The 121132-nt window shown below is 48.2% G+C and overlaps 3 protein-coding genes across 5 annotated transcripts; 2 read left to right on the top strand and 1 right to left on the bottom strand.

The window, feature by feature from the left end:
- Nucleotides 1-23876: 23876 nt before the first annotated feature.
- On the top strand, nt 23877-90525 carry LOC123374742 (broad substrate specificity ATP-binding cassette transporter ABCG2-like). The gene is made up of 16 exons (XM_045024986.1): nt 23877-23935; nt 62474-62761; nt 63065-63124; nt 65934-66048; nt 69796-69948; nt 70834-70991; nt 77558-77709; nt 79275-79400; nt 80473-80729; nt 82027-82109; nt 82596-82685; nt 84836-84960; nt 85454-85608; nt 86989-87078; nt 88375-88493; nt 89346-90525. The coding sequence occupies exons 1-16, from the start codon at nt 23925-23927 to the stop codon at nt 89491-89493; spliced, it is 2130 nt and encodes a 709-aa protein (XP_044880921.1). The 5' UTR covers nt 23877-23924; the 3' UTR covers nt 89494-90525.
- A 1684-nt stretch (nt 90526-92209) lies between these two features.
- BLOC1S2 (biogenesis of lysosomal organelles complex 1 subunit 2) lies at nt 92210-105957 on the top strand. Its single transcript, XM_045024987.1, has 5 exons — nt 92210-92351; nt 93879-93995; nt 100585-100704; nt 102886-102990; nt 103564-105957. The coding sequence occupies exons 1-5, from the start codon at nt 92294-92296 to the stop codon at nt 103593-103595; spliced, it is 432 nt and encodes a 143-aa protein (XP_044880922.1). The 5' UTR covers nt 92210-92293; the 3' UTR covers nt 103596-105957.
- A 759-nt stretch (nt 105958-106716) lies between these two features.
- Nucleotides 106717-118324, bottom strand: ZP4 (zona pellucida glycoprotein 4). Of its 3 annotated transcripts, none has more exons than XM_045024652.1 (12): nt 118197-118324; nt 117151-117272; nt 116969-117071; nt 116212-116367; nt 115549-115736; nt 114426-114523; nt 113209-113339; nt 112591-112780; nt 112349-112496; nt 110864-110942; nt 110179-110292; nt 106717-108532 (listed from the first exon to the last, which is right to left on the bottom strand). In XM_045024652.1, the coding sequence occupies exons 1-12, from the start codon at nt 118210-118212 to the stop codon at nt 108438-108440; spliced, it is 1440 nt and encodes a 479-aa protein (XP_044880587.1). In that variant the 5' UTR covers nt 118213-118324; the 3' UTR covers nt 106717-108437. The 3 variants fall into 3 exon arrangements, with proteins under 3 accessions (XP_044880587.1, XP_044880586.1, XP_044880585.1); XM_045024651.1 differs by lacking the exon at nt 118197-118324 and adding an exon at nt 117661-117793 and having other exon boundaries at nt 117151-117258; XM_045024650.1 differs by lacking the exon at nt 118197-118324 and adding an exon at nt 117600-117787.
- Between the last annotated feature and the right edge of the window lie 2808 nt (nt 118325-121132).

Genomic DNA, 121132 nt, shown 5'->3' with positions numbered 1-121132 from the left:
TGATAAATGCAAAGTAATGCACATTGGAAAGCAATCTCAACTATACATACAAAATGATGGCATCTGAATTAGCTGTTAACACTCAAGGAAGAGATCTTGGAGTCATTGTGGATAGATCTCTGAAAACATCCACTCCTTGTGCAGCAACAGTCACAAAAGCAATGTTGGGAATCATTAAGAACGGGATAGATAATAAGACAGAAAATATCATATAAATCCATGGTACGTGCACACCTTGAATAGTGTGTCACCCATCCTAAAAAATATATATTGGAATTGGAAAAGGTACAGAGATGGGCAACTAAAATGATGAGGGGTATGAAACAGGAGGAGAGATTAAAGTGACTGGGAATTTTCAGCTTAGAAAAGAGATGACTAATGAGGATATGATAGAGGTCTACAAAATGTTGACTGGTGCGAAGAAAGTGAATAAGGAAATTTTATTTAATCCTTCACATAACACAAGAACTAGCAGTCACCCAATGAAATTAATAGGCAGCAGACTTTAAAAAAACAAAAGGAAGTATTTCTTCACACAATATAAAGTCAACCCAGGGAACTCTTTGCCAGGGGATGCTGTGAAGACCAAAACTATAACAGGATTTTAAAAAGAACTAGATAAATTCCTGGAGAACAGGTCCATCTGTGGCTATTAGCCAGGATGAGAGGGATGCAACGCCATGCTCTGAGTGTCCCTAGCCTGTTTGCCAGAAGCTGGGAATGGGCAACAGGGGATGGATCACTTGATGATTCCCTGTTCTATTCATTCCCTCTGAAGCACCTGGCCTTGACCACTGTTGTAAGACAGGGTACTGGGCTATATGGACCATGGGTCTGACCCAGTATGACCATTCTTATGTAAAAATTAATTATAATAAAAATGTTTAGTACAGAAACTCCCCAACATAATGACCTCTCAAGATAGCAACAATGTGAGATAACAACCTTGGCAAATACTGCATTTTAAAAATCTTGGCCTACTGGGAAACATATTTATATAAGTTTCCATTCCCAGTCACAAATCTAGCATTCTGGAGCAAAGTGACTAAAATATAGTCCAACAAACAAATGTTTATTTAACATGCCCCTCACTTTTCCCTCCACCGCACTCCACTCACCGGTGTTGTCCTTGGTCAGTGGAGATTCAGAGTTCAGAGGTGCTTTCACGTGAGTACACCTTCCAGGTGGGGGACAAAAAGGCACAGTTTGCTCTGGCCACGGCTGTTGTGCCATGGTTCACTCCACCACTATGTTGCCAATGGCCCTGCACAGTCACCTTCTGCTGTCACCTACCACTGTGACCTCTGCGAGTTGGTCTCTTGAGGTTCCACCAGCTCTCAGTGATTTCAGCTGAGCTCTCAGTGCAGGAACCTCGCTGCTAGTGCAGTCTGGGCTGTCTCTTACACAAAAACACTGTCCCCACAGGAACACTGTCCCCACAACAGGACTAAGCACTTAGACCTGATTGTCAGTGATTTCAGCTGCAGTGGTCACTTAACAGAACAAAAGACTATCTATGGAGCCTAATCAGCTCTGTCTTTAAACAGTGGAGAGGGACAGGTCCCCACCCTCTCTCTTGATGCCTTCAAATCATCACAGGCTAAGCACAGTTCTACTGCCCTTTACTCATACAATAAGAACAACATTTCATTCCCCCTTCCCCCACATTCAAGTGGTTTGTAACCCAACCCCAGCCAAAATCTATCACTTGGACAACACAGCTCTGTTTGCTGGATATCTAGGTAGATTAGGTGTGAATGTAAATATAATCTGGCCCTGAAGCCTTAGCCCCCAGCTCATCACTAGCTGTCAGGGAGAACTCATTTAGACTTTGCTTACAAATCATCATTTGAAATTATTAGGTTGGCCAACATCAACTAAATGAATGCACTGACATAAAAAACAGCTGTATAAGGAAGCAAGGAAGCTAGTCTATGTTCATACTTTTCAAATATATTATACTTTTTCAGATACACATATTTTATCAGCAAAGAATCCTGTGGCACCTTATAGACTAACAGACGTTTTGCAGCATGAGCTTTCGTGGGTGAATAACCACTTCTTCGGATGCAAGTAGTGGAAATTTCCAGGGGCAGGTATATATATGCAAGCAAGAGGCAAGCTAGAGATAACGAGGTTAGTTCAATCAGGGAGGATGAGGCCCTGTTCTAGCAGTAGAGGTGTGAAAACCAAGGGAGGAGAAACTGGTTCTGTAGTTGGCAAGTCATTCACAGCCTCATCCTCCCTGATTGAACTAACCTCGTTATCTCTAGCTTGCTTCTTGCTTGCATATATATACTTGCCCCTGGAAATTTCCACTACTTGCATCCGAAGAAGTGGGTATTCACCCACGAAAGCTCATGCTGCAAAACGTCTGTTAGTCTATAAGGTGCCACAGGATTCTTTGCTGCTTTTACAGATCCAGACTAACACAGCTACCCCTCTGATACTTGACACCATGCAAGGCACTGCATTTAGCCGTATGGAGTGGAAATCCATCAACCTCATGAAGAAACTTGCAAAAATACAGACAGATATCATCTTCCTTTCCAAATGCAAACGGATGGACATCATATCAAATGGACTAAAGGTAAAAAATCCACTGCTATCTACATACTACACAGACCACAGTGAGAGATTATGCCATACTCTATCAAAGAAACTGAGGAACCACCTGATCAGCATCCCATACAGCAAACAGGAAAACATCAAAAAAGAGCTCTTCAACCTGTAGACTCTCATTAATAACCAAACTTCCATACAAACGGACTTCACTAAAAAAAGACAGGAGATCTACATTACCCACTTCACCTCTCTACAAAGGAAAAAGGACTGTAAGCTGTCTAAACTCCTACCTGCTACGTGGGGCCACAACCGTGGTACCCCTAACCCACACAGCAATATCGTCAATCTATCCAACCACACACTCAGCCCAGAAGAAAAGTCTGTCCTATCTCGGGGACTCTCTTTCTGCCCTGCCACCCCCACCAACATGATACAGTTCTGCGGCGATCTGGAAGCCTACTTTCGCCGTCTCCGACTCAAAGAATACTTTCAGGACAACACTGAACAGCGCACTGATACACAGTTACCCTCCCACCAACAGCACAAGAAGAAGAACTCCACATGGACTCCTCCTGAGGGTCGAAATGACAGTCTGGACCTATACATTGAATGCTTCCGCCAACGTGCACAGGCAGAAATTGTGGAAAAACAACATCGCTTGCCTCATAACCTAAGTCGTGCAGAACGCAATGCCATCCACAGCCTCAGAAACCATCCTGACATTATAATCAAAGAGGCTGATAAAGGAGGTGCTGTAGTCATCATGAACAGGTCTGACTACCAAAAGGAGGCCGCCAGACAACTCTCCAATACCAAATTCTACAGGCCACTTCCCTCAGATCCCACTGAGGAATACACTAAGAAACTGCATCATCTACTCAGGACACTCCCTACGCTAACACTGGAACAAATCAACATACCCTTAGAGCCCCGACCAGGGTTATTCTATCTGCTACCCAAGATCCACAAACCCAGAAATCCTGGACGCCCCATCATCTCGGGCATTGGCACTCTCACTGAAGGACTGTCTGGATATGTGGACTCTCTACTCAGACCCTATGCCACCAGCACTCCCAGCTATCTCCGTGACACCACTGATTTCCTGAGGAAACTACAATGCATTGGTGACCTTCCAGAAAACACCATCCTAGCCACCATGGATGTAGAGGCTCTCTACACAAACATCCCACACACAGATGGAATACAAGCTGTCAGGAACAGTATCCCTGATGATGCCACAGCACAACTGGTTGCTGAGCTCTGTGCCTTTATCCTCACACACAACTATTTCAAATTTGATGACAATATATATCTCCAGATCAGTGGCACCGCTATGGGCACCCGCATGGCCCCACAATATGCCAATATTTTTATGGCCGACCTGGAACAACGCTTCCTCAGCTCCCGTCCACTCACGCTCCTTCTCTACCTATGCTACATTGATGACATCTTCATCATCTGGACCCATGGGAAGGAGACTCTGGAAAAATTCCACCAAGATTTCAGCAGCTTCCACCCCACCATCAACCTCAGCCTGGACCAATCTACACGGGAGGTCCACTTTCTAGACACCACAGTGCAAATAAGTGATGGTCACATTAACACCACCGTATACCGAAAACCTACCAACCGCTATGCCTACCTTGATGCCTCCAGCTTCCATCCTGGGCACACCACAAGATCCATTGTCTACAGCCAAGCATTGAGGTACAACCGCATCTGCTCTAACCCCTCAGACAGAGACCAACACCTACAAAATCTCCACCAAGCATTCTCAAAACTACAGTACCCGCACAAGGAAATAAGGAAACAGCTCAACAGAGCCAGACATGTACCCAGAAGCCTCCTACTGCAAGACAAACCCAAGAAAGAAACCAACAAGACTCCACTGGCCATCACATACAGTCCCCAGCTAAAACCCCTCCAACGCATCATCAGGGATCTACAACCCATCCTGGACAATGATCCCACACTTTCACAGGCCTTGGGTGGCAGGCCAGTCCTCGCCCACAGACAACCTGCCAACCTGAAGCATATTCTCACCAGTAACTGCACACCGCACCATAGTAACTCCAGCTCAGGAACCAATCCATGCAACAAACCTCGATGCCAACTCTGCCCACATATCTACACCAGTGACACCATCACAGGACCTAACCAGATCAGCCACACCATCACCGGTTCATTCACCTGCACATCCACCAATGTAATATACGCCATCATATGCCAGCAATGCCCCTCTGCTATGTACATCGGCCAAACTGGACAGTCTTTAAGGAAAAGGATAAATGGACACAAATCAGATATTAGGAATGGCAATATACAAAAACCTATAGGAGAACACTTCAACCTCCCTGGTCACACAATAGCAGATCTTAAGGTGGCCATCCTACAGCAAAAAAACTTCAGGACCAGACTTCAAAGAGAAACTGCTGAGCTTCAGTTCATCTGCAAATTTGACACCATCAGCTCAGGATTAAACAAAGACTGTGAATGGCTTGCCAACTACAGAACCAGTTTCTCCTCTCTTGGTTTTCACACCTCTACTGCTAGAACAGGGCCTCATCCTCCCTGATTGAACTAACCTCGTTATCTCTAGCTTGCTTCTTGCTTGCATATATATACCTGCCCCTGGAAATTTCCACTACTTGCATCCAAAGAAGTGGTTATTCACCCACGAAAGCTCATGCTGCAAAACGTCTGTTAGTCTATAAGGTGCCACAGGATTCTTTGCTGCTATTACAGATCCAGACTAACACGGCTACCCCTCTGATACTTGACATATTTTATCATACACTGTATAAGCTTTTAAAGTGTGTATTAATGTTTCAGTTTAAATTCAGATTTCCAAACAGTCACTAAATTGGTATGTAAATGTTGAGTCTGAACTCTTTATGCACTGAAACTTAACTCAGACTACATGTCTCTGTCTGAAACTTTTAATCAAAAGTTTTGACCTGCGAACTACTCCTGACACCTCCCCCTCCCAATAAGTAGCCATATCCTCCTTTGTCTTTTCTAATTTACATTTTAACCTGTTTTATCCCGTAGAATCTTGATTGATTATGCATGACCATTATGATCTGTTAATCACTTTGTTTACTTCTGTGTATAAACATTGGTGCTCACCCCTAATAAACTTGCCACACTTACTCCGAAGCTCTGCTTTTAAGCTAAGGATGGTGTGAGCCCGTTGATCAACGAATTGTTGTCTGGTCTCTGACAGATTTCTGAGCCCTATACCAACTCCGCACAAACTCGGGTGCTGGAGAGGTGAGTAGGACTTGCTTTTTACCTAACAATTTGGGGGCTCGTCCGGGATTCCTTCTGGTGCGGTGCCTCTGTCCAGTGGTCAGACCACTCATATACGAATTGGCAGGCGCCACGGGAGATTTCTCCCAGCCAATTCAATATTGAGGGGTCGTGTACTGGACAGCAGGATAAACGCCAGTTGGAGGGCTCCTGTCAGACACCATGGGTCAAGGGACTAGCGTGCCTCTTGAGAGTCCGCTGGGGATTGTAAATAAGTTATGGAATGAAGGGAAACTCCCAGTACAGACAGGAATGTCTAGGAGGAAGTTGTACACACTGTGTGTAAGGAATTGGACTGGGTATACCGCGGTATTGGCCGACCCGGAGATGAGGTGGCCTTCGTATGGCTCTTTCGAACAGGCTGCCTTAAGAGGAGTAAGGAGCCAGATCGAAAAAGACCATCCGGGACAGTTATGTTACTGGTTTTGTTGGGACACAGCAGCAGAGCTGTGGAAATCTTTAAAATTATGGCAGTCAGGTATTCTTCCGGGAGTGAACCCCCTCCATGTTATTTCGATGAAGGGTGTAAACCATGGCGTGTTTTAACTCGTCAGTTGGTCCCCACTGCACCTGCCCCTATTCCTCCGCAAGGGGACTCTCTCCAGAGTGCAGAGGGGAATCTGCAGGACTCCAGATTGGAATCTCTGCAGAGGGATAAGGAGGAATTGGAGCGGCACACCTCGGAATGAGTTTTGCATGGGAGAAAGAAAGGGAAAGTAGTAAAAAGAAAGAGAAAAAGGAAGAATATAAGTTGATGGCTTTAGCTTTTCGCGGTGGTATTCGAGGCAGAAGCCGTGGCCGTGGCAGGGAATTTCAGGGTGCTCGGGGAAGAGGGTCCTGGCAACCCCAGCCATCAGGAAATTGTTTTCAGTGCGGACAGCCCGGTCACTTTAAACGTGAATGCCCCTGGGGACGCCCAGAGGGTCCGGTTGCATCCGCAGATACTTACACCAGGGACGAATACACCGCTGCACCACCAGCCCAGCCCGTTCCTCAGGCCTGGATCAACTACGGGCAGCAGCAGCAGCAGCAGCAAACTCAGCCTTCTCAATGACGGTACCCCGGGGGCAAAGGCAAACAATGTGATGGTCTTATTTCCTTAATGTCTTTAGCCGGCTCTTTCCTCACTTTCTCCCCTCCCAGCAAAGAGCCTCGTCTAACCCTTTCAGTCCAGGGACTGCCTGTCTGTTTCCTCATTGATACTGGAGCTACTTTCTCTCTTTTAAATCATGCCCCCTCTCCCTGGCTATCCTCTGAGGTTAAAACTGCAACTGGGGTGGAAGGCAACCCACAGTCTCTGGGACTCACTTTGCCTCTAAATGTTATTTATGCTGATAAATGTTTTTTCTCACCGTTTTCTTTTTTCCCCAGCTTGTCCGATCCCTTTGATGGGCCGGGATTTACTCTGTAAGCTTGAGGCTACTTTAACCTGTACTCCTGAAGGGGTAGGATTATTGATGACAGTGTTAGGAGATTCAGCCCTAACTCAGGGTAATTGGGAAACCCCCCCCTCTCTCTCCCCTGACCTCACTGACTTGCCTTCAACCCTCTGGGGAATTTCTGACACTGATGTTGGCCTGCTCCTTTCGGCAGAGCCAGTAAGGATTCAAGTGAAGCCCTCCTTAGCCCCCCCGTCAGTCCCCCAATACCCCCTGTCGCTGGAAGCCCGGGAGGGCATCCGCCCCATTGTCGAGGGATTCATTGCACAAAAGCTAGTCCGCCCTCAGCGCACTCCCTGTAATACCCCTATACTGCCTGTCAAAAAGCCTCCTAAAAAGGACGGAGACCCTATTCGTTGGCGCTTTGTACAGGATCTACGGGTTATTAATAACTATGTGGTCCCTCTTCATGCAGTAGTTCCTGATCCAGCTACTATCATCAGCCAAATCCCCTGGGATGCTGAGTGGTTCACTGTTATTGACTTAAAATCAGCCTTTTTCAGCATTCCTGTGCACCCAGACTCTCAATATCTCTTTGGTTTCACCTGGGAGGGACAAAGTTATGTCTGGCAACGACTTCCTCAAGGCTACAGAGACAGCCCCACGATTTTCAGCCAATGCCTACGCCACGACTTGGAAGGCTTCACCAGTCCGCAGGGATCCACGTTAGTCCTATACGTAGATGACATCCTACTAGGTAACCGCGAAGAAGCCGCCCTCCGCATCGATGGTAAGGCACTTTTATTATACCTACACACCAGAGGCCACAAGGTAGACCCTAACAAGATTCAGTGGGTCTCACAAAAGGTTCGATATCTGGGTTTCCTGTTAACCCCAGAGGGGAGACAAATGGACCCAGCCCGCATAAAGACTATCCAAAACTGCCCTCTGCCAAACACCAAGAAACAACTTCGAGGTTTCTTAGGATTAATTGGCTTCTGTCGCCCTTGGTTGCCGTCCTGCGGGGAGTTGAGCAAACCGCTCCACCGACTCACTGCTAACCTTGCTCCTGACCCTTTGCAGTGGTCCCCAGACACGATCCAAGCCTTTCAGTTACTCAAGGACAGTGTGGCCTCCTCCATGTCTCTCCGCCCCCCCCAATTACAGCAAACCCTTTCACCTTTTTGTCCACGAGAGGGGCGGAATTGCTAGTGGCGTCCTTACCCAGCTGAGCGGGCCCCACCATTTCCCGCTTGCTTTTTACTCCCAGCAGATCGACCCTGTCGCTCAGGGAACCCCATCCTGCACCCGGACTCTGGCAGCAGCTGCCCTGCTGACCACAAAGGCAAAGAGCCTGACCCTGGGTCATTTTACCACGGTCTGGACCTCTCATGCCTTGTCAGCCCTTCTGCGTAGGGGCACGACCCAAGTCTTTTCGGCCCATCGTCAGCAGCAGCTAGAGGCCAAACTCCTAGAAGACACTAACCTAATTTTTAAAAGGTGTGGGCCCCTTAATCCAGCTACCTTGCTTCCTGACCTGCCAGTCCTCCAGGATCAGCACAACTGTGTGAAAGTAGTTCATAGCATCTTACAAATAAAAAACAACCTGTTTGACGTGCCACTGGACAACCCTGATTGCATCCTCTTCTCGGACGGAAGCTCCTTCTATGTTGATGGCAAGCGTTTCACCGGTTATGCAGTCACCTCTGAATGGGACATTCAAGAGGCCGCCTCACTGCCAGGCAACTGGGGAGCCCAAGCCGCCGAACTCTATGCCCTGGCCTGAGCTTGCCAGTTGGCCGCTGGTAAGACCGTTACCATTTTTACTGATAGCAAGTATGCTTTTACCCTGTACTGGTACCCGCTGCTGAACTACAGTCGTGGGAAAGCCTCGGAGCCACTCTGGTCAAAGGGACCTGGCTTATGCCGGATGGCCGAGCCTGCCTCCCTCGCTCCACATACCCCGTGGCAGTTCGCTGGAACCATGATAAGGGGGGTCACTACGGCACGCACGCCCTTGTGGACACCATCGCTCGCTTTTGGTATGCTCCAGGCATTCAACCCTACTGCCTGTCAATAGTGAAAGCATGCAGCACATGTCAGCGAAATGGACCTGCTCCGCCTCTTAACAAAATTAAGGGTAAAAAACCTCCGCCTGCTGCTCCATTTCAACATCTTCAAATTGACTTTGCACATATGCCAAAGGCTTTTGGGAAAAAACACCTCCTTGTTTTGGTTTGCCCTCTGACAATAGGGAGCTTAAGCTTACATTGGCTAAATACTGTCAGGAAACAGGGTTAAACTGGCCTCAGGTACTTCCCTTGGTCCTGTTTCACCTTCGTACTCGCCCAACCCGTGTATTGGGATTATCCCCCTTTGAACCGCTCTATGGACACCCCCCCTTTCAAAGGCGGGGCGCTACCACGTGCTGATGTTTCACTATTGGGAGGGGATCATATGACCGCGTGCCAGTTTCTCTCCCTACAGGCTCGCCTCCGTACCCTTTGGAAAGCGATCCACCCGTTCCAACCAGGGGACTTCGTCTGGGCCAAAAAGTTCGTTCGTGGCGACGCCCTCCAGCCGAGGTTTACTGGACCCCACCAGGTTCTTTTAACAACCCAGACTGCAGTGTTCCTGGAAGGACGCAAATCCTGGATCCACCACTCCCACGTCAAGCCAGCCGTAGTGGACCACAGTGACGAACCAGCAGCTCTTGCCACCACTGAGGATACTGCCTCTAACCAGTGGACCAGCTTACCTCTTTCAGACATCAGATTTAAATTGACTCAAAAAAATGAGAGGACCTTTTATTCTGACAACTGTATGTTTTTTATTATGCCTTTTTATTTTATTTTCTGCTTATGAAAAATGCTGTGTTTTTGTAAACGACACCTACCCTGACACTTTTCAACGTACCAAACATCTAAGGGAAATGGCTAAGAACTACTCCTCTGGCCAGCCACCTTATGATTGGTGGGGAGCCTTATGGAATTGGCTGCCTGGATTTGGGTGGGTTAAAAAACTCTTGGTGGGTGTTGTTGGGGCCATAGTAATCCTTATAATACTGTGTTGCTGTATCCAGTGTGTCCCCTCCCTCATAAACTCATGTGGGTCAGTTTATTCTTTTCCTACTTCAGCCAAAGGCCTTACTCTCTTCAAGTTGGCCCAGGCTGAAATTGCCAAGCGGCCCTTGGCTCCTTAAAATGGGGTGTAGCGTTTGGTAAATAATTATCCCAAAGCTACAAATGGGGGAATGTTGAGTCTGAACTCTTTATGCACTGAAACTTAACTCAGACTACATGTCTCTGTCTGAAACTTTTAATCAAAAGTTTTGACCTGCGAACTACTCCTGACACCTCCCCCTCCCAATAAGTAGCCATATCCTCCTTTGTCTTTTCTAATTTACATTTTAACCTGTTTTATCCCGTAGAATCTTGATTGATTATGCATGACCATTATGATCTGTTAATCACTTTGTTTACTTCTGTGTATAAACATTGGTGCTCACCCCTAATAAACTTGCCACACTTACTCCGAAGCTCTGCTTTTAAGCTAAGGATGGTGTGAGCCCGTTGATCAACGAATTGTTGTCTGGTCTCTGACAGATTTCTGAGCCCTATACCAACTCCGCACAAACTCGGGTGCTGGAGAGGTGAGTAGGACTTGCTTTTTACCTAACATAACTAGCTCACAAAACTTGGGGGGGTGTTGGGAAAATTCAGGGGGGGTGTAGGGAAATCACTGGCCCTGTAGGCCTCTGCTTAATCATAGAGCAGGAGCCCTGGAGGGCCAACATCTGAGGGGAGAAGGGAGTTCGGGTCCCCTCTGCGGAGATAGCCAATAATGCCAATTACAGTGTTGGGTTCATAGAATCATAGAATATTAGGGTTGGAAGAGACCTCAGGAGCTCATCTAGTCCAACCCCCTGCTCAAAGCAGGACCAACACCAACTAAATCATCCCAGCCAGGGCTTTGTCAAGCCGGGCCTTAAAAACCTCTATGGATAGTGTGATAAATGAAGTGGGTGGGGGGGGGTAAGCTCCCTTTTATGGACACCCAGCCAGCCAAGCCAGTTTAGCTGTAAAATCCATCTTGGTAGCTGTTCTCTGCTTGCTTTACCTGAGGTTAAGAAAAGGAAGTGGGCACCTGACCAATAGCCAATGCTGCTTTTAATGGGAAGGTAGAACTTTTTAAAATTGGGAAAGAAACTTTCCCTTTTCTGTTGTTCTCTCTGGGCTTAAGGGACAAGGAGCAGGAATGCTATAAGCAGGAATGCTGTGTAAGGTTTGAACCAGGTATGAAAAATTATCTTCCATACCTAGAAGGAATCATTGGGACAGGGAATGTTTAGCTAGATGTTATCAGGTTTATTTCTTTACTTTGGCTTGTGGGTCTCGTCTGTGCTAACCCCAGATGCTTTTGTTTGCTTGTAACCTTTCAGCTGAACTCCCAAGAAACCTATTTGGGGTGCTTCAGTTTTGGAATTGCTCTTTTAAAATCTAGCAAAAGCTTAAGTTCCAGATGTATTTCCTTCCTTTTTGTTTTTAATAAAATTTACCTTTTTAAATAACAGGATTGGATTTTGTGTGTCCTAAGAGGTTTGTGCATATTGTTTAATTAACTGGTGGCAACAGCTAATTTCCTTTGTTTTCTTTCTTAGCTCTTCCCCAGAGGGGGGTAAAAGGGCTTAAGGGTACCCCACAGGGAGGAATTCCCAAGTGCTCCTTCCTGGATTCAAGGAGGTTTTTTTGCATTTGGGTTGTGGCAGCCTTTACCAAGCCAAGGTCAGAGAAAAGCTGTAACCTTGAGAGATTAATACAAGCCTGGAGTGAGCAGTATTAATTTTTAGAATCCTTGCGGGCCCCAACCTTCTGCACTCAAAGTGCCAGAGTGGGGATTCAGCCTTGACAGATGGAGATTCCACCACCTCCTTAGGTAACCCGTTCCAGTGCTTCACCACCCTCCTAGTGAAATAGTTTTTCCAAATAGCCATCCTAGACCTCCCCCACTGCAACTTGAAACCATTGCTCCTTGTTCAGTCATCTGAGAACATCCAAGCTCCATCCTCTTTGGAACCCCCCTTCAGGTAGTTGAAGGCTGCTATCAAATCCAACCTCACTCTTCTCTTCTACAGACTAAATAAGCCCAGTTCCCTCAGCCGTTCCTCATAAATCATGTGCTCCAGCTCCCTAATAATTTTCATTGCCCTCCGCTGGACTATCTCCAATTTGTCCACATCCTTTCTGTAGTTGGGGGGGCCCAAAACTGGACACAATACTCCAGGTGTGGCCTCACCGTGCCAAATAGAGGGGAATAATCACTTCTCTCGATCTGCTGGCAATGCTCCTACTAATGCAGCCTGAGGGTATGGCTACACTTACGGTTTGCAGTGCTGGTAGTTTGCAGCGCTGGTCATCCAGCTGTGCAGGGCCAGCACTGGTGTGTGGCCACACTCACAGCTACCAGCGCTGGTGTGTGGCCACATTTGCAGTATTTGCAGCGCTGTTGGGAGTGATGCATTATGGGCAGCTATCCCAGCGTTCAAGTGGCCGCAACGTGCTTTTCAAAAGAGGGGGGTGGAGTGGGGTCTAGTGTGACAGGGAGCGGGGGGAAAGAGAGAGGGGATTTTTGGAGCCAACACTGTGTGTTTAGCTTCCTGCATTGAAAAATCAGAACATGTTTCCGACCCCTTAGTCTTAACTCTTAATTGCAAACAGCCTGCAGCCAACAGGACTCCCCGCTGTTTCACTCCCTCCCTGCCTGCCTCTCATTTGATTGTTTATAGCCAGGTACAGATGATCACAGCAAACAGGAGCTCTGTTTGTTTTTTAGATAAGCAACGGAGCTCCGATCGGAGCTCGTTCATAACAAAACAAAGAGAGGCTGCATAACAAAACAAAGAGAGTAATTTATAAAAGCATTCTGGGATACATCCTTATACCCTGGAGGCCAATCACAGCGCTGGTGTGTGGCCACACTTGATGACCAGCGCTGCAGCACCAGCGCTGGAATCCTTATTCCCCATGCTGAGTGAGGTGTACGGCCAGCGCTGCAGCCAGGGAGTTGCAGCGCTGGAAGTGCCCTGCAGGTGTGGCCACTTACTAATTGCAGCGCTGGTGGAGGCTTTCCAGCGCTGCAACTCGCCAGTGTAGCCATACCCTAATATGCAATTAGCCTTCTTGGCAACAAGGGCACACTGTTGACTCATATCCAGCTTCTTGTCCACTATAATCTCCAGGCCCTTTTCTGCAGAACTGCTGCTTAGCCAGTTGATCCGCAGCCTGTAGCAGTGCATGGGATTCCTCCATCCTAAGTGCAGTGCTCTGTACTTGTCCTTGTTGAACCTCATCAGATTTCTTTTGGCCCAATCCTCGAATTTGTCTAAGTCACTCAGGACCCTATCCCTACCCTCCACTTTCCCTCCAGTTTAGTGTCATCTGCAAACTTGCTGAGAGTGTATTCCATCCCATCATTCAGATCATTAATGAAGATGTTGAACAAAACTGGTCCCAAGACCGACCCCTGGGGCACTCCGTTTGATACCAGCTGCCAACTAGACATTGACCCGTTGATCACTACCCGTTGAACCCGACGATCTAGCCAGCTTTTTATCTACATTATAGTCCATTCATCCAATCCATACTTGTTAAACTTGCTGGTAAGAATACTATCGGAGACTATGCGCTTCAAAATGGTTTCCTTGAGGACTTACTGCATGATTTTTCCGGGGACTGAGGTGAGGCTGATTGGTCTGTAGTTCCCCAGATTCTTCTTCTTCCCTTTTTTAAAGATGAGCACTATATTTGCCTTTTTCCAAGCATCCGGGACCTCCCCAAATTGCCACGAGTTTTCAGAGATAATGGCCAATGTCTCAGCAATCACATCAGCCAACTCCCTCAGCACACTCGGATGCATTGCATCTGGCCCCATGGACTTGTGCATGTCCAGCTTCTCTAAATAGTTGGTAGGGTTGCCAACTTTCTAATCACACAAAACCAAACACCCTAGCCTCGCCCCTTCCCCGAGGCACTGCTCCCCATTCACTACATTCTCCCTACCTCAGTGACTCGCTCTCCCCCACCCTCACTCACTTTCACTGGGCAGGGGGTTGGGGTACAAGAGGGGGTAAGGGCTCTAACTGGGGTGGGACCAGAAATTAGGGGTTCAAGGTGCAGGAGGGGGCTCTGGGCTGGGGCTGGGGTGCAGGAGGGAGTGAGGGCTCTGGCTGAGGGTGCAGGCTCTGGGGTGGGGCCTGGGATGAGGGGTTTGCGATGCAGGAGGGGGCTCCAGGCTAGAGCAGGGGCTTGGGGTGCAGGGGGGTGAGGGCTCCAACTGGGAGTGCAGGCTCTGGGGTGGAGCTGGGGAAGAGGGGTTTGGAGTGCAGGAGAGGGCTCTGAGTTTGGGGGAACTCAGGGCTGGGGCTCGGGATTGGGGGGGTGCTTACCTTGGGCAGCTCCCAGTCAGCAGTGCAGCATGGCTAAGGCAGGCTCCCTGCCTGTCCTGGCTCTGCGCTGCGCCCTGGAAGTGGCCAGCAGGTCTAGCTCCTAGGCGAGGGGCGGGGGCAGGAGGCTCCGCACGCTGCTCTCACCCGCAGGCACCACCCCCCAGCTCCCATTGGCCATAGTTACCGGGCAATGGGAGTGTGGAGCCCGTGCTTGGGGCAGGGGCAGCACGTTAGTCTCTAAGGTGCCACAAGTACTCCTCGTTCTTTTGACTTTCCACAGCAGATCATATCACTGGCCCATGGAGCGCAGTCTCCTGCCTCTTGATAGGAGCCAGAACCCCTGTGTGTCAGAGGATGGACCTGACTTGACATAGCCAGCCCATTATACAACGCCTGCCATGGTAAGCTCGCTCCCTGAAGCATGTTGCCTTGGTTACTCTGAGTGGATCTACTGCCCTGGTCACATTCTTGCACTGTGCCTATCACCGAGACAGTTAGGTTCCTCCTATAAGCATTGTTACTGGTCAGCCATTTATCCAGCCCTCTTAAAAACCCTAGCTACTCTAGGCCTCTCCCCATTCTGCAGCAGTGAGACCACAGGCTGGATGGCCTCTGCGTGAGGGAGTGTTTGTTCCAAGTTTCCAGCCATTCGTTTTATTGAGTGAGCCACTCTGGCTCTCATTGTATGGGCAGGGTACAAAGGAGAGGCCGGTCAGCCTTCACCAGGCCCACACGTCACTGAACACCCCATCCTAACTGCTCTCTTGTGCCCTCTTCCCATCAGTGTCAATGCCATCGGTGGGCCCAATTCCACTAGGAAAGGAAAAAGCTTGGCCCCCACTGTCTCACATGCTTAGAGACAGCCTCATTATAAGCAATCAGCTCCTCCCGGCCTGGATAAGACATGGGCGTAAAGACATGCTTTGCCAGCAAGGGCAAGAAGGCTGGTCCTGGGGCTTGGGCTCACCCAGTGCTCGAGAGACCTGGGTTTAAGTCCTTGCTCCAGCACAACCTCCCTGGGCGACACTGGACCAGTCACTTCGTCCCTCAGTGTCTCAGTTTCCATCTGTACAATGGGGCTGCCAGCACTGCCCTGCTTGCCAGGAGTGGTGCGCAGATACCATGATAACAGGGACTTTGGTAGATGACAGACCACACTGAGGTGAAGGGAGATGTTCACTGTCAAAGGCCTTGTCCGCACTACCAATGCTGTGCCAGGATAGCTCCACTGCCAAGGCCGGTAGTGTAGGTGCAGGAGGTTTCTTGCTCAGCATAGTGACACCAGATGACACTGGCTCTCCACAGAAGCACTCTACTGGGGATATAGCTCCATCTACACTGAGAGTTTTGCGGGCACAGGGAGGGTGTGGGAGTTTTTCCCTTCCCTCCCTTCACTAACAAGTGCTGATGAAACACTGTAGTGAAGGCCTGGAGACAACATGGGTTCAATCTTAGATCCTGATTCACTGGTGCTCTGCACCATGTGGTGTCACTTGCATCAATTCAAAGACAGCGTGAAATGCCACTATTCTGATGTGGGCGCATTTTCATACCCACTTTGTACTGTCAGTGACAGCACGAGGGGAGGGCAACAAGCATTCAGACCCTCAGGTATGTCTACACTTAAACTGCTGCAGTTGTGCAGCTGTAATGCTTCAGTGTAGTCACTCACTACAGTGGTAGCTAGGTTGGTGGAATAATTTTTCCATCAACCTAGTGCTGTCTCCACAGGGGCTTAGGTGGGCTTAACTACATCGCTCGGGATGGGTGGATTTTTTACATCCCTGAGCAACAGCTGGGTTAACTTCATTTCGTAGTGTAGACCTGGCCTTAATAATTCAAAGCTTTAGCAAACTTTGGCCTTGTCTTCACTGCGGGAAAGGGGGTCGTGTGCTCTTCACTCATGTTAACTCAGTCAGAATAGAAATCCAAGTGAGGACAAGGCAGTTAGTTGTTTTCACACGTTAGCAGGCCAAGTTAACGAGCAAACTCCCCCCCATCAGCTTTTACTTGAGCAGCTAACTCATGTGAAAACGACACCCTGCCTAGCTGTCACTAAGATTTCACCTTGAGTCAGGCCATGTCTACACTACAAAGTTTTGTTGGCATAGCTGTCAGTCAGGAATAGGCAAGGCCAGGGGACCACCCCTAGCATCATAACTGTGCCTGCAGAACCCGGCCTGTAGCTGCAGCTATGCCAACAGAAGAGGGCCTTTGTCAGGGCCGTGGTGTTACCATGGTGCCAGAAAAACTCATGTCAGCACAACCTGCATCTATGCTGGGGGGGGAGGGAGGGCTGCCAGTACAGCTGTACCAGTACAGCCTTTGTAGCATAGACACAGGTAGGGTTGCCAATTTTGTTTGGACGTATTCCTGGAGATTTAATCATGACAATCTTTAATTAAAGATTAATCTTTAATTCCTGGAGACTCCAGGCCAGTCCTGTGGGGTTGGCAACCTCAGACATGGCCTGAACTAACTTGAGTGAGGAGCACACCTGTTTCCACAGCAAAGTCAAGGCCTTCAACACCTTGCAAGGAATTTTCTGACTAAGCTAGCAGGTATCCACTAGTGTCAAAGAAGCTGGCTTAAACTTCGTCTCAGAGTGACTCACCACCTTTGCAGACCTTCTTTGGCCCTCTTCAGCCAGTCGTTTTGTAAACAAGGGAAAACACCCGATTCTCTGTCATTGTTGAATAAGAGCTCAGCTGGTGGTTGCATAAGTTGTTGATGTTCCAATGAGATTAATGTTCTTTCCAATAAAAATTCCATTCAGGCCTTCTGTTAAAAAAATGCATGAAGCATAACTTGCTTTGCAAGACAGCTGCTGCCAGTCTGGAAGGCAGGGCTTGTTGGAGAAGACATTTGGATTTGAATTCTGGTGAGAGCTGGGGAATGAAAGAGCTTCTGGTGTTTACTCCTAGCACTGAACTGCTTGGATCTTCAGCCAGCAGAGGAACTGCATTTTCTGCTTGCCGAGATCTGGCTGGATACAGTATAGCGCTGCTCAAACCTCAAATGAGGGAGGCCAGGACTCACGTTTTCAAAAGTGGCCTAGAATGTTAGACCTAATGGTGCCTCCACCTGGGCACCCATAAAACAGCTGCACTCTGAGTTAGGCACTTTGGGAAATCTGTGCCCAGGGTCACTCCGCGAGTCCTGCGGAACAGAACCCCGGAGTGCTATCTAAAGGAGAACATAAGAAAGGCCGTACAGGGTCAGACCAAAGGTCCATCTAGCCCAGTATCTGTCTACCGACAGTGGCCAATGCCAGGTGCCCCTGAGGGAGTGAACCTAACAGGCAATGATCAAGTGATCTCTCTCCTGCCACCCATCTCCATCCTCTGACGAACAGAGGCTAGGGACACCATTCTTACCCATCCTGGCTAATAGCCATTTATGGACTTAGCCACCATGAATTTATCCAGTCCCCTTTTAAACATTGTTATAGTCCTAGCCTTCACAACCTCCTCAGGTAAGGAGTTCCACAAGTTGACTGTGCGCTGCGTGAAGAAGAACTTCCTTTTATTTGTTTTAAACCTGCTGCCTATTAATTTCATTTGGTGACCCCTAGTTCTTGTATTATGGGAATAAGTAAATAACTTTTCCTTATCCACTTTCTCAACATCACTCATGATTTTATATACCTCTATCATGTCCCCCCTTAGTCTTCTCTTTTCCAAACTGAAGAGTCCTAGCCTCTTTAGGAGGAGGCAGTGTGGCCTAGTGGATAGGGCACTAGCCAGGGAGTCAGCAAATCCACCCATTCTGGGCTTTGCCACTGACCAGCCATATGGCCTTGGGTGACTCACTCCACTTCTTGGTGCTTCTGTTTCTCCTCCCACCTACTCTCTCACCTGTTCAGGTCGTGAGTTCTGTGGGGCAGGGATGGGCTCACTCTGTGTTTCTGCAGCACCATCCTAACACAATAGGGCCCCAGTTACAGCTGACTGAAGATTTGTGATTAAAAATGACCTTTATTCCCCTAAATGCAAATGCTTTTGTTTGCTTTTGAAATGCTCTTGGTCCACAGACAAACTGAAACTGAGTCAGCTTTTGAAAAATAACATGGATTTTACTGAAAGCCATGCACATTTCAGACACCCCCCCCCCCCACACACACACATTGCCATTGAAAAAATGTTTGGGGGGCAGGTGGCTGGTTGTTCTTTCAGAACATATGGGGGTGGATATTTGTCCTTCCCTCCCCTGCCTTTCTTATATGGAGCCTCAAGAATTGCCAGAGGGAAAGAGCTGCAGGAGAGTGGTAATTGTGAGTTGCTGGTGATGAGTTCTGAGCTGTGGGGAGGACTGGCTGGAGCTGGGGGACCCTGCTGAGCTGCATGAAGGCTGGTGCAGAGGGGCCCAGGAATGAGGGGAAGAACCAGCTGGGTCAGTGTAATCAGGGCCCACAAACAAGGGGTTGGGCCTGGAAGAAGGTTCCCTTGAGCAGGGGCAGGGCTCACATGTAAGGAGTCCTGGAGGAGTGAAATACTGTGGGGAGGTCAATCATGGGACAGCTGACTTGGGGCTATAGAACCAGCCTTGTGAGAGCCAGTGGGACTTGGTCCTATCAGGCAGACAGCCTGGAGAATACAGTCCTGGAGCAGGGCTAAGGGACTGGGACTAGGTGACATTTGAATGGGACTGAAAAGCTGCTCCACTGACACCTGGTCTTGGAAAGGAGGGGTGGGGAATGACTGCTTTCATCATGGGGGATCTGTAGACTGTAGCACCTTTATATAAAATCAGAAGGCTTACATTTGCTGCTGGGACACAATATTCCTTTGCACGGGTGGATAAAGGGAAAACCAAGGTGGGTCATGCCAGTGCTTCTGAGGTCTGCCATGGGAGGATGCTGGTGTTGGGGGTTTCCCTGTAACAAGCCCCCTAGAGCAGTAACTCTCACAGGGGGTCTATGGCCCCCTGTGGGGCCCACAGCCCCAATCCCCAGCACCCCAAGAGCAGCAGGGCTGAATTCTGGAGCCCTGAGTCCATGGGCAGAGTTGGGAGGTGTAAAGGAGCAGGACTCACCCCTGCAGTACCTCCTGGTGGTCATCTCAGGGAATTAGCTCTTTTACAGCCTCAGAGCACCCTCTGCAGGACCAGTGTCCTGCTTTCACCTTACCCCATGTCCCTCCCAGACCCAGGTGCCCCTTTGCCCTGGGGCTGCCCCCTGGCCATACCTCCACCAGTCTCTATGGGTCTCTCCACTCTCTATCCCCACCTTGCCCCAGTCATGGGCTACAGCCAGTCACCATCTAGCCCCCACTCCCTGGGGCAGACTGCAGTATAAAAGCCACTCATCATAGGCAAGGGGGGTTGGACAAGCTGCCTTCCTCTACCAGCCAGTACCTCTGTGGGCCTAGGACCAGGCCCTGCAGCCTGGGGCATTACCAGCCTGGAGCTCCCCTGGCTCTTCCCAACCCTGCTTCACTTTCAGTACCCTTGCTACAGGCAGCCAGGCCCTGCTCTCTCCCAGCCTGGAGAGAGACTCCTCTTGGGCCTATGACTCAGAGCCTTTTTATACAGGCCAGCTGTGGCCTGATTGGGGCATGGCCCAGCTGCAGCCACTTCCCCAATCAGCCCATCTTAGCAGCTGTCAGCCACAACCTTCTCCCAGGCTGACTTTAACCTTTTTTCCGCTGGAATGGGGGAGCCACCCCACTACAGGGGGACACAGGGGTGTTGCTCACCCTGAAACTACAGTGCAAGAGCATCACCTCCATACTGGTGCACATAACAAAATTCATGTGGCGGGGGTGGGGCTGAGGGATTTGGAGTGTGGGAGGGGGCTCAAGGCTGGGACAGAGGGTTGGGGTGCAGGGGTGTGAGGACTCCAGCTGGGGGGGCAGGATCTGGGGTGGGACCAGGCATGAGGGGTTTGGGATGCAGGAGGGTGCACTGGGGCTAGAGCAGGGAGAGAGGACTCTCCCCAGCTCTCTCTCCCCACAGCAGCACCTGGGCTGGGCAGGAGGGGCATCTCTCCCTGCCGCAGCAGCTCTGGGGCTGAGGCCACAGGATAGGCGCCCCTCCCCCAGCCCCTGCAGGTCTGGCCAGGGCTAGGTTCAGGGAGGGGCACCCCAGCCGTGACAGGTCCAGGCCGGGCCACCCCAGCTGTGGCTGGGTCTGGGCCGCAGCATAGCTGGGGATGGGGAGCCTCCCCTGCCGTGGCACGTTGGGGGCTGGGCTAGATTGGGGCTGGGGGAGGGGCACCCCTGCCCTGGCCGCAGCAGGTTCCCAGGCAGGTTCCCTGAGCGCATGTGCCATGCTAAATAGGCTGCTGCACAGTCGCGTGGCCGCGCAGCTTACAGGGAATTTAGCAGGCGACCAGTTTGGTTTAACAGTGAAATCTTTGGTGAGCTTAAACACAAAAAGGAAGCTTACAAGAAGTGGAAACTTGGACAGATGACTAGGGAGGAGTATAAAAATATTACTTGAGCATGCAGGGGTGTAATCAGGAAGGCCAAAACACAGTTGGAGTTGCAGCTAGCAAGAGATGTGAAGAATAACAAGAACGGTTTCTACAGGTATGTTAGCAACAAGAAGTTCAGGGAGAGGCAACCTAGTGACAGATGATGTGGAAAAAGCTGAAGTACTCAATGTTTTTTTGCCTCGGTCTTCACAGATAAAGTCATCTCCCAGACTGCTGCACTAGGCAGCACAGTTTGGGGAGGAGCTGAGCAGCCCTCAGTGGTAAAAGAACAGGTTTAGGACTCTTTAAAAAAGCTGGACATACACAAGTCCGTGGGGCCGGATGCAATGCATCTGAGGGGGCTGAGGGAGTTGGCTGATGTGATTGCAGAGCCATTGGCCATTATCTCTGAAAACTCGTGGCGATCGGGGGAGGTCCCACATGATTGTAAAAAGGCAAATATAGTGCCCATCTTTTAAAAAGAGAAGAAGGAGAATCCAGGGAACTACAGACTGGTCAGCCTCACCTCTGTCCCTAGAAAAATCATGGAGCAGGTCCTCAAAGAATCCATTTTGAAGCACTTGGAGGAGGGGAAGGTGATCAGGAACAGTCAATATGGATTCACCAAGGGCAAGTCATGCCTGACCAACCTGATTGCCGTCTATGATGAGATAACTGGCTCTATGAATATGGGGAAAGTGGTGGACATGATATATCTTGACTTCAGCAAAGCTTTTGATATGGTCTTCAAAAGTATTCTTGCCAGCCAGTTAAAGAAGTATGGATTGGATGAATGGACTATAAGGAGGGTAGAAAGCTGGCTAGATTGTCAGGCTCAATGGATAGTGATCAGTGTCTAGTTGGCAGCCAGTATGAAACAGAGTGCCTAGGGATCGGTCCTGAGACCAGTTTTGTTCAACATCTTCATTAATGATCTGGATGATGGGATGAATTGCAAAGTTCATGGATGACACTAAGCTGGGGGGAGAGGTAGATACACTGGAGGGTAGAGTTAGGGTCCGCTGTGATCTAGACATAGATGATTAGGGTTGGAAGAGACCTCAAGAGGTCATCTAATCCAACCCCCTGCTCAAAGGAAGGCCAACACCAACTAAATCATCCCAGCCAGGGCTTTGTCAAGCCGGGCCTTAAAAACCTCTAAGGATGGAGATTCCACCACCTCCCTAGGTAACCTATTCCAGTGCTTCACCACCGTCCTAGTGAAATAGTGTTTCCTAATATCCAACCTAGATCTAGAGTTGTGTCTGGGACAGGAGATATTGGCTAGTGTCATTTGGTTGCACAATCCAAGGAGCAGCTTACATGCCAGAGGCTGTGTGTGAACAACCCAGGAGTGGGGGTTCTCCCAGCAGAGCAGGGTAAGGCTGGCTCCCAGAGCCAAGGATTGGAGTGACCTAGTAGATCACTGGTCCAGATAACACCAGAGGGGAACATCACAGTGGTGCAGCGAGCAGGGTGTATGTATGGCTTGTTACTCCAAATGAAGTTCACACTTTAAGCACTGATATTTGTGAATCTTAAGTGCAGTTGCTAAGAACAGTCAGGAGGAGGTCACAGTTTTGTTATTTTCTGTTTGTTTATTTCAGGAAAGGAAAGCAGGAATAGAAAAGCAGGAAAATGCAATTGCTTCACTGCTTTTACTCAAAGTTGGAGCTTTTTAGGCTGCAGAGTGCAGAAAAGGAGAGGGAGCACCAGAGATTATTGCAACTGAAAGAACTGAAAGAACTGGAGATAAAGGAAAAAGAGAGAGAGAAAAAAAAGGAAAAAGGAAAAAGAGGTAGCCAGGGAGGAGACTGCACACAGAAGGGCTATGGAAGAAAAAGAGAGAGAGAGAGAGAGAGCAAAAACACCATCTGGACCCGCTAGAAAAGCAGAACCAGAACCCCCCGACCTCAATGACTCTCATCACTCTGAAAATCCACAAGTGCGAACACTTATGTCCTGCATACAGTGAGGACGATGATATTGCTGAATATCTGACTACCTTTGAAAGGCTGTGTGTAATACATGAAATCCCTGATATTAAGAGGGTTCCTACCCTGATTGCAAAATTAACTGGCAAAGCTCAAAATGTATTCAATGGAAAGCCTATTGAAGATGCTTTAGACTATTGTAAATTAAAAATCGTGTTTTGCGAAGTTTTCAGATTACCCCTGAAACATATAGAGTTAAATTTAGGAATCTTAAGAGGGATATTGGTATGAGTAATGGGGAGTCATAGGTATGAGTAAGGGGGAGGGATAGCTCAGTGTTTTGAGCACTGGCCTGCTAAACCCAGGGTTGTGAGTTCAATCCTTGAGGGGGCCACTTAGGGATCTGGGGCAAAATCAGTACTTGGTCCTGCTAGTGAAGGCAGCAGGCTGGACTCAATGACCCTTCAGGGTCCCTTCCAGTTCTAGGAGATAGGTATATCTCCATTATTTCTTTCTTTCTTTCAATAGGTAAACAAAATTAAAGGTTTGTTGGGAAAATGGTTGAGGGGTAAAGAGGTAGCAAGTTTTGAGGGAACGTTGGATCTTGTTGCTCAAGAGCATTTCCTGAGCATATGTAAGGCTGATGTAAAGCAGTGTCTATGGGACAAAGATGTAATGTTGATGGGACGGCTGTTTTAGCTGATGCCTTTGAACAGAATCAGGTGTCTATTGAGGGCAGCCCACAGAAAAAGAGGTTTAAAATGGGGGAAGGGAGGATCCCATTTTGCCCCTGGGAAGACAGAAGGGGGTTGGGAGTCTAAACATTCTCTTACTCAAAAACATTCCCTAACCCTCATCCCAAATCTCCTGTAACCATGGATGGCAGGTTTGTAGAAATTTTGGTGGTGTCCAGAACCTGCCCCCCCCCAAACTCCGCCCCCCACCTACCTAAGGCTCTGGGAGGCAGTTTGGTGGGGGGAGGAGGTCTGGGGTGCAGGCCCTGGGATGGAGCAAGGGGTTGGGGTGCAGGAGGGGGTATGGGGTGCAGGTTCTGGGAGGGAATTTGGGTGCAGGCTCCAGGCTGGGGCAGGGGCTGGGTGTGCAAAAGGGGGTGACGGGTGTAGGCTCTGGGGCAGGGTGGGGGCAAGGGGTGCAGGCTCTGGGAGGGAGTTTGGGGGCAGGAGGTGGTGTATGGGAAGGGGGAGGGGTGAACACTCTGGGATGGAGTTTGGGGATAGGAGGGGGTGCAGGGGTGAGGGCTGTGGGGCTGAGCATGAGGGGTTTGGGGTGTGGGAGGGGGCTCAAGGCTAGGGCAGAAGGTTGAGGTGTGGAGTGGGGGCTGTGGGGCTGAGGATGAGGGGTTCATGATGCAGAAGGGGACTCAGGGCTGGGGCCAGGGCCGGCTTCAGACCCCAGCGCACCAAGCGCGCGCTTGGGGCGGCATTTTGCCGGCAGGGCAGCAGGCAGCTCTGGCGGTCCTCCCGCAGGCATGACTGCGGACGGTTCGCTGGTCCCGCGGCTCGGGTGGACCTCCCGCAGGCATGACTGCGGATGCTCCACCGGAGCCGCGTGACCAGCGGACCCTCCGCAGTCATGCCTGCGGGAGGTCCGCTGGTCCCGCGGTTCCAGTACACCTTCCGCAGGCATGACTGCTTGGGGCGGCCAAATTCCTAGAGCCGCCCCTGGCTGGGGCAGAGGATTAGAGTGCAGGGGTATATGGGCTCTGGCTGGGGTTGAGGTGTTTGGGGCATTGGAGAGGCTCAAGGCTAGGGCAGACGGGCAGGGTAAGGGCAGCCTGCCCTGCCATTAGTGGATGGGGGGCACTAGGACCCTGCAGCAGCAGTTGATGCCGGGAGCCGGCAGAGTAGAGTCAGCGTGGAGCTGCAGGCTCCTGGGCCTGGGGGAGGTGAGCAGGGGCAGCAAGTGGGGCTAGGGCACACTCAGGGGAGGCATGTGGGGGCAGCAGGCAGGGGCAAGGGAGAGACCCGGCCCCAAATATTGGTGGAGCCCAGGCACCACAAGGGCTGTATAACTTGCCGCCCCTACCTGTAACAGCAGAAGAGCCCAAAAGGTGCTATCAGTGTAATTCCACTGATCACCTGAGGAATAAATGTCCTGTGCTAGGAGGAAGCAGGCAACCGATAGCTCATGTTAATTCTGCTGTCCTCAACACAGAAACCCCCCAAGCAATTGAAACCTATTATATTGGTTTTCTGCTATTAGCCTCTGCAGAACCAGATATGGAGCATGTTGAGGTTGTCCAAATTGATGGCAGGGAATACTTGGGGCAGAGGGATACAGGGGCCCAGATCCCTCTGGTTAAGCAGAGTGTGGTCCCAAAGGCCAGTATGCTACCTGGCCAAATTGTGTGGGTGGGCGAAAGCAGATTCCTCATACCACTAGCTAAAATCTATGTGGTGTGGGAAGATTTGGAAAGTGTTTTGACTGCGGAGGTAAGAGAACACCTCCTAGTCGACCTGCTTCTTGGTAATGATTTTTTCTGTGTAGCTCAGGTTAAAGTATTTGCCTGCAGCAGGAGGGAGCTTTGTGCTGGGACCCCTGAGGGAAAGGGTAAGGTCTCAGGAACTGCTGAGAGAATGGGAGAGAGTCTCCTTGATTCTTCTGCAGCAGGGAGAAACCACATGATTCCAGGTGGGAGAGTGGTTGAGACCAGCTCCTGCACTGCAGGAAGGGATGGGGGTGTAATGCCTGCCAGGGAGAGAACTGTCCAGGTTGTTAACTGCCAGCAGGTTGCAGCTGAACCAGAGGCAAAGCCGGCTCTAGGGAGCAGAGAGAAATGTGTTCCGTAGGAGAACCCAGAGAAGGGACAGGGGATCTCAGAAACCACTGAGGTGGGTGAGGATTCCTGTGACTATGTAAGAAAGGGAAACAGGTTGCTTGCAATTATGGCAGAGGCTGAGACTAGCTCCTTTCCAGCAGAAGGCAACATGCCTTCAGGTGCAGGGGCAGGAGAAGTGTTGTCAGTGATTAAAGGAACTGACCCAGTTGTTAGCTGGCAGAGTTCTGCAGCTGAACAAGAGACAGAACCCTTCCCAGGGAGTACAGAGAAATGTGACTTAGGAGGGGGCACAGAGGAGGAAACTGGGGAAGGAATAGTGGGGGTACAGGAATGTTTCCTCACTAGTCACTTGGGGCAGGATGTCCAGGACACTAAGAGGATGGCTGGGTCAGCATCTGTGCACCCAGGCACTCAGCCTGTGGCCCAGATTTTGAGAAGGAACTGTGTAACTGACCTCCTGGAGGAGAGCAGTCACACAGCTGACTTCTCAGGGACAGACAAAGGGGTGGCAGAGGGTACCCCAATCCAGGTCCCAATTTTTCAGGATGCTATTTCTGATAAGTTTTTGGAAAGTCACTATGTCTCTTTAAATCAAGGTGCAACTCCAATGCCTGTAATAACAGAGGAGTTGGGAGCAGGAAGTTGCCAGGTGGCAGTTTGCCAGAATACAAATGACCCAACTAACAGAGAAGGGGATATTTTCCCACAGGCTGGTGAGACACAGAGAGCAGTTATGGGAAAGCTGCTGGGAAAAGGTGAATCTGATCAAAGGGTAAACACATCTAGCCCAGAGAACACAGATCATACCCCTCTAGGGGTCAGGGAAAGAGTCAGTGCTGGGAGCGGGAAACACAGGGTAACCCCAAAAGGGGAGCTGGATTTTCTGCATATGTACAGTCCTGGGATTGAGAGACAGTTCCCCAAAGGGCCAGCCAATGTGCAGAATCCCTCTGAACACCTATCTTGCCAGACCCTGAGGCACCAAAATTCCAAAAACATGATTAAATTAAGAGCCCACACAAGGAGAACACTGGAGGAAAAGAAAAGCCAGTGACCGATTACATGGGAGGGAGTCAAAGAACACCATAGATAATGAACAAACTAACCTCAAACTACACTATCAGAACAGAGGGCGTGGTATCATAAAGATACTTGTAAACACCCATCTGTGATAAAAATTTTGGTATTAATGTTAAGTTTTGAGGATAAGAATTTTGACATGGACGTTAAACCTTATGATAATGCTACTTTTCAATCAATATCTGTAAACAGGTTTAAAGCTTATCCAAGAGAAACCATTAAAAACCTGGTTTGTTGTGTGTGAATGGGGAAACTGAGGCACGCTGCCTCATGGCCTTAATGGCTGGATGCCAAGAGAACTATGACACAAACTGCTTTCGAGCGTGTCAGTGACTAACCCTCTTGCAGTAAACTAAGATGGGAGGTGTGACACTCTGTACCTCGGGGGAACACCCTACACTCCCATGTTCATCTTTATAAAATGATTGTGTGGTATCCAATGCAAAGTTTGTCATGTTGGGTGTCTTCAGAAGGCTCATGATGCACTGAGCATGGTTGTTATAGTAATGTTATGTTATAGGTTATAATTTCATGTATGTAGTTATGAGGCTGAAAATGTGTCCTCATGGCTTAAAGCAAGCTCAGGCAAAAAAAGAGCTGAGAGGCAGTTCACATCTCATCAGGGCAGGTATGGGACAAACCCAGCCCAGCCTCACAGGAACAAAGGACGCTGGCCTAGGCAGCAACAAAAGAATCTGTAAAGAATCCTGTGGCACCTTATAGACTAACAGACGTTTTGCAGCATGAGCTTTCGTGGGTGAGAGTTAAGGACCAGCCCTTTGCTTGCTTCCCCCCGTCTTTTCTGTACTGCAGAGACTTCTATCACCTTCCTCCATCTGTCCCCAAGGCAGCTGGGCCTGCCTTCCTGATGTATGAGATATCACCCCTTCTCCTTTCCCCCCTCTCCTGGTCAGATCACACCATTCTCTACAGCCATCTAGAGTGGCCAAGTGCCCAAAGTCAGAACTGCTGACCGGACACCAAAAGTCTGGTAACAGCAATCAGTCTCTGCCACCAGGAGGGCAGAAGAGCTGCAGAGCAGCTGCTGTTGGCAGAAGTGGCTCCTGGCTCTGGCAGAGAGGTAGGTACCGGTGTCGCCCGGGGGAGGGATCCTGACAGTGAGCGGCATTTGAGGAGCGGGGCTGGCAGCCGGATTCGGTCCCTGTGACATCCCATCCTGCCTTCTCAGCGTCCCGGGGCCCCAGTTCTCTCCAGCCCCTCTTCAGGGACTGACCCCTGTTTTCACCCCGTCGTGCTTCAATTGTTCCCGGTCCCTTGCTCAGGGCACCAACCCCCTTCCCCCATCCTGCCATGCCCCAGTTGTCCCCAGCCCCTCGCGCAAGGGACTGACACCCCTCTCTGCTCTGCCATGCTCTGGTTGGGCAAGCAGGCAGGCTCCACGCCAGCTTCTCCCAGCCCAGTTCTGCAGATGGCAGGTGAGTCCTGGGGGAGGTGGGGGAGAGAGCGACGGGAGGTCTGTAGTGTCCAGTTTTGGAAAGTTGGTAACCCTACAGCCAGTCCAGGCATGTGTACTATCCATCCCAGTTAGAGCTCTGCTCAGACACTGAGACTTCTAGTTCTTGCTGCTTGTGGCTGGAGCGCTCACCCAGACACAGACTCTCACCTTCTGTTTTGCTTTGTCTCTCATCAGCCAGCCCCAGTTCAGCTCAATTATTTTATACCCTTATACAAAACATTCTTATGTGATGACCTCCAAGCCCTTGATAAAGTAGCATTAGCCCCACTTTGCTGATGGGGAAAACAAGGCAGAAGCAGGTAAAGTGATGTGCAGTAGAGCAGGGAATAGCTGAGATCTCCTGATTCACATCCTTAATTACAGCACTGTCTTCCCAGTCCCACTCTGGGATTCTTTACCGTTGTCATATAACAGCTGTGGGCTGCTATAAAAGTACAACTGGGTTCAGAAAAAAATGACGTAAGTTAACGGAGGAAGGTCCAGCAATAGCTATTAGCCAGAATGGTCAGGAATGCAGCCCCAGGCTCTGGGTGTCCCTAAACCTCTGGCTGCCAGATGCTGGGACTGGACAACAGGGGATGGAACACTTGATCACTGCCTGTTCTGTTCATTCCCTCTGAAGCACCTGGAACCGGCCGCTGTGAGTGACAAGCCGTTGGGCTAGATGGACCATTGGTCTGACCAAGTATGGCCGTTCTTGTGTTCTTCTGGCTGGTGTCAAAGTTAGACTCAGGACTCACAGTTTGTCAGACCACTCTGTTTTATTAGCACAGCGCTCTGCTAATAACACCCAGATAATGTGAGTGTTGTGTATTTGGTTGTCATGGTTTTTGTTGCTATGGCAACTGAGTTAGATTATTATGGGTTAGCTCAGCCAGCTTCAGCTGGCTGAGTGAGCTCTCTCTCTCTGTAAATAAAATGGTGGTTTTGTTAGCTGTCAGCTCTCTGGCCTCAACTGATTTCTTCCTAAACCGGCTCCCCCCAAGGATATAACAGTGAGCACCATGCAAGATACAAATTATCTTATTTATACAGATAAAAGGGTGAGAACTTAACAAGATAACAAAAGAAGCAGAAGCAGATAAGTTTACCTGGGCTAGGCATGCATATCTTATTTCCTTACTAACTATTACCGATCTTCTGTTAATGTTTCGCCATTAGCACCATTGTTTACGCCTAATGTTTCTTTTCCTGGCACCTGTATTTCAACATTTCTTATTTCTGCTTAAAAGTACATACAACATTTCTTTAATCCATTCTTATTTTTACAAAATAATTCATTCTACTTTCACAATCCCTCCTTTTGGTCAAGCTCACGCCATGACCAAAATTTTACTGGGTTCCACATATTAACCATTCTTTATTTCTTTGTTCATTAGCAATATTCAAAATTATCATATTAGCACTTTGTTCTGGGGCAGTCACCTGGGTGGCATACCTTACACAATTTTGGGTACAACAGGAGACTAACTGAAAACATACAAAAATTATTAGGATTCCAAACAGGATAGTCAGGGCTCCCTGAAACAACCAGTTTCCTATGCCAGAGAAATTGAACAGGTTACTTAGCCACTTCCATAAAGAACTTGGCTCTTCATGGGGAAGATACGCGATTTGTTCTAAGTGGCTAGCGCGATTTATTACCTCATTGGTATTGTCAGGTATAAACACTCAACATTGTTTTCCAATGAGAGCACAGGTCCCTGCTTTGGCCGCCAGCACTATGTCCAATGCCTGACGGTTTTGGAGGGCCACCTGTCGGATCGCCCCTGTTTCTTTGGCCAGGGCTCTTAAACTTTCTCCAGTTTTATTTGCCATTATTTTAACTATTGCTCGTAACCTCAGGAGCCTTTTTGCCTGGTGTATTACTCCCCCAAGTGGGATAAAGATACTGCCAATAGCCTCTTCCCAGGTGTCATTACTGTTCCATATTGTGTTAAATGGACAAGGTCCTCCAGTGAGGTCTGACGAATTGAGTGGGATAGCCAGGACAGGAACACCAGTTTGAGAGTGGGCTGGGATGTGGCTGCCGACCCAACATTTAGAAATATTAAGGGTCTGAGCTATCCACACTTGCTGCGGGATAAAAGAATTGTCATTGTGGACTCCCCAGACCTTAAAACACCAGCAGCCGAGGAACAGGCACCACCAGAGGCGCATGTTGGAGGCAGGGCCCTTCTGGTTCTGACAACCTCAACTGAGGAAACCGCAGTCATGGTTTTACGTCCGCCAGGCAGCAGGTGCTAGGCTCACTACTGCTTCTTCTTGGGCCTTGCTTTAGGTCGTCATCTGCTTCTGGTAACCCTTAGGAGAACGTAGATTGTAAGGTATTGCAGGCTGTTCCTCTACATCTTCTTCTGGAGTCAAAATTGACTCTGCGTGGTCCTAAGGTGATGATTGGTTCGCTGGGGGTGGTGCATTCTTACACTGCGAAGCATGTATCCACTCTGCAATGCCAGACAGTTTAACAGCTGTCTGGCTAGTAAGCAGTGCCTGATGATTCTTTGATGTTCTTTAAGTCTCTTTACTACTTCTTCCTTGACTCTGGCTATAACAATTGCCTTCACACCTTATCTTTTCCTGATGCATACATTCCTCATTCGCACAAGAAGAACTCCACATGGACTCCTCCTGAGGGTCGAAATGACAGTCTGGACCTATACATTGAATGCTTCCGCCGGCGTGCACAGGCAGAAATTGTGGAAAAACAACATCGCTTGCCTCACAACCTAAGTCGTGCAGAACGCAATGCCATCCACAGCCTCAGAAACCATCCTGACATTATAATCAAAGAGGCTGATAAAGGAGGTGCTGTTGTCATCATGAACAGGTCTGACTACCAAAAGGAGGCCGCCAGACAACTCTCCAATACTAAATTTTACAGGCTACTTCCCTCAGATCCCACTGAGGAATACACTAAGAAACTGCACCATCTACTCAGGACACTCCCTACACTAACACCAGAACTAATCAACATACCCTTAGAGCCCCGACCAGGGTTATTCTATCTACTACCCAAGATCCACAAACCCGGAAATCCTGGACGCCCCGTCATCTCGGGCATTGGAACTCTCACCGAAGGACTGTCTGGATATGTAGACTCTCTACTCAGACCCTATGCTACCAGCACTCCCAGCTATCTCCGTGACACCACTGATTTCCTGAGGAAACTACAATGCATTGGTGACCTTCCAGAAAACACCATCCTGGCCACCATGGATGTAGAGGCTCTCTACACAAACATCCCACACACTGATGGAATACAAGCTGTCAGGAACAGTATCCCTGATGATGCCACAGCACAACTGGTTGCTGAGCTCTGTGGCTTTATCCTCACACACAACTATTTCAAATTTGCTGACAATATATATCTCCAGATCAGTGGCACCGCTATGGGCACCCGTATGGCCCCACAATATGCCAATATTTGTATGGCCGACCTGGAACAACGCTTCCTCAGCTCCCGTCCACTCACGCCCCTTCTCTACCTACGCTACATCGATGACATCTTCATCATCTGGACCCATGGGAAGGAGACTCTGGAAAAATTCCACCACGATTTCAAAAGCTTCCACCCCTCCATCAACCTCAGCCTGGACCAATCTACACGGGAGGTCCACTTCCTAGACACCACGGTGCAAATAAGTGATGGTCACATCAACACCACCCTATACCGAAAACCTACCGACCGCTATGCCTACCTTCATGCCTCCAGCTTCCATCCCGGACACACCACAAGATCCATTGTCTACAGCCAAGCACTGAGGTACAACCGTATCTGCTCTAACCCCGCAGACAGAGACCAACACCTAGAAAATCTCCACCAAGCAGTCTCAAGACTACAGTACCCACACGAAGAAATAAGGAAACAGATCAACAGAGCCAGACGTGTACCCAGAAGCCTCCTACTGGAAGACAAACCCAAGAAAGAAACCAACAGGACTCCACTGGCCATCACATACAGTCCCCAGCTAAAACCCCTACAACGCATCATCAGGGATCTACAACCCATCCTGGACAATGATCCCACACTTTCACAGGCCTTGGGTGGCAGACCAGTCCTCGCCCACAGACAACCTGCCAACCTGAAGCATATTCTCACCAGTAACTGCACACCGCACCATAGTAACTCTAGCTCAGGAACCAACCCATGCAACAAACCTCGATGCCAACTCTGCCCACATATCTACACCAGCAACACCATCACAGGACCAAACCAGATCAGCCACAACATCACCGGTTCATTCACCTGCACTTCCACCAATGTAATATATGCCATCATATGCCAGCAATGCCCCTCTGCTATGTACATCGGCCAAACTGGACAGTCTCTAAGGAAAAGGATAAATGGACACAAATCAGACATTAGGAATGGCAATATACAAAAACCTGTAGGAGAACACTTCAACCTCCCTGGCCACACAATAGCAGATCTTAAGGTGGCCATCCTACAGCAAAAAAACTTTAGGACCAGACTTCAAAGAGAAACTGCTGAGCTCCAGTTCATCTGCAAATTTGATACCATCAGCTCAGGACTAAACAAAGACTATGAATGGCTTGCCAATTACAGAACCAGTTTCTCCTCCCTTGGTTTTCACACTTCAGCTGCTAGAACAGGGCCTCATCCTCCCTGATTGATCTAACTTCGTTATCTCTAGCTTGCTTCTTGCTTGCTTATATATACCTGCCCCAGGAAATTTCTACCACTTGCATCCGAAGAAGTGGGTATTCACCCACGAAAGCTCATGCTGCAAAACGTCTGTTAGTCTATAAGGTGCCACAGGATTCTTTGCTGCTTTTACAGATTGAGAATACAAACAGTAGTATTTTATATCCAGCAAAAAGGTATTGCAAATTAAACCTTGCTAAGTTTTACAGTTAATAACTAAGACAATTTACATTGAGACCCAGGCTTTCAGTGTTTCTCTAATTTACTTAAACATAGACACAATAGAGAATCCTGTCTCTTACTACCCAAATCTTAAAACAAAGAGTTAGAGAGGGCCCAATTTGTAATGCATATGGGAAAACAGAATCTTATAGTCCCAGAGGATCATTTCTTTCTGCTATTTAAAAAGGGTGGCTAGCAGGATGAAATCAAATTATACTTTAATTCTTATGGGACATTATAAAATCCTGCTCCTACATATCCCCCTTTTGACACTAAGGCCTTGTCTACACTATTTCGAATCTACTTAAGTCGAATTTGTGGATTCGACCTTATGAAGTCGAATTTGTGTATCCACAGTAAATACACTAATTCGAATTTCTGAGTCCACAGTAACGGGGCTGGCGTCGACTTTGGAAGCGGTGCACTGTGGGAAGCTATCCCACAGTTCCCGCAGTCCCCGCTGCCCATTGGAATGCTGGGTAGAGCTCCCAATGCCTCCTGGGGGAAAAATGTGTCGAGGGTGCTTTTGGGTAACTGTTGTCATTGAACCGTCAATCACGCCCTCCCTCCCTGAAAGCTCAGGCGGGAAATCTGTTCGCGCCCTTCTCTTGTCAGTTACAGCGTGTACGCCACAGCACTCCGAGCATGGAGCCCGCTGCGATCATCGCTGCACTTATGGCCATTGTCAACTCCTCGCACCTTATCGTCCACCTCTTCCACAGTCAGCTGCTGAGAAATCGGGCGAGGAGGCTCCGGCAGCGCGGTGAGGACAGGAATTCACAGAGTGGCGCAGACCTCTCACAAAGCAGGGTACGCCGTGCCGTGGAGATTATGGTGGCAATGGGTCAAGTTCATGGTGTGGAACGGCGATTCTGGGCCCGGGAAACAAGCACGGACTGGTGGGACCGCATAGTGCTGCAGGTCTGGGATGAATCACAGTGGCTGCGAAACTTCAGGATGCGTAAGGGCACTTTCCTTGAACTCTGTGACTTGCTGGCCCCTGCCCTGAAGCGCCAGGACACCCGGATGTGAGCAGCCCTGAGTGTGCAGAAGCGAGTGGCCATAGCCCTCTGGAAACTTGCAACGCCAGACAGCTACCGGTCAGTAGCGAACCACTTTGGCGTGGGCAAATCTACCGTGGGGGTTGCTGTGATTGAAGTAGCCCACGCAATCGTTGAGCAACTTCTCTCAAAGGTAGTGACTCTCGGAAACGTCCAGGACATCATAGATGGCTTCGCCGCGATGGGATTCCCAAACTGCGGTGGGGCTATAGATGGGACTCACATCCCTATCCTGGCACCAGCCCACCAGGCCAGCGAGTACATTAACCGAAAGGGCTACTTTTCAATGGTGCTGCAAGCACTGGTAGACCATAGGGGACGTTTTACCAACATCTTCGTTGGGTGGGCGGGCAAGGTTCATGACGCGCGTGTGTTCAGGAACTCTGGTCTGTTTAAACGCCTCCAGGCAGGTACTTTCTTCCCGGACCACAAAATAACGGTTGGGGATGTGCAGATGCCTACAGTGATCCTCGGGGACCCAGCCTACCCGCTAATGCCCTGGCTCATGAAGCCCTATACAGGCGCCTTGGACAGAGAGAAGGAACTCTTCAACTACCGGCTGAGCAAGTGCAGAATGGTGGTGGAGTGTGCTTTCGGACGTCTCAAGGGGAGATGGCGGAGCTTACTGACTCGCTCGGACATCAGCGAAAAGAATATCCCCGTAGTTATTGCTGCTTGCTGTGTGCTACACAATCTCTGTGAGAGCAAGGGCGAGACCTTTTTGTCCGGATGGGAGGTTGAGGCAAATCGCCTGGCTGCATTTTACGCTCAGCCAGACACCCGTGCCGAGAGAATATCCCAGCGGGAAGCGCTGTGTATCCGGGAAGCTTTGAAAGCAAGTTTCCTCGGAGAGCAGGGTAACCTATGACTCTCCACTTGCTTTCAAGAGAAACTGACCCTGGGCCTGTGTCTGTATGTGTCGATTTCGATCTGCGGTTACATACCCCGTTCTCCAAGTTTCCCCCACTTCCAAAGCACGTTTTAAAGCAAATTAATTGTTACACTCATTATTAATAAATCTTTGTTTTACTTTGCATTTCTGTTCAGGTGTTGAAACATGGACACATACTGTGCTGGGCACGGTGTGCACTGATGTACAGACCGCTTGTTCCATAGAGGAATGACATCCTCCTGCTCCTACATAGGTCTCTGGGGTGGGGGACGGTTGCAAGTGGTTGTCCATGAAGGGGAGGGATTGCAGGAAGGGGTGGGTTTGCAGGAAGGGGCGAGTGGTGCCTTCTTTGGATAGGGGTTTGGATGACGGCAGTGGGCTGCGGGTTTGGGCGTAGGAAGGGGTGAGGGGTGTGGGGGAAGGGTGAGTATCTGTCCGTGGATGAGGGCTCTTGTTGGGGCTCAGGGCAGCGGAGAGGCTCGTTGCTACGGTGGAAGTGCATGGTAAGGGCAGCGTGCCTTAACATTAAGGGGGTGGCAGGCGCTAGGACCCTGGACAAGCATACACATCACAGAATGACCCGGGGCAGCATACACCACACAGAGTGACCCTGGTGCCTACTGACTGCAGTGTGTGTGTGCCCTGCAGTTGATCATGCCCCCAAGTCTGTACCCTGGTAATGTAGGCTATACCGTGCAATTATAAATCCCCTCCCCCCCGCCCCATACACAAAAAAATCCTCTGACACGAAAGACGTGACCGAAACAGTGAATAACAGCAAACAGCTTTTAATAATCTAATACACAGTGGGGGGATGAAACTTGGATTTGGGACTGGGTGAGCCTGTAAGGGAAGCACTTCTACAAATTTATAGCGTGAGAGGTGTGTGGTACATTAGCGCTATGCAGTGGTGCAGTGACAGTTCTCACGGCCCCTACCGCCCCTCCGTCTTGTACTTTTGGGCGAGGGGGGGCAGGACTTCTTGGCGGGGGAGGGCGGTTGCAGATACACTGCAGGGGGGCTCTGTCCTCCTGCCTGCGGTCCTGCAGAACATCAACAAGGCGCCGAAGCGTGTCCGTTTGCTCCCTCATTAGCCCAAGCAGCGTTTGAGTCACCTGCTGGTCTTCCTGCCGCCACCTATCCTCCCGTTCGATGTGTGTGCGATGCTGTTGACATAGGGTCTCCCTCCACTGTCTCTGCTCTGCCGCCTCGGCTCTGGAGCAGGCCATCAGTTCCGCGAACATCTCGTCCCTAGTCTTTTTCTTTCGCCGCCTAATCTGCGCCAGCCTCTGCGAGGGGGATGCCAGGGCAGTCCGGGAAAGAGCCGAAGCTGTGTGATGGGAAAAGTAAGTGATTTCCTTGAACAGATACATGTTTGCGAACAGTGAACACAGTCTAGTCAGTTTCTCTGAACAAGACCATACAGGGCAACAAGTCTCACGAGATCTCAGGACAAGTTCGAGATTTCGGAATACGCTCTCATTGGCTGCGGCATTGCACAGGAGAGTGGACAAGTGGGGAGAGACAGCTGAATCCGTCTAGCAGACAGTCCTGGTAAGCCTTACAGTACATTCTGCTTATCAGTTAATGGATAGCTGTGCCCTCCCGCTAAAGGCAATCTGGAAATCATATACTCTGACCCTTTTCCAGCCACTCCCGCCAGTGCACGGGAAAGATCAATGTATGCTTTTCCTATGTGGCCTACAACACGTGGCTGTTAAGCGAGGGTCATTGTTATGCAAAGTAAAAGTCAACCATTCACAACAGTAACAATACACTAATTGCCCTAATTAGATGCAGCGTTTCATGAACGAGATCACCCTGATGCGGGTCCCTCGGAGTCACAAAGAGCGGATGCTAAGGGAAGCCCTGCAGAGACCAGGACCATATGCGGCCATGCTTGTGGAGGCGATGATTCCCATCTACATAAGGATGTCCTGGCGCGGAAGAGTGTGCTTCCACGGAGCACCCAACAAGGCACCTCTCCCCAGGAACCTCCTGCGGAGGCTTTTCGAGGACCTAAATGAGACCTTTGTTGAATTGTCCCTGGAGGATTATTGTTCAATCCCTATATGTGTGGACCTACTTTTCATATAGTTTTTCATTGAAAATTTTATATATAGTATTTCTATTTTTTTATACCTGTTTTATAAAAAATAAATGTTTACATGTTTATAGCACTTACCGCCTGATCCTTCCCCTGATTCAGAGTCCGGGTTAACGGCCGGGGAGGGTTGGTAGGGGATCTCTGTGAGAGTGATGAAGAGATCCTGGCTGTCAGGGAAAGCGGTATTGTGTTCGCTGTCGCCTGCGCCGTCCTCCACAGACCCTTCCTCATCTTCCACATCGGCGAACATCGAGGAGGAACTGTCCAGGTTCACTATGCCATCCACTGAGTCCACGGTCACTGGTGGGGCAGTGGTGGCAGACCCACCTAGAATGGCATGCAGTGCCTCGTAGAAGCGGCATGTCTGGGGCTGGGCTCCGGAGCGTCCGTTTGCCGCTCTGACTTTTTGGTAGCCTTGTCTCAGGTCCTTGATTTTCCCGCGGCACTGCATTGCATCCCGGCTGTATCCTTTCTCTATCATTGCTTTGGAGACCTTCTCGAAGGTCTTTGCATTCCGCTTGTTGGAGCGCAGCTCTGACAGCACAGACTCCTCGCCCCACACACCGATCAGATCCAGGACTTCCCGGTCTGTCCATGCTGGGGATCTCTTTCTATTCTTGGATTGGCCGGACTCCTCTGCTGGAGAGCTCTGCATCGTTGCAGGTGCTGCGGAGCTCGCCCCGATGTCCAGCCAGGACGTCAGATTCAAAGTGCCCAGACAGGAAAAGGAATTCAAATTTTCCGGGTCATTTCCTGTGTGGCTGGTCAGAGAATCCAAGCTCCGACTGCTGTCCAGAGCGTCAACAGAGTGGTGCACTGTGGGATAGCTCCCGGAGCTACTAAGTTCGATTTGCATCCACACCTAGCCTAATTCGAGCTAGCCATGTCGAATTTAGCGTTACTCCACCTGTCGGGGTGGAGTACCGAATTCGAACTAAAGAGCCCTCTAGTTCGAATTAAATGGCTTCCTGGTGTGGACGGTTGAGCGGTTAGTTCGAATTAACGCTGCTAAATTCGATTTAAAGTCCTAGTGTAGACCAGGCCTTAGATTATTTATCGCCAGTGTCACTTCTTATTTAGTCCACGTAATAGAAAATACTGGGAGGTGATTTTGGCCTGTGGCTTTAGCTTTGCATACATTTGTTTTATCCACCAGCACATTTTAAACATTTTAATTAAACACATACAATTTAAAACCAAAAACAATTAGGGGTAGTAACATTAGTATGCCAGTAGTTGTGGGTTATGTTATACCAATGGTAAGCTGTTATGTCTTTCTGCAGTGGCAATTCTTAACATGTCCCCATTTGCGTGTATAATATGAATGGTTCTGTTTCCCACATTGTTTTGTTTGTTTGTTTTTGTTTTTGTGAACTATGTTACCTTTTTACCTTTTTAAACAGATGATTGGTAACTGTTTGCCATTCAATGCCAAGATTGATAGAGAACTCAGCTAAATCAGTGCGCACAGTAACCTGAGACTTTTTGGTTGTGGCAAATAGTAAATGTGATTATTGGTAAACACAGTACTTACCCGTATTGTTCCGAGTATAGGCCGCTCCTGATTATAAGCCGCACACTTAAAGTTTGGTGCTATTTTAAAAAAAATAAATTTTTAACTTTTTTAACAAAGAAAATATACACATTAGTAGAACAACTGCTTTTTTTTTTGGTTTTGTTTGCTGCTCTGGCTGCCCTATAGGGTGCGGAGGAGAGGAGCGCCCTGCAGCAAATTCCACAGGGCAGCCCGCGTCCTTCCCTCCCTGACAACCGGAGCAGCGCGGAGCCCTCCCGGAAGACAGCACGGCAATTGGGGCCGTGGGGTGAGCTCCTCGCTGAAGTGCTGGCCGCCCCCCTTCTCTCTCTCTCCCCACTCCCCCTGGCCGCCTCCCTCTCCCTCCCCCCAACTAGACCAGGCGTCCACTCTGTAGCACAGGGAGTCCCCCTGCACCCTGGGTCTGGCCGCCCTGTAGGGTTTTTTGTTTTGTTTTTTCCCCTGCTTTGCCAGCCGTGCTGTTTTCCCCCTCTTCCCCTCCTTTGCCGCTCCAGCCGTGGTTTTTTTTCTTTTCTCCCCCCCGCTTTACCGCTCTGGCCGTGCTGCCGGTTTGGTTTTTTTTTTACACCTGCTTTCCCGCTTCAGCTGCACCGTTTTTGTTCCCCGCCGCCGCCTTACTGCTCCCGCTGCACCAAGTTTTTTTGTTGTTGTTTCTCCCCCCCGTTTGCAGTTTCAGCCGCGCAGTTTTTCGTGGCCCCCCCCACCCCCCTGCTCTAGCCGCACTGTTTTTTTGCCCCTGCTTTGCCGCTCTGGGATTTAAAGGGCTCTAGGCTCCCCACCGTGGCGGGCAGCCCAGAGCCCTCTGAGTCCCGGCCGCGGCTGGGATTTGAAAGGCTCTGGGCTCCCTGCCGCGGCGGGCAGCCCTGAGCCCTCTGATTCCCCGCCGCGGCTGGGATTGAAAGCGCTCTGGGCTCCCCGCCGCGGCTGGGATTTAAAGGGCTCTGGGCTCCCCGCCGCAGCGGGCAGCCCAGAGCGCTCTGATTCCCCGCCGCGGCTGGGATTTAAAGGGCTCTGGGCTCCCCGCCGCGGCGGGCAGCCCAGAGCGCTCTGAGTCCCGGCCGCGGCTGGGATTTAAAGGGCTCTGGGCTCCCCGCCGCGGCGGGCAGCCCACAGCCCTCTGATTCCCCGCCGCGGCTGGGATTTGAAGGGCTCTGGGCTCCCCGCCGCAGCGGGCAGCCCAGAGCGCTCTGATTCCCAGCCGGGGCTGGGATTTGAAATATTTTTATTGTTTTTTTTTCAAGTTCCTGATTATAGGCCGCACCCCTAATTTAAAGACTTAAATTAGGGGGGAAAAGTGCGGCCTATACTCAGGACAATACGGTACATTACATGTACATTTGTCTACTGGTGGCTTGCTAACACTTTTATCCTTTTAAAACACTTCTTTCCAAGAATTAACACATACATTGCCCATTATACAATACTTTGGTCCAATTATTAATTTTATCCCACATACAGGATCCTAGTGAGATGTCTTTACTACAGGGCTTTGGAGCAATAGGCATGGATAAGCATACCCACTTTTGAGGAGTCCACTTGGTACAACCTCTAGTGTCCAATAGTTTCCCTTCCTCCCCAGCCCACTGGCTTGAGGTCTGGGGTAGCCAGAAGGATCCCAGGTGCAATCTGTGGAGTGGGCTAGCTTTCCATATCTTTGCTTCCAGAGCCTGTTGGTGTGCAAGTTTAACAACAATTTCTTCACTTAACAAATTTTGTCTTACTGTACTGGAGACATACTGCATCCAGTTATATTGATAGGTATTAAACAATTATCTTTTTCTTTGCTTTAACAGATGTATCAAAACCTTAATATTCTCTGATATTACCCAAAACATCTTATGTTCTAAATATCTGCATTTCAGTACATTCCGTAGCTATTGCAGTATGGTTTTTTTTAAACTTTTATTTGTTTTTGTAATAGGTTGTTCTGTAGCTGGTATTAGCTTTTTCTGATTTTCTGAAAGAGAAAAAAAACATTTTTCTACCGCTTTCAGGGTGGCATTGATTATCGCTTAAAAGATTCCTTTCTTTTACAAATACCCTTGTTGATTGCAGGCAAAACAGAGGAGTTACCCCCATATTTTCCTGTGTTTTTTTGTTCTATAGACAGGCCAGGTTTTAATGGCTTCTACTTTTTAAGGGTTATGGGGAAATTATTCCACTGTTTAGTTATTAAATTCATGAGGTGGTGTACCTCAAGTTTTTCTTCTTATATAGCAGACCAAGTTTGTAATGTTTTTCCTGCTGTGTTAAGCTTAAGTTTATTCACAGGTAATAGCTGAGAAGCATCATTACCATATTACCTTAAAGGATTTTTCCAAAAATCATACAGACTATACGTTGTTACAGGGGTACTTACTAACATTACATTTATTTCAAATGTTTAATATTAACAATAACATTAGTGTCAAATCTATTAAAGATATTTTGTTATACCATGTCTTTTATTTAGGCAATTTCTTTTGTGCTGGCAGTTCTCACCTCCCTTTATCAGTTAGATAATTTGCATCAACACAGGCTTGGCTTTTGGATTCAAAGCTATCAGCAGAGCTCTTAAAAGGGACACAATCAACTTCCACCAGAGTTTTGATTTCTTTCCACTTTCAACTCCTGCTTGCAAAACACACAGAGATCTGAAAAAGAAAACACAATATATTGCTGCTCTTTTTGGAGCCCTAATAGGTTTTTAATTCAGTAGCACGTTTCATTTGCATTTCTTTTACCCCTTTCTACAATATACACTGCATATGTTCATAGAATCATAGAATCTCAGGGTTGGAAGGGACCTCAGGAGGTCATCTAGTCCAACCCCCTGCTCAAAGCAGGACCAAACCCAACTAAATCATCCCAGCCAGGGCTTTGTCAAGCCTGACCTTAAAAACCTCTCAGGAAGGAGATTCCACCACCTCCCTAGGTAACCCATTCCAGTTCTTCACCACCCTACTAGTGAAAAAGTTTTCCTAATGTCCAACCTAAACCTCCCCCTCTGCAACTTGAGACCATTACTCCTTGTTCTGTCATCTTCTACCACTGAGAACAGTCTAGATCCATCCTCTTTGGAACCCCCTTTCAGGTAGTTGAAAGCAGCTATCAAATCCCCCTCATTCTTCTCTTCTGCAGACTAAACAATCCCAGTTCCCTCAGCCTCTCCTCATAAGTCATGTGCTCCAGCCCCCTAATCATTTTTGTTGCCCTCCGCTGGACTCTCTCCAATTTATCCACATCCTTCTTGTAGTGTGGGGCCCAAAACTGGACACAGTACTCCAAATGAGGCCTCACCAGTGCTGAATAGAGGGGAATGATCACATCCCTCGATCTGCTGGAAATGCCCCTACTTATACAACCCAAAATGCCATTAGCCTTCTTGGCAACAAGGGCACACTGTTGACTCATATTCAGCTTTTCGTCCACCGTAACCCCTAGGTCCTTTTCTGCAGAACTGCTGCCCAGCCATTCGGTCCCTAGTCTGTAGCAGTGCATGGGATTCTTCCGTCCTAAGTGCAGGACTCTGCACTTGTCCTTGTTGAACCTCATCATATTTCTTTTGGCCCAATCCTCTAATTTGTCTAGGTCCGTCTGTATCCTATCCCTACTCTCCAGCGTATCAACCACTCCTCCCAGTTTAGTGTCATCTGCAAACTTGCTAAGGGTGCAGTCCACACCATCTTCCAGATCGTTAATGAACATATTGAACAAAACCGGCCCCAGCACTGATCCTTGGGGCACTCCACTTGATACCGGCTGCCAACCAGACATGGAACCATTGATCACTACCCATTGAGCCCGACCATCTAGCCAGTTTTCTATCCACCTTACCGTCCATTCATCCAGCCCATACTTCTTTAACTTGCTGGCAAGAATACTGTGGGAGACTGTATCAAAAGCTTTGCTAAAGTCCAGAAATAGCACATCCACTGCTTTCCTCTCATCCACAGAGCCGGTTATCTCATCACAGAAGATGATGTTCTAGGGAAAAAGCACATTCCTTCTATACTACAACTTTTTTTTTTAAACATTAGCCATATCAATTTTTACATAAGGTGTAACTGTTTCTTTTGTTCTTACAGAGTTTTCATGTACCCTTATCAAAGTGACAGTCTGATTACACAGAGCCATTTTAAGGCTCAGGCTATGGCTACACTTACACTTCAAAGCGCTGCCGCGGCAGCGCTTTGAAGCGCTAAGTGTAGTCAAAGCGCCAGCGCTGGGAGAGAGCTCTCCCAGCGCTGTCCGTACTCCACCTCCCTGTGGGGAATAACATACAGCCCTGGGAGCCGCGCTCCCAGCGCTGGGGCTTTGACCACACTGGCGCTTTGCAGCGCCGCAATTTGCAGCGCTGGAGAGGGTGTGTTTTCATACCCTGCTGCAGCGCTGCAAATTTGCAAGTGTAGCCATGGCCTCAGTGTTTTTAACGTTGCTTCTTTTTGTTTTGTGCACCTCACCTCTGCTGTTGCTTCAGAGGGTCACTGTTAATTTCTTATTCTTTCACTACAGCTCTTATCTGCTATTGTTACAAAAAAAAACCAACCAAACAAACAAAAAGACTCTAGAATCTCTCCCTATTCTCCTGATTTTGACTGCCCTATTGCAGCCATGACTTGGTCTTTATTTAAAAACATTTTAAATTTTATAAAGAATCAAGTTACCCCTTAAGGGTTAAATGCTAAATCCCAAAGCCAAACAACACTAATTACCTGTGTCTTGCAAAAAGGTTTATCAGTTTTGAAACTTTAAATTAAAGAGTCAAATTAATTTTTAAACAAAAACAAAACCAATTTATCTTACACCTACAAAACAGGAGTTTTACAAACCAGATGTGCTGGTTTAGATTCTTAGAACTTTACATATTTTCACAGACAAATAGATATATACACATTTTCTTTTCCTTAACATTCCTTTACACTGCTTTGTTTTTACATAGCTGTATATATATTTGGATTATTTACAGGCATTCTTCTGGAAAAGGGCCCATTTTCCCTTCAGAATGGCTGCAAAGAAACCAAGAATTCTCTCTCTTTAACATGGTCCTTTTTAACATTTTCACAAAGTTTAACTGCTTAATTCTCTCCAGCCTCTGTAGAGTTAACTTTTCACTCTCTTTCCTTAAATCACTTGTTTATCTCCCAAAATGACACCTTTTATCACCTCAGATTTCACCATTTTAAGTATTGTTCCAGGGGTTCATGCCTGCACTTACTGCTTTTCTTACTCCTGATGCTTTGCCCTTGGGGCTTCCAACCTGTTTTTCAGTTTCTTTATCTGTTGCTTGCCTGCTTTTCTGGGCCCGATCCTGTTTTTTTTTTAAATGACCCGTTTGTGAGTGATATTGTGGTCACTTCACAATTTTGAAAGAAATGTTTAAGGAAAGGGACCAGGAGGGATGGGGGCTAGTTGAGGAGCCCACCCTTTTTGCTGAATTGGTAATGGAACTCTAAAGAATCAGTTTTTGAGGCAGACAACAAAGGGGAACAGAACAAGGGGCTTTTTGTCCTTTTTACAATGAGATGGGAGTATTAAGGGGGTTGGATCGATCCGGGGTGGAGGTTTTTTTGAGAACGGGGTAAAGGGGAGCGCTCAGTCTGGTGGTGGGAGAGGAGGCTTTTAATAAAGCTTTTAACTTATTATTTGAATATTTGAGAGAGGCGAGTTTTGATTTTGCCCAGCTACGATTTGCCTCTTCCCACCACTGCATGAAACAATTAACCTCTCCTTTAGCCAATTTAGTTTTAGGTTGGCCGAGTTTGTCCTTTAAGACGTCCACTCGGTCTTTGTTCCAAGATTTAACAGTGGCCACTGAGCTTTGGGATCCCCCTGAGTTAGCCTAGACCATTTTTCCAGAAATTTACAGGAGTCCAGACCCTTCTTACAGGAGTCTGGACCCATCCTAAATACATAAAATGAGCCGGCGTTCGTTTAGGGAACTGTCCCGACTTAGACGTCTGGTTACCCATACAGGAGGACTTCACACATTAATCACACAAGAAGGAATTTCGGGTTCGTCAGAGCAATGCCCTGTGCAACATACAAAAGAAGCCCACAGGCTACTGCCTCAATTGCCCTTGCTTTCACACCAAGGGTTTTACCCAAAGTGCGGTGCAGCTGCAATTGTGCAGATTCCACTCACTCGGACCGCGGGGACAGGAACCCCTTGGTCAGCCGATCCCCGGACGGAGATGGCACCCAGACTCAAACACTCCACAGGAGGACGGATAGACACAGAGACAGGACAGTCCTCAGTCCAGACAAAACACAGAAATAATTACCTGACCAGATTCCTGATGTCAGATCCTGGGATCCCTACCAGAACAGAGTGGGAACCAACAGGTTCAATGGCGTAGACTTCACTGTGGTTGTGCACCTTTCCGTTCTGGTGGAGGACCGCTCGGGCCAAATGCCCAGGTGCCGGCTGCCACAGTCGTCCTACAAAAACGGTCAGGAATCACACAGCCCCAGTGAAGACGGTTGCCATCTCGGTGGAACCTCCAAATTGTCAAAGTCAGGGCTTGGCTACACTTACAAGTTGCAGCGCTGGGAGTTACAGCGCTGGTCATGGAGCTGTGTAGGGCCAGCGCTGGAGTGTGGCCACACTGACAGCTACCAGCGCTGCAGTGTGGCCACACTTGCAGCATTTCCAGCGCTGTATTGAGAGGTGCATTGTGGGCAGCTATCCCACAGAGCACCTCATCCCATTTTGGCGCTGAGTATTGTGGGAAGGGGAAGGAAGTGTGTGGGTCATTCCGCTTCCTGTGCCAATGCCCCGTGGTGCATCGCTTCACATCCCAGCATTCACAGTCTTTCCGGCCACGTTTGGCGCCATTGTGAGTCTCTTTCTGTTTTTTACTCTCTGTCTGTGAATCGTGATTTCTGTGGGAAATGGAGCCTGAGCTGCTGAGGACTGTGCTGATGAGTGTCGCCAGCACAACACGTTTGGCAGTTGAGCTATTCCTTCAGCTCCAAAGTGACAGTGAGGAGTCCGACGATGATATCGAGACGCCTGCCGCGTGTGACACTACAGTGCTTGTGGCATTCACGGAAATGCTCAGCACCGTTGAACGCCGCTTTTGGGCTCGGGAAACAAGCACTGAGTGGTGGGATCACATCGTCATGGAAGTCTGGGATGATGAGCAGTGGCTGCAGAACTTTCGTATGAGAAAAGCCACTTTCATGGGACTGTGTGCTGAGCTAGCCCCCACCCTGCGGCGCAAGGACACAAGATTGAGAGCTGCCCTGACAGTGGAAAAGCGGGTGGCTATTGCAATCTGGAAGCTGGCAACTCCAGACAGCCACCGGTCGGTCGGGAACCAGTTTGGAGTGGGAAAGTCGACTGTTGGAATCGTGTTGATGCAAGTTTGCAGGGCAATTAATCGCATCCTGCTAAGAAGGACCGTGACTCTGGGGAACGTGCAGGACATTGTGGATGGCTTTGCACAAATGGGTTTCCCTAACTGTGGAGGGGCGATAGATGGGACGCATATTCCTATTCTGGCACCCCCCCACCTAGCATCAGAGTACGTTAATCGGAAGGGGTATTTCTCTATGGTTCTCCAGGCGCTTGTGGATCACCGTGGGCGTTTCATTGACATTTACACAGGCTGGCCTGGAAAGGTGCATGATGCACGCATCTTTCGGAACAGTGGCCTGTTCAGGAAGATGCAGGCAGGGACTTATTTCCCAGACAGGAAGATCACAGTAGGGGACGTCGAAATGCCCATTGTGATCCTTGGAGACCCCGCTTACCCGTTACTGCCTTGGCTCATGAAATCCTATACAGGGAAGCTTGAGAGGAGCAAGGACCGGTTCAGCTACAGGCTGAGCCGGTGCCGAATGACTGTGGAGTGTGCTTTTGGGCGTTTAAAAGCCCGCTGGAGGTCCTTGTATGGGAAGCTAGACTTGGGGGAAAGCAGCATCCCAGCGGTTATATCCGCATGCTGTACCCTCCATAATATTTGTGAAGGGAAGGGTGAAACATTCAGTCAGGAATGGACCACCGAGGTTCAAGTCCTGGAGGCTGAATTTGCACAGCCAGAGAGCAGGGCTACTAGAGAGGCCCAGCACAGGGCTACAAGGATTAGGGATGCCTTGAGGGAAGAATTTGAGGCTGAAAGCCAACAGTAATGTTTGCTGCCTTGCATGGGAGTGAAGTGCAGTGGTTACACTGTTAGGATTCTATTATTCCGTAACATGATTTGCAGTGACTGTTTCTTTACTGGGATAAGGTATCTTTCACTATCTGCAATAATAAAGACTGTTTTCAAAGCCAAGATTTATTTTATTGAAAAGAAAAAAAACTTCATTGACAGACACACAACATTTCAGGAACCTAAAAGGGGAGGGGGGTGGGTTGGTGAATTGTACAGTCACAATTGTGCATATGTCCTGTCTGCAGTGCTGTGCAATGGCTGCTGCACTTCAGGGTGCATATACTGCATGGTGATGGGGGTTGAGTGCAGAGGGCAAGGGTCGTAGTTCTCAGGGCTGGTTGGTGAACGTACAGGTGTTGGAGGCAGCTGGTGGTGGTAAGAACCTGGATGCTGGGGAAGGGGGTTTGGAGCTGACATTGGGGCAGAAGAGAAAAAAATTTGGGACGGGGGGGGGCTGTGGGGCAGCACGGGACTGCTCTGCCTGCATGTCTACGATAGCCTGGAGAGAGTCCGCTTGGCGCGACAGGATGTCTAGCAGCTGGTTTGTGCTTTTCCTCTTTGCCACAGCGTTTCTCCGCCAATGTCTCTGGCGGATCATGCTTTCCCTTTCTCTCCACTGCTGCAGCTGTTTACTCTCTCTAGCAGAGTGATCAATAACTGTTTTCAGCATGTCTTCCCTGGTCTTTCGGGGCTTTTTCCTCAGATTCTGCAGTCTCTGTGCAGTGGTAGATCTGGTCAGTCCAGCAGTCAAGGTCACTTTTGGAAGGCAAAAATGGCAACAGTTAACAGGGTAGCATTGTTTTCATTATCTCATCCAGACAGTAATTCCCACACACTGAAGGAGTTTTCAGTCCTCACCTTAGCATACTTTTCCCACACACATAACACAACAGAAGCCACGAAATGGTGAGTGAGGGGTACTGGGTGCTTCATGGCTGTGCAGGGCTTTCTGTGCGTTGGGGACAGCAAGCAGCTGCAGGGGGGATCTGCACTAAACAGTCTCCCAACATTTTCCACAGGAGTTACTCCTGGAAGATATCTCCCTGCTGCGGGTCACTAGGGAAGAGCAGGAAGGTCTTCTACAGCAATGCGGATTCCACCCTGGCCCCTATGCAGCTTGCCTGTGTGTAGCAATGGTCCCCCCACCCCTCGCGGCACAGTGGCGCGGACGCGTTAGCCTGACTGGGACAAGGACCACAGCGGCTCTCCCTATAAACCTGCACAGGCACATTGCCCACGCTCTGGCTGAAACTTTTGCAGAGATTACTGCAGCCGATTACCGCGACGTGATAGACCACATCAGTGGGCTATTCCACATCTAGGCAGGCATGAATGCAGCCCTAACCCCCCCTCCTCTCCCAAAACTTTTCCACCCAGAAAATAAAAGCCGCTTACCGGTAACCCGCTGCTCTGCTTGTCCTTCAGCAACTGCTGGCTGCTGCGATTGGCTTCCTTCCTCCTGGCTTGAGAAGAGCTCCTGGCTGCATGCCTCCTGGGACTCTGGGGTGTCTTCCCCCATCCCAGTAGCTTCACTCGCGGTTTCCACCCCCCCCGCCTCCTCCTCCTCCTCCTGCTGCTCCTGTCCCCCACCCTGCTCAGAAGTGTCCATCGTGGTCCTCGGATTGGCAGTGGGGTCACCCCCAAGTTTCGCGTCCATCTCCCTGTAAAAACGGCAGGTGGTGGGGGCAGCGCCGGATCGGCGGTTCCCCTCGCGGGCTTTGTAATAGGCACTCCGCAGCTCCTTTACTTTAACCCTGCATTGCAGCGCGTCCCGATCATGGCCCCTATCCAGCATGGACCTTGATACCTGCTCAAAGATATCATAATTCCTACGGCTGGAGCGCAGCTGGGACTGCACAGCTTCCTCCCCCCAAACACTAATGAGGTCCAGCAACTCGCCATTGCTCCATGCTGGGGCTCGTTTGCCGCGTGGAGGCATGGTCACCTGGAAAGATTACCTGATTGCACTCCACACCTGGCTGCAGCAAACAGGAAGGGGATTTTTTTTTAAATTCCCGGGGCATTTAAAGGGCGGGTCACCTGAGGCCAGAGCAGTAGAGTGCATACTGATGAGCAGAGTGGCTGAACAGGAATTCTGGGATAATGCCTTATTCCCTGGAGGCCAATTAAAGCGCTGGTGAGTGTCCACACCTGATGAGCAGCGCTGGATCACCAGCGCTGCATTCCTTATACCCCAACCCGAACGGGTGCACAGCCAGCGCTGCAGCCAGGGAGTTGCAGCGCTGGTTGTGCCCTGTAAGTGTGGACAGGGTGTAATTGCAGCGCTGGAAAGCCTCCACCAGCGCTGCAACTTGTAAGTGTAGCCAAGCCCTCAGACTCAGGACTCACAGTTTGTCAGACCACTCTGTTTTATTAGCACAGCACTCTGCTAATAACACCCAGATAATGTGAGCACCATGCAAGACACAAACTATCTTATTTATACAGATAAAAGAGTGAGAACTTAACAAGATAACAAAGGAAGCAGAATCAGATAAGTTTACCTGGGCTAGGCATGCATATCTTATTTCCTTACTAACTATTACCGATCTTCTGTTAATGTTTCGCCATTAGCACCATTGTTTATGCTTAATGTTTCTTTTCCTGGCACCTGTATTTCAACATTTATTTCTGCTTAAAGGTAGATACAACATTTCTTTAATCCATTCTTATTTTTACAATATAATTCATTCTACTTTCACACTGGCTAGGCACTACAGCACACAAGAAGGTGGGAGATTCCTTTCCTCCGTCCCTGCTGTCCTGCAGAGCAGAGCCTCTCCTTAAAAACTTTAATGTTTGTTTTTAAGGAGGTAAATACTAATAGGAACTGTATGATCATGGGAGATTTTAACTTCCCGGATATAGATTGGGAAACAAATGCTAGTAATAATAATAGGGCTCAGCTTTTCCTAGACGTGATATCTGATGAATTCCTTCATCAAGTAGTTGCTGAACCGACGAGGGGGGATGCCATTTTAGATCTGATTTTGGTAAGTAACGAGGACCTTGTTGAGGAAATAGTTGTAGGGGACAACCTTGGCTCGAGTGATCATGAGCTAATTCGTTTCAAAATAAATGGAAGGATAAACAAAATTGCATCTGAGACTAAGGTTTACAATTTCAAAAGGGCTAACTTTACTAAATTGAGGCAACTATGTAGGGAAGTGGATTGGACTAACATATTTAGGGATCTAAAGGCAGAAGACGCCTGGGGTTATTTCAGGTTGAAGTTGCAGGAGCTGTCAGAGGCATGTATCCCAAGAAAGGGAAAACGGTTCGTAGGTAGCAGTTTTAGACCGAGCTGGATGAGCAAGCATCTTAGAGGAGTGATTAAGAAAAAACAGAAAGCGTACAAGGAGTGCAAAATGGGAGGGATCAGCAAAGAAACCTACCTTATTGAGGTCAGAGGGTGTAGGGAAGCAGTGAGAAAGGCAAAGAGCCGGGTGGAGATGGACCTAGCGAAGGGGATTAAAACCAATAGCAAAAGGTTTTTTAGCCATATAAATAGGAAGAAAACCAAGAAGGAAGAAGTGGGACCGCTTAAAACTTTAAACGGAGTGGAGATTAGGGATAATCTTGGCATGGCACAATATCTGAACGAATATTTTGCCTCGGTCTTTAATGAGGCTAATGAAGGGCTAAGGAATAGTGATAGAGGGACTGATGGGAATGAAGATATGGGGGTAGACATTACAGTATCTGAGGTGGAAGCCAAACTTGAACAGCTTAACGGAAGTAAATGGGGGGGCCCGGATAATCTTCATCCTAGAATATTAAGGGAATTGGCGAGTGAAATTGCAAGCCCGTTAGTGATGATTTTTAATAAATCTCTAAACTCGGGAGTTGTACCGTTTGACTGGAGATTAGCTAATATAGTTCCTATATTCAAGAAGGGGAAAAAAAGTGACCCGGGAACTACAGGCCTGTTAGTTTAACATCTGTAGTATGCAAAGTCATGGAAAAATTTTTAAAGGAGAGAGTGGTTACGGACCTTGAGGCCGATGGCAACTGGGACAAATTACAGCATGGTTTTACGAAAGGTAGATCGTGCCAAACCAACCTGATCTCCTTCTTTGAGAAAGTAACAGATTTTTTAGACAAGGGAAATGCGGTGGATCTAATATATCTTGATTTCAGTAAGGCGTTTGATACGGTACCGCATGAGGAATTACTGGTTAAATTGGAAAAGATGGGGATCGAAATGAAAATCCAGAGGTGGATAAGGAACTGGTTAAAGGGGAGACTGCAGCGGGTCGTATTGAAAGGTGATCTGTCGGGTTGGAGGGAGGTTACCAGTGGAGTTCCTCAAGGTTTGGTTTTGGGTCCGATTTTATTCAATCTATTTATCGCTGACCTCAGAACCAAAAGTAGGAGTGGGCTGATAAAGTTTGCGGATGACACGAAGTTGGGAGGTATTGCCAATTCGGAAAAGGATCAGGATATCCTCCAGGGAGATTTGGATGACCTTGTAAACTGGAGTATTAGTAACAGGATGAAATACAATAGTGAAAAGTGTAAGGTTATGCATTTAGGGATGACTAACAAGAATTTTAGTTATAAGCTGGGGACGCACCAGTTGGAAGTAACGGAGGAGGAGAAGGACCTAGGAGTCCTGGTTGATCGTAGGATGACTATGAGTAGGCAACGTGATGTGGCCGCTAAAAAAGCTAATGCGGTCTTGGGATGCATTAGGCGAGGTATTTCTAGTAGAGATAAGGAGGTGCTAGTCCCGTTATATAAGGCGTTGGTGAGACCTCATTTGGAGTATTGTGTGCAGTTTTGGTCTCCCATGTTTAAGAAGGATGAATTCAAACTGGAACGGGTACAAAGAAGGGCCACTAGAATGATCCGAGGAATGGAAAGCCTGTCGTATGAAAGGAGACTTGAGGAGCTCGGTTTGTTTTCCTTAACCAAAAGAAGGATAAGAGGAGATATGATTGCACTCTTTAAATATATCAGAGGGATAAATACCAGGGAAGGAGAGGAATTATTTCAGCTCAGTGCTAATGTGGACACGAGGACAAACGGATATAAATTGTCAGTCAGGAAATTTAGGCTTGAAATTAGACGAAGGTTTCTAACCATCAGAGGAGTTCAATTCTGGAACAGCCTACCGAGGGAAACAGTGGGGGCGAAGGACCTCCATGACTTTAAGCTAGATAAGTTTATGGAGGGGATGGTATGATAGGATAACGGGTTTAGTCAATAGGTCAATAACATGCCACAATGGTAATTAGTACAAAGGGTCAATGATAGGATATTGTTAGCCTTTTTCCAGAGGGTCTGGCTGGAGTGTCTTGCCTGCATGCTCGGGGTTCAGCTGATCGCCATATTTGGGGTCGGGAAGGAATTTTCCTCCAGGGTAGATTGGCAGTGGCCCTGGAGGTTTTTCGCCTTCCTCCGAAGCATGGGGCAGGGGTCACTTGCTGGTGGATTATCTGCTACTAGAAGTCTTTAAATCATGATTTGGAGCATTCAACAGCAGAGTCAAGGGAGAGAATTATTTCAGGAGTGGGTGGATCGGCTTATGTGGCCTGCATCTTGCAGGAGGTCAGACTAGATGATCATAATGGTCCCTTCTGATCTTGAATTCTATGATTCTATGATTCCAGCTTTGCTCTGGCACTTGAAAGCCAAATACCTGTTATGAAAGGCTGGGGTGGGTCTATCCACCCACGAGCCTAGGCAGGGGCAGACTGCACTTTGCTCCTGGAAATGAGGGTTATACAGGCTATAACTTTTCTGATCTGTCAACACTCACACCCAGGGAGTGAGCCGAACTCTAGAACTTTCCTATAGCAGGAGAAAAAATGTAGCCATATGAACGCTGCATTAACCAACATCCCTAAAATGGAAACCTGTCTTGAGCCAGGAGGGTTTTGCACTGGCATGAAATGTGCAAACCAGTCCAGTGCAAACAACAGGACAGCAAACGGCAACTAAAGCCCCATGGAGGAAGTTTGCTTCCAGCGTATGCAGCGGAGCTGTCTAGAGCAAAATTGCATTTGTGACTTGTCTCTCTAGAATGACTGGTGTGGCGTCTGCCTTCCTCAGCAAAATGAACGCTTTCCACCGGGGAAGACTCTAACAAGGGATAGAGGCAATGCGGTCTACTGGGTGGGGAACTGCTTGGGGAGGCAGGAGACCTGGGCTCTGTTCCCAATTCCTACATGTAACCTTGGGCAAGTGACTGCCCTGTTCTGTGCTTCTGTTCCCCAACCCATCCTGTCTCTGCCTCTATTTAGACTACAGCTGTCAATTAATCACAGTTAACTCACGCGATTAACTCAAAAAAATTAACCGCGATTAAAAAAATTAAGTGCAATTAATTGCACTGTTAAACAATAGAACACCAACTGAAATTTATTAAATATTTTTGGATTTTTCTACATTTTCAAGTATATTAATTTATATTACAACACAGAATACAAAGTGTACATTGCTCACTTTACATTATTTTTTATTACAAATATTTGCACTGTAAAAATGATAAAAGAAATAGTATTTTTCAATTCATCTCATACAAGTACTGTAGTGCAATGTCTTTATCATGAAAGTATCAGAAGGGTAGCCACATGCATCTGACGAAGTGGGTATTCACCCACGAAAGCTCATGCTCCAAAACGTCTGTTAGTCTATAAGGTGCCACAGGATTTTTTGCTGCTTTTATCATGAAAGTGTAACTTACAAATGTAGATTTTTTTTTGTTACATAACCGCACTCAAAAACAAAACAATGTAAAACTTTAGAGCCTACAAATCCACTCAGTCCTACTTCTTGTTCAACCAATCGCTCAGACAAACAAGTTTGTTTACATTTATGGGAGATATTGCTAACTGCTTCTTATTTACGTCACCTGAAAGTGAGAACAGGTGTTCGCATGGCACTTTTGTAGCCAGTGTTGCAAGGTATTTACGTGCCAGATATCCTAAACATTCATATGCCCCTTCATGCTTTGGCCACCATCCCAGAGGACATGTGTCCATGCTGATAATGCTCGTTTAAAAAAATGTGTTAATTAAATTTGTGGCTGAACTCCTTGCGGGAGAACTGTATGTCTCCTGTTCTGTTTTACCCACATTCTGCCATATATTTCATGTTATAGCAGTCTCGGATGATGACCCAGCACATGTTCATTTTCAGAACACTTTCCCAGCAGATTTGACAAAACGCAAAGAAGGTACCAATGTGAGATTTCTAAGGATAGATACAGCACACAACCCAAGGTTTAAGAATCTGAAGTGCCTTCCATAATCTGAGAGGGACAAAGTGTGGAGCATGCTTTCAGATGTCTTAAAACAGCAACACTCAGACGTGGAAAACTACAGAACCCGAACCACCAAAAAAGAAAATCAACCTTCTGTTGTTGACATCTGACTCAGATGATGAAAATGAACATGTGTCGGTCTGCACTGCTTTGGATTGTTATCGAGCAGAACCCATCATCAGCATGGACGCAAGTCCTCTGGAATAGTGGTTGAAGCATGAAGGGACATAGGAATCTTTAGCACATCTGGCACATAAATATCTTGTGACACCGACTACAACAGTGCCATGTGAACGCCTGTTCTCACTTTCAGGTGACATTGTAAACAAGAAGTGGGCAGCATTATCTCCTGCAAATTGTAACCAGATTTGTTTGTTTGAGCGACTGGCTGAAGTAGGACTGAGTGGACTTGTAGGCTCCATTGTTTTATTTTGTAATGCAGTTATTTTTTGTACATAAATCTACATTTGTAAGTTACACTTTCATGATAAAGAGATTGCACTACAGAACTTGTATTAGGTGAATTGAAATAAACTATTTCTTTTGTTTTTTACAGTGCAAATATTTGCAATCAAAAATATAAAGTGAGCACCATACACTTTGTATTCTGTGTTGTAACTGAAATCAATATATTTGAAAATATAGAAAACATTCAAAAATATTTAAATAAATGCTGTTCTATTATTAACAGTGCAATTAATCACAATTAATCTTTTTTTAATTGCTTGACAGCCCAAATTTAGTAAGGCCCACATCTGCAAAGGCAGGTAGGCATCTTTCAATGGGAGTTAGGTGCCTAAATACCTTTGAGCTTCTGGCCAAAAGCTCTTTGGGGCAGGGTCTGTCTCTCACTATGTGCTTGTATAGCCCCCAGCACCATGGGGAAATGACCGTGTCTTTGTTCCAGGTTTGCACAGCACCTAGCACTATGGGGTTCTGGGCCATGACTGGGGTCCTAGGTGCTACTGCAATGCTAAGCATCCAGTGAGATACCTAATGCACACCAATCACACTGGCTACAAGCTGCAGAGAGGCTTTACGGGTGATGCTCAACCTCCTGGATCCTCCTCCACCCCCTTGATCCCTGCACAGAGGGTTCGTGCTGGAGTCAGGAAGCTCCGTTGGGGCCAGGAGGAGTGTGGGATGGGAGGTGAAGAATGCAGGGGAAGCCAGTCTGCAGCCAAATGCCATAGGATTGGCAGGTTGGGCTCCTTCCTATCGCCCTGGCCTCCAGTAAAAGGGAATTGGAACCTAGCCTGGCAGTTCAGGGGTGGTGAGGCACCTGGCCAGTGATATCATAATGACAGAGCTAAGAGGAGGTGTCATAGGTCTCACCCCCACTTAGAGCTGTTGGGTTCCAAAATGGGGACCTGCACTGGTTTCCCTCTAAACTAAAAATCCTAGTTTAGATCTGGTAAAAGCTGCTGCCACCCAATCAGGTACGTGGATTGGGACACAGTCCTTCCCCAAAATCCTTGGGGATCCCAAGAGCCCCAAATCTATGGAGTTCATACACCCAGGAGAAATAAACCATTCCCCCCTGCTTCCTCCCCCCTCCCTTTTCCTAGGAGAGATACCGGGATCTAACTACAGAGGAATGCCTCCCCTTCCCCTTTCCCTGAGAATCCACCCAAGGAAAGGTCAACCAAGTCCTTAATAGAAAAGAATTTATTAAAGAATAAAAAGAAAGTCACTGTCTCTGTAACCAAGATGGAACAATATACAGGGTCTAAACTTATCAATCTCTGGAGAGAATTCCCCCTCCTTTCTTTCTCAGTAAAAGCAATAACAGTACAGACTTAAAGAAATTCCTTCAGCAACACACAATTGCAAATGTAGAAATCAAATTATAAGACTAATCCGCCTTTCTAATTAATACTCACTATTGAATAGTAGAAACTACTCCAGGAGAACTTGGAGACATGACTGGCCTCTCTTAGATCCAAAAAGAGAACACTCTAACAAAGAACACAGACAAAGGCTTCCCTCCACAGAGATTTGAAATTATCTTGTCTCTGATTGGTCCTCTGGTCAGGTGGTCATCAGGTACTGCATGTTAACCCTTTACAGGTAAAAGAGACCTTAACCTTTAACTATCTGTTTATGACAGGAGGCCTGTCCCAGTATCTCTCATTCCTGTTCTCCACTGCAGCTTGTGGGACTCCACGTAGGAGCAACAATATGCTTTGCATTAACCAGACTCCGAATATGGGTTAAACGGTGCAGCTGAGGAACAACGGATGGGCAATTAACAGGGCCTAATCCTGGTGCATGTGCATGCGCGCACACACACACACACACACACACACACAGAGCCTTAGTCTCATGCAAGTTACAGAAGGGGGCACAGGATGTAACTATGGGGCAATAAGGACCAAATAATGCTTAGGTTTGAAATGCTCTCAAAGAGACATGCATCTAGAGGAAATACTGGGGCAATGAACTTCAGATTTTAGGAGAAAGAGGAAGTCAAGTCACAAACAGAACAAAGAGTAAAGTTTAAATGCGGTTCTGCCATGAAACGTGACTGTGAAAATGCCACCCTTACACACCGGGAGCAGAATTGCTGAGTATCAGTGTCAGAGCTGCTGATCTCAGTGAGGTGGAAAATAAGTCTTTACTGCTCTGCATTTGCAGAGTCAACACAGCTGAGCAGGGGCAACCGGAGTCTGTTCCTTCTTTTGCATCAACAGAATGGTTTATGTAATTGAATACACCTGTGGAAGCCCAGTGTCAGCCAGGAAGTGGCAGATATAATTTGGGCTACAGAAACTTTATTTTCAGGGATGATGGGACAGGTAGAAAGACCCCCCCCCCCCCTCCAGCTTGTCTCTCAGAGCCCAGGCTGAGTTTGCAGGGCTAGTGGTTAGAAAAAGCATCTTTGTACTTGTAAACTGAGTGCACTTGGTCTGGAGTTGCTGAGGGACAATAAAACCAAAGCTAGTGGTAGTTGGTAGAGAAACCTAGATAATTTAGGGGGAAATGTACATTTGCCCATCACAATAGGAATCCTTACCCGAAATCAGGAGAGCAAACAGCCCAAGGAAACAGTTTGTTTATAAAGGCATAGTTTTTCTGTGCAATGTTTGAAACTCAGACAATCCAGCATCCTAATAATGGTGGTGAGACTGAAACTGACCATAAACCTATGTGAAACTGACTAGTCTGTTTTCCTGACTTCTCCAAGCTGGGAAAAGTGTAACAAGTAAAAACACTTGCATAAACAGCAGGGCCGGCTCCAGGGTTTTTGCCGCCACAAGCAGCAAAAGAAGAAGAAGAAGAAAAAAAAGCCACGATCGCGATCTGCAGGAGCTCTACCGCCTTAGTCTTCAGCGGCAATTCAGCGGCAGGTCCTTCAAACCGAGAGGAAGTGAGGGACCCACCGTCAAAGAGCCGGATGTGCCACCCCTTCCCCGTGGACGCCCCAAGCACCTGTTTGCTGGGCTGGTGCCTGGAGCCGGCCCTGATAAACAGCCAACGGTAAATTGGAGCTTTAAAAGACCTTGGCTTACATTCAGTCTGTCAGCTTCTAGCAGCATAAACTCCTGCACAGATCTCCCAGTACGGAAAGCCCATTGGAGGCAGCTGTAGTGATGCAAAGTGGATGCAAGTCCTCCAGCCAGTGCCAGGGCGTGAGCAGCTGCAGGGGGCCAGCACTTCCCAAAAAGTGAGTGGTGCTGAGCTGAGCAGAGGAAGGACGTGGCAGGGACAGCAAGCGAGGAATGCCCTGCTGCAGGCCTTGTCCATAAACAAACAGTGAAGGCGCTCCAGAGGAAATGATGAAGGTGGTAACAAGTGAGTCTACTTTGGGGCATAAAGTATGCATGCAAGAGAGAGAAAATGTACACTACAGACTTCTGCTGGCCTAGCTCTGTCAATCAGAGGTGTGATCCCTGACTGACACAGCTGTGCTGGCAAAAGCCCCTAGCATAGACAGTTATGCAGGCAGAGCTGTGCTTTTATGGTATAGCTTGTGTTGTTCTGGATGGTGGAATAAGCTATGCCAGTAGAGGCTGTGCTGACACTAGCAGTGCTTTGCTGGTGTATTGTGTGACAGGTTAGATCACAGAAACCACGACTACCTCTACCCCTGCTTTCCCTGCCAGCTCAGGACACCCGCAGCCTGTCTTGCTGAGCCAGACACCCCCGTCTGCTCCAACACAGACCCAGGGTCTGAATTACTTGCCCCAAAGCTGCAGACTTAACTAAAAGCAGCTTACAGAAGTGTTCTTGTCTTTAACACTCAGATGCCCAACTCCCAATGGGGTCTAAACCCAAATAAATGCATTTTACCCTGTATAAAACTTATACAGGGTAAACTCATGAATTTACTGATAGAGGTATATGCACAGCTGTTCCCCACCCACCCACCCCCGGTATTAATACATACTCTGGGTTAATTAATAAGTAAAAAGCAATTTTATTAAATACAGAAAGTAGGATTTAAGTGGTTCCAAGTAGTAACAAACAGAACAAAGTGAATTACCAAGCAAAATAAAATAAAACACGCAAGTCTATGTCTAATACAGATAAGATCCTCACCAGTTTCAGAATGCTTCCTTTTCAGACTAATCTTCTTTTAGTCTGGGTCCAGCCAGGGCCGGCTCCAGCTTTTCTGCTGCCTCAAGAGGAAAAAAAAAAAAAAAAAGACAAGCAGCGGCACTTCGGCGGAAGCTCAAACGTGCTGCTTCTTCGGCAGCAATTCAGCAGTGGGTCCTTCACTCCCTCTCCTCTTCGGCGGCACTTCGGTGGCAGCTCAAAGAGGAAGAGAGGGAATGAGGGACCTGCCACCAAATTCCCGCCAAAGACCCGGATGTGCCGCCCCAATACCGGACGGAGTGTCGCCCCTTTGAATTGGCCGCCCCAAGCACCTGCTTCCTTAGCTGGTGCCTGGAGCCGGCCCTGGGTCCAGCAATCACTCACCCTGGCAGTCACTGTCCTTTGTTTCAGTTTCTTTCAGGTATCTTTGGGGGTGGAGAGGCTCTCTTTAGCCAGGGGAAGACAAAATGGAGGGGTCTCCCCTGGGCTTAAATAGATTCTCTCTTGTGGGTGGAGACCCCCTCCTCTCTCCTAGGCAAAGTCCAGCTACAAAATAGAGTTTTGGAGTCACCAGGGCAAGTCACATGTCCATGCATGACTGAGTTTCTTACCAGCCAAGCCACATTCCTGGGAAAGCCCAGATGTGGATTCATGTCTCCAAGTTCATCGTTGGCTTAAGTGTTTCTTGATTGGGTACTTACTGAGAATAGTCTTTTCTCAGGAAGCTGACCAACTGCTTCACTACAGCCTACTTAGAATCAAACAAGTATGCAGCCAATATTCATAACTTTGAATACAAAAATGATACATGCATAAAATAGGATTAATAGATTCAGTATCTCATGACCTTTACAGAGATATGGTACATGGCATATGTAGGATAAAACATATTCTAGTAATGCTAGCACCACCTAGTGAATCACCACCAACAATTCTGCAGCATAGCCTGGTGAGCTGGTGTGTTCCTTGTACACCTCCCAGCTAAATCCCAAACAGACCACCCCTGCTCAGCTAATGAGATGTGACACGACCACACCCAGAGGTATCATGGCTTCAAGTGTACCACGAGCAACACCCAGAGTGGGGAGAGAAGTTCATCAGGGGGTGGACAGCCCTTCTTGTTCCCCTCTCAGTGCAGAGGCTGGTGTGTCCCCTTCAGGATCCTGTCATCTCCTTGAGGGGGGATGTGTGGCTGCCCTCCAACCCACATTTGGAAGTGAATAGGCCCCCGGCGACTTAGAGCTGTGCCTGCTTTGCAGACTAGACATGAACCCTGATGGCAATCGCTCTAGGAGGTTTGAGTATAGAGGCAATAGCAGTTGCTGCTCTGTGCTGTTGACAAACACGTGTTAAACTGGCAGTGTGCTGGTAAATGTCAGACTGGTGCTGAGGTCGCCCAAGGCTAGGCCAAGGGAGTTTGGTCAAATCTACAGGGACATTTTGTTAATGAATAGGTAGTGGAGTCCCAGCGGTACTGGTGTCACTCCAAAGAGACTTCAGGGTCCTGATCTGTTTTCCCCAAAGCAGAAGGCACGTGCCGGTGCCACTGGGCTTGGCTGGCTCTTTACAGGCGACTTCTTATCCAGTGACCAGGGGTGAATTGCATGACAGCAGTAATTTGACACTCCCAGCAGCTCGCATGCGAGCAGAACAGTTTATGTAACTAACTTGAACTGAACCGCAAGCCCCAGAGTAGAGAATCACACTCCACACACTCACTGCTGGGAGACCTCCGGATATAGCATCAGAGAGGAAGCAAAGCTGAGATCTAGGGAACAAAGAGGTAATGATTCCTGCGGGGTTTTGCTCCTGGGTGTGGGGCATGGGGAGAGTGCTATGGATTGCAAAGATTTGCCATTCTCTGCAGCTCAGTTTTGGGGAGAAGATGGCTATTTTATAGAGTGATTCATTTCAGTGTTTAAAAATGTTAACTGCAGGAAAACCAAGAGAGCACTGTTGAGCACCCGGTAAATAGCTACAATAGGTGAAAATGCAGATTGATTTATCTGTTCATATAAAATTATTCTGTCTCAGCCATTTCTATGGCAGCAGTGAGTGCTCCTGAATGGTATTTAACAAGGACAGACTAGCATTTTGTCCAGTGTAGTTTGTTTGTACATTTAAAACAGCTGATGGAAATACAGTTCCTCAGCTTGTGGTCAGTGTGGAAATCCAGGTCCCACTGAGATCTTTTGGAGCAGCACAGACAGAGTCACTTTTGCATGTTGTTTCACTGTACTTTGAGGGGAAAGAGTGGCTCTTTGTTATTTCCTTTGTCTTAATGCCTGGGACGTTCAGATACTGCTTGAAGCGAACAAGGAGCTTGACCCCTGATCATTTAAGTTATGAGATTTGGGTTTGTAGCTGGGCTCCCGACTCTTTTCTTAATGGTTGATTCTAGGGCCTTGTGTGAAAGAACATTAATGGTCCCATCTGAGTTTTCCCCAAGGAGAACCCCCTCTCCGCTGCCTCTGACTTATCTCAGAGGTCCCCCCTCCCCCATTCCCAGCCCTTCGCCAATCACTAGCCCATGTCAGAATGCCAAACCTGAAAAATGTACCCTGGAATAAACACTTTGGACTTCTGTACACACACATGTACATGTCCTGTGTGGACACTTTATATCAGTTTAAAACTGGTTAGCTTACTCTTGTAACTGATCTAAGCTTGGTTTAAATCAATTGAAGTGTCCACACACAGAGTTGCACCTGTTTAACTAAATCGGTTTAAAATCATGTCTTTGGTGCAACTGTGCTGGTCTACACTAGAAAATTAGATCAACCCAGCTACTTTGCTTGAGGGTGTGAAAAATCCACATTCCTGTGAGATGTAACTAAGCTGACCTTAAACTCCATGTAGACACTAGTAAATTTTCCGTCAGCCTTGCCGTCACCTCTCAGGGAGGTGGTCTAGTGCAGAGACAGGAGAATCCCTCCAGTCTACAGTGAAGCGTCACAGCAGTATAGCTGCAGCAGTGTAGTTATGTCACTGTAGCATTTTAGCCTGTGTGTATTAAGGTGAAGCTAGCTCGAGAAAACTTATTGGTAACATAAGGGTCATAATCCTTTGTTATCAAACAATCATTAACATTCCAGGAAATTCAGAGGACAGGTGAAACCTGCAAAGAGCTCAACCACCTGAACGGCTGTGAACTCAGGACTGATCTGCCCTATGCAACATTTCACAAGTATACGGTGGTTTAATTTGTAACCCACTGATGAGTGTGTGCTACATCACCTCCATGCCAATCCACGAGGGTCTAAATTGTCACAGGCCCAGCGACAGTGCTTTCTAGCTGTAGCTGTAGCAGTGTGTGGTTTTAGCTGGTTCAGTCAGTCCCCTGTTGTAGGCCAAGATGGCAGCTGTCACACTCATCCCAAATCCCTCCCCGTGGCTATGGCTTTCCACTTCACTCAGACACTCCTCTTGCTAATCTAAACACATACAGGTCTGGTCCTTCAAACTTGCCATGTGTGTTGTTCTGGATGATAGTGAAGCCTGGATATGAGCTTCAGAGCTGGGGTGGAATTAAAAAAAAAAAGATTCAAAATCATTTTTCTTCTTACAAAAAACTTGTATTTTCTGCCCTTTTTCTAATGTTTCCCACTCAGTCAATTCCAACAGATGATAGATATAGCGCACCCTGGTGACCTCCCTCCAGTGGAGGTCAGCCTCTGCAACACAGACATGAAGTCAGGCACAGCCAACCACAGCATCCTATCCATCGGGGAGGAAGAGGGAGCAGGCAATTTCCTGCGTTCTATCCCAACACGAGAATCCCTTCAGTGCCCTCGGGGCTCGGTTGTGAGCTTCCACGACATCCAGTACACCATCAAACAGTCCCACGGGCCCCTCTGCAAACGGACAACGGTGAAGAAGGTGGTTCTCCACAATGTGTGGTAAGTTCACGCATCCCAAAATCTCTTTTGGAGAAAGGAGAGGAGTGAAATCTGCTAGAGGGGAGAGGCATCATCTCCAGAAGAAGCCTCCTTTAAGACACTGGGGACTAGGGACAAGGAAGGAAACATGGTTACTGCTTTCAAATTGGTGTGAGGGAGGATGTTTCACTTTTTTATTTATAATTTTTCTAAAACTTCCCACCCCATGGAATGTATTTGGATCCAATGTTAGGCCCCGGTTCTGCCAGGAGCTCCACGGAGGCAGATCCCCATTCAGAAGTAACCGTTTCCCTTCTCTTCCAGTGGCATTATGAAGCCGGGTTTGAATGCTATCCTGGGACCAACAGGGAGCGGCAAATCCTCGTGAGTCTTTCTTTGATTTCCTCCAATGGAGAATGAACAGTCCTAGGTGGAAACTGAACTCCCTGGGGGCTGAAGGAGACTAGCTGGAAAAATCTAAGGCCTTGGAAAGGCACCTTGGTGATTTAGGAACATAGGTCTGGAAGGGACCTGCTGGGTCAAGTCCCCTGCTGTCACAGACAGCCACGTCATATCATCCCAGCCATGAATTTACCAAGCTCTGTCTTAAAACTAGTTAGGTTGTTTGCCCCTGCTACTCCAGTTTGAAGGCTGTTCCAGAATCTCACCCCTCCGATAGTTAGAAATCTGCTGCTAATTTCCAGCCCAAATTTATTCCTGGCCGGTGTATACACATTGCATGGGCTTCAACTGAGAGTGTCATTTCATGCAGGGATTCTCAACCATTTCCATACTGCAACCAGTCTGGACCCCCCTCCCATCTAGTCTCTCTGTCTTCTGTCAGGATACGACCTGCAGGTTGAGAACCCATGGCCTAGTACTTAGAGAAGAGGCAGGACTCTGGGGTTCCATTCCCAGCTCTGGGAGGGAGCAGAGTCAGGCCCCAGGGTTCTGTTCATGGCTCTTTCACTGATTTGCACCATAACCTTGAGAAAATGATTTCCCTTGTTCTCCCCATCTATAGCATGGGGAATGATAATACTTTCCAGTCTCACAGGGGTGCAGAGGGGCTGCAGCAATGTTTCTAAAGTGATTGGAGATCCCTGGGTGAAAGATGCTAGAGAAGTACAAAGTAGGCTACTTCCGTTTAAAAGTTGGATCTGTTGACTTGCTCTTGTGTGGGAGGAAAAGAGGAGAGTGTCTTGCATTGCCACGCACTCACCACCCCAGTGGCCAGTTTAAGAGTGACAGTGATGGGCCAAGTAGCTCATTGAAGATCATTGCAAGGCAAGGCCTAGAGCAGGGTCATCACCCAGGAAGATCAGAGTGGGGATGAGATGGTCTCTTACAGGCCATCGCTGAACTCCTCCCAGCAGGGTAGAGTGAGTTAAATCAGTGATTGAAATAATGATTTAAATCACCACATGGCAAACCTCGATTTAAATCAGCAATTTTCATTTTCATTTGTACTTCAGTTATTTTCTAAAGAAAAGTGCCTTCTTGTTCATTGATATAGCCATTAAAATATGTTGATTTACAACTAAAGAGAGCTTTTACACTAGATTTGGTGCATCTTTTCGCTGCCTACAAGGGTACACTACAACTATATACATTTATTTAAGCAATTATATAGCAGAATATTTTCAGATTCTTATTAATTGTACATTTTAGTATGTTAGAAAAAGGTGAATGATATCTTGCTTATTTATTAGATAATTAACATTTTGCTCATGATTTGTGTCAAGCTGCAACTGGAATTCAATTAAACACATAAAACAGCATATTTATGTATTATTTAAATGCTTTATGAGATTATAAGCCATTTAGGCCTTAACATATTTTGCATTAAATTCAGATTTCATTGAAACAGGTTTATATTTAAAAATACTTATTACAATTTAAATAAAATCAAAAAAATCAGATATAAATAACATTATTTGATATCTAAATTTTTTCCAAAAAAGCATCGATTTTTATCCACCCAGGGTAGGACAAAACCCTATCTGCTTAAGGCTGTGTCTACATTACAGAACTTATGTTGGCATAGGCATGTCATCATAGATACAGCAAACATCAACAGAATGAGTTTTCCTCCGATGTAGGAACATTGTTAGCTACGTTGACAGAAGTACTTTTCTGTATACATCTGCATCTACTCTGGCGGTTTTGTTGCTATTCACTGACATACCTATACCAATATAAATTCTTAGTGTAGACCAAACCTAAGAGTTCACTTTGGTAATGTGTTTTATTCACCTTTTTTATGTATGTGTGTGTATGTGTGGATAGATGGCTAGATAGAGTTGCTCCTGATTTACAATGGATTGGACCCTTAGACAGCACACTTCTGTGTTATAAAAAATTGGCTTGAGTTTGCCTATTAGCAGGAAGACTCATTCCTTGTCTCCACTGGGATTAGAGCCACTGTTTAGAGTGGGGTGGATAACAGAATTCTCAGTTGACTTGCCATTCTGAAAAATTGAAAAAAAATATTGGTTTTGGCTGTACAGAAAATGATGTTTGACATTTTTGGTGAATCAGAAAGTCAAAAAATATTAGTTTCAGGGCTAACAGAACATCGTTTGACCCACATCTACATTTTTTTCTCGTTTCGAGTGTTTTTTATTAGTTTCAATTTTTAAAAAAATAAAAGAGGAAAAGTTCAAAAGGACAAGTTATTTTGAATTAAAAAATTGAACCGTTTCACTCTGAAAATGTTGAAATGAAATGGTTAGACTTTCAGAATATTTTTGTGCTTTGTGGGTTTTTTCCACACAGTGCGGTGAAATCAACAGGAATTCCTGAAAAATTTTGGTGTCATCAAATCTTTGCATTTTTCACCAGAAAAACATTTTGGCTGCAAACTACCACCCAGCTCTACTAGTGGTGTGGCTGCACCAGGACAAACCCCTAGCTGTAGGCACTATTTGCATGAGCGCAACATGATGTGCACCTGTGAATTGCACCTACAGTAAGTGTTTGCACCTAAAATCCCAGTGCAGATGAGGCATGAACCTAGTGCCTCTTGCACTGCTTGTAGTTGAGATCAGTCAGTTTGCAGCATGCTCTGAGCAAATTACAGTGCAGGCCCAACAGAAATGCAAGGCCCTAGTAATTATCCCTAATCGTGGCAGTTACCCAATGAAAATAATAGTAGGTATGGCGGAATCTAAGGACTGTTGCTTGTCTTTAGTCTCCTAGATGTGCTGGCTGCTAGAAAGGACCCTGCTGGCCTGTCTGGGCAAGTGCTCATAGATGGCTTCCCGCAACCTCCAAATTTCAAGTGTATCTCAGGATATGTCGTGCAGGTCAGTGTCTATTTCTGTTCTGTCTGTGGCTGAGGAGCAGAGATATTGGTGCTCAAGAACTGCCATGGTGTGAAGTCTTTGTAAAGGGAGTTGCATGAGAATGGAAAAGTGGCATCTAGACTCCTACATGATAACATGGTTCTTTAACCAGGGTGATGGCCCACAGGCAGAGACATCTCAAGCAGGGCCCTTCAGATGCAGGTGGGTGGTTGTCAGCAAAGACTAGATACAGTAAAACATCTGATAAGACTGGGTAGCAAGGAGAGCTCTAATGATCTTATCTTCAGGCTCTGGTCAGCCTCACTCCTACTACGTTACAGGCAGGCAGTGCCAGCTTGTTGCCGGCACAGAAGTGCCCGAGGACAGCAACAGGGAAGGTTCGTTGCCTGGTGTGCTTCGCTCCAATAAACACACCAAGGTGGAGAAGCAGACAGTTTGAGATCTCAAAGCGGTGCTCGGAGACAGACACGTCTCAGATCAAGCACACAGTTACAAACAGCTTTTCCCTTTTTATACATAATTTCAGCTAAGCATTCCTATTACCCCCACTACTCCCCCCCCCCCACTTCCCCCTCCCTTCTATTTCCCTGTAGCAGATATATTATGCAGGTAGCAATTACATTAAGCAGGTTAAATCATACTTGGCAGCAACCACTTTATCTCGTTAGTGACTTTTTCTTGAACCGTTATCTTGTCTTACTTTCTTTGATTTGTTATCCTACCCCTTAGCCAGGTGCAAGCAGGCCTCATTATTACCTCCTGGTACCAGTGTTGCACTGATAACCAGCTGTTACACATTCCATTCTCGGTTGCTGGCCTGTTATGTTGATTAGAGTTCAAACATGGAAGCGCTTTGGGCAAGCATAGAATAACTTTGGATCTGTTCAGGCCTGGTACAGAAAGGCTTCATTGGCACTATGGTTTTCCACCCTCCTGAGTTACCTAGGGCCATGCCTAATGCCACCAACAAGCTGAATCGTGGAAAGAGATTGAAATGGTGGACTCAGCTCATTCTAGAGTAGTTATGGCAGCCTAGAATTCAGGTAGCTGGGAGAGGCAAAGAGAACACACATGACTAACTTGGCAACTAAGGCAGCAGGTGACTCAGGGAACCATCAGGGCTTCTGACTGAAAGCAGAGGTTGAATATCAGTCCTCCAGCTGAGATCAAGTCCCAGGATCCAAAAATTCCCCCATAGCTCTTAGAAAGTGTGAAGGATTTTGATTTTTCCTGTAAGAATTCCCAGTTTAGGAATCCTTGCTTTCCAGTTTCCAACCCACAAGCTATCTATAAAGCAATCAAAGCAAAATGCAAGATTATCTGCATGTGGGGGAAAATATTGGGCTGTGCCCCCCCCCCCCTTTTTTTCTGCTTTGTAGGTGGATGAAGGGCCTCAGCAGGTTAAAGAAATCTGCTCTTTTCCTGCCTTGGAACCATATTAATTATCCACAGAGTCAGCACCATGGCTGATGTACCTAAGCTTTATCTATGGAACTCTGCTGATTTCCATCAGCTGAAGGTCTGGCTTGCAAGCCTTAAATAGTAATTTCAATGCTATGAAGCTGCACAGATATTTGCAAATTTGACAGGTTTAATTGGATTGAAGTGCCTGGGATTGTGTTGAACAGTTGCATTTTGAGAGCACTGGGAGTGGTGCTTCCTGACCAGGGTCAGCTCTAGGCTCCAGCAAAATAAGCAGGTGCTTGGGGCAGCACATTTCCAGGGGGCGGCATTCTGGCTATTATTTTATTTATTTATTTATTTTAAAACTCGCGTCCTCCCCTCTCAACCCTGCAGAAGCAGAGCCACGGAGCAGCTGGGGATCCAGCATGGGAGCTGAGAACCCACTGGACCCTGGGAGCTGTAGTTCCTTGACTAGCTCCCTGCCTATAGAGCCAGCCCTGGAGCAGGGAAAGAACTACATTTCCCAGCAATCCCTTGGCTGCTATCAACAGGAAAGGGAGAGGTAGGGAGTGAGGTAGCTGTGCCATGCTGCAACTTTCTGTGAGTCAAAAGGGGTGGCACTGTGAATGGAGAACAAGTGTGCCCAAGGAGTAGAAGGCTTTGCCCCAGATATCCTCTTCAGAAGACTTCCCCAGACTGGATTAGGGATACTGGTGTGACCTCACCTTGCAGCCCACAAAGAAGGAATTGGAGGGACTAAATGAACAGTGCACCTCTCTCTCTGAAGCCTAGCAAGGGAGGTATGTGGATCCCACTAAAATTTAAAATGAAAAGTAAGGGAGGGGAGGCTCTGCTAGGGGACTTTGGCAGCTTTAGATACAGTACCAGGCACGTAGGAGGATTTCCACTTCTGAGCCATGGAAGCAGAAATTGACTTTTCCTTTCCAGATTTAGCTAATATTCAGAAAGGGAATCTAGCACCTGCCTTCCAGATTTGAACACCTCAAAATTCAGGAGTGCTCAAGCTCAATTTGGGCAGCTGTTACTTCATTTCTCCCAAATCAAATATACTGATCCACTGTAACTTGCTGTAGAAAAACTAAGATAAAATTGAGCAAGAAATGCTTCCCAGTGGTTATTAGGACTGGAATTGCTATTTTCAACAGCTATTGCCCCTTTTTTTTTTTTAATTTTATTTGTTTAAAAGGAAGACAGTGATATTGCATTGGTAAATTCCCCATAGAAACAAAGAGTGGAACAAAAGAATAATAAAGGCATCTCAACTTTTCCTCATTTATGGAGGACAGTCTTATAATATGCATCCAGATATCCTCCAATCACACAAGCTAAAAATTGTTCCACTTTACTGCAGTTCTGTAACTATATGGGAACCAATCCTGTCTGTTCTGTGCACATCCAAAATTCCTGCTGAATGACCTGCCCTGGGAGCAATTTACCAGTGACCCAGGGCTGGGGCAGCAGGAGAGTGCGGGTGGGGGGAGGGCACTGGTAGGGCAGGAAAGGAGGGAGCCCAGCGCTGGGGCGGCAGGGGGTGCAGGGGGAGCCCAGGGCTGGGGTAAGGGGCAGCAAAAAACCTAGGGCAGGCCCTGTTCCTGACCAGGTGTTACAGAAGCATGTCAGATGGAAGCACAGGGTGAAATCCTGGTCCCACTGAAGTCAGCAGAAAACCTCCCATTTATATCATTGGGGCCAGGATTCCACCCACAGTTTTGGTGCTTTGTGGGGTTGAGTATCAGCTGGGCGTGGGTGAGAACTCTCTGCTCCTGTTCTGACTTGCAGCCAGAGCCAATAGGTGTTAAAAGTATGTAGCTGGCTCCATCTCATAGTGGGGGCCTTGGCTCCTCTGAGTGGCTGCCATTCAACCTATGAAGGCTGAGCACTTGCAACTTCAGCTGGAGTTCTCAGTGCTCAGCACTTCTGGGAGTTGGGCCCACAGTCACTTACATGACAAATGACCTCCCAGTGCAAAGCTCCATAGCCTGCATTTCCAGCACTACTGCAGCCTTTGTGGGAAGCAGTGTTGTCTAGTGGATAGGGCATTGGGCTAGGGGACAAGAGACCTGGGTTCTGTTTCCTGACCTGCTGTGTGACCTTGGCAAGTCATTCCCCCGTCTCTGTAGCCCTTTGTGTGCCTTGTCTATTTTGTTTGCAAGCTGTCTGGGGCAGGGGCTGACCCTCACTGTATGTATGTACAGCTCCTGGCACAATGGGCTTTGATCCCAGCTGGGGTCGCTCACTGCTACGGGAAGGCAAATAACAAGGTGCCTAGGACTGAGCAGAAATGTCCTTGGCTTTTCAGCAGTGAATTTGCATTGTTTTCAGGATGATGTGGTTATGGGCACACTGACGGTGAGGGAGAATCTACTCTTCTCTGCAGCCCTGCGCCTCCCCGGCTCCATCAGCTTTAAAGAAAAGGAAGAGCGGGTCAGCCAGATAATCACTGAGCTGGGGCTCAGCAAAGTAGCTGATGCTAAGGTGAGTACCTGTGAGGGGTTAGGGGGAGAACCTGCTTCAGAATCCTAACTTCTCGTCCATATAGTGGGGATGGGAACTATACCATGCTAGGAATGCAGGGCTTTTCCACTGAGCTGCCCTGAGCTCAGGGGCTACACCCAGCAAAGAAATGTAGAGTTACTTTTGCTGACTCACTCTGATGTTGGTTCAGCTGCATCTCATTAGCTCCAAGCCAGGGGTAGGAAAGAGTTTGTGTGCCTCTCTGAGGCATAGAAAATTAGAGTAGGAGGGATCCTTCAGGGAAGACAGTTGAGCTGAGCCCTGAAGGCAGTTTTAGGTTTTGTTGAGGTCCAGGAAGTGGCGCAGCTTGGACCATGTCCAGTGTGCATGTGCTATGTAGGAACAGGGGAAGAACTCTGCCTACAGCCCCCCAGATCACAGGGCTCTTCTCCTTTGCCAGCCACTTCCTGGCTTTGTGGTATGATATGAGGAAGTCAAGGGGTCACGATGCTAAAACTCATGAGGGGTCAGACGGGCCCAAGGTGGCAACCTCAGCTGAGGTGTCATCATTGTCCCCTCTGGTCTACTCAGGCCCTTATGCCATGCCCATTGCTGTGGTAGCTGAGCACTCACCCACACAGTGGAAAAGGCTAGGGGGTGAATTCTTCCTTGCCCCGTCAGGCTGCCTTTAGCCAGCAGCACAATTTGTGTTTGAAATATTTGCTCTTGTGCTTGATCTCCACACTGCCGCTGTAGTGTCCCCTGAGGGCAGGCTCCAGCAAGCACGGCTCGGCCTAGTGCTTGCAGACACAGCTCGTCACCTGGGTGTTAATGGGACTGTTTGCCAGGGCAAGCCCGGCGCCCCACAGTGAAGCCAGGTACCAAACACACAAATCTTTGCTGTAGGTAGGAACGGAACTAATCCGAGGGGTGTCAGGTGGAGAGCGGAAGAGAACCAACATTGGCATGGAGCTCATCACGGAGCCCCCAGTCCTATTCCTGGACGAACCCACCACCGGCCTGGATGCCAGCACGGCCAACGCGGTGCTCATCCTCCTGAAGAGGTAGGAGCTGCAGGGGTTTATTCATAGAATCATAGAACTTAAGATCAGAAGGGACCATTATGATCATCTAGTCTGACCTCCTGCAAGATGCAGGCCACAAAAGCTGACCCACCCACTCCTGAAATAATTCTCTCCCTTGACTCAGCTGTTGAAGTCCCCAAATCCTGATTTAAAGACTTCAAGTAGCAGATAATCCTCCAGCAAGCGACCCCTGCCCCATGCTGCGGAGGAAGGCGAAAAACCTCCAGGGCCACTGCCAATTTACCCTGGAGGAAAATTCCTTCCCGACCCCAAATATGGCGATCAGCTGAACCCCGAGCATGCGGGCAAGACTCTCCAGCCAGACACTCAGGAAAAAGACTTTCAATATCCCAACATTGACCCTCGGTACTAATTACCAGTGGTCGCACGTTATTGACCTATTGACTAAATCACGTTATCCTATCAAACCATTCCCTCCATAAACTTATCAAGCTTAATCTTAAAGCCAGAGAGGTCCTTCGCCCCCACTGTTTCCCTCGGTAGGCTGTTCCAGAATTTCACTCCCCTGATGGTTAGAAACCTTCGTCTAATTTCAAGCCTAAACTTCCCGACTGCCAATTTATATCCATTTGTTCTCATGTCCACATTAGTACTGAGCTGAAATAATTCCTCTCCCTCCCTGGTATTTATCCCTCTGATATATTTAAAGAGAGCAATCATATCTCCTCTCAACCTTCTTTTGGTTAAGGAAAACAAACCGAGTTCCTCAAGTCTCCTTTCATACGACAGGCTTTCCATTCCTCGGATCATTCTAGTGGCCCTTCTTTGTACCCGTTCCAGTTTGAATTCATCCTTCTTAAACATGGGAGACCAAAACTGCACACAGTACTCCAAATGAGGTCTCATCAACGCCTTGTATAACGGGACTAGCACCTCCTTATCTCTACTAGAAATACCTCGCCTAATGCATCCCAAGACCGCATTAGCTTTTTTAACGGACACATCACATTGCTGACTCATAGTCATCCTGCGATCAACCAGGACTCCGAGGTCCTTCTCCTCTTCCGTTACTTCCAACTGGTGCGTCCCCAGCTTATAACTAAAATTCCTGTTAGTCATCCCTAAATGCATAATCTTACACTTCTCACTATTGAATTTCATCCTATTACGAATACTCCAGTTTACAAGGTCATCCAAATCTCCCTGGAGGATATCCCGATCCTTCTCCGAATTGGCAATACCTCCCAACTTCGTGTCATCCGCAAACTTTATCAGCCCACTCCTACTTTTGGTTCCAAGGTCAGTGATAAATAGATTGAATAAGATCGGACCCAAAACCGAACCTTGAGGAACTCCACTGGTAACCTCCCTCCAACCCGACAGATCACCTTTCAATACGACCCGCTGCAGTCTCCCCTTTAACCAGTTCCTTATCCACCTCTGGATTTTCATTTCGATCCCCATCTTTTCCAATTTAACCAGTAATTCTTCATGCGGTACCGTATCAAACGCCTTACTGAAATCAAGATATATTAGATCCACCGCATTTCCCTTGTCTAAAAAATCTGTTACTTTCTCAAAGAAGGAGATCAGGTTGGTTTGGCACGATCTACCTTTCGTAAAACCATGTTGTAATTTGTCCCAATTGCCATTGACCTCAAGGTCTGTAACTACTCTCTCCTTTAATATTTTTTCCATGACTTTACATACTACAGATGTTAAACTAACAGGCCTGTAGTTACCCGGGTCACTTTTTTTCCCCTTCTTGAAAATAGGAACTATATTAGCTAATCTCCAGTCAAACGGTACAAGCCCCGAGTTTAGAGATTTGTTAAAAATTATCGCTAACGGGCTTGCAATTTCACTCGCCAATTCCCTTAATATTCTAGGATGAAGATAATCCGGGCCGCCTGATTTACTACCGTTAAGCTGTAAAAGTTTGGCTTCTACCTCGGATACTGTAATTTCCAACCCCGCACCTTCATTCCCATCAGTCACTCTGCCACTATTCCTAAGCCCTTCATTAGCCTCATTAAAGACCGAGGCAAAATATTCGTTTAGATATTGTGCCATGCCTAGCTTATCCTTAATCTCCACTCTGTTTACAGTTTTAAGCGGTCCCACTTCTTCTTTCTTGGTTTTCTTCCTATTTATATGGCTAAAAAACCTTTTACTATTGGTTTTAATTCCCTTCGCAAGGTCCATCTCTACCCGGCTTTTGGCCTTTCTCACTGCATCCCTACACCCTCTGACCTCAATAAGGTAGGTTTCTTTGCTGATCCCTCCCATCTTCCACTCCTTGTACGCTTTCTGTTTTTTCTTAATCACCCCTCTGAGACGCTTGCTCATCCAGCTCGGTCTAAAACTGCTACCTAAGGACCGTTTTCCCTTTCTCGGGATACAGGCCTCTGACAGCTCCTGCAACTTCAACCTGAAATAATCCCAGGCGTCTTCTGCCTTTAGATCCCTAAATATGTTAGTCCAATCCACTTCCCTAACTAGTCGCCTTAATTTAGTAAAGTTAGCCCTTTTGAAATCGTAAACCTTAGTCTCAGATGCAATTTTGTTTATCCTTCCATTTATTTTGAACCAAATTAGCTCATGATCACTCGAGCCAAGGTTGTCCCCGACAACCATTTCCTCAACAAGGTCCTCACTACTCACCAAGACCAAATCTAAAATGGCATCCCCCCTCGTCGGTTCAGCTACTACTTGATGAAGGAATTCATCAGCTATCACGTCTAGGAAAAGCTGAGCCCTATTATTATTACTAGCATTTGTTCCCCAATCTATATCCGGGAAGTTAAAGTCTCCCATGATCATACAGTTCCTATTAGTATTTACCTCCTTAAAAACATTAAAGAGTTCTCTATCCATATCCAGGCTAGATCCCGGCGGTCTATAGCACACCCCAATCACTATCCCAGGGGAGGCTCTAGTAGTTTTCTTCCCTAATGTGACCATTGCCCAAATAGACTCCGTATTATCCATTCCGTTACTAGTTATTTCATTACAGTTTACCTCATTATTGACATACAATGCTACTCCCCCACCTTTACCTTTGTTTCGGTCTTTCCTAAACAGCACATACCCTTCCATACCTGTACTCCAGTCAAACTACCGTTCCACCATGTTTCGGTTATTCCTACGATATCTGGTTTCAATTCTCGGACCAGGAGCTCCAATTCCTCCATTTTGTTACCTAGGCTTCTCGCATTGGTGAACAAACATCCTAATTTTTGCTGTTTGGCTTCTCTCACCTTTGTTACCCAATTTGGTAGGGACACAGTACCACCAGTATGACCTATTGGTCTAGTATCCATCCCCCCCCCCCTCTTCCTTATGTCCAAACCCCTCCCTCTGGCTATATCCGTTCTTATCCTGTTGTCCTCCCTCTCAGTGTTTAAATTTGGCGTGGAGAGTGCCTGGACATCTCCCAACCGTCTCCCCCACAATACCTAGTTTAAAGCTCTTTTGATCAGATGAGCCAGCCTCCCTCCCTCCTAGAAGTCTATTTCCTTCCCTACTCAGGTGGAGCCCATCCCATGAGAACAGTTCTCTGTCCCCGAAAGCCTCCCAGTGCCCATACATCCCAAAGCCCTCCTTATAGCACCACTCCCTGAGCCAACTATTTATCATCACAATCCTGTCACCCCTTTGTCGCCCTTCCCTAGGGACAGGTAGAATCCCACTGAAGATCACCTGAGCCTCAATTTCCTTGAGCGTCTTACCCAGCCTGGCATAGTCTCCCTTGATTCTCTCCAGCGAGAATCTAGCCGTGTCATTCGTTCCTACATGAAGGATGATCAACGGGTTCTTACCTGCTCCTTTTAGGATCCTTTTCAACTGCAGGTCCACATCCCGTATTTTAGCACCCGGTAGACAGCACACCCTTCTGTTCTCTGGATCGGCCCTGGTCACAGACCTGTCCAACCTTCTCAGTATGGAATCCCCAATCACATAGACCTGCCTTTGCCTGGTGACAGTGCGGTCTGCTAACCTATCCCCCATTCCCCCTGGTTGCAAGCTCCTTCCATTCCTATCATCCCTTGTAGTCCCCCTTAAGCCATTCTGCATCCTCCTGGGGCCCAAAGTTGGTGCTGTCTCCATCGACTCCTCCCCTCTTTCTATCAGACTAGCCGCTCTTCTCTTCTTCCTTGCCCTCCCACCGTCAGCTACCACCTGCTGTACCCCTTCCTCATTCTCCAAACCTTCAAACCTGTTCCTTAGCTCTATTTCTCCTTCACTGGCCCTCCTTTTCCCCTGCCTGCTTCTCACGGTCACATGCTTCCACTGCCCATGTTCCCCATCCAGCATTCCCCCCTCACAGGCCTTAGCCCCTGCTTCCCCCTGTACTGAGCATTCCCCTTCAGCCACAGCTTGCCTTTGCTCCATCAGCTGCTCAAGCCCCCTTCTAATCTCTACCAGGGTTTCTACCTGCATCTCTAGACCTAGGATCTTTTCTTCCATCAGCTCTATTAGGCGGCACTTCATGCATACATACCTCTGTTCTGGTGTCCCCACTAGGACCATGTACATACCGCAGCTGCGGCATGCAATCATCCTCATTGTATCCTCTGCTGCTTGGCTCATGGCTGCTGTTGTCTCTGCCTCTATCAGCCCTCTCACCTGGGGAACACAGCACACGCAGCACCGCGCCCCCTGCCCCTTCCGACTCCCCCTGTAAACTCCCACTCAAACTCCCCTGTTCGCCGGCTCCTGTGCTGCTGCCTGGCTGGGCGGCCGCTTTTATAGGCCCCTCCTCAGCCTAGCTCCGCCCCCTACTCAGGGCTTGGCTGCCCGCTCAGCAGTCTGCCCCTACGGGCCTCTACAGATAGATACAAGCACTACAAAGACAGATGCAAATACACAAAGACAGATGCAAATACAAATACCTGCTCCTCCAATGGGAACTCCCACTCAAACTCCCCTGTTAGCAGCCCTGTTCGCCGGCTCCCGTGCCGCTGCTCGCAGCTGTGCCGCTGCCTGGCTGGGCGGCCGCTTTTATAGGCCCCTCCTCAGCCTAGCTCTGCCCCCTACTCAGGGCTCGGCTGCCCGCTCAGCAGTCTGCCCCTACGGGCCTCTACAGATATTATTTCTAACACCAATGCTTCTGTGCTCATCTAAACCAATGGCTTACTGGTCTGAGTGCTGGTGGAAGAGGCTGGCCTGGCAGTCTCTTTCTCGGGGCCTGAGCCAAAGCCCATTGACTTCACTGGGCTTCAGCTCAGAGCCCTGAAGAACAGCCACAGTATGCACAGTCCCGCTGCCAGCTTCCCACTGCAACCAATGCACCCCAGCTCTGTCCCGGAGAGCTCACCTCTGGAGCGGGGAGGATTTGAGAGCTCAGTCCTCATGGTCTAGTCACTTCTTGGCTGTCACTCACAGTGACTAGAGCTGGCTGATGGTGGATTTTTCAGTTTTGCTGGCAATTCCAAGAAGTAACAATAACAAAATTTGTTTTGGGTTGAACCAAAAATGAAACTTTTCCAAAAAATTTTAGCAAATGGAAAACTCAAAAAATTCCAAATCCTCTTGGGTTGAATGAGCCACTTTGTCTTGACAAAATCAGAAAGTTTAATTTCAGTTTTGACCAGTTTGACCAGTCTAGTGAAAGGGACATGAAATGTTTTGGTGTCGCCAAATCTGCAGTTTTGGGCTGAAAAAAGTTGTGTACTAAACGTTTTGCCCAGACCTCTTCCTCACATTAGGAAAATGGATCATGGCTGATAACAGGTTTCCTTTGGTCTCTCATAACTGAAGCTGGAGATGGACTGACTGATGGGTGTAGATAGGGCCAAATTGTCCATAACAACCACTCCAGAAAGGCTGCTGAATCTCTCATTCCACCAGAGATGGCTCTCTCCCTCTCAGGCTTGCAGCTTATTGGCTGGGCATTGTAGGGGAAGCTTTCCCAGCTGCTGCCCATGCTGTATCTGTTCTGGGGGCAGAAGCCTTCAGGGCTGTCAGTTGGGCACTTTCTTCAACACTACATTCACTTAGGCCTGGTCTACACAGGGTGGGGAACAATCTAAGTTACGCAACTTCAGCTACGTGAATAACATAGCTGAAGTCGACGTACTTAGATCGACTTACCGTGGTGTCTTCACTGCAGTGAGTCAACTGCTGCCACTCCCCCATCAACTCCGCCTGCACCTCTCGCAGCGCTGGAGTACAGGAGTCGACGGGAGAGCGCTTGGGGATCGATCGCTGCCCGCCAATCCGGTCGGTAGTGAAGATGTACGCCAAGTGAAAGGGCTTCCAGCAAACATTGTTCAAAGGAAAACTAGGTAATAGTGGTCTGGGTAGACTAGGCTAAAACAATAGCTAAGAAAAATATCCTTGAATGACCAGACCCTCTTGCCCTGTCTTCTGAAATATGTATATAAGAACAGCCATACTGGGTCAGACCAAAGGTCCAGCTAGCCCAGTATTCTGTCGTCCAACACTGGCCAATACCAGGTTGCTTCAGAGAGAATGAACAAAGCAGGTAATCGTCAAGTGATCCATTCCCTGTCGTCCATCCCCAGTTTCTGGCAAACAATGGGCGCAGCTGAGGTTTGGACTCTTTGCTCCCATCCTAGGCTTTCGAGAAGAGGTCGGACCATCATTTTCTCTATCCACCAGCCACGCTATTCCATCTTCAAGCTCTTCGACAGCCTAACTTTGTTGGCTTTGGGAAAGGTGCTGTATCATGGTCTGGCTAAGCAAGCCCTGACATATTTTAGTTCTATCGGTAAGTCTGCAGTGCAAATGCAATAACGCTAATCCCTATTATATTTAGTGCTTATGTTGCAAAACACGGCAAGAGATAAGGTAACAAATTATTTTAATTGCTTAGTGCCTGATTCCTAATAATGATGGATCAGCTCCAGCTACGTTTAGTCCATTGCTGCATTTTCCAGACACAAAAAGCAGCCTCATGTTTCCAGTCTGAATGAGTTTATGTAGATTAAGAAAAGCAAAAAAGAACAAAAGTAAGGTCTCCATGGGAGCACAGTGTATGTACCCGCTTCAAGGCTCATTGTATCCACTCTGCCTCGCAAAGTGATGGCCAACAGCAGGTTCCCAGTCACTTAGAAGCTCAGTAAAACAACACGTTTTACTGTCGTTGAGTAGAAGCTCAAACGACACGTTCACGACAGTTAGGTGGCTATGTGCATCCCAGGCAGGGTTATCTCAATGGGTCACTGCTGAGGTCTGTGGACCACTGGGGATCTGGGTGCAGGGCCTGCCGGTCTGAAGGTTGCTGAGAAGGTGGGGAGACTGGCAGGGAAGATCATGTGCAAGAGGGTATTTCTTACAAAGGGTGAAAAGCGCTGTGGTTGGTGCCTATGTAACCCACACACCTCCTGGGTGTGATGCTCTGTCCCCTCTAGTGGCACCGAGACCACTTGGAGAGAGAGATTAATGAGTCTGCTCTACAGCCTTCGCTAAGGGCCATGTGGCTTTTAGCTTATGCGGTAGAGGCCCATGTATTTAGCACCAGAGGCCCCATGTTCAATTCCCACCTGCCAACGACTGTCTGTCAGTGTTACACCTATACCTGTGTTAGCAGGGTAATGACTACACAGTGGGAACCCTGCTTCTGTGGATAATGGAGAGTGTGGTGTGGACTCCTGGGTTCTATTCCTTTCTCTGCTACTGCTGTGCTGTAACCTTACATTCTGCCCTGTCGCTCTTCCTCCCGCCTTGTTCGAGAGGGTACTTCATTGTGTGGGTGCACAGCTTACTCCCTTCGGGTCAGTGAGTGACAGGAGATGGAGGACCAGTATTCTGTGTCTCCTCAGTCCCTCCTCATTCACCCAGTCACTTGCCGCAGGCACCGCTGGCCAAGGAGCCCTGCTTAACCCACCTGTGGCCAGAGTCCCCAGCAGAGCAGAGGTGACATGGAGGGGCCTTATTGCCCCATGGGCCGAGTAGGCACCATGACAGTCTAGCCCTGCAGAGCGTTGGGTGCCCAAAAGGAGACACCCTGAGCTTGGTTTTCAGAAAGGCCGAGCACCCACAGCTCAGTTCAAGGCAGAGGTAGCTGTAGGTGTCTGTAGTTAAGCACCCAAAACCAATGCAGCCTTGACAAAATTGTGGACTTAACCGATGGGTATGCCACAGTTTCCCCACCTGAAAAACAAGGGGCAACCCTCCCTCTCAGCAGCAGTGCTATGGTTAGTCAGTGCTTCCAAAGCACCCCAAGAGGCTTGTGTGAAAGAGGCTGGGGGAGGGTGGAGTGTTCTTATAACCAGTCCTTACCAAGCAGTGTTCTGTCTAAAACATGAATGTTTCTGCTTGCTATCGTTACAGGGTATCAATGTGAGCCCTTCAACAACCCGGCTGACTTCTTCCTTGACGTGATAAACGGTGACTCCACCGCCGTGGCGGCAAGCAAAGGTGATCCGAGAAGCCTGGACAACGGAGGGACTGGAGGAGGTGAGCCAGTGAATGTGACAGAAGGCCTTGGCCAGATTGCAGGGGAAGTTGCAGGCAGTGAGGGTAGATTTTTGTTTTGTTGTTTTCTCCTAGTGAGTGGGCATTTTGTTGTATTTTCCTACTCGTACTTTGCCCTCACGTGTAGCACCTTTCAGCGGGCTCTCAAAATGCTTTGAAAAGGTGACTTTGTGGTATCAACCCACTTTTACAATGGGGGAAAAAATTGAGTCACGGAGTTAGATGAAGTGACTTGCCCATGGTCACCCAGGTAACTGGTAGCAGAGACAAACTAAAACTCAAGCCCAAGCAGAGTTCTGACCCTGAAAAGGGAGCAGTGCCACAGACTCCCTGAAATTCATTAGGGATGTTGGTAACTGCTGTTGGTTTTATGTGGCAGGCGCTCAGACAGTACGGTGATGGGCAGCAGTGTAAAACCCTGAGACAGCCAGAGATCTGGGAGCAGGACCCAGACGTCCTGACACCTAGTCCTGTGCTCTAACCACTAGAGAACAGTGCTTGTCCTCCAACGAAGCAATGTACACAAACCAGTTTATGATCAAACACTGCCTTTTTCTGTAGCTGTGTATGCATGTGCAGTGTGCAGCACTGTGTAGTACAACAGGTCTATTGTATAGCCACACAACGAAGACCCAGCTGTACAGAATCTCTCTGTAGAGGGTGCACACTCGGGCTCCTCCACCCATTGAAGGAGGTGCCAGCCACTTTTAAAGCAGCTGGGCTAGCTAGAGTGCGGTCAATTGGGCCCAGATCCTCAAAGGGATTTAGGCTCCTAACTCCTACTGATTCATTACATTGAGAGTTAGGCCCCTAAATCCCTTTGAAGACCTGGGCCCTGGTCTGCAATGCCGGCCAGCAGTCTCTTTAGTGGGATCCAAAAATAAGGAACCTGGAGCAAACCATGTTGATCCCAAATCCTGGTCAGCTAAAGATTTCATGGGTTCCTCATGATCAGGGGTTGCATTAGTGAGATCCCACTGAGCCAACGGTGCCAGGTTTAAGATTGGGGACTGGACCAGTCATGCTGAGTCCTGCCTTGGGCCCTTTACTCTAGGGGTAATCGGTGATGACGAGCAGAATGTGGACAAGAGCGTGGTAGAAACTCTGCACCAGCAGTACCTGAACTCCAGCCAGTATCGGAACACGGGAGAAGAGCTGAAGAAAATGGCACTCAGACAGCAGAATGAGCAGGGGAAGTCGAGGCGTGTGAATGAGGTCACATATGCAAATGGCTTCTTCACCCAGCTCTACTGGGTGTCCAAACGTGCCATCAAAAACCTCATCAGGAACCCCCAGGCATCTGTGGCACAGGTGAGACATTCCTGCTGAGCAGGACCACTCCTGTCTCACTCTGCAGTGGTCATATCAGGCTCCTCATTCTGGTATCGCCGTGCCCACTAGATCACTGAGGTGAATCCAGCCCTGGTCAGCAGGGGCAAGAAATCGTGACTGCCTGATGGCTGGCTGGTGACCTATGTGAAACTTCAGGTCTTTAGTAGACATCGCAGCAGACCCCCGGGCGGGCTGGCTGAGCTGAATGGCTGGTAAATGCCATCAGTCAATTACAGTGCCTCCGGAGCAAGGCAGAAGCAGGGGAGGAACTGAGACTCCTTGGGGTGTCTCCAAAGCACAATGTCTTTGCTCCATACAGATTAAACAGCCCTGAACGACATGGGCTGTGACTAAAAGCACGATCTAACCCTAAACAAATGAGCAGCAAGCAGGATCCAGCACAGAGAGACAGTGGGCTGAGTTCTTCTGAGACCACTCCTTGGGGGGAGGGATAGCTCAGTGGTTTGAGCATTGGCCTGCTAAACTCAGGGTTGTGAGTTCAATCCTTGAGGGGGCCATTTAGGGAACTGGGGTAAAAATCTGTCTGGGGATTGGTCCTGCTTTGAGCAGGGGGTTGGACTAGATGATGAGGTCCCTTCCAATCCTGATATTCTATGACCCCTTCCAACCCTGATATTCTATGACCCCATAGGCCACGGGTCCATTAAGAAATGGAATTTCACATGGGCCACTGAATTACTTTTGCTCCCTGCTGACCAGGACTAGAGTCCAATCAGTGACGAGGAGGCAGAGGACTCCAAATCCCAATATGTCTATTGATATTTATAAAGCACCTGTCAAAATAGGGCTGGAATTTTCCAGGACCCTAAGGAAACTAGGCACCCTTCATAGACAATGGGCACCCAACCCACTTAAGCGCCATTAAAGATCCCAGCCTTAGTTTTGTGCAAGTACAGTGATGGCCATCTGAGAAATGGTCAGTTCTCCATCCCACTGGGGATGTAGACAGTGCCTTGAATTTTGAGTGTGCTGTTCATTCTCTGCCCTGTTTAGGGTTATTGATGATGGGCTGTTACTTTGGAGCACGTGATTCAGTTTCTTTGCAGAGGAGTGTGGCCAAGGCTTTTAGGCTTGTCTAGAGGGTAACTGGTGAGAATTTGGCCCAGTATCTTTGTTTGTACCCAAACACTGGCCCAAAACATCAGAGACAAATGTGAATTTTGGGACCTGTACGTGGCTCTAATGACCTGTGTTCTATCCAGTGACTCCTCCCTGTTCTTCCCTTTGCACAATTCCTTTTTCTTTGCGCCTCCAGATCGCAGTGACCACCCTCCTTGCCCTGATTGTGGGGGCCATCTTTTTCGGAATAAAACTAGACCAAAGTGGCATTCAGAATCGGTAAGGCTTGAAGTAGGGTCCCATTTATTTCGGGTCAGTCTCTGCCACATTTCAGCAGCGGGGAGGCGCTGGGTCCTTGGGCTACATTCAAATCCAGGAGGGGTGAACAGGGTTTGGCGTCCTAGCTTTTGGTGCCCAAGGTTGGGCATTACTGTAGTTCCTGAAACAGCAGCTGTCCCATCAGCCCCAAGAGTATTCCCACATGGAATATGAAGGAGACAAGAAGAGGCAGGCACAGCCACGGATGGTATCAGTTAAGTATCTGATACCTCCTGTATGCAATGTTGGTCCAATAACATGTATTACCATACCCACCTTGTCTCTTTGATACCTCCTGCGTCAGGGAACTGTACTGTATTGGCAGGGAAATGCCTTGATGATATAATAGGCTTTCGTCGTCTCTAGCTGCTATGATCCTGGAAGGTTTCTGGTATTGGAGATTTTAGCCTGTGCCTTGGTCTTCAACTATTTTGATTTGTATTCCAGGGTTGGATCCTTGTTTTTTGTAACTACAAACCAGTGCTTTTCCAGCGTATCAGCGGTCGAGCTGTTTATAAAGGACAAGAAATTGTTTGTGTAAGTAGCAGCCCTCCCACAAGAATTTCTTTATCAGAATTTAGGGCAGAGGGTGGGAATTTTGAGGCTACCTGAAATGAGTTTCACCTGCCAGGACCCAACTTTGAGGCTTTGCTTCTCCTCTGCAACCTCTGGTGCTAACAAAGACTGTGCCACTGAAATAGAAACCCTGCTCTGTTTAGGAATCTGGGATGGTACAAAGGGAAGACACTAAGCAGGGGGCAGAATTTGGGGAAGCTGCAGAGGAGTGCTCAAGAGATAGAGAAAAGACAACCCATAATCAGGGGCACCAGAATGAGGGATCCAAGGGGCCATGGCCCTCCCACTCTTTGCCCAGGCCCAGCCCACTGCCCCGCCTCTTCCCCCTGAGGCCCCGCCCCCCAGTCAGGCCAGAAGCTGGAGCCTGGCCTGGGTAAGAGCAGTCCTGGGGAGTTGCAGACCCTCCACCTGCCGGGGGAGGTGGCAGCAAGAGCAGCTCCTGGCCTGCGTCCCCACCCCCTGGGCCCCCCACCCAGGGCAGGTGGATGGTCGATGGCTCCCCACAGCTGCCCAGGCAGCTCTTACAATGGCCAGGCTGCGGCTCTTCAGCCCCTGAGGCCCTGCCCCCAGGCCATGCTGGAAGCTGGAGCCAGATCAGAGTAAGAGCCGCACAGGCAGCTGTGGGAAACCGTGGACCCTCCACCTGCCCTGGACATGGGCCGGGAGCTGCTCTCAGGCCCCTCCACTCCAGGCAGGTGGAGGAGCCCAGCTCCCCAGCCAGGCTCTGACTTCTAGCTTGGCCAGGGGACAGGGCCTCAGGGGAAAGAGGAGGGGCAGGGGTGGGATGACAAAAGTATATGGGGGGGGGCACGAGGCCCCATCCCCTCTAGGCAGAATCCATCACCCCTGCCCATAATGGCTGAGCACTGAGGCCCAGCCTTGTAAGGACGCCTGAACTATGAGCCGGATGATCCCACATACACAGATAGGAAATAGGACTCAAAGAATAGCTTCCAGATCAGTGGGTGTCAGATCCTGGGCCCCTGTGAAGTCCTCTTTGCACCACAGCAGTAATGAAAATGTGATTTAAAGCTGCTCCTAAAGGGGCAACTGGGCATCTCTCTCTGAAATGTGACTGTAACCCACTGGGAAGTGTATGTTACAGGTCGCCCAGTGTGCCTATCCACACAGGGTATGAATTGTTACAGCCCTCAGCTACTGCGCCTTGGCTCAAGCTGTAGTAATTCCTACTTTTAGCTCTGAAGGTCGCTTGATCAATCTCCGTTGTGTTGACAAGATGACGGCTGTCACATAATTTACCTCTTAAAAGTGTATGCAGTGCCTCCACAGGGCGCTGGCACGATAGCCCCTGGAGACTGGACACATCTGCCTCTCTCCACTACAGCCTCAGCAGCAGCACTGCCAGCTTCCCTCAGGCTGATTTCTGCCAGCGCTGTCCCCTAGAAAGCACTTTAGGGGTGAGGGCCTGTCAGAGTTCAGCCTCCACAGCTTAACCACTGCTTGGCCTGTCTACAAAGACTGCCAGCACAGGCTCCAGTTAATGCCAGTGGTGACCCGGACACCTTGGCCCTGGTAACTGACCTGATACCAACTCATTTCACCTGGCCCAGCAAACAGCCAACGACTTGTGGTCACGACCTGGATTGGATTTGAGTCAGTGGCCTAGAAGTGAGTTCCAAGTTTTGAGCCTTCCACTTCCGCTTGGAAACGGATATTCAGAGTTAGCTATGGAAGCTTTCAAATCAGCCCTCTTCCAGTGAGAACCAGCCTTTGGCCTTCCACCTGTGCAATGTTCAGAACCATTCCCTTTGCAGGGATGGGGGGGCTTTTTCAGTATAGGAATGCTTCACACTGCTATAGTGCCTTCCACTCAGGGATCTCAAAACCCTTTTCAAAGCATAGGGAAGCCCGGTAGGGGCAGATCAGTAGCGTTCCCCCCACTTTATGGATTGGGAAACTGAGGCACAGAGCAGGTAAGCAACTTGCCCAAGGTTGGCTAGTGAGTCAGTGGCAGAGCTAAGAATGGAACTCAGTTATCCTGACATTAGATGTCTTTTTAATAAATAGCAGACAGACGTTGCTGAATGTAGTTCTCGTCCATATTGATCACCTCTAAACATGTACAATAACCTGTGTTCCTGTCTTCATAGCCATCAGTACACCAGCGGGTACTACCGAGTGTCAGCATACTTCTTTGCCTTGATCATTGGAGACCTTTTGCCCATGAGAACTCTTCCAGGCATTATCTTTTCGTGCATAAGTTACTGGATGATTGGTAAAGAACCGATACGTTCACTTAACAGCCCCCGCCCCGCTTTGTTCTTGCATAAACACCTTTGATGTCTTGAATCTGAGTTGTCCATGCTTAATTTCTACAGCTAAGCCACACAAATGGCTTTCAAAGAAGGGGGAGGTAGTGCCTGCAGGTCCCTGCACAGACTGAACTGTGCATGTGTTTGGAAGCTGTTAAATGCAGCCTGATATACAGGAGTAATTCATGGGGTGAAATCTAGCAGGAAATCATGCTAGAAAAAGGCCAGCCAGCAGCAGGAATGCAGGGTGAAGCTGGCTACCGACTCCCAGTAAACTTACTTTGCAGTTTGCATCTCCTGAATTCCTGGCCATCTGGAATTCATTGCAGCCCACTCTAAACTCTGTTGCTCCTCGCCTGAGCAAGTGTCTTGCTACCATGGACAGGGATCCGAGGGCAGCTGCCCAGGTTTTGTAACCCAGCCATTCACCGGACCTGTCTCTTGCTGTTTTGACAGGCTATCAGGCAGTAGCAGGACGGTTCTTTTTCTTCATGCTGACACTGGTACTAGTATCCTACACAGCCACGGCCATGTCTCTGGCTATCAGCGCTGGGATGAATGTGGTGGCCATTGCCAATCTGTTTATCACGATTTGCTTTGTCTTCATGCTTGTGAGTACTGTGTGCGCGGCTGAGGGGGGAGTGGGTTGCACGGAAGGCAGATGTGGATTGACTGAGCACTAATGGAAGTGAGGGATTAATAGGGGTGGGGAAGCTCTGACAGTCTGGGCCCTTGCCCGTACACAGTGCACCTCAGTCCTGACCTCCAGCACCCTCTGTCACTGCAGTCCGAGATCTCACACACAACTCTACCAATGCATGTTAGTTCTGCCTTGCAGCTCCCCCAGCTATTCCAGTCCTAGGCTTCCACCTAATGCTGCCAAATGCCCGTGGGCCTCAGCGCTGACCTGCAGTACCCTTTGCCCATGTTGTCAGGCCCAACATACTTTTGCCTGTGCACCACTCTCCTACTGCACCCTCTGCTATTCCCATCCTGTCCTGCAGCCAGTGTACTGCAGCCTAACCTGCTGCTGCACCTTTAGTTATTCCGGTCCTGGGCCTTCCACTGCTCTACAATGCACCTTAACCCTGACATGCAATGCTCCCTGCTAGTCTAGTACCAAGCACACTATACCAGTGCAATTCTGCTGACCCACAACTTCCCCTGCTATTCCAGTCCTGGCCCATCAAATAGCCCTCCCAGTGCACACAATCAATAGCCTTCCTTCTGGGAAAGAAAGCTACCGAGGCTCGTGGCTCCATGATGTGAGTGTGTGCATAATGAGGACTGGGCTGAGAGAACCAGGCTCCTTTTACTGCTCACCAGGGGTCATATTCACCAGTGGCATTAGTGGGTGCAAGTCTGCTTACACCAAAATTTGGTGTCTCAAACAGAAGTAAATATTTTCATGATTTCTTTAACAACCTCAGTCAAGGGAATTTAAAAACAAACCCCTCTTCCCTGCACTGCAGGCAGCCTGGACAAATAGCATTGTGCCAGGTCATGGGGAAAAGACTTGAAATAAGCTGTAAAGGGATGTATTTTGTTGTGCTGAATGCTGCACATAGTCTGAGGAATGGGGACATTCACCCTTCATTTATGCTTTGGCTCTGGTTTGCTTTTGGCTTTCACCATTAACATGTTTCTTCCTTGAATACATTTCTTCAAGGCTTGGGTGAGTTCTACCAAGTGAGTGAGAGTTTAAGGCGTAGATGATGGGTTTTTAACTTGTATAGTTCTACAGGTATAGCCTGAAGTGTGGGTGGTTTGATTGGCATGCAGGTGCTGTTTTCCCAGATGGGAAGGGGAATAACCAACATAAGGCACACTTATACCAGTACAACTGCATTCACCCAGAGGAAGCAGTGTTGCTTTAACTGTACTGTTATAGTTAAAGTGAGACCACTCTTGTGTGTTGCCAAGGCCTAAAAGTGGATGAATCTGTGTCAGTGCGTGAACGCATGACAGCCTCTTTCTTTCTGTCATTTCAGATCTTTTCTGGCCTGTTGGTGAACCTTCCTTCTGTGATGGGATGGTTGAACTGGCTCAAATACTTCAGCATCCCCAGATACGGCCTCACGGTGAGTAGAAAATGTTGTTCTGAAATGAATAAGGTGCTCAAGGGTGTCACTTCCTGGAGAGGTTTTGAAGGTGAATAAAGTTATTTCTAAAGTAATTGCTTACTCTTTTTTTTTTTAATTAATTTTTATGAGTTAATATATTTTCATGGAAGGTGTTGGGTTGGAAGCTCTGGGGAATCAACTCTTCTACTGAACCACAAAATAGGTACCACATGGGCAGCAGCAGGGCAAATCACACTATCCTACCACCCACCCATGGGCTTAGCCCCTAGCCTGGAGAGACCATCTATACGGGTGAGAGGGCAGTTCAGTACCATGGCCTGATAGTAGAGATTGCCAGGGCAGTGACCAATGTGTGGTGGCACTTTATGTGATGTGGGACATCTATCTATATTGTTTGTATGGCGCCCATTACCACAGTGTCTGAGCACCTCACCATCTTTAATGTATTTTCTGTGGGAGGCAGGGCAGTGCTAATGCCTTAGCCACCCCATCATCTTCTCTTCCACCAGGAAGTAAGCTGGGACACCAGCCCTGTTCACGTAGAACCTCCGACACCTTCTCAGAAGGCTACAGCCAAGGTTTTCAGAAGCGATGAGTGATCTTGGGGCCCCTCAGTTTGGGTGCTTAATGTGAGACACCTAAAGGGGCCCAGACTTTCAGAGGGCAGGTGCCCAGCCCTTTGAGGTATCTTGTATCAGGTACCCAGAATCACTAGCCACTCTTGAAAATCTTGGCCGTTCCATTTGGACGTTACCTACTTAAATTGGATTTGAACTAGCGAGCTCAGCTGAGAAGCAAACTCTGTATGTTTGCCAGGTATAATTAGGCACAGGGAAGAGAGACACCCAATATAGTAAAGTGTAGCTTTTCACCCAAATCTGAATATCCTTCCTGCATCATCAAGCGTCGCTTAGGGCAATAATAATGCTCTGCCGTCCCAGTCTATTGTGCTGTTTGCTAGAATGGCTCCCTTGCTGTGTTTCAGTAACTTAACTCCCCACCACCACCCCCCGAGGATAGGTTTTTGGCCTATCAATCAAACCCCAGCCGGGAGGATCGGAAACTGCTCTTCTACTGGTCCCTGCCCTTTGACCTGCCCAACTTTGGTGGCCCTACCAGGAGTTAAAATCTCCCACTGGCATAGCTCTCAAGGTCATTGGGGACACAGCCCTTCTCACCTCATCAGGGTGCAGCCCCTAGGGGATGTTTTCACTCAAAGCCGAATGTTTACTCAGCGTAGCAGGATGATGTTGCAGTGTTTTACTACATTGTGGTGTCTGCTTTCCTCCACAGGCCCTGCAAGTCAATGAATTTAGAGACCTTTACTTCTGTGGTGAGAACCTCCAGAATATCGCTGCATCCCCCGGGGATGCGGCTGATTGCTCCTCCAATGCTACACAATTTGGAGAAATGTAAGTCTCTAGCTCACAACGGTTCTTGGGCCTCAGTGGGAATGAGTTTCCTGAGGGTGGAGTTTCTACAGCCATTAGTTTGGGGTCGCTATATTGCTCCTGAAAGTAGCTGCTCATCAGCCAGCTTTCTCAAGGAAGCGTCACAGGACACCCACCTCAGCACATTGTGGGGGGCTTATTTGAGACTGAGCAATTTTAGCTAATATAGTTCGGGGGTAACTGTAGGCTGCTGGCCTGGAACCTCAGCCTAGAAAGGACAAACAACAACATGTCCAAACAGACTTTGCTTATCTGAAATTTAGTTTTGGTAGCCTGCCATTGCTTATCTTTATAAAGGAGATTATATATATATTTTTTTAAATCCTAACATTTTCCCAGAATGGGGGTATATCAACAACAAAAGAGAAGCTGTGGAGTTGTCATGAGAGGTTAATGATGCATGATGCAGAAGAACAGGCTGTATGACCTCATGGTAGGACACTTCAGCCCAAATGAGTCAGAGTATAAAAAGATATGGTACCAGCCTGAACTGTTTTGACCCTGGATACGGTGAGATGTGACAGTTAAAGGGTCACTGTGCTGACACATTAGGTATTGCTCATACTCTGAAGCCATTAAAGGAGGCAAAGTGCTCTAGAGGATAGGAAAAGTGGGAGTCAGAAGACCTGGGGTTGTATCCCAGCTCTGCTACTGACCCACTGTGTGACTTTGGATAAGCCTCAGTGTCTGTTTGGGGAGAAAATGTCTCTGCAGAACAGAAACAACAGTAGCCACCTTTGTAAAGCACTTGGGAGATCTCTGGCAGAACGTGCTAAGTGTCTCTATTAACATCTGTCCCATGTCCCCCTGCAGGTGTTATGGTGAAACATATCTGTGCCGCCAAGGGATTGCATCTACCAACTGGGCCATGTGGGAAAACATAGTGGCTCTAGGCTGCATGACTGCCATCTTCCTCTTGATAGCCTATGGGAAACTCCGATTCATGAAGAAGTTCACCTAGCCTCACCGTCACTTTACTCTGTGATTTACCTCAGGACTTGGAACTGCAAAGTTTGTCAGGCCCATGCTCATTGAAGACCAATGAAAGATTCAGTGGGCATCGGCTTGAGCCCAGTGTACAAAATATGGCCACTCATCAAGCACAAGAAACATCTATTATGTGATCATGAGTAACATTTTTTACCTTGTCTATAGTTAAATTGCTGGCTATTTTATTGTAAGGAATTGTTAGACTATCATGTTCTCTTACACACTCCTGTAAAAGTGCACTCTAATTTATATAACTTCATTATTCTGTGGCCACTGTCTGCAGTATCTCAGGAAAACATATTTAAACATATACATTAATATAAACCAGATTTCATTTTGGCAATCACCTTTGTTCTGTCCATCACTGGTATATAATGACTGTTTTTCTGCACTGGTATTGGATTTTTACTAGTGCCTACTATTGGATCAAAATAGAGGCCTATTCTATGAGGCGCTTCAAGGTTTAAGACTAGAAAACATTTTGAATTGCCTTGCTTTGCAAACTGGGCATGGTGCAGATTTTACTTCTAGTAGCACCATAACATGAGAAGCTTTCCCCATACCAAAATCAGCTCTCCTCCCACAAGGTAAAGAAGAAAGATCAGCTATGTAGGACCTGCCAAACACAAACAGGCTCATGGTCCACTAATGTGGTCTTTCTCAACCTGTGGGCCTCAACCTCAGAGGGGCACAGAGCAGGCTGTGGAATTTAACATTGCAGAATTGGAATTTTTCAATAATAAACAAATGTTATGCCTAATTCTATACATATAGTGATTGGCTGCAACCAGTAAGTCATATACACCAAAGGTTACCATAGCAGCACTGAAGATTCTGCAGTTATTTCTTATTCTGAGTATAGGGAAAGAGTGCAAATACAAATTGCTGATATAGACTAACACGGCTACCACTCTGAAACCAGTGCAAAATCTGATACCTCTGTGTGATACATTGGTAAATGTAAAAATAACAAGGAGTACTTGAGGCACCTTAGAGACTAACAAATTTATTTGGGCATAAGCTTTCGTGGACTAAAACCCACTTCATCGGATGCATGTGGAAAAATACAGTATTTTCCATTGCGAGCATCTGATGAAGTGGGCTTTAGCCCACGAAAGCTTATGCCCAAATAAATTTGTTAGTCTCTAAGATGCCACAAGTACTCCTTGTTATTTTTGCTGATGCAGACTAACACGGCTACAACTCTGAAATTGGTAAATGTTTATTTTATAGAGGGAACCACTGTCTCAGAGTGTATCTTCATGCAGCGTTAGCTTAAGTTAACTCCTCTCAAGTGAGCCTAGCTCCAGTGGAGCAGACACGCTGCCAAAAAACACTTTAGCCGCACAGCATGATTAGGTTAGCAGCACAGAGAAGCTGCATTACTAGCTCTAGTGCCAGCAGCAGTGGAGCTTCAACCTACCCCCTTATGGGCCAAGCTAGCTTGAGTATAAAGCACCACTTCACTCAACCTACAGACTTTTGTGTGTAGGCCTGACTCAGGTTAGAGGCAACCTTGGAGTTACAGTTTGAGCTAGTGTTGCAGCAAAGACAACCCTTAGTGTCTAGTATCAGAGGGGTAGCCGTGTTAGTCTGGTTCTGTAAAAGCACCAAAGAATCCTGTGGCACCTTATAGACTAACAGACGTTTTGCAGCATGAGCTTTCGTGGGTGAATGCCCACTTTGTCGGATGCTCGCAATGGAAAATACTTGCATCCGACGAAGTGGGCATTCACCCACGAAAGCTCATGCTGCAAAACGTCTGTTAGTCTATAAGGTGGCACAGGATTCTTTGCTGCTTTTCCTTAGTGTCTAAAGATAAGCATGTGCTAGTCATAATATATGGCAGGCAGAGAGCATGTGTCAAGATCACAGTTGAACCCAATGGGGAGCTAGCCATGCTACCACCACAAAACACAAATGCTTGTGTTTTTCACTATAAGGAAGGCCCCCTGCTAGATCTGAAACCACAATTCCTGGCTTTTCACTTCCTCAGCAGCTTTGAATTGTTGATACAAATGTTGGTGTTTACTAGGTTTGTTTAAATAACTAAACAATATTGTCTGATACTTAGAATTGTTTGTGATTAGTCTTGTTTTTAAAGTTATTATTAAAACATTTTAAAATGTGTTTGCTGGAAAAAGACACTTTTTGGTATTACAGAGGCATTAATTAACATGTTCATAGCTATTTATATTACTGTCTGCCCCAACTGAGATCAGTCATTGTGCTAGGTGCTGTACAGGTAGGTAGAGAAAGGTCCGTAGAGCCTGGTTGCTGATGGTTTTAACACCACCAAGTGTCACATCAACTCCGACTCCATCTAAGCCAGGCATTAGGGCACGGCCAGGGTCTGTTGCAGCAACGATCGTTGAAGGAACACACCCAGCAGCATGGTTCCCTTAACCAGCATGAAGTGGAGCTTTCTTTGGGGTGAGCCCTATAGGGAATGGAAATAAAGCTTTCAGTGGTTTTAAAATGATCTGGCAGGAGAGGTGCTCAACCCCATCCCCTCCCACCAGGGGGACATTAGCATCCCCTGCATGGGGGACTAGGCTCCCGACACCTTAGGCCCCGCCCAGGACAACCAGGGCCCCTCCGCTCACCAGTGCCACTCACGTGCGCAGAGGGACGTGTGACAACTGTGTCTGTGCGCAAGCGCAATGCTACCGCGCCTGCGCAGTAGAGAGCGGGGGCGGGGCCGCGCTCGGCGAGTTCGGGGGAACGCGGAAGTGGCCGGGATTTGTCTACCGGAGGGGGGGCCTGTCGCTATGGCAACCGCCGCCGCTGCCGAGGGTCCGCCGGAGGCCCGGGTGCAAGTAGCCAAACGTAAGGGAGAGGCCGGGGGGAGCCCGAGACCCGCGCCCGAGCCCCCTCCTCGACCTGAGACCCCGCCCCAAGCTGGGGGCCTGGAGCTGCGCCCCCCGGGTGCCGCGCTGCTAATGCGCCCCCACCTCCCAAGGGGGCCCTGGGCCCAGCTGGCCTCTAGCTCCTGCGGCTGTTGCCCTAGGAGGGTCTCAGGGTTCGGCCCCTGGCCCAGGAGACCCCGTAGAGTTGGGGTCTGGCCCCCCCGCACACCCCAGGCTACGAGAGGGGCCGGCGCTCCCATCCCAAAGGGACCCGCACTTGTCCATTGGCCTTAGTGGCTCCTGGGGCGGGAACATGGCGCCCCCAGAGCTCTCAGTTCACCCGTCACCTGTTGGCAGGTGTGAGCCAACCGGGTGGCATCGCTCTGTGGCCAAAAGACCAGGGTCTCCATCCCCTAACCAAGCAGGGGTTGTTTCAACAGTGATGGGCTGTGGTGCTGGCTAGGCTGATTGTCCTTCACTAGGCTGAGTTAGTCTTATTCCCCACACACCGCACTGTCATACATAATGTTAAACCTTCCAGAAGTGGGTGATGGTGCCAATCTTCTGTCACAGGCAGCTGGTGCTGTTTCTTTCTGTGCTTCACGTGTGATTTGCTACAGTCTTTATTTGGCAAATATTCCTTGCTTATAATGACACTGAAATGAGAAGGATGGAGCATCAAGAGGGAGAGGAAAATGTCTTCACTTAGATGGGCAGCCTATGGTTTTGTCATGAAAAGCTTTTCCAGGCTAATAAGATAATCAGTTCTTCGTAGAAGGAACTGATGCTTACTAACCACTTATATAGCACGCAAATTATCATCGCACTATTCCAAACATGGAGTAAGTCTGGTTCCCTGCTCCAAAATGCATATTGCCTACGGGCTTGATCCTGCAGTATGCCAAGCTCTTCCAGGAGTTGCTAAGTGCCCTCAGCCCCTAGGTAAATCAGCTGGAGTTATGGGTGCTTGAAGAAAGTACTCAGATGAAGCAGTGGAGAGATTATTTGTGGGAAGAACAGGAGGAATGTTACAAAGGGATTTGAAGGAGAAGAAAGAGTTTAGTGGACAGGACTGGGGGACTGTTGCAGCACCTTCTGAAGGGGACACAGAGAACAATTCTCAATCAGTGATCGAAGATGAAAAAAATGACAGTAGGCACAGCCAATAGAAATGATCAGACTCAAAGATCTTTCCTGAAATCATTGTCTTCACATCATTTAATCTTTGCCAAGGTTAATTTTTGCCTTTGTAATAATAAGGGAAATCGGAGAGGCCTACCCCTGAAATAGATAAAATATTTATTGATTTAAAATCAAGCTGTTAAATCAACTTTATGCTATTTTACAGATAACTTTGTGGGTTAATTGTTTATTAATCTAAAATGTACACCCTATGTTGAAAATAAATGTAGCAAAAAGATCTGTGCTGTTTTTACAATCTTGTGTGTACTTCAGTATTTGACTAACTTTCCCTTACCTCTGTACTGTTCATTTATAACCTGATTAGAGGATCCTGCTGTGGAGACAGCGGAGGAAGCTAAGGAACCAGCAGAAGCAGATATCAATGAGCTTTGTAAGGATATGTTTAACAAAATGGCCACTTACTTAACAGGTGAACTGACAGGTAAGGCAAACTGTGAAACTAACAAACCTGGCTAGCATAGAGATAAACTGTTTAAAAAAAGAAATATGCTGCTTAGTATTTTAGGGCTTGTCTACATAGGGACACTCAGGAAAAGTAATCCGAATTAATTAAGGTGTGAATTAAAAGTGGATTAGTTAAACTGCATTCAGCCCCTGCTTGGGCAGAATTAAAGTGGCTTTAATATAATTTAGCTGTCTTATGTACACAAGCAATTAGACCATGGCAAGATGGGGTGTGAATCCACCTTACACTAGCCTGCCCCAATCTAACTGTCCACATGCACCCTGTTGATGTGCATTAATAGTTCATTAATGTTCTTTGAGCTAGTCCCATTTCAAAGAGGACGAGATCAAAGTGCTCTAGTGAACTGTTAACGCATGTCAGCTGTCAGCGGGGTCACACGGGCAGTTAGATGGCTGCCATTGGATCATGTGTTGAGATAGAACATCAGAGCATCTGAACATAAAGCTAAAGAGGGCCCCAGATTGATGTGCCTTTTTATCTTTCAAAAAGTTTTTAGTGTGGTACTGAATCAGGTTAACTATTTCTTCTTCTGAGAGCTTTTCTCTACAAACACTTAATTTATGGCAAGGTGAGGTGTAAATCTATTTCTCTGTAGCCTGCCATGCACTAAGTGCCTGCACGGACATTGGTGCCATGTGCTAAAAGTTCCCTAGTGTGCTTTAATCTATTCCCTAACTCTGTACACGTCTATGCTAAAATGTAGCTCCTGCTGATGTAACTCACCCACTTCACCGACTTAATAACTCCACCTCCACAAGAGGCATAGTGCTTAGGTCGATGTAGTTTGGTCGACGCAGTGTCAGTGTAGATACTGCATTGCTTACATCGACTGCTGCTGCCTTTCAAAAACTTTCCGACAATGCTCCATGCTGACAGTCAAATCGGTACAAGCGTTCCTGATGAGGATGTGCACTACCAACACAAGGAGCGTAGTGTGGACATGCAAAAGCAATTTAATTACTGTGATGGCTGTATGTCAACATAATTTAGGTCCACTTAATATTGTAATGTAGACTGTTCCTAAGTGTTCACATAGACAAGCCCCCAGTGGGGAGGGAACAGATGAAGAGCAAGAGGGACCTATAAACATGCTGCATCTTCATGACTGGACCAAAGCTGATTTTGGAACTGAGCTGGGCTGCCATTCTCCTGTGACAAGAATAACTCGCCTCCATAGGTGGGGGAAGTAAAGGCCATGTAATGGAACCACAGCTGTCCCCTTTAAGAACAGCAGGAAGCTGCAGCAAAGACTACTTGGGAAGGGCTCCTGAAATCAAGGAGGTCACCCCAACTAGGAGTAGCCTACTAAGGCAGGAGAAAGACCCTGACATCAGGGGAGTTTGGAAGTCAAAGCTAGAAGGCTGAGCTCCAGCCAGGTAAAGCCTGAGAGTAGTCACCGAATGGGGACACAGCTCCAGGAAAGAGGGCTGGGAATTCCCTAGCTAAGGGGAAGAGAGACACTGAACTAGGGTTGGGGCCTGGAGTGCCCGTGTGCATCGGGAGGACTGAATAAATTGGACTCAAGAAGGGGAGTGCTTACATTACCTTTAGACTACGGGTGTGGATTTTATTTAAGAGACCCCTGAAGCAGGAGTGACAGAGACAGGTGCCATGAAATGATCTTTGACCACAAGGGGGTGCTCGGTTGGCAGCTCACTCTGTTATAGGGATCTCTACAGCTGCTCCATGTTACTGAATGGAACAAGTATTGTGTGTATGCGGCAGAGCCAACATCCCATGAAGCATGCTGAAATGGGTTACTGTTCTCATCAGCTGCAGCTGAGAGAATAGAAATTGCTGGTTTAGGGTGTTGGCTCTGTAGCACCGGCAACTTTATGTAAATCGCATTTGTGCTAAAGTTGTTAAGCCACAAATAGCCTGGTGGCATGTTTTTGGCAAGCCACCCATTTTGTCCAAAGTATATCACATCAGCAGACTTTGAAAGAACCTCTGTCATTTCATACTGCCTGTGGCCCTGACTCAATAAGGCACTTAAACACCTCTGTCTATCTTAGGGACTTATCTGGCCCCCATTCCTGTAGTATCTGAGATTTCGACTCCCTCAGGGAACTGATGGGCAAGGTCCCCTGGGAGAATAACATGACGGGGAAAGGAGTCGAGGAAAGCTGGCTGTATTTCAAAGAAACCTTATTGAGGTTGCAGGAACAAACCATCCCGATGTGTAGGAAGAAAAGTAAATATGGCAGGCGACCAGCTTGGCTTAACAGTGAAATCCTTGCTCGTCTTAAACACAAAAGAACAGCTTACAAGAAGTGGAAGATTGGACAAATAACCAGGGAGGAGTATAAAAGTATTGTTCAGGCATGCAGGTGTGAAATCAGGAAGGCCAAATCACACTTGGAGTTGCAGCTAGCCGGAGATGTTAGGAGTAACAAGAAGGGTTTCTTTAGGTATGTTAGCAACAGGAAGAAAGTCAAGGAAAGTGTGGGCCCCTTGCTGAATGAGGGAGGGAACCTAGTGACAGAGGATGTGGCGAAAGCTAGTGTACTCAATGCTTTTTTTGCCTCTGTCTTCACAGACAAGGTCAGCTCCCAGACAGCTGCACTCTGCAGCACGGTATGGGGAGGAGGTGACCAGCTCTCTGTGGAGAAAGAAGTAGTTCGGGGCTATTTAGGAAAGCTGGACGAGCACAAGTCCATGGGGCCGGATGCGCTGCATCCGAGGGTGCTAAAGGAGTTGGCCGATGAGATTGCAGAGCCATTGGCCATTATCTTTGAAAAATCATGGCGATCGGGGGAGGTCCCGGATGACTGGAAAAAAGCTAATGTAGTGCCCATCTTTAAAAAAGGGAAGAAGGAAGATCCAGGGAACTACAGGCCAGTCAGTCTCACCTCAGTCCCTGGAAAAATCATGGAACAGGTCCTCAAGGAATCAATCCTGAACCACTTAAAGGAGGGGAAAGTGATCAGGAACAGTCAGCATGGATTCACCAAGGGCAAGTCATGCCTGACTAACCTAATTGCCTTCTATAATGAGATAACCGGCTCTGTGGATGAGGGGAAAGCAGTGGATGTACTATTTCTGGACTTTAGCAAAGCTTTTGATACAGTCTCCCACAGTATTCTTGCCAGCAAGTTAAAGAAGTATGGGCTGGATGAATGGACAGTAAGGTGGATAGAAAACTGGCTAGATGGTTGGGCTCAACGGGTAGTGATCAATGGTTCCATGTCTACTTGGCAGCCGGTATCAAGTGGGGTGCCCCAAGGGTCGGTGATGGGGCCGGTTTTATTCAATATCTTCATTAACGATCTGGAGGATGGTGTGGACTGCACCCTTAGCAAGTTTGCAGATGACACTAAACTGGGAGGAGTGGTTGATACGCTGGAGGGTAGGGCTAGGATACAGAGGGACCTAGACAAATTAGAGGATTGGGCCAAAAGAAATATGATGAGGTTCAACAAGGACAAGTGCAGAGTCCTGCACTTAGGACGGAAGAATCCCGTGCACTGCTACAGACTAGGGACCGAATGGCTGGGCAGAAAAGGACCTAGGGGTTACGGTGGACGAAAAGCTGAATATGAGTCAACAGTGTGCCCTTGTTGCCAAGAAGGCTAATGGCATTTTGGGTTGTATAAGTAGGGGCATTTCCAGCAGATCAAGGGATGTGATCATTCCCCTCTACTCAGCACTGGTGAGGCCTCATTTGGAGTACTGTGTCCAGTTTTGGGCCCCACACTACAAGAAGGATGTGGATAAATTGGAGAGAGTCCAGCGGAGGGCAACAAAAATGATTAGGGGGCTGGAGCACATGACTTATGAGGAGAGGCTGAGGGAACTGGGATTGTTTAGTCTGCAGAAGAGAAGAATGAGGGGGGATTTGATAGCTGCTTTCAACTACCTGAAAGGGGGTTCCAAAGAGGATGGATCTAGACTGTTCTCAGTGGTAGAAGATGACAGAACAAGGAGTAATAGTCTCAAGTTGCAGAGGGGGAGGTTTAGGTTGGATATTAGGAAAAACTTTTTCACTAGTAGGGTGGTGAAGAACTGGAATGGGTTACCTAGGGAGGTAGTGGAATCTCCTTCCTTAGAGGTTTTTAAGGTCAGGCTTGACAAAGCCCAGGCTGGGATGACTTAGTTGGGTTTGGTCCTGCTTTGAGCAGGGGGTTGGACTAGATGACCTCCTGAGGTCCCTTCCAACCCTGAGATTCTATGAGCACCTCACTATTTTTTTTGTATTTATCTTCCCAGGACCCATGTGAGGTTGGGTAGCTATTGTCCCCATTTTGCAAGTAGGGAATTGAAACGTAGAGAGACTAAGTGACTTGCCTAATGTCGTACAGGAAGTTCATGGCAGAGCAGGGACCCCAATCCCCCAAGTCCTAGGCTAATGCTCTAACTACTGGTCCATCCTTCCTTTCTAATGGTGCTCTGTTAATCAAAGCCTATATGTGAACCAACAGAGGTAAGGTTAACACAGAAGTCTTACCTCTTACGTTTTCCAACTTTTTTCAGCTTAATGTTTCTCTACAAAATGCAAAACCCAAAACAGTGTAATGAGCTGGCTGGTGTCTTAAGCCCTGATCCTGCAGGCTGTTGCATTCAGGCTACGGTAACGAGATAGCAGCTGTGAAAAAATGGGACGGGGTGGGGGGTAATAGATACCTATATAAGAAAAAGTCCCCAAAAATGGGACTGTCCCTTTAAAAACGGGACATCTGGTCACCCTCATTCAGGCAGACCACCATCCCTATATGAAGCTCCGTTGACTTCTGTGGGGCTTTGTGTTCCTGCATGCAGATCAACTTTCAGGATCAAGACCTTTAGCTTTGTAAATAGAAACTTTTGTCTGCCAGAATGATAGGTATTGTAGAAATGTATAAAATAAGCCCATGTTTTTTACTGAATATGCTACATATTTATTCTTGAGTCCATCTGATATTCCCATCTGCAGCATTTGATCCCCTTGTTTTTAGGGAGCATCTTGCTAAGAGCCATATTATTGAATGAGGTATTCTAAGCTATGTTCAGCTGTCACCTTGAACTCTTCAGCTCTGAACAGTGCACACGTAGATTCCAAACTCTGCTAGTTGTTTTTAGAATCATAGAATCTCAGGGTTGGAAGGGACCTCAGGAGGTCATCTAGTCCAACCCCCTGCTCAAAGCAGGACCAAACCCAACTAAATCTTCCCAGCCAGGGCTTTGTCAAGCCTGACCTTAAAAACCTCTAAGGAAGGAGATTCCACCACTTTCTAGGTAACCCATTCCAGTTCTTCACCACCCTACTAGTGAAAAAGTTTTTCCTAATATCCAACCTAAACCTCCCCCTCTGCAACTTGAGACCATTACTCCTTGTTCTGTCATCTTCTACCACTGAGAACAGTCTAGATCCATCCTCTTTGGAACCCCCTTTCAGGTAGTTGAAAGCAACTATCAAATCCCCCCTCATTCTTCTCTTCTGCAGGCTAAACAATCCCAGTTCCCTCAGCCTCTCCTCATAAGTCATGTGCTCCAGCCCCCTAATCATTTTTGTTGCCCTCCGCTGGACTCTCTCCAATTTATCCACATCCTTCTTGGAGTGTGGGGCCCAAAACTGGACACAGTACTCCAGATGAGGCCTCACCAGTGCTGAATAGAGGGGAATGATCACATCCCTCGATCTGCTGGAAATGCCCCTACTTATACAACCCAAAATGCCATTAGCCTTCTTGGCAACAAGGGCACACTGTTGACTCATATTCAGCTTTTCGTCCACCGTAACCCCTAGGTCCTTTTCTGCAGAACTGCTGCCCAGCCATTCGGTCCCTAGTCTGTAGCAGTGCATGGGATTCTTCCGTCCTAAGTGCAGGACTCTGCACTTGTCCTTGTTGAACCTCATCATATTTCTTTTGGCCCAATCCTCTAATTTGTCTAGGTCCCTCTGTATCCTAGCCCTACCCTCCAGCGTATCAACCAGCGTATCAACCAGTTTAGTGTCATCTGCAAACTTGCTAAGGGTGCAGTCCACACCATCCTCCAGATCATTAATGAAGATATTGAATAAAACCGGCCCCAGCACCGACCCTTGGGGCACCCCACTTGATACCGGCTGCCAACTAGACATGGAACCATTGATCACTACCCGTTGAGCCCGACCATCTAGCCAGTTTTCTATCCACCTTACTGTCCATTCATCCAGCCCATACTTCTATAACTTGCTGGCAAGAATACTGTGGGAGACTGTATCAAAAGCTCTGCTAAAGTCCAGAAATAGCACATCCACTGCTTTCCCCTCATCCACAGAGCCGGTTATCTCATCATAGAAGGCAATTAGGTTAGTCAGGCATTACTTGCCCTTGGTGAATCCATGCTGACTGTTCCTGATCACTTTCCCCTCCTTTAAGTGGTTAAGAATTGATTCCTTGAGGACCTGTTCCATGATTTTTCCAGGGACTAAGGTGAGACTGACTGGCCTGTAGTTCCCTGGATCTTCCTTCTTCCCTTTTTTAAAGATGGGCACTACATTAGCCTTTTTCCAGTCATCCGGGACCTCCCCCGATCGCCATGATTTTTATAAAGTTGTAAATATTTTCTCTTTTTTCTAAAGCCACCAGTGAAGACTACAAACTCCTGGAAAACATGAACAAGCTGACTAGCTTGAAATATCTGGAAATGAAAGATATTGCTGTAAACATTAGTCGAAACCTGAAGGACCTAAATCAAAAATGTAAGTAAAACAAGTCAGGAGTGACTCTAGTAAATGGATGTTACACAGTAAACAAAGCATCTGGGGGCCTATAGTTCATTAACTTTTGAAGAAGAGAAGACTCTGTAAAGGCTGTTTGTGCCTAGAATATGTGATAAGTGTAGAATAAGTTTCATTTGAAGCTGATGGTTAAATGAATGGAGCTCTCTGAATAGTACTAATCCTCCTCCCTTTGCTTTTGTATGGGAGATGAAGGATGGTTTTGTGATTAGTTAGCAGAAGTGAAGCCAGGAACCCTGGGTTGTATTCCCAGCTCTATCAGAGTCCCATTCAGAGCTGGAGAGCGTTGGTTGCTGGCTGTGAGCCCAGCTCTGAAGGCAGAGCCGTCACCAGCAGCAGCGCAGAAGTAAGGATGGCATGGTATGGTATTGCCACCCTTACTTCTGCACTGCTGCCTGCAGAGCTGGGCCCTCAGTCAGCAGCTGCCATTCTCCGGTTGCCCAGCTCTGAAGGCAGCAGCGCAGAAGTAAGGGTGGCATGGTATGGCATTGCCACCCTTACTTCTCTGCTGCTGCTGGCAGGGCACTGCCTTCAGAGCTGGGCGACTGGCCAACAGCTGCTGCTCTCTGGCCACCCAGCTCTGAAGGCAGCGGAGAAACAACAGTGGCAATACCATGATCCTCCCCTAAAATAACCTTGTGGACCCCCTCCCCCCGCGCAACTCCCTTTTGGGTCACAACCCCCAATTTGAGAAACTCTGATCTCCTCCATGAAATCAGTATATAGTTTTCGGTAAAAACACACAAAAGACCAGATTTCACAGTCTGTGACTCGTTTTTCATTGCCATGAATTTGGTAGGGCCCTAATCATTGTGAATATCCTGGCCCAGGATCAGTGTTCCCTCTAATTTTTTACATCCATGTGCAGAATGAATTTTGTTATGTGCACCAAAATGAGGTGATATATGACCCATCACCTCCATATTGGTGCACATAACAAAATTCATGTGGTGGGGGTGGGGCCGAGGGGTTTGGAATGTGGGAGGGGGCTCAGGGCTGGGGCATGTTGGGGGATGAGGGGTTCAGGAGGGGGCTCAGGGCAGGGGCAGAAGGTTGGAGTGTGGGGGGTGGGGCCAGGGATGAGGGGTTTGGGGTGCAGGCTGCCCAGGGACTATGGTGGGAAGAGAAAGGACTTCCCCCAGCCTTCTCTCACCACAGCAATTCATAGCTGGGGGAGAGGTGCTTCTCCCCGGCTGCGGCCGCTCCAGCATGGTGGGGGTGGGCCGGGCCAAGGCAGGGGCTCCTCTCCCCCGGCCATGGCAAGTCCACCCTGGGGCCAGCGGGGAGGGGGACCTCGCCCTGCTGCAGCAGGTCCACCCTAGGGCTGGTGGGGAGGGTCACCTCTCCCCGCCGCAGCCCTGAGCGGGACTTAACAGGCAGCTGCGCAGCCACCCATCTTAGAGGGAACTTAGCCCAGGATATGTACTTATCTACCTTTGGAGAGTCCTCATAATTTTTTTTTTATTCAGTATCTGTTTCTGTAAGAGTGAAAGTTTCTTTCTAATATTGGGATGACTTTCTAGGAAGCATTAGTGGATCTTCAAAATCTGTGTTTGTGTAACTCTCAGTTATATACCTTCCCTCATAGATCTGGGTTATGTCAATGAAATGTACATGTGATCTTATTTTCCAAACACCATAAAGCTTTGCAATTCAACATCAATGCAGATAACGAATCAATTCTGCTTGATTACTGCTGAAAGCTGGAGATTTGTAGGATTTACATGCAAAATTAGTGATAAACATTGTGCAGCTGTCTGTCTTGTATACCATTTATAAAGCTATATACTATAGGTAATAAAATGCCTGTACAGCATGTGAAGTAAATGGATTCTTCTTTCATTCTCATAACTGGACTACATACTTAGTATATTTGCTTTCAGATTATTAGAAACTGATTAAGAATTTAAAAAGATACTTGTATTGATTTAATTCTCACTGTCTTTTTTGGTGGTAAGTTTGAGAATAGTTAAATTTTTACTTTATACTTAAAAATCTCTCTCTAGACACTTGTTCTTTTTGTTATCCGTAAAATATACTGACCAAACAATGTCCTGCAAAGCTCTTTGTTTCAGCTCTGAACTGTTCCCTCTCAGTGAATTAGTAAGAATTGATTGGTCCGGTTTTCCCCCTTTTTTTAAGATGCTGGTCTTCAGCCGTATCTGGAACAAATCAACTTAATTGAAGAGCAAGTGGCAGCTCTTGAGCAGGCAGCCTACAAGCTAGATGCCTATTCGAAAAAGCTTGGTAACCCTATTCCTGTATTGTTACTATTGAGCAGGATAGCCTATTGTACAATGTACACAGAAGAAGCCAGGAGTAATTTTCATAGAGATTTTAACTAGGCTGTGTTGGAACGCTGAAGATGCAGTATGTGATTGTTCTCCTTTCAGGAAAGTGGGTAATAGAAATATACTGGAAAGAGCAAGAAGTGTATTATAACTTGGGTATATTAGAAGTAGCAGGCTTTATGTGAAGGCTGACTATAATGGAGTAGTGTTAAAATATAATTCCCACCACCTGATTCTGCAAGGCACTCAGGTATCTGGTGCCTAAAGATGCAGATAGGTCCTCTTAAAAAGTTCACCTAAGTAGGTTATGTGCATAAATCCCATTGAGTTCCATGGGAGTTAAGCACCGAGTGGTATCTTTAAAAGCACCTGTTTGCAACAATAGGTGCCTAAATACCTTTGAAAAACTGTCCCAAGTGCCTCTTGTGACTCTAAAGTCAAGGGGAATCTAGAATACACATCAGCTTACAGGATTGGATCCTTTAGTCCTCCTCTCAGTTCTAACAACCATTCTGTTTTGTTTCTGCAGAAGCAAAGTACAAAAAACTGGAGAAACGATGAAATTCTACAACAAAAGGATGCTTTTTCCTAAGATACAAGAATTGGGTCATGACTCAGATTGACTTATCAAATTCCTAAGGTTTGAACTGCACCAAACATACAAGCTGTTATTCTGGAAGAGCCGTGTAGCCAGGGGGATGCCTTGGCTAAGGACTTGAGCGTAGCAGACATCAAACTAGTAATGTTGTTGTGTGTCTGTTCCTTCTAAGGCTAGAAAACCTTCCCTTTTCCTCAGAAGCCTGTTATTTTACTGCCTATTATTGAGCTGTAGTCAAAAGCTGAAATCTACTCTGAGCTCTTATGAGTTGCCATATGACAGTTTTCACCTTTAATACTTCCTGAGCTCCATAGGTCCTATAGCCTTGTAAAAAACTTCCTCCATAGCCTACCACTACATTCTCCTCTACAGCTGGAGGACCTGAAATTCACCTTGTTCCAGTGCTTCCTTTTTCTCACTTAGAGCCGTGTGTCTAGCATAAATATTCTTTCCATCTGTACTGTCTAAAGATCTGTTTTCAGAGGTGTGAGCATTGTTTTGGATCCTCTTAAATTTGTCTTGGTATCCAGATTTCCTGTTGAAAGGGGAATAATAGTTATAGCTTTACAGTTAAACTTTTCTCTATCGCAAATGTCTTGAAATTAACTCAGATTTTGTTTCTGAGAACTGGTTTCTCATGCTTTATGCAAGTTTATCCTTTTAATGTAGCTGAGAACAGAAATATCTAACAGTCATTTTGATTTAGAGATCACAGGAGAAGATGATATTTAAGACCAATTCTGTATTTTGATGAGATTCTTTGGAAGTTAAGCTACATTTGGAAAAAGGCACTTATTCTGGAATAAGTTGTTGACAATTTATCCCAGAATAACTCCATATGTAGACAAGCCTTAAATAAATATGTAATGGGCTAGAAAAGCTAAGATCTTGCATTATGAAAACAAGTGGTGATTCATATAATCAGTTTCATTGAGATATTTCTCAATGATACTAGGAGATTGCATCTTGTCTAAATGAGTTGTATAGACCTCCCTGCAAGTTAAGGTACTACTTATCTGCCTTTTAGTGATCTAAAAGCAAACTTTCAATGGATGGGACACTAATATTTATGGTGTGTCTGCTACCTAGCGTGGGTACCAGATAATGAGTGTTTGGTTCCTATCTGAAAATAAGTGGTTACATTTGTAACAGTGGGATATGACCATTACAAGTAAAAGCCAGATCTGTCAATTCCTGAGTTTTAGAGAGGTGGTATAGGAGGGCAGACCAAGCTTCAGGACAAAGAATGCCCACACAGATAATCAAAAGAGGTTAACTATAACAAACTTTCCACTACATTTATCAATTTCTTGTTGCCCTTCTCCCTTTAGAATATTTGATCCTTGGTCTTCTATGTGTCCCCTGTTAAAGGAGAAGTAAGTTGTATTCAGTTTATAACTAATCAAAGGGTTGTGGACTTAGCACAATCAGGTCTCAAGCCCTGGTGTGCTACCCTAAGATATTATACTATAAAAGCATTTCCCCAACCTTGGCTGAGTATTTCCCACAGGGAAAAGTGGACATTTCACTTGTAGTTATTACAGATGGATTTCTTTAAGTATCAACCTTTTTCTTTAATCATATATAGTCTTGAGCATTTTTTTTTTTAAATAAACTTTCAGCTTAGGAACTGAATGCTGAAGTTTGCCCTCAAGGTGTTTCAGGTTGAGGGAGAAGCTTGCTTTCTGGATGAAGAGTGAGGAGCAGTAGTGGAAGCTTGCTCTCTAACTTTGCAGAGCTAAAATTTGTTATAGCAGCACTGTAAGTGAAAGCATACACACCCTACAAAGCATGTGGACAAGGGGGAATCCACTGGGTATAGTGTGCTTAGACTTTCAGAAAGCCTTTGACAAGGTCCCTCACCAAAGGCTCTTAACATAATCTATCATGGGATAAGAGGGAAGGTCTTCTCAGATTGGTAACTGGTTAAAAAGATAGGAATACATGGTGAGTTTTCAGAATGGAGAGAGGTAAATAGTAGTATCCCCTAGGGGGTCTATACTGGGCCCAGTCCTATTTAACATTCATAAGTGATATAGGTGGCAAAAGCTGCAGATGATACAAAAACTACTCAAGATAGTTAAGTCCCAGGCAGACTGTGTAGAGCACAAAAGATCTCAAAACTGGGTGACTGGACAACAAAATGACAGATGAAATTCAGTGTTGATAAATGCAAAGTAATATAAAAATCTTATGTATAGTTTGGAAAACAATGATGGGGATCTAAATTAGCTGTTGCCACTCAAAGATCTTGAGTCATTGTGGATAGTTCGCTGAAAACACCCACTCAATGTGCAGTAGTGGTCAAAAAAGCAAGCAATGTTGGGAATCATTAAGAAATTATAGTGAAGACAAAATATATTGCCTCTACATAAATCCCTATTATGTCCACATCTTGAATACTGCATGCAGATGTGGTCACCCCATCTCAAAAAAAGATATTGGAATTGGAAAAGGTTCAAAAAAGGGCAACAAAAATGATTAGGGGTATGGAACAACTTCCATATGAGGAGAAATAAATAAGACTGGGGCTTTTCAGCTTGGAAAAGTGATGACTAGGGGGGGGAAATATGATCAAGGTCTATAAAATCCTGACTAGTGTGGAGAAAGTACATAAGGAAGTGCTATTTACTCCTACTCATAACACATGAACTAGGGGCCACCAAATGAAATAGGCAGCAGGTTTAAAACAAAAGGAAGTCTCCCTCCCCCCCCAAAACAGTCAGCCTGTAGAATTCCTTGCCAGAGAATGTTGTGAAGGTACACACACAGTTAATGGAGGATAGGTCCACCAGTGACTATTAGCCAGGATGGGCAGGGATGGTGTCCCTAGCCTTGGTTTGCCATAACTAGGAGACGGATCACTTGATAATTACCTGTTCTGTTCATTCTCTCTGGAGCACCTGGCATTGGCCACTGTCAGAAGACAGGATACTGGGCTAGATGGACCTTTGGTCTGACCCAGTATGGCTATTCTTGCTCAAAACTAGGTGTGTAAGTCCTTGTTCCATGGAAAAGTTCAGTTCTTTGAGATAAGGGAGTGGATGGCGTCTGCAACACCCTTTGTTCTGGCCTACTCCCTCAGCAAAATACAAGTAGAGCTGAAGCGTAAGTGTCTTTCAAAGGAAAGAGTTGGTTTTAAAACAATAACAAAAACCTACCACACATCAGCTATTTAGCCAATTTCCCATAGCTTGACAGTTCTGGGGAATCTTTTCCCTTTAAGCTGCATACATTTTACAGTCATTAACATAGTATCGTCCTCCTATATGGAAGAAGGAAGCCATCTTGTGTTTAGCAGGGAAGAGCGTTCTCATTGCCTTTCTGTCAGCACATAGGCCCAGAGAGCACACCAATATGCAGTTTGACAGTTTTCTATAATAGCAGGATGTAGGTGCTCTTATTTTTAAAACGCATTTCTTCTTAAATTCTCCTGCAGTTTTCCCTCTGATAGGGAAACTGAAGTTTCCCTTGATCTAGATTCCTGTTTTGCCCTCACTGCTTTGAGATCTGCTGTATCCTACTAACTCCAGTTAAGTGGTAGAGCCAGACTCTTCTGATGTTCTTACAACTCCAGGGGAGCTTTGTGGCTTATACCCACAGAGTCTGGACTACTGAAACTGCAACTTAAGTAATCCAATTTTAGGCTTAGCCTGATTATCTTCACTGATCTATTTCTTCATCTTCTCTTACAGTTCTTGAGAACCCCACAGAGAGGGTGCCATCTTTGGCCCTAGGCCCTGCTGAGCTGTAAGAGCTCAGCAGCTGTAAGACAGCCAGTACTCCTGTTGAAAGTCTAACTGGTCATTAACTGCTCAGGAAGTGTTTGCAAGTAATATGCCACTCCTTTGAGGCAGGGAGGAGAACTCATTTGGCTGATGGCCTGGGGCTGAAAGGTCACAGCAAGCTGTCCCCAGAGAGAAGTATTCCTCATTCTGCAGCAACTGTTACTCATTTTAGGGCATGGGGTGACCTTAGTCCCACTAGGCTGTTGGTAGTCCAAATGCGAGTGTAGCACTCCACCTCTTGAGCTTCATGCTCTTGTGGTGCAGTAATTGTACAACCACCACCACTGCTAGACACACACCACTGCCTGTCACCCTGCCAGGAGAAAGCTGAAGGTTAATACTGGCGTCTGCTGAGAGAAGGCCTGGGAAAGGTTACTGCTAGTTGACTGACTCTTCACAGTTCCCCAGGGCTCCCACAAGGCCTGTCAGGCTGCCATACAATAGCAATCTGAGGGCACTGTAACTGAAGCAGTGTCCCTTGTAGCAGGAGGGGAAGAACTGAAGGTTTTGGTTTTTTAGTGGAGACAGATCCTGTCAATTGAAGAGTTTCTGGGGCAGAAAGTGGTGTTTTGTTTTTAAAGCCCAAAGCAAAGGGAGCCTATGCCCACACACAAGAGGGTACAGATGCCCCTGCTTGTATGCTAAGTACATTATCAAGGCAGGCATCATTAGTCCAGAGGCAGAAGGCTACAGCCAGGTGAAGCCTGACAAGGCAGCAGGTGTTCCACCACTTTGTGTAGTTGGGTGCTAATAGTGGCCTTGGTCATGCACCAGACTGGAGACCATTCTAATGTGCATCGAGAGGGAAATTTCAGGTACCAGGAAGGAGGGGAAAAAAACCCATACATAAACCACACTCGCCCTGTCAAAGGCTACACATTGGGATCTCAATTCAGTCAAGTACTAGACCTTGCTTGCCCCACCCCAGTAGCAGCTGTCTCCCAGCTGACCAGAGAGACCAGATATGTCTGAAGTGTTTATTGCAATGTAATTTCAGGCTGCATTTCTTCCTACTCACTACATTGCGGAGACAAGTATCATGAACAGGGCTCCTGCAAGTGCTACACCAGCAACAGCTAGCACCCCGGGTGCTCCAGCAGTCACAGGCAGTCCTGTTAGAGAGATGAAGAGTATAACTACACAGGCAAGCAGGGGCATGGGAGAACTGAAGCCCTTTGTTGCTTCAAATTAGGCCCCACCCATATTGAGGAAGGAGCTACACGTGCATCATGATTTTAGGTGCAGAGGAGAGTTGTTTCACACCAAATATTAAGCTAGTGCACATTAGTCATTTGATGCCTCTCTTGCAGATTCCCTTGGTTGGAAGCCCAGAGCCTTTAGCTTGTGCTTACATCTGAAAGGATATAGTTCCTCAATGGTTTGATAGCTGGAACATCTCTGGAAAATTTGGCCTCCTTCCCAGTAGTGATAGGCCTTTCAAGTCTAATGTATTGAAGCAAACAGCAAGATGCTGAAGCCTGTTGACTTCTACTTTAGAACCACTGATTATCACTACAAAGTGATTTTTTCCTCCTGTTGATAATAGCCCACTTTAATTGAATGGTCTCATTAGAGCTGACCCCCCCCCCCCCCCACTTGGTAAGGCAACTCCCATCTTGTCATAATTGTGTGCATGTATGTATTTTCCACTCCATGTGTCTGATGAAGTAGGTTTTAGCCCACGAAAGCTTATGCCCAAATAAATGTATTAGGCTACGGTGCCACAAGTACTCCTCGTTGTTAAGTCAGGAGAGTATACTAGATCAGATCCCAGTGTCCAAGGCCTGGTCTACACTGGAGGGGTGTCGATGTAGGATACATCAACTTCAGCTACGGTATTCCCATAGCTGAAGTTGCGTATCTTATTCCGACTTGCCTCCCATCCTCACGGTGCGGGATCAACGGCTGCAGCTCCCCCCGTCAACTCTGCTACTGCCGCTTGCTCCAGTGGAGTTCGAGTCGACAAGGAGCGTGTCTGGGGAAAATCGCTATATCACATCTTGACAAGACGTGATATATCGATCCCCGGTAAATCAATTGCTACCCGCCAATATGGTGGGTAGTCCAGATGTACCCCAATTTAAGAAGGGCAGGGGATAATCTAGTTCGGCATTAAAAGGGACATGTTTAGATATTGGAGCCTGTGTTATTCCTGACTAAGTGTCTTTAAGTAATATGCAACAAATTGCTATTCAGAGTAGTTTTGAACTTGAACTATAGTTCTGTCTATGGTCCATCCCTGATTTTAATTAAAATAACCTACATCTAAACAGAGGGAACATGAGAGCTAGATACTTGATTAGTATGAACCCCTCATTGCCATGTTAGTGACCAAAATGAGCAGCAATTGCAGTTTTTAATTTTGAGGACCTCCTGATGCTACCATAATCTGAATTGGGGTTGCAGTTGACATTTCAAGTGTTCTAGGAGCCAACAAATCCACCTGAGAGTTTTCACCATCTCTTCCCAAGGTGATGAGGGGTGAATGGGGTAAAGATCAATCCCCCTCCTTGGTATTGGTCCAAGTTAAGACACCTAGGGATGGAGGTTCTAGATTCAAATGCTCACAACTGGCACGTTGGCCAGTGCAAGCACATCAGTGCCAGGCAGGGAGTAGTGCATCTTGGTGCTCATCTGAGCCCAAGGTGATGTCATGTCCCTATAACTGATGCAGCTCTGGCAGTGTTGTTTATGGCTGCAGCCAAGCTCCCTTGTAAAGAGACTAAGTGCTAGGAGTGGTCAGGTCCATGGTACTCACGAAAGCTCTGCACAGCATCATTTTCTATACCATCCTGGAGAAGAAACACAGGCCCCCTGCTGGTGATGGAGGAAAGGCCAGTCTCTGGGTGATGCTCAGAGCTCCTTCTACCCCCTGAGAGAGACATGAGGAACATGTTTTAGATTCAAAACAATATTGCCCCAGAGTGACCTGCTCATCATCCCAGAGACTGTCAGACAGTACAAGTTAGCATCCCCTACAGCAAAGACTGCAATGCACAGCCCTACTCCCCCATTCTCCAATAAAGATCAAAGCTTGGACACAAGTTGAAGAGGCGCCTGCATTGATGTGATCTTAAGAATGCAGTGCCTAGCAAACAGAAGTGACACATTTGCCCTGCATGGAAATCTCATCTGCTGCCACCCTCAGAGGGTGCTAGCCACGATCACTGCCATTTGAAAGGATGAAATGTCATCAACCCTAAGAGTCCTAAAATCATGCCAGGCCCAAATCACAACTGACCCCAAAAATAGAGTTTTGGCAGGTCTGTGCAACTCCTGCCTACTGGAAGTGCCTTGTGTACAGGCCAATGGCCACTTGCCTCCTGAAAGAGCAGCCAGGCATCACCAGCCCCCAGTGGTTGTTCTAGATCCACTATTGAGTACAGGAATCCTGGCAGCAGCCCTTATCCCCACACCCTAGAGAGCAGAACTGGGACACTTACTGGCTCCAGCAGGGCAGGAGATGGTGCAGGACTCCAGCCTGGAGGGCAGGCACACGGAGGCACTGCAGTGCAGGTACACCTAGAGGAAAGACGTGTTAGGAATCAGGCTCTTGCAGTTCACTATAGGAGTAGTGCTGCAGGAGTTCTCCAAACAGACTAGGGGCTGTTGTACCCCAGCACTTGACTCCCCAAGGCTTCTGGGAGCCCAGCTAGTAGGTGAACACCCCCTGGGAGGGAGCCCAGCAGTCTGGCCCCCTGCTATCCCACACTAAGGGAAGGAGATTCAGTGTCAAGTCAGACAAGCCTGGATTGTGTTTAGACTGTCACAGCCACCCACTCTGGAGAAGGGCAGGAAAAAGAACCAATGGGTTAGAAATATAGTGTACATCCCAATGGGAATGGGAGCAGCTAATGCACTTGGAAGAGCTCCCTGAAAGGCAGCTATTGGCAAACACAGAGCAGGTGGTTAGGAGAGGGATTGCAGGAGTTTCTCCTTGACATGTCACATCTACAGAGCAAAGCAGTAGTCAGAGGTCTCAGTGTGAGCTAAGAGGTGGGGACAGCACCACATACTTCAAGTAGTGGGACAACAGCACCCAAGTCCAATTTACAAATCAGTCCTTAACTTGGTTCAGTCTATTTGATACCGAACAGTCAAGGCAGTTTGGTCAAGACTGCCACTACCATAAAGCAGCTGCTAGCATCTCAAGTGCCAGGAACGTTTTCCTCCACATACTAGTTTAAAGCTCTAGAGATGGTTCTCAACCTGCGGCCCAGTCAGCACAGAGCTGCAGCCCACATGACATCCTCAGGGCCATACAGGTAGTATCGGATGCAGGTAAATAGGTTGAGAACCACAGCTCTAGAATGAGCAGCATCTGACATTGCTTCCCCACCCACTGTGGAAAGCATGCTCTAGCATAGCATTCTCCTCACTCAGTAAATACTTCACATGTGACACCTCAGGCAGGTCAGTCTTTAGCATAGGAATAATTGACTGCCCTGGGTCCCAGTGAAGAACTTAGAAAGTGGGTTTAGGTGACCAGTCCCATAGTTTCTAACTCCAAGTCCTGTGATCTCACTGGGCAACTGGCCCCGAGACAAGGCTGTAGGGCAAGTGTATTTCTACACCCAATCAGGGATAAAGGTTAGTTTTAAAGGCTTTTCCACATGGCCTGCCACCCTGCCATTTACAAAAGGCAGAGGCTCCATTTTTGAGCTCTTTCTTCCCAGACTTTAGGAAGAGTGTCCCAGTCTAGCTGCAACATCACTTCCTCTCCCTAGTCACCAGCTACCAGAACCCCAGTTGGTCATTAGCTGGTTATGATTCATCTGAGGTGTTTGCTTCAGCATGAATGGTCAAAGCCCCCCTTCTGCTCATCTGAGGACCCAGTAGGTGAGGTCTCATGTCCACTCTGAGCAGCTCACAAGAGGCTGGGCTGCGGAGCTACAGCAGCAGACAAGAGCACTGAAGAGAAGCCATACCGGCCCTGTGAGTGCTCGCTGGGAGGCAGACTCCACGAAGGTGAAGGTGCTGACGATAAAGCGCTGGTGGTGAGATGGGAACTGCAGCCCCGAGGCGGCTCCCACAGGCACCAACTGGGTACGGTAGTTATCTCCTGCATACGGGCACCTAGGAATGGTCAAGGAGGAAACAGCTGAGAGATGGTGCCCTGCACTCCCAGGCCCAAATAGAGACCTCTTACCCCGGACCCCCAGTCACTCACCCATCCACCAGGATAGGCCACTGCGGCTGCTGCTGAGGGTTGGTGCTTGGGGTGGCCCAGCAGTGGTTCAGGACCAGAACCAGATCTCGGTCAGTTCTCTGCAGGATCCGGACCTCCACATAGATGGGGTCCCGCAGAACCTTCACCACAGGGTAATCTCGATCTGCATAGTAGGAGCCATAATTCTGCTCTGGAACAGAGATAAGCACAGAGGGATCACTGCAGGTCAGCATAAGATGCACTAAGCTTCTCTACCTGCATCATACAGGGCCGACACCCACAGGCTGTTCAGGGGGGCCTGGACTCCCAGCTCAGGGGGCAGTGTTCCCACTGTGCTAGATCTAGCCCACAATGCAGGAGCAAGGCTGCCTTTCCATACACTGAGGACAGATACAGCTCACTTCCAGCTGAGAGAGAGGTTAATTGCAGCCTAAATCAAAGTGAAAATGATAGTCAAGTCACAGCCTTATCTCCCCCATCCTCCCTAAATCCATTCCACAGGGTCTTAAGGCCTCCTCTGGGCTGGAGGGGCAGCTAAACCAGAGACCAGATTCTTGCACTAAGGAGGTAAGAATGAGCCCCTGCTCCCCCACAGCACTCACCAAGGAGCTCTCCTACCTGTGGCAATGCGTAGCTCCAGCATCAGGGGGCCAGGCTGGGACACAGCAGGGGGCGGGGGCAGGGTGAAGACCTGGACACTCAAGGGGAGGAAGTTCCCATTGATGGAGTAGCTGCAGCGGACATGTAACCTGGTGGTGAAAGTGCCAAGAGGATGAGATAGCATCAAGGCCAGGCATGCACTGCAGAGGGGAAGGGCACCAGAGGGGGTGGGGAGGTATGAACCCCACAGGGGGAGGGACAGGGTTCAGGGGAGCTGAATTGCCCCATTAGGTGCACCTGGAGAAGAGGCAATTAAGGATTAGTCCCATTTGGGGAGAAACCAATGTGTGGTTCCTATAGATGAGGGACTGCAGGGCAATAGGGAAGGACTGAGGAGAGCTGCCACAGGGAGTTCTACTTTGGGATTGGCTCCATGGAGACAGAGCAGCTGTGGTTCCAGGCAGGTGCCAGGGGAGCCCTAGAAACTGCCAAGAGGAGGCTCCCCAGCAGGAAGCCTCACAAGGAATCAGACTTCCAAAGAGGAGTAGATGGTGAAGTCCTGGGAAAGACACCTGTAGGCAGGCAAAGGTAGGAAGTGGAAGGTCTTGTAAGGAGACGGTGTTAGCTGCTTGACCCCAGGGTTCCTGGGCTGGAAGCCAGAGCAGAGGGTGGGCCTGGTTCCCCTCCCATCCCCAGGAGAGGAGATAGGAAAACCTCCAACAGGGGGCAGAGTAAGTGACTACAGAACCCAGGCTGGGGCAGGAGACCCAACACAGGGACAGATGCTTTGGCATGTCAGACTCCTACACCAGAAGGAGTGAGTATGAAGGACCTGACCAGAGGCTGGAATCCTGAACAGAGGCTGAATGCGGAGTTGCTACAATGCCAGGCCTGGCTGCAGAGGGACATGCTGGCTGGTGAGTTCACTCCATTTCCTCCCTGCACCCCAGCCCAGGAAAGGGTTACAAACCAATATCCCCCTTTATTGACTTGCTTCATGCTTGCCCCCATTCACCTTACACCTCATGGTGAGTCTTCCCCCAATGAGCTGGGAGAACCCAGGGCTCTGGGGAGAGTCACTCACTGTGCAGTATCTGGCACCTGCCATGTAACAGCTTTCTGGAGGAACAGCTGGCCCTGAACCACTCCCATGCTATTGCTATGAGCTGAGCAGGGCTCACATGACAGAGGCAGCTCTGGAGATGCAGGGCAGAGATACCAGCCCCAGGAGTTACCTGAAAGTGCTGTCCCGGGTGATGGAGCCCAGACTCCAGGTTCTCACATCCCGGTCTGCCACCAGCTCATTCTCATACACACCCTGGTCTCCAGCCATCTGCAAGGAGAGAGCAGTCAATTTTATTTAGAGTGTGCATAGTCATCTAGCCAAGCAATCATCAGAGGTGTAGCCGTGTTAGTCTGGATCTGTAAAAAGCAACAAGAGCCCTGTGGCACCTTATAGACTAACAGATGAATTGGAGCATAAGCTTTTGTGGGTGAATACCCACTTTGTCAGATACATGCCTTTTAGCCAAGCAATGGCATCTTCAGCAGCGTGATGCAGTTCTTCTAGCCTACTGCTGAACCTAGTCAGCAGGAATTCATTGACAATGTGCGTCATCATCTATTTTGCACTGCAGCTGCACAAAGGGCTGTCACAAAGGCCCCAGCAATACTGGTTGGCTGCACAGAGACCTTGCCTGGTCCAAAACCTGTTCAACAGGGACCACTGGCAACGGGGCACGTCAAAACCAGGTGGGCAGATTGTGGGGTCAGCGAAGAGGGACTGATTGGGGATTATAACAGATATCCATTCCTCTCAGAGTGTTTCTGCCTTAACATCCTGGTGTGGCGGATAAAACCATAATGGGCAATGTGAGGGCAAACATGCAGCTGGTGGTTTAAAAGGTCATTGTGCAGCAGCAGGCTTAGTTGGCATGTACTTTCTCCAGTAACTTAGCAGTGGCAACCTCTCATCTGATATAAGGATGAGCAATATTGCTCAGAACTGGAGTCCATCAGACTGGAGTCAGACATAGTGCCAGAGGGGATACGCATGGTGGCATGTAACTGCATATCCACCAATTTGGTGGATGACAATTTACTCCAAACTGGGGCACAGTGCTCTGCAGTACGTGCTGAATACAGCGGTCACTGACTACCGGCTTTGACTCTTGCAGGACCAGGCTTCAGCTGAGGGGAAGCCAGAGATTTGCCCCAGAGGAGCCACTGTTTGTTCAACAGGGTTTGTCGCTGCATCGGTCTCAGAAAGGGACCTGGCAGTGCACCTTGTTCTGACATAAACCCCCTTCTATTCCAGCTGAGTGATCCCATCCTGGCTTCCCCCAGCTCAACTCTTACCTGGAAAGTGGTGCCACAGGCAGAGAGTGGGAACCGGAACACGACAAAGGCGTTGTTCTGCCCCACAGGGACACAGCCAGCTCCGCGCCCACTGGCCAGATGCACCGAGTCCAGGATCAGGGGAGGCAGCGTCACAGCCCGAGAGACTGCGAGGGAGAACTGGCCGTCTGGAGTGCACTGCACTGTCACTGGAAGGGAGCCAAGGATGGGTCAGGGTCACCCTACCACCTGGGCTAGCCAGTCTCAGGACACTGGAGAGGAAGCCAGCAGCTCGTCCTGGAGCTGCATAAGAACCCACCATATTCTACTGCACCCATCCAGGGCACCCCAAAGAGCACAGGCTGGCACTGCAAGGGACCCTGGCAGCATACAGCTCATGGTGGAGCTGCAATGGCCATGAAGCATGTGCTGTGGATTCCAGGCCATTGCGCTGGGGCTGTTCTTGACATGGCTGAAGCACTCAGCCCTCAGTCTGGGCTGGATGGAAAGTGTTGCACATGGCCTTGATATATCACACTAACTAGCCCAGCACCCAGCTGTCTACAGGACTGGATACGTGGAAACCCCACTCAGCTTTGATGCCAGGTATCTCAGACACTGCCCCCCCCCACACGTGGGACCATTACAGTCAGCTCTGGACAATTTATGTGCACAGAAACTCACCTGTATTGCCATAGTAACAAGGCTTCACCCTATCACTGGGGTTGTAGCAACAGCCTTGTTCTTCACATTCTCCCTGGGTGATGGGTGGGGAGGCACAGGGCAGCCTGTCCTGGCTCTGGATGGCAGTGCAGACACTGGGGCTTGGAGCATCCAGGGCTGGGGTGAAACAGATGGGAAGCAGCATGGAACTCAGAGGAAGGAACAGAAACAAGGTGGGGCAAGAGGCTGGACTACCGAGCATGCTCCCTCCTGGCTAGGTTCCCTCAGAACCCCAAGGGTTCTGCAGGACAGACATCCTGCCTCCAGCTCATAAACACTCCGTTAAGGGGCATCAGTCTGAACCATCCAGCACCAGGGGGAGACTGGTCTATGCATTCTCAGCCCCAAGACTCACCATTTAATCCATACCTGTTTGGATAAAGGGGTAGTGGAGACATGGCCTCTAGGAGAGCCTCCAGCACCAGTCACCATCCCCAGGCCCTGCCTGGAGCCCTGAGGCACCAGTGCAATACAAAGACCATTAATGCCAGGCTCTCCTATGTGAGAAGAGCAGCCAAGCAGGAGGGTGTGTGCTCTCTGCCAGGGGCACTGTTTTGCTCAGCCTGCAAAGAAGGGCAGTCACTGCCCCCACAATGGCCACCTGACCCCAGGGAGGAGAAGAGGCCTCCCTCTGTCTAACTGGAGGAGAGCACCCATCTCTACAAGATCATTCACAGCCACAGGCTGGGGAATTCAGCATAAGACATTAGGCTCTCACCTGGCAGGCTCCTGGGACACCTGAGCACCTTCTCCTCACTCAGGGCCCTGTGCCCACCAGCAGCCATCCCCTCAATGCCAACAACCATCAGGTAACCACCATCCTGGGGAGAGAGACGCACAGATGTCAGGCCTGGCAGAGCAGTAAACAGAACCCAAGGCAGGTTCCAGAAGGTCACTCACCCATTCAGAGACAAAACAGCCAGCATAGGAGGCACCCACTATCCTGGAGCCATCTGCAGCCCAGGAGACCCAGACCCCACAGCTGGAGTCATTCTGCAGAGTATGCAGCCTCCCAGCCGTATCTAGAGAGGAACAAGGAGATCAGCAGCCAGTGCAGGGGAAGAGGGTATAAGAGCCATCCAAGGAGCTACTGCCCCCCTGCACAGAGGGGTCAGGTTCTTGGCTGGCAGGGGGCTGCCCAGGCTCCTAAGCCCCAGCAGCACTGCTGGGAGCTGGAACTCCAGCTCAGGTCACCCATTGCTGCCTAGGACTCAGCCAGCTGCTGGGCAGGGCTCAGACAGGTTGAGGGATCCCTGGGAGATAGTCAGTCCCTTCCCCTCTCCAGGGAGCCACACCCTGGACTTCCTCCAGACACCCAGGGAGGGGCACACAGGTCTGGCCTCACTTACCCCAAGCAGTCAGTGCCAGGGACCCCACCCCAGCTTGGCCAGGAGGCAGCATGAACTGCAGGCTTCTCTGGCCACAGACCAGCCCCCTAGGATCCCCCAGGGCTCCCAGAGCAAAGGGGTAGTACAGCAGCCAGAAGCACACCACTCCCACGGGGAGCCCCCACCACACCCCAGCCATGCTGCTCTTCTACCAGTGACCCATAAGGCATCTGCCCCCAGCCTGCCCCCTTTGTACCCTGCAGGCAGCTGGGATTGGCCAGAGCCCAGGTGGCCATTCCTGCAGAGCCAGGGGGAAAGAGCCCAGCCCAGCCCCTCCCCTGAGGTCTGGCCACACCTTGCCCCAGCAAGCTTTCGGGTGGGCTAGAGCTGCCTGGCCCTTCTAAGGAGGAAGCAGAAGATAGGTCTGTGTTCATGGCCCGTTGCTGATGGAAGGTCAGTTTATTCCTTCCCATTGGAACCCAGGGAGGGTTCAGACTTTCCTCCCTCTCCAAATGCTGGTGCTGGGCCTTGCCTTGCTGAGGGGTCAGCCTGGCCCCTCACCAAGGGCCCCTTGCTGCATGATGGGGGCATCTGCTACCAGGCCAACTCAGGACTCACTCTCCAGGGCTGCCATGGCACCAATCTTCCCCTGGAGCAGGGAGGCTCCTCAGGGCCAGCCCTAGCTGGCCACCGCTCAGCTCACAGGCCAGGTTTCCTGCATCAGGCCCCTGCAGAGGGAGCTGTGAGAGGGGGAGGGCCTGAGTCCCCATTGCCATAGTTACCAAAGCAGAAGGGAAATGTTTTACTCCCTCTGCTGTAAATGAGGTGCAGGCCAGTGGAGAGTTAGGCCCAGAGAATCCAGTTCTAGTGGGAAGCTAGGTTTGGTTCCTCTTTGTGCCATCACTTCCCAGCCCAGCAGGGACCCAAGATTATCTGAGCCTGTTGAGCCTTGGGGACCCCAAACCCATCTCTATTTCCTTTAAACAAATGCAGGGCCTGGACCTGCTATGGGAGTTTGGGCTGAGGGAACATGGGATGTACCTAAAGCTTGTGGTTTCCTGACAGTTTCAAAATACAAATGGAAAACCATTTTCATCCCATGGAGCTGTATGGATCCCAACTTCATTCATCAGGAGGGGGGAACTTTTGACCTACATCACAGCCCTCTACCATTGAGCTAGAGGCTCCCTTGATGCCTTCGAGGCGCAGTGGCCACTGTCCAGGGTTCTCTGCTCGGTGTCCCCGTCAGGTTCCCTTCATTTAGCCCTGTGACCTCACTCTCATTCCTGTTATCTCGTTAGTTGTCCCCCGTGATTATTTGGAATCACGGACCTGTGGATCCTCCCCTTAGGCTGGGGGGAGGTCCTTTATTAGTGCCTGCCCACTTCCTAGATACCAACAAGACCATTGAGCTAGAGGAATAACTGGTAGCAGCACTAGGCTGTTAGTCTCTATGGCAGGGGTGGGCAAACTTTTTGGCCTGAGGGCCACATCTAGGTATGGAAATTGTATGGTGGGCCATGAGTGCTCACGAACTTGGAGTGGAGGTGAGGGCTCTGGGGTGGAGCCAGAAATGAGGAGTTTAGGGTTCAGGAGGGGGCTCTGTGCTGGGGCAGGGGGATGGGGCACAGGGGGGTGAGGGCTCCGGCTGGGGGTGCAGGCTCTGGGGTGGGGCTGGGGATGAGGGGTTTGGGATGCAGGAGGGTGTTCTGGGCTGGGACCAAGGGGTTTGGATTGTGGGAGGGGGTTGGGGCGCGAGAGGGGCTCAGGGTGCAGGCTCCGGGTGGCATGTATCCCCTCCGGGTCTTATGTGGAGCCACAGCCAGGCGGCTCTGTGCGCTGCCCCATCCACAAGCGCTGCCCCTGCCGCTCCCATTGGCCACAGTTCCTGGCCAATGGGAGCTGTGGGGGCAGTGCTTGGGGCGGTGGCAGCGTGCAGAGCCCCCTGGCTGCCCCTAAATGTAGGAGCTGGAGGGGGGACATGCTGCTGCTTCCGGAAGCTGCGCGGAGAGATGACGTGTGCACAGAGCACCCTCCCACCACTGATCCTGCTCCCCGGCTGAAGCACAGGAGCAGGGCAAAACCCAGACCCCGCTCCCCAGCGGGTGCTCGAGGGCCAGATTAAATAGGCTGGTGTGCTATAGTCTGCACAGCCTGCAGCAGCAAGCCTGCAAGCCCATCTCAACAGACTTGGACTACTGCACTAAACATAGCTGGGTAGATGCTGTGGCTTGGGCTCTGAAGCCTAGGGAGAGGGGTATGTTTCAGGGCATGAGCTCCAGCCAAGCCCCCACTTAAAAGTGCTATCTACACAGCTGTTTTTGCTGTGGTGGTGTGAGCCCAAATCTGTCAGCCTGGGCTTGGAGACCCAGTGCCATGGGATGCCACTGGCTGCATAGATGTACCCTACATGGCTGAAACGGAGGAGCGGGATCAGATGCACACTTTGCCAGCAGGATTCAGAGCTATTTGCTGACAGCAGAGGACTGGTGTGGCGCAGGACTCCTGGGTTCCCTTCCAGGGTCTGTTACGGAGTGATTCTAGTAGTCATTTTCCCTTCTGCCATTGGGCTCCCTCCTTGTCTCTAACCCCTCAACTGCTGTTATTTATATTACCATAGCATTTGGGGCCCTGTAGTCACCCACGCTAGCTCCTGCCCCTCCTCCTAGCCCACTCCCACCATGGCTCCTGCCCTCCCAGCTCTGTGCCTATCTTGTCCCTTTCCATTTTCCCCCTATTCTCTGTGTGTGGGTCAGGCCCATTACTCCTTCTCAGTGCAGCCTGGCACAAGCAGGGGGCATTGAGATCGCAGGAGAGACAGCTGCCTTGCTCTCAGTCCTGGTGCTCAACACCACAATGTCCCCCCTCAACCAGCAGGAAAATTTTAAGGGAAAGCACTGCTCAGTGGAGATGGAAACTGGAGAATTTAGCTCCAAACAAACCTCCACTGAGCTTGAGCAAACTGATTTTTTCAAAGGCTCGGGACTTGGCTCTAAGTGGGAGAAACTTCACAGGGCCAGCAAGAGGTACAGCCCAAACATCAAAGCCACTCTGGGATGTTTCAGCTCCCAGCTCCCCACCAGGAGGGTTCTAGAACTTCTCAATGAAGCAGCTATTTTCTCTCTAATGGGGCAAAACCTATTCTCCATTTCCCCCCCCCCCCCCCAATCATTCTTGCAAACAGCTGTTCCATTTTAGGTAAAACTTTCCTATAAAAAAAATTCAGCCTGAGGTGGACACCTGAGCTGGAAAATTTCAGTCCAAATGGCTCAGAGCAACTGCAAACAGAGCCTTAGAATGGAAAACATCAGGCCAGCCTTCACTAAAGGCAGAGCTGGTCACAACTGACTTGACTGTTTTAAACTGTCTCAGCTACACACATGCCACTATTCCAGTGGACCCAGGCTGCATTAAGGCAAAACTGGTCTTCCTAAAGTTTTCAATAAAGAAAAAGCACTGACAGATTGCACCAGCCCAGTGGCTGGGGCACTCAGCAGGGATGGAGGAGATCCAGGGTCAAGGCTCTGACTCCAGCAGAGCAGGGACTTGAGCAT

This window comes from Mauremys mutica, chromosome 7, assembly GCF_020497125.1.
Source record: "Mauremys mutica isolate MM-2020 ecotype Southern chromosome 7, ASM2049712v1, whole genome shotgun sequence".
NCBI lineage: Eukaryota > Metazoa > Chordata > Testudines > Geoemydidae > Mauremys > Mauremys mutica.
This window is presented reverse-complemented; position numbering and strand designations above follow the sequence as displayed.

Coding starts and splice junctions, on each gene's coding strand:
- LOC123374742 (XM_045024986.1), top strand. Junction 63,125..65,933: donor ACAGGGAGCGGCAAATCCTC/GTGAGTCTTTCT, acceptor GCTTGTCTTTAG/TCTCCTAGATGTGCTGGCTG. Junction 79,401..80,472: donor CAACGGAGGGACTGGAGGAG/GTGAGCCAGTGA, acceptor CCTTTACTCTAG/GGGTAATCGGTGATGACGAG.
- BLOC1S2 (XM_045024987.1), top strand. CDS start 92,294: ATGGCAACCGCCGCCGCTGCCGAGGGTCCGCCGGAGGCCCGGGTGCAA. Junction 100,705..102,885: donor GAAGGACCTAAATCAAAAAT/GTAAGTAAAACA, acceptor CCTTTTTTTAAG/ATGCTGGTCTTCAGCCGTAT. Junction 102,991..103,563: donor TGCCTATTCGAAAAAGCTTG/GTAACCCTATTC, acceptor TTGTTTCTGCAG/AAGCAAAGTACAAAAAACTG.
- ZP4 (XM_045024650.1), bottom strand. CDS start 117,777: ATGGCTGGGGTGTGGTGGGGGCTCCCCGTGGGAGTGGTGTGCTTCTGG. Junction 117,273..117,599: donor CCTGGCACTGACTGCTTGGG/GTAAGTGAGGCC, acceptor GTTCCTCTCTAG/ATACGGCTGGGAGGCTGCAT. Junction 108,533..110,178: donor TGATGCTGTGCAGAGCTTTC/GTGAGTACCATG, acceptor TCTCTCTAACAG/GACTGCCTGTGACTGCTGGA.